A 121,896-nucleotide genomic window follows, 5' to 3' on the forward strand; every position below is an offset into this window, starting at 1 on the left:
CTTTGTAGTGCTAGAAAGATAATTCTATATGATTATTTGCATTCTCTCCCCCCCCCCCCCCCCCCAACACAGGAAAATATAATAGAAAGACATCCTAGCAAAATAAAGACAGGTTTTGCCTGACTCGGGCCCGCTTATTCTAGAATGGTTATAAAGTAATAAGAATGCTTATGATCAACTGGAACATTGTGTTCATTATAGGAAGTATTAAAACAAGAATTAACAGAGTAACAATTTTATAGCTCTTATGTTGCAGAGTATCCACAAACATTACTGTTTGAAACATAGGGCCACTGCATACTCCATTAGATCACACCCATCCTGTGATTAAACTGTTTTCTTGAAGTGAAAAATTCAAGTTAACGTAATTATTGAGGGAAATATTTTCTCACACTGAAAGCCATCTGTCAAATAAGTCTCAGAACATTTTTTTTTTTCATTAATTTCACACAAATCACCCGTTTTTAATGCAAGTGCATATTTTGTAACACCAAACATCTTAAAATAAGCTTATATAATAAACAATTATAATTTTTTTACAATATCTACACAGGACGTACAGACTTAATTTTACTTCAATGTGATTCATATTTTGAAGTTCATCATTACACAACAACAACTCTATGGACAAAATAGTTTTAAAAAATCTGTCAAAATGTCACACCCATCTGCATAGAATGTCTTGTTACATAATTTTTCCAATTTGAGCACTATACATGATTAAACAGTACGAGTTTATTTAACGTCTGCCTTATACTTGATTTGTTGTTTAAAATTTTCTCAGCAGGCTTTTTTTCCACATGTTTTTAAGCGTATTCAGGAGTATAGGGATGCAATCTTACAAACAAGTTGAGTCTGATGTAAGTCCTCAATCCTAATTTCATAATGGTAATCATGACCAAGAGCAAGAAATGGGTAATCTACAAATTTATTTTTAACACAATGCAAAATCTTGGCCTGTATATATTTCTGTCGCATATCCCCAGCAATCACAAACATCTGAAACAGTTTCTGAGTATTCTACAACAGAGTACACGCAGTCACTTGTTTTAACCAGTTTTCCCCGGTTAACAAAATTTACAAATGCATTTTTACTGGCCATGTTGGGAAAAGCATAGAGGGAATCACATTCTAATGCAGATTTAACTACTGGTGGCTTCAGTATGTGATGACAGTCTTTGCATGTGATCTGCCTTGAAAGGCGCAATGACACATACCCTGCAATATAATAGAGTATGTTTTACTTGTGAAATGAGAACTTAATCTTATCATCAAGAAGTGCACACCACTCCTCTACTTCATTTTCTGCAGCACTTTCATCACTTTCTACTACATGCTTTCTTGCATGAAAATCATAAACAGGTGGCAAACAACACACATTAAAATTTGAGCAATTCCCATTCATTGCAGTGACACTGTTACCCAAGAGCTACTTTCTCATGGCACATTTGAACTGGTATGCATTTGGATTGTTGTTCCAACCACATCTGGACCGAATGCAGGGGGAAAAAAGCTCTATGTGGTCTTGTGACAGTTTATATGTTAGCAAATACTTCAAAGGAGATTCAACACGAAGCATACTTGTCAGAGCTATGAAAATTATCCCAAAAGCAAAAGTATTTCTTGCATGGAGCAGCAATGGAACACCAATGATTTTTAAGCTTTTGATATAATTTTCAGTGTGTCTGAAAATACCAACGTGTTGACTGGGTGTTGTGTGATGTCCTTAGGTTAGTTAGGTTTAAGTAGTTCTAGGGGACTGATGACCATAGATGTTAAGTCCCATAGTGCTCAGAGCCATTTGAATCATTTTTTTAATTCTATTTTAAATACCAAGCCAATAAGATTTGTTGTCAAGTCTCAGGGGGCTCTTATACCCTTTACCTAATGGATTTCTGGAGTTCAGAATATCAAAAATCCTATCAATATTATACAAAAATTCTACTGTTGCTTCACTTCCTTTAATATTTGGATCACCAGCCCTCCTCAAAAAACACTATACTATCTGCCACACTAGAACTCAAAGTCTGTGGAGCTAATGAAACATTCATTTTTCTATTTACATAACTTATATGTTGTCCTGATAGTTTGTTGGCAAATGTCATACCTTCTTCTTGTTGTACCTTGTTCAATTGCTCAATGAAATGCCATCTAATAATGCCAGTTGGAGACTCAATAGCAGATACTTCTGCTAGAGCATTTCTGGCAAACTTAATCACATGACATGTCCAAGATACAATAAACATTGTAGCTTTTAAAATCACCCTTGGAAAAATTTAAAGTACAGCCAAGTGTACGTAAAGTGCTTATATTTACCTTGCAGCCATCACATGTAACACACCAAACCCTAATGCCAGAACTATGCAGCCTCTCTAAAGCGGATTTTATCAGTGTGGCCTGATTATTTGCCTGTACACCGTTGATAAAGAAATATGCAATCGGGCATATAAATTTGCCTTTAATAGAGACAACCATGAAAACCAGAGCCTCAGCTGCCTCTATTACTTCTTTTGACTGAGGCACTTCCCCACCAAACTCTAAAAAACCTGTGTATTGCTTAGTTCCTTGGTCCCAAACTACTTGCTTCCTAATTGCCACACTGTCTACAATTAGACATGAATCGCTGAACTGGTCCCTTACAATTGGGTTCGAATCAACGTACTTAAAAATATCTTTTAAGAAGCCAGTTTTACAGTCGACACTTGCCACCCATTTGGAAATCAATGATGTACGGGTCAGAGGCATTAATTTTTGCAGGTATTCATATGCTGCTGGTGAATAAAAGTACACAGTCATCGCAAACATTTTCACATTTGTTGTGTATCTATTACCCTTTGACAAGAGAGAGTTGTCCACTAAATTGCACACTAATTCCACTTGTGTTCCTTTCTGATGATTGAGGAAGTTATGTAACTTCTCAGGAAGATGCCCCTTCTTCTTCAATGAACTTATGATGTTATCCATGGAAAACACTTTCTTCTCTCTTCTTCGAAGTTTTTCTCAGACACACTTCAGTTTACGTTTTAATTCGTGAACAATGTCTGAGAAAAAATTGCAAGTTTCGGTCGCCTTGTCTTCCATTTCTACTTTCGACTGTATACCACAATCAATTACTTGAGAACCAACTGCACTCTGAAATAAAGAAATAATTTCGTTATATATGATTGAAATAACTCAAGGCTTGATGAAAAAATATTATAAGAAAACTTTGGGGGTGTGAAAACATCCTTATACTAACGTTTTCGACACAATTCGCAGCTTCTGCATTGGATAAATTGGACTTGCTTTCCACGGAAGAATTCTCATTGACAACATTCTCCACGCAATCACTAGCTTCTGCAGAGGGCAAATCAAGCACGGATTCCAGGACAGAACACTAAAAACAAAAATATGGAAGTGTATTACAACATTGCTTAGACCTATGTAGCCCATTTGTGTCCGTACGAAATAAATTCACAAAAGTCAAAAGCACACACATAGCAAGGAAATTAATAAGCTACCTCAAATGGAGAAGCATCGTTGTCACTCAAAATCCTAACATGTCGTCGTGGCTGTTTATTTGGCGGCATCAAATGTGTCGGAAAGCCAAAAACTGATGGCACTGCTTCGGGCCTGAGACGTTTCTTCCACATTCCAGGGCTCACTACGTAATCATCTTGTCGGAAAAGGTTTCCGCAAAGAAAACTGCAAGACGTAGGTTTAAAATCTTTCCGCGTCACGGAAGTAATCCACTTCTTCAGCAGCTCTGGGTGCTTTAGAGGAAACCTGTTCAAAAACATCGAATTAGCAAACGCACTAAGTCTGTATTGTTGTCGTACTGTATCGGTAGTCCTATTACCTGTGAAATGGTAAGTCACTTTCCTTACTCCATCGCTTCGTACAATTGAAAGCAGAACAAGAAATCACCATTTCGATAATCCGTAATTCCTTATACACCGTACAGACCGAGAGAAACTTCTTGGCAAATTCAAATATGGCGGGCAATACAGACGATAGTGATCAGCTGGTAGAGCCATCTATCGGTAGGTCCGGTAGTTGAGCATCCCTCATTTCGCTAGCTTTAGACGCCTGTTCCCATGGAGGTATAAGACCTCCATGCCTGTTCCACAGCCACTGGTACTCACCAAGGAGGTTAGAATACACCTCTGTAGTATCGATCTTTACCTGTATTCAGTATAGCAAGAACATACCTGTAAAAGTTATTATTGGCACCAATCTATTTGTTTTGTCGATCATTGATTAACTGGTGCATAATATCATTCTTAAAAATGTGGAGTCACCCACAAAGAAATTGTCATTAAGATAAAATGTTATTTGTTTGGAGGTTTGGCTATTCATACTTCGACACATATTGTTTGTATTAATTCAATGAATATGTTAGTTAAGATAAACAGGAAGGTAGGAATTTCGGAAAATGCAGCGGTAGAAAAATTGTTAATTTCTTAAGGGTATGACCCCCCAGTAAGTAATTACTTTTAGTTCAAAATATTTCATTCTCCTCCAGTACACAGAAAATGTTAACTCAAGGGAAAATAATGTATTTGCCGAAGCAAAGGTTATAGATGCACAACTGTACATCTTGTAATGACCCCTCATAGACTGTCATGCATACAGATTCTTGTAAAAGTTCAGTCTCGTCCATCAACTACCCATGGCCATAGCCTCCTCCATCTGCCCTTGAACAACAGAGATATTTAGGAAACATCACAAGCAAGACCTTGTGGGACTTGTTGTGGACCAAGTTAATCCCTTATTGCAGATTAGAGTCATCCACCAAGCCAAGAAGTCAAGTAAGATTCTAAAACTACAGCAATACAAGAAGGAGAAGTGCTATTTCGCGATGTGCCCTGGTCTTGTCTTCAAGAGCTGCTTACCGTATAAATCAAGTGTCAATGATACACACATTTTAAGTGTATAAATTAATCATCTGCTGTGGTTCCCTTAGTCTACTGCAAGCCATCCAATCCATGTTGCCAGCAGAGAAATCAGTCCAGTTTGTCTCACCTTCACCTCCAGCAAATATGGAAGAAGTTAAAATTCAGCTGGATATCATGGGGTCACATAGGGGCAACATACTGGCAGATGCAGCAACCAATGAGACCTGAACAGCAGTACAGAAAAACACTACAAGGTCCCCCTACTAGATTAGATTTTAGATTAGATTTACTTTCATTCCAATTGATCTGTAGTGAGGAGGTCCTCCAAGATGTAGAGCATGTCAGAAAAACAATAATACATGACAGATATTTACAACTAAAACAAATACGCTAATGTACCTTCCACAGGTACCAAGTGGAATGATCATCACGTTTTTTGGAAGGTAATAAATATATAATAGAACTACTACAGTACTTATTTACAATGAACACATTACTGCACTGAAATGGTACAGAAGTTAGATTGTACTTTGTGTACACACACACACACACACACACACACACACACACACACACACACTGACTGACTCCATGACACTACGGTCCTCTGAGGACCTTGGCCTCCTCAGTCACAGATTTCCAATCATCTCAGTCTTCAGCACCCCTGCGCCACCTCCTCACTCCCAGTCCTCTCAGGTCCGCTTCCACATCTTCCAGCCATCTCACACGTGGTTATCCTCTCCTTCTTCTACCACCAGGATATCCCATTATCATCTTCTTTGGGAGCATTTCTTCTGTCATACACTGGACCCTAACCATATTAGCCTTCCCATTTTGATTGAGGTTACCAAATCAGATTCTTTGTATAGAGCTCTTATTTCTTCATTAGTCTTAATTCTCCATATCTCACCTTCTTTTACAGGACCAAAAATCTACCTCAGCACTTTCCTTTCGAAAATATTTAGTTTCATCACCAAAGCCTCTGTCAGTACCCATGCCTCGCTGCCATACATAAGAACCAGTTTGATCACTGTTTTGTACAGTGGCAGCTTTATTTTCCTACTTAGGTTCTTACTTTTGAGCATGATACATAGTGCTCTGTATAATCTGTTGGCAGCCTTAATTCAATTTGTTATATCTGCCTCCACTTTGTTTTCTGATGTTATTACTGAGCCAAGATAAATAAAGCTATCTACTGTTTCAAAGTTGTACCCTTCTAACAGTAGACCATCCATATTTCTTCTATTCTCTCATTTGCCATATACTCAGAGTTTGTCTCACTAATTTTTAAACCAAGGTTCTTGGCAGTGGCTTCAAACTCTTTGAAGGCTGATGTTAGTGCCTCCATAATTGTAGCACTTACTACTACATCATCTGTGTAGGCTAAGATTTGCAGAAGTCCATTGTAAACATTGCCCCCTGAGTTTGTGGTTATTGATCTTACTGCATTCTCTAATACCAGGTTGAATAGTACTGGGGATAGTGGGTCTCCCTGTCTTAGTCCTTCTTCTGTTGGGAACGATCTCGTCAGACATCCCTGAACTTTAACCTGGCTTTTGCTGTTTTCCAGGGTCATCTTAGTTAATTTTATTAGCTTCTTAGGAAACTTGAATGTCTGCATTGTTTCCCACAGTGCTGATCTTTTAACTCTGCCATAGGCCTGTTTAAAGTCTATGAAGAGCTGTTCTAATCTTACATTATATTCGTAAGTCTTCTGCAGCATCATACATACTGTAAAGATATGGTCAGCTCTAGACCTCCCAGCTCTAAAACCTGCCTGGTACTTGCCTAGAATCTTTTTTGCTCTTCTACTTACTCTCCTTGTTATAGCTGTAGAAAGGATTTTGTATACAATTCTAAGCAAAGATATTCCCCAGTGGTTCTTACACTGCATGCATGATCCTTTCTTATGTATGGTTGCTAACATCCAGTCCTCTGGCATTTTCTCGTTTCCCAGGCCATTGCAATTATTTTATGTATCCTCTGTACTAATATTTCACCTCCATGTTTTATCATTTCTGCCATTACCAGGGCATGTCCAGGAGCCTTGTTATTCCCAAGTTGCTTTATAATTACTCTTAGCTCTTCTATCGATGGTGGTTCTGTATCCACTGCATCATCACCTCATCCAACTTTTGTTCTTCTTCAATTTCTTCTCCAGCCCCTCCCCAGGCCACTGGGGGTAGTATTACACTACATCTACATCCATACTCCGCAAGCCACCTGACGGTGTGTACCTCTATCAGTTCTCCCTTCTATTCCAGTCTCGTATTGTTCGTGGAAAGAAGGATTGTCGGTATGCTTCTGTGTGGGCTCTAATCTCTCTGATTTTATCCTCATGGTCTCTTCGCGAGATATACGTAGGAGGGAGCAATATACTGCTTGACTCCTCGGTGAAGGTATGTTCTCAAAACTTTAACAAAAGCCCGTACCGAGCGTCTCTCCTGCAGAGTCTTCCACTGGAGTTTATCTATAATCTCCATAACACTTTCGCGATTACTAAATGATCCTGTAATGAAGCGCGCTGCTCTCCGTCGGATCTTCTCTATCTCTTATATCAACCCTGTCTGGTACGGATCCCACAATGCTGAGCAGTATTCAAGCAGTGGCCGAACAAGCGTACTGTAACCTACTTCCTTTGTTTTCGGATTGCATTTCCTTAGGATTCTTCCAATGAATCTCAGTCTGGCATCTGCTTTACCGATGATCAACTTTATATGATCATTCCATTTTAAATCACTCCTGATGGGAACTCACAGATAATTTATGGAATTAACTGCTTCCAGTTGCTGACCTGCTATTTTGTAGCTAAATGATAAAGGATCTATCTTTCTATGTATTCGCAGCACATTACACTTGTCTACATTGAGATTCAATTGCCATTCCCTGCACCATGCGTCAATTCGCTGCAGATCCTCCTGCATTTCAGTACAATTTTCCATTGTTACAACCTCTCGATACACCACAGCATCATCTGCAAAAAGCCTCATTGAACTTCCGATGTCATCCACCAGGTCATTTATGTATATTGTGAATAGTAACAGTCCTATGACACTCCCCTGCGGCACACCTGAAATCACTCATACTTCGGAAGACTTCTCTCCATTGAGAATGACATGCTGCATTCTGTTATCTAGGAACTCCTCAATCTAATCACACAATTGGTCTGATAGTCCATATGCTCTTACTTTGTTCATTAAACGACTGTGGGGAACTGTATCGAACGCCTTGCGGAAGTAAAGAAACACGGAATCTACCTGTGCACCCGTGTCTATGGCCCTCTGAGTTTCGTGGACGAATAGCGCGAGCTGAGTTTCACATGACCGTCTTTTTTGAAACCCATGCTGATTCCTACAGAGTAGATTTCTAGTCTCCAGAAAACTCATTATACTCGAACACAATACGTGTTCCAAAATTCTACAACTGATCGAGGTTAGAGATATAGGTCTATAGTTCTGCACATCTGTTCGACGTCCCTTCTTGAAAACGGGGATGACCTGTGCCCTTTTCCAATCCTTTGGAATGCTACGCTCTTCTAGAGACCTATGGTACACCGCTGCAAGAAGGGGGGCAAGTTCCTTCGCGTACTCTGTGTAAAATCGAACTGGTATCCCATCAGGTCCAGATGCCTCTCCTCTTTTGAGCGATTTTAATTGTTTCTCTATCCCTCTGTCGTCTATTTAGATATCTACCATTTTGTCATCTGTGCGACAATTTAGAGAAGGAAATACAGTGCAGTCTTCCTCTGTGAAACAACTTTGGAAAAAGACATTTAGTATTTCGGCCTTTAGTCTGTCATCCTCTGTTTCAGTACCATTTTGGTCACAGAGTGTCTGGACATTTTGTTTTGATCCACCTGCCGCTTTGACATAAGACCAAAATTTCTTAGGATTTTCTGCCAAGTCAGTACATAGAACTTTACTTTCGAATTCATTGAACGCCTCTCGCATAGCTCTCCTCACACTACATTTTGCTTCTCGTAATTTTTGTTTCTCTGTAAGGCTTTGGCTATATTTATGTTTGCTGTGAAGTTCCCTTTGCTTCCGCAGCAGTTTTCTAACTCAGTTGTTGTACCACGGTGGCTCTTTTCCATCTCTTACGATCTTGCTTGGCAGATACTCATCTAACGCATAATGTACGATGGTTTTGAACTTTGTCCACTGATCCTCAACACATCCAATTCACAGAGAGAACCAGACTGTCTCAAACTTACGACAACCAAGGCATGTCAGACGGCAATGATTTTGGTGTATCGGAACATGAAATGTAAGAAGTATCTTCCAGGCGGGAGCCAGTAAGAAGCACGAGGAGAAATTATTGAGGTACCAAATTGATGTTACGGCATTGCAAGAGATAAGATGGAAACAAACAGAGGTGGTTGATCTCCAGCATTATACCTTGATCAATAGCAGGGAAGAAGAAAATAGATTGGGAACAGGTTTTATGGTAAAGAAGCCTGTCAGTCACACCTTGGTGGAATATGAAACAATAAACCCCAGATTATATTGATTGAGGCTGAACAGAAAATGCTCCAACTTGTCGCTGATTATTGTGCATGCCCCAATGAAAGATGCAGCTGAAGAAGAGAAAGAGGAATTTTATGAGAAATTGGAGCATGTATATGATAAGATGCCAAAGTATGATGTCAAAATTATACTGGGGGATTGTAATGATAAAGTAGGTAAAGAGAAAGAGAACAAACCAGTGGTAGGTCTTCATAGTAAACACCTGGAACCAAATAATAATGATTGGAAACTGGTTGAATTTGCTTTTAGCAAAGGACTAGTGATTAAAAGCACATGTTTCCCATACAAAGACATTCATAAGGAGACTTGGATATCACCAGAAGGGTTGATGAGAAATCAAATAGATCATGTACTGACAGATGGATGGCATGCCTCAGATATTTTGGATGTGATTAGCCGCTGAGGAGCCTATATTGACTCAGACCATATTTTGGTAACAATCGAAACCTTAGAAAGGATTGCAATTAAAGCCAGAAGAGCTGGGTTGGAGAAAAGTACGGTCTACAATGAGGAGATGCTCGACGATCAGAAGAAAAAGGAAGAGTATAGGAACAAAGTGCAAGAGAAGTTGCAAAAGATCAGTGGTATAGAGGGAAAGGAGATCAATGTACTATGGGAGAAAACTAAGATAGCTTTAAATACAAGAGCTTAAGGGGTACTTGGAGAAAGGGAAAAACAGAAAAGAAATGGATGGGGTGATGAGGAGATGTCAAAGGCACTACATCATAGAAATCAAGATCGACAAAGAATGTTACAGATACCTACATGAAATAATGTGGCTACGTTTAAAGAGAAGAGAAGGGTAGCTAAGAATTTAGTGCAGATTAACAGGAGAGTAGAGGAAAGGGAAAGGATGGATGAAATACAGAAGAACTTTAAAAATAAACAGGGGAGGAAATTCTTTCATGAGGTGTTGGGAGCTCCAACGTTAGGCGGGTGATGGAGCTCCTTAGGGAAATAGCGGAAAGGTCGGGGAAGAAGGCCAGTGTTCACTCTGTCTGCTTGCCGGGGGGTCTCATCCGAGATGTGGAGGAGGCCCTACCGGCGGCGATAGAGAGCACTGGGTGCACCCGACTGCAAATTGTTGCTCATGTCGGCACCAGTGTCTCCTGCCGTCTGGCTTCAGAGGTCATCCTCAGTTCATACAGGCAGTTGGCGGAATTGGTGAAGGCGGAAAGCCTCGCTCGCGGGGTGGAATCAGAGCTAACTATTTGTAGTATCGTTCCCAGAACCGATCGTGGTCCTCTGGTTTGGAGCCGAGTGGAAGGCTTAAACCAGAGGCTCAGACGATTCTGCGGAGATTTAGGGTGCAAATTTCTCGACCTCCGCTATCGGGTGGAGAAATGTAGGGTCCCCCTGAATAGGTCAGGCGTGCACTACATGCCGGAAGCGGCTACAAGGGTAGCGGAGTACGTGTGGAGTGCACATGGGTTTTTTTTAGGTTAGAGAATCCCCTCCCTAGGCCCGACAACAGATAGAGAAGGTGTATGAGGATATTGAAAGGGTAATGCAGTATGTAAAGGGGGATGAAAATCTAATAGTCATGGGCGACTGGAATGCAGTTATAGGGGAAGGAGTAGAAGAAAAGATTACAGGAGAATATGGGCTTGGGACAAGGAATGAAAGAGGAGAAAGACTAATTGAGTTCTGTAACAAGTTTCAGCTAGTAATAGCGAATACCCTGTTCAAGAATCACAAGAGGAGGAGGTATACTTGGAAAAGGCCGGGAGATACGGGAAGATTTCAATTAGATTACATCATGGTCAGACAGAGATTCCGAAATCAGATACTGGATTGTAAGGCGTACCCAGGAGCAGATATAGACTCAGATCACAATATAGTAGTGATGAAGAGTAGGCTGAAGTTCAAGACATTAGTCAGGAAGAATCAATACGCAAAGAAGTGGGATACGGAAGTACTAAGGAATGACGAGATACATTTGAAGTTCTCTAACGCTATAGATACAGCAATAAGGAATAGCGCAGTAGGCAGTACAGTTGAAGAGGAATGGACATCTCTAAAAAGGGCCATCACAGAAGTTGGGAAGGAAAACATAGGTACAAAGAAGGTAGCTGCAAAGAAACCATGGGTAACAGAAGAAATACTTCAGTTGATTGATGAAAGGAGGAAGTACAAACATGTTCCGGGAAAAACAGGAATACAGAAATACAAGTCGCTGAGGAATGAAATAAGTAGGAAGTGCAGGGAAGCTAAGATGAAATGGCTGCAGGAAAAATGTGAAGACATCGAAAAAGATATGATTGTCGGAAGGACAGACTCAGCATACAGGAAAGTCAAAACGACCTTTGGTGACATTAAAAGCAATGGTGGTAACATTAAGAGTGCAACGGGAATTCCACTGTTAAATGCAGAGGAGAGAGCAGATAGGCGGAAAGAATACATTGAAAGCCTCTATGAGGGTGAAGATTTGTCTGATGTGATAGAAGAAGAAACAGGAGTCGATTTAGAAGAGATAGGGGATCCAGTATTAGAATCGGAATTTAAAAGAGCTTTGGAGGATTTACGGTCAAATAAGGCAGAAGGGATAGATAACATTCCATCAGAATTTCTAAAATCATTGGGGGAAGTGGCAACAAAACGACTATTCACGTTGGTGTGTAGAATATATGAGTCTGGCGATATACCATCTGACTTTCGGAATAGCATCATCCACACAATTCCGAAGACGGCAAGAGCTGACAAGTGCGAGAATTATCACAGAATCAGCTTAACAGCTCATGCATCGAAGCTGCTTACAAGAATAATATACAGAAGAATGGAAAAGAAAATTGAGAATGCGCTAGGTGACGATCAGTTTGGCTTTAGGAAAAGTAAAGGGACGAGAGAGGCAATTCTGACGTTACGGCTAATAATGGAAGCAAGGCTAAAGAAAAATCAAGACACTTTCATAGGATTTGTCGACCTGGAAAAAGCGTTCGACAATATAAAATGGTGCAAGCTGTTTGAGATTCTGAAAAAAGTAGGGGTAAGCTATAGTGAGAGATGGGTCATATACAATACGTATAACAACCAAGAGGGAATAATAAGACCGGACGATCAAGAACGAAGTGCTCGTATTAAGAAGGGTGTAAGACAAGGCTGTTGCCTTTCGACCCTACTCTTCAATCTGTACATCGAGGAAGCAATGATGGAAATAAAAGAAAGGTTCAGGAGTGGAATTAAAATACAAGGTGAAAGGATATCAATGATATGATTCGCTGATGACATTGCTATCCTGAGTGAAAGTGAAGAAGAATTAAATGATCTGCTGAACGGAATGAACAGTCTAATGAGTACACAGTATGGTTGAGAGTAAATTGGAAAAAGACAAAGGTAATGAGAAGAAGTAGAAATGAGAACAGCGAGAAACTTAACATCAGGATTGATGGTCACGAAGTCAATGAAGTTAAGGAATTATGCTACCTAGGCAGTAAAATAACCAATGATGGACGGAGCAAGGAGGACATCAAAAGCAGACTCGCTATGGCAAAAAAGGCATTTCTGGCCAAGAGAAGTCTATTAATATCAAATACCGGCCTTAATTTGAGGAAGAAATTTCTGAGGATGTACGTCTGGAGTACAGCATGGTATGGTAGTGAAACATGGACTGTGGGAAAACCGGAACAGAAGAGAATCGAAGCATTTGAGATGTGGTGCTATAGACGAATGTTGAAAAATAATTGAGGACGTAGGTTGCAAGTGCTACTCTGAGATGAAGAGGTTAGCACAGGAAAGGAATTCGTGGTGGGCCGCATCAAACCAGTCAGTAGACTGATGACCAAAAAAAAAAAACGGTCCGACAAGACGCCTCCTGAGACGCGGCAAGGTAGGAGTAGGCAAAATGCAACAGGGAATAACAATATTAATGTGCTAATAGTAAACTGCAGGAGCGTCTATAGAAAGGTCCCAGAACTGCTCCCATTAATAAACAGTCACAACGCCCATATAGTACTGGGGACAGAAAGTTGGCTGAAACCAGACGTAAACAGTAATGAAATCCTAAACTCAGATTGGAATGTATACAGCAGAGAGAGGCTGGACAGTGAAGAGGGAGGCGTGTTTATAGCGATAAGAAGTGCAATAGTATCGAAGGAAATTGACGGAGATCCAAAATGTGAAATGATTTGGGTGAAGATCACGGTTAAAGCAGGCTCAGACATGGTAATTGGATGTCTCTATAGGGCCCCTGGCTCAGCAGCTGTTGTCGCTGAGCACCTGAAGGATAATTTGGAAAATATTTCGAATAGATTTCCCCACCTTGTTATAGTTCTGGGTGGAGATTTTAATTTGCCGGATATTGACTGGGAGACTCAAACGTTCATAACGGGTGGCAGGGACAGAGAATCCAGTGAAATTTTTTTAAGTGCTTTATCTGAAAACTACCTTGAGCAGTTAAACAGAGAACCGACTTAGGGAGACTGGCTTCACGATGCTTCTAGAGCCCTCCCTGCCCTATATTGTAGGGAACTGAAAATGAAAGGGAAAAAGGGTAGGCTTAGGATAGGATAGGCCAGGAAACAGGCTTGAGAGGTCGTTGTGGGACACACTTCATCTAGCTCCTCCCCTTTGGCCTGTCCGGCATGGGTAACCCTGGTGGTAGCCACGCTACTGCTGGCATGCCGGCATAGCCCTCCGGATCCAGAGCACACAAACCTCCTCGCCTGCACGGACAGTGCTACGTTAAGGCAGTGTCCACTGAGGAGGATACACACACACACACACACACACACACACACACACACACACACACACACACACACACAAAAATCAGTTGGTTCTACAGAGAAATTCATCAATGGAGTAGTAGGAGTTGGCCACAAATAAATCCTTTAGGCTTCTCTTAAACTGAATTTCATTGGTTGTTAAGCTTTTTATGGCTGCTGGCAAGTTATTGAAAACTTGTGTTCCTGAATAATGCACACCTTTTAGTACAGGAGTAAGTGACTTTAAATCCTTGTGAAGATTTTTCTTATTTATAGTATTGATTCCATGAACTAAGCTATTGGTTTGACAAATTTCATTAAGGAATACATATATTGAGAAGCAGAGTTAGTATCCCTAGTTCCCTAAACAGGCCTCTGCAGGATGTTATTGAGTTCACACCACATATAACTCTTATTGCACATTTTTGTGCAACATAAGCATAGTATGCCAGCTTTTTCATTTTTATATCCCCTATGTCTGACAGAATTCTCATAGCAAATAGAGATTTGTTTAGAAGCTTCAGTAGTTTTGTGGTGTGCTCCTCCGAGTTGAATTTATTATCAAGCTGTAATCCCAAGAATTTAGTTCTGTCTTCTTCTTCTATCTGCTTGTTATCGTATGTTAGGCATATACTCGTGAGACACCCCTTACAAGTTCTGAACTGCATGTAGTGTGTTTTTTCAAAGTTTAGTGGCAAAGAATTGGTTAGGAACCAATGATTAATGTTCACAAATATTTTATTAGCCAATCTTTCTAAAACTACACTTAATTTGCTAATTATTGCAATGTTTTTATCATTGGCAAACATAACAAACTGCCATCTGGTAATGTTACTGATGGAAGGTCATTGATATACACAAGAAAAAGTAAGGACCCTAAGATGGAATCTTGTGGGATCCCACATGTAATTAGTTCCCAGTTGGATGATGCCTGATAGCTTAATACATGTCTCTTTCCTAATAACACCCTTTGTTTCCTGCCAGAGATATAAGATTTGAACCATTTTGCACCATTTCCTGTTACACCATAATATTCTAATTTACTTAAAAGGATATTGTAATTTACACAGTCAAATGCCTTTGACAGATCACAAAATATACCAGTTGCCTGCAATTTTTTGTCTAATAAATTAAGTTCATTTTCACTGTAAGTGTAGATAGCGTTCTCAATATCAGAACCCTTTAGAAATCCAATCTGCGACTGTGACAGTAGGTTATTTGTGATAAGACAGCTGTAAAGCCAATTGTACATAACCTTTTCAAAAAATTTTGAGAATGCTGGCTTAAGTGAAATAGGATGGAAATTTGATGCTATTTCTTTATCTTCCTTTTTAAACAGTGGATTAACTTCAGCACATTTTAACCATTCAGGAAATATTCCACTGATAAATGACTGGTTACACAGATAGCTGTGGGTGTGTCTGCTGATGACACAAGGGATTCAGAGTTGGCACAGTGCACAGAGGAAAATGGGGAGTGGCTGGAGGAGAAAATGTAGCTGGTTGCGGTGCCACCATGTTGCTCAAAGTCATGAATTCTGTGTTCTGTGCATGAGAAACATTGTGGAGGCAGTCCTGAATGAACTGATGGCAGTCATGAGTTTCTATGAGTGCAGGAGCTGCTGTGTAAAATGGGCTGACCATTGTTTTGAGCCACCGAAGAGGTGTGGCAGAGTGGCCACTAACCATGTGAGTCAACATGCTGCTGAGAGGTTGGGAACCAAACGCAAATGACAGAGGTAGTCTCTGCCAAGGAAGAAAGGAAGGAAGGAATAAAGGAACGAAGGAAGGAATAAAGAAAGAAGATTGCATTTAACATCCCATGGACGCCAAGGCCATTAGAGACAAAGCACAGGCACAGATTGTGTGAAAATTGAGGAAGGAAATTGGCTGAGCCCTCTCAAAGGAACCATCTCGGCATTTGCTTGGAGTGATTTGGAGAAATCATGGAAAACCTATATCTGATGGCCAGACATGTGTTTGAACCATCATCCTTCCAAATCCCAAATGCGAGTCCAGATGAAAACATCATCAAGTGTGGGGTTGAGGACTATAAATTCGGATTATCAAGTCATTTGCAGCTCAAAGCTTGATGGGCGAGCCAGCTGGCATGTGGGATGATAAACAGGGCTGTGAATTTATGACTTCTGAGACGGAACCAACCAGATAGTGTTGGCCACTGATGTGTTGTTTGAGTACAAAGAGTCTGCTGTCATAATGAGAGCAAGGCGGATGAGGCCAGTCACCATCTTTGCGAATGTCTAGGTGGCTTAGATACTTTATGCGGTTTGGTGCACCTTCTGTGAACTGTGCAGTGAGTTTGGGAAGTCACCTGATGAATGACAGTTGCAAGCTGGTTCACCAAACGTGCATAGTACCATCAGAAGCAATTCTGCACAAGTGTAGTGTAGTGTGGTTGGTAGGGTTCTGTGCAGGTTCACATGCAATTTGGTTGGCAGTTGGGTGGGAGTTTGTTGTGGTGGTTCAAAGGTCAGGCAGAGTGATGTAGGGTCAGCAGAAATTGGGCAAGATTGGCTCAGGTCGTGGTAGGTGAGAGGTCGATTGTGTTCCCAGTGTGGCTGCCAGTCACATTCGACACCACTATTATCAGTGTTGTTAATACATTGTTGATGTTGAATGATAGAAATATTCTATCTACACGTTTGAGTCGCACATCTAATGGTTCTTGCTTGTGGGCAACCAGGGCCAGTTTCACTTATGTGGGAAGCTTGATGACTCATAATGCCCATAGAATATGATCAGATATGAGATGTAAATTTGAGTGCATAACCGATGCCATAGTTTCTTTTAACCGTTCATTGTAGATGACGCAGTCTAACTGTTCCTCTGGGGAATGAGTGAGACATTAAATGAGTGCCATTTTTGCAGCCTCACATTTATTGTAAGCAGGTGGGGAAAGGATGATATCACTGGTCATATCCGTATGTTCACCTGGTTGACCAAGCAATGTGACGAATTTTGACCTACCACTGTAGATACCACTTGAAGCAAAACTGCTGTCCACAATGACAAATTGCAGGGTTGGTTAATCAGGCCAAAAAGGTGACAGCTTGCAATGGGTTCCTGGTCCATTGGGTTGTATCAGTGACATCCATAGAGAAAGAATGGCTGTGTAGGTTCTGTGTGGGGCACAACTTGATATGGGGTAGGCAAATCGCAAAACAATGCAGCCAGATGCATGTGACCCAGAGTGAACGAATTTGCGCATGGCGTAGATGACTCCTTGGCAAAAGGAAGCAAACACAAATCAAACTGGTTGGATTAATGTAACGTGGAAGCAGCTTTGTTTACAAGTTAAACAGAGTCCATTCCAAAATAACAGAGTAGGCTGTCCAACACACTCCACTGTTCAGTACCATTGTTCATTGTCAGAGTGCTGTCTTGAAGAGTGTCACTATCACTTTTAATAACTTGAGTTGCATGAAAGGTATTGTCCATAACTACAGGTACCATAGGACGAGACCACTGTGTGCAAGCACAAAATGTGTAGTACAATGGAGATTAGACAACAGCATTGTAGTCAAGCAATATACATAAAAACCCCATATCAAATGCAAACACAGCCATTGTAGGTCACCATTGTTGCACTACACTGCATGGATAGTATGCAGGATAATAATACTGCACAGAGCCAACAGAGCACACTTTTTATTTTGCTTAAGGCTGTACAAGCCAGATACAACTGCACACATAGAAGACATTAAGTGCAATAACTGTCAAAGATTGCATGCGTGGTCTTGGTTGACTGCCAGTGATGGTGGTGGTGGGTAGTGTTTAACGTCCCGTCGACAGCGAGGTCATTAGAGACGGGGCTCATGTTCGGGTTAGGGAAGGATTGGGAAGGAAATCGGCCGTGCCCTTTCAAAGGAACCATCCCGGCATTTGCCTGAAGCGATTTAGGGAAATCACGGAAAACCTAAATCAGGATGGCTGGAGACGGGATTGAACCGTCGTCCTTCCGAATGCGAGTCCAGTGAGCCAGTGATGATTTTTGTAGTTGCAGAGTTGCCAAGTGTTAAAGGGAAGCATATAGCATTAGTATATCCAAAGTACATCTTTTTATATTATTACTATCATTCTGGATGTAGGAAACCATCAAAAACAACCACCAAACTGGTTGGTAGAATCAACTCTTAATAGTTTAAGACTCAACCGAGATGGCCTTCATCTCCCTGGTTAAGCATGTTATTTTGTAGACATGGCAACTGTATCACGAAACTCAAACTCTGTGGTTGGATCTCATGCAGGGTTGCACCCCAAATAGTTTAAGAAGGTCTAAACATCTTTTTGAACTTGATATTTCCCCTCATCAAGTGTGGAAATTTGTATTTTTTCTGTATTTGGGCTCACAAATGAAGTATAGGTGAGTACTCATATATTAGCATGACTGTGTTCTTCACACTCTGTTACAATCACTCTACCAAGTAAAACTGAATCAATTCCCAGAAAACCTTGATGGATCAAATGCAAACTTCCTGTTGAGATTAAGATGTGTGCACATGAACAAGTTGTTCTTGTGGGAGTTGGAGAGGGGCATTGGGTAGGTATAGTGCTTCCATGTTTCTGCTGGGCTAGGTTTTGGAACTGGTCCTTTCTGTAGCTTGTGAACGGCTGTACAAGCAAGCAGCACAGAAAAGACTGGGTACTATATTTTGGCAATGTTCTGTAAAGGTTCACACCCACCAAGTTTGCAAAACAGTGCTGAAACCGCCACCTTGACAAGAGAACACTATGATTTCCTGTGAACAACCTGACAACCCAAACAACGTAGTATTTACTAAAGCCACAGTGCCAGGCTTTGCATGTGGTTAATTAAAATCAGAGAACCATTTCTGCAAATCTGTGAGAATTTGAAATTAACAGCTTAACAGTAAATTTACCACAGACTCCAGGAGGGCACTAATGCCCCCTCTTGCCCCCCCCCCCCCCTTCCACCACCCCTCATTCCCATTGAGGAGGTCTATGCCTGTGGCATATGGCTTTCTGTGCACTGCGTACTGGATGAGGAGACATAGTTTTCACATGAGGGGCATGCCATAATCTAGCTAATGACTTGGACTCTATCTGTTCTATGATGTAAAAAGCATTACCACTAAGTATATCATCAAATTCTGTTTCAGTAGCCAGTTACTACATAAAATTTCAGGAAAGAACACATTGTTACCATAAATGCTCAAACTTGCTGCAATAGATGACGTTTACACACCTACAATCTAGAACTGGCCTTAATATTTTAAAAATACACTCATGGAAAAAAAATCACAACACCATTAATGCAGACTAATGAAATTTCTCTCCCCCCATGAATCATGGACCTTGCTGTTGATGGGGATGCTTGCATGCCTCAGCAATTCAGATAGCTGTACCATAGGTGCAACCACAATGGAGGGGTATTTGTTGAGATGCCAGACAATTGTATAGTTTCTGAAGAGGGGTAGCAGCCTATTCAGTAGTTGCAGGGGCAACAGTCTGGATGATTGACTGGTCTGGCCTTGTAACATTAACCAAAATGGCCTTGCTGTGATGGTACTGTGAATGGCTGAAAGCAAGGGGAAACTACAGTAAAATTTTTCCTGAGGGCATGCAGCTTTACTGTACGATGATGGCGTCCTCTTTGGTAAAATATTCCAGAGGTAAAATAGTCCCCCATTCAGATCTCTGGGTGGGGGCTACTCAGGAGGAAATCATTATCAGGAGAAAGAAAACTGGCATTCTACAGATCGGAGCGTGGAATTCAGATCCCTTAATCGGACAGGTAGGTTAGAACATTAAAAAAGGGAAATGGATAGGTTAAAGTTAGATACAGTGGGAATTAGTGAAGGTCAGTGGCAGGAGAAACAATATTTCTGGTAAGGTGAATACAGGGTTATAAATACAAAATTAAATAGGGGTAATGCAGGAGGAGGTTTACTAATGAATAAAAAAAATAGGAGCACGGATAAGCTACTATGAAAGTATAGTGAACACATTCTTATAGCCAAGATAGACATGAAGCCCATGCCTACACAGTAGTACAAGTTTATATGCCAACTAGCTCGGCAGATGATGAAGAGATTGAAGAAATGTATGATGTGATAAAAGAAATTATTCAGATAGTTAAGGGAGACGAAAATTCAATAGTCATGGGGGACTGGAATTCAATAGTAGGAAAAGAAAGAGAAGGAAAAGTAGTAGGTGAATATGGCCTGGGAGTAAGGAATGAAAGAGGAAGCCACCTGGTAGAATTTTGTGCAGAGCATAACTTAATCAACACTTGGTTTAAGAATCATGAAAGAAGGCTGTATACATGGAAGAGACCTGGAGACATTGGAACATTTCAGTAGATTATATAATGGCAAGACAGAGATTTAGGAATGAGGTTTTAAATTGTAAGACATTTCCAGGGGTAGATGTTGACTTTAACCCACAATTTATTGATTGTGAACTGTAGATAAAAACTGAAGAAACTGTGAAAAGGTAGGAATTTAAGGAGATGGGACCTGGATAAACTGAAAGAACCAGAGGTTGTAGAGAGCTTCAGAGAGAGCATTAGGGAATGATTGACAAATACAGGGGAAAGAAATACAGTATAAGAAGAATGCATAGCTTTGAGAAATGAAATTGTGAAGGCAGCAGAGAATCAAGTACGTAAAAAGATGAGGACTAGTAGAAATCCTTGGGTAACAGAAGAGATAATGGATTTAACTGATGAAAGGAGAAAATATAAAAATGCAGTAAATGAAGCGGGTGAAAAGGAATACAAATGGTTGAAAATGAAATTGACAGGAAGTGCAAAATGACTAAACAAGGATGTCCAGAGGACAAGTGTAAGGATGTAGAGGCATATATCACTAGGGGTAAGAGAGATACTGCCTACAGAAAAATTAGAGACCTTTGGAGCAAAGAGAACCACCTGCACAAATATCAAGAGCTCAGATGCAAACCCAGTTCTAAGCAAAGAGGGTAAGCAGAAAGGTGGAAGGAGTATATAGGGGGTCTATACAAAGGTGATACACTTCATGGCAATATTATGGAAATAGAAGAAGATGTAGATGAAGATGAAATGCGAGATATGATACTGCGTGAAGAATTTGACAGAGCACTGCAAGACCTAAGTGAAAAAATGCCCTGAGAGTAGACAATGTTCCATTAAAATTACTGATATCCTTAGGAGAGTGAGTTCTGACAAAGCACTACTAGCTGGTGAGCAAGATATATGAGACAGGGGAAATACCCTCACACTTCAAGAAGAATATAATAATTCCAATACTAAAGACAGCAGTTGTCGACAGGTGTGAAAATTATCGAATAAGTCATGGCTGCAAAATACTAACACGAATTCTTTACAGACAAATGGATAAACTGGTAGAAGGTGACCTTATGGAAGAACAGTTTGCATTCCTTGGAAATATTGGAACATGCGAGGCAATACTGACCCTACGTCTTATCTCAGAAGACAGATTAAGGAAAAGCAAACCTATGTTTCTAGCATTTGTAGACTTAGAGAAAGCTCTTGACAATGTTGACTGGAATACTCTCTTTCAAATTCTGAAGGTGGCAGGGGTAAAATACAGGGAGCAAAAGGCTATTTACAATTTGTACAGAAACCAGACTGCAGTTGTAAGAGTCAAGGGGCACCAAAGGGAAGCAGTGGTTGAGAAGGGAGTAAGACAGGGTTGTTGCCTATCTTTGATGTTATTCAATATGTATATTGAGCAAGCAGTAAAGGAAACAAAAGAAAAATTTGGAGTAGGAATTAAAATCCATGGAGAAGAAATAAAGACTCTGAGGTTTGCTGATGACATTGTAATTTTGTCAGAGACAGCAAAGGACCTGGAAGAGCAGTTGAACGGAATGGACAGTGTCTTTAAAGGAGGGTATAAGATGATCGTCAATAAAAGCAAAACAAGGATAATGGAATGTAGTCGAATTAAATCAGGTAGTGCTAAGGGAATTAGATCAGAAATGAGACACTTAAGGTAGTATATGAGTTTTCTTATTTACGGAGCAAAATAACTGATGATGGTGAAAGTAGAGAGAATATAAAATGTAGGTTTGCAATGGTAAGGAAAGCATATCTGAGGAAGAGAAATTTGTTAGCATCGAGTATAGATTTAAGTGTCAGGAAGTTGTTTCTGAAAGTATTTGTATGGAAGTGAAACATGGACGATAAATAGTTTAGACAAGAAGAGAACAGAAGCTTTCCAAATTTGATGCTACAGAAGAATGCTGAAGATTAGATGGATAGAACACACAACTAATGAGGAAGTATTTATTGAATAGAATTGGGGAGAAGAGGAAATGTGGCACAACCTGACTAAAAAAAGGGAACGGTTGGTAGGACATGTTCTGAGGCATCAATGGATCACTAACTTAGTTAAAAAATGGTTCAAATGGCTCTGAGCACTATGGGACTTAACATCTGAGGTCAGCAGTCCCCTAGACTTAGAACTATTTAAACCTAACTAACCTAAGGACATTACACACATCCATGTCCAAGGCAGGATTCGAACCTGTGACCGTAGCAGCAGCGCAGTTGCAGACTGAAGTGCCTAGAACCGCTCAGCCACAGCGGCTGGCACCAATTTAGTATTGGGTGGAAGTGTGGAGGGTAAAAATTGTAGAGGGAGATCAAGAGATAAATACTCTAAGCAGATTCAGAAGGATGTAGGTTGCAGTAGTTACTCGGATATGAAGAGGCTTGCACAGGATAGGGTAGCATGGAGAGCTGCATCAAACCATTCCCTGGACTGAAGATCACAACAACAACAACAACAACAACAACAACAACAAAAATGAAATTTCAGTAACACATTTGTCTAGGTAATATATTTAAATAATTAACATTGCAAGATCACAAGTTAATGTAAGCATGAGATAAGCCATTGCAAATGTGAAATGCTGGTACACTGATAACTGGTGTAACTGCCAGAATGTTGAATGCAAGCATGCAAGTATGTGTCCATTGTGTTGTAGAGGTCCTGGATGTCAGTTTGTGGGATGCAGTTCTGTGCTTGTCGCACTTGGTCAGTCAATACAGGGACGGTTAATGCTAGTTGTGGATGATGCTGGAATTGTCATCCGATGATGCCCAATTGGAGATAGATCTGGCGACTGAGCAAGCCAAGGGAACACATTAACACTATGTTGGAAAACACCCCCTGGAACACTGTTCATGAATGGCAGCACATCAGGTTGAATCACCAGACTAACATACAAATTTACAATCAGGGTGCATGGGATGATACTCATGAGAGTGCTCCTGTTGTCATACAAAACTGTACCCCAGACCGTAACTCCAGGTTTAGTTGGTTGCTGGCCCTCAACAGGCCTCCTTCTAAACAACATATGACTATCACTGGCATCGAAGTACAAGCAACTTTCATCAGAAAACATAACAGACCTCCATCCTGCCTTCCAGAAAGCTCTTACTTGACACCATTGATGTCACATGTGGTGGTGGTTTGGGGTCAGTGGAACACATGCTACAGAGTGTCTGACTCGGAGCTGTCACTGAAGTAACCAATTTGTAACAGTTTGCTGTGTCACTGTGATACCAACTACTGCTCAGATTGCTGCTGCAGATGCAGTATGATGTGACAGAGCAACATGGCCCTCCACATCCCAGTCTTCTTGTGACAGTAAATTCTCGTGACCTCTGCTGCCAGCAATCATGTACAGTGACTAAATTCCTGCCAAATCTTTCTGCAGTATCTGCAGAAGGAACACCGATCTTCTCATAGCCCATTTACAAGACCTCATTCAAACTTAGTGAGATGTTGATAATAGCATCTTTGTTGCCTTACAGGCATTCTTACCTAACAATAATCACTATTTCCAATTTCAAAGGTTGGGTTGTTTGGGGGAGGACACCAGACAGTGAGGTCATTGGTCTCATCGGATTAGGGAAGGGTGGTAAAGGAAGTCGGCCTTGCCCTTTCAAAGGAACCATCCCGGCATTTACTTGAAGCGATTTCAAAAGTAACTAACCCTCATGACTGTTACAGCACGTATTTAAAACAATCCTGATTTGTATCCTTTTAGTGGCGCTACTAGTGCCACTTTTATGCAACTGAATTTGAATAGACACTATCTTTCAGATGTAGAAACATGCCTATGAACTTTCATTTATGTTGCATAACTCCTTCTTGGTCATGCGATTTTTTTTTTCCATCAGTGCGTTTTTGTGCACTTCACCTTTTTAACCAATTTACATCTACATCTACATCTACATTTATACTCCGCAAGCCACCCAACGGTGTGTGGCGGAGGGCACTTTACGTGCCACTGTCATTACCTACCTTTCCTGTTCCAGTCGCGTATGGTTTGCGGGAAGAACGACTGTCTGAAAGCCTCCGTGCACGCTCTAATCTCTCTAATTTTACATTCATGATCTCCTCGGGAGATGTAAGTAGGGGGAAGCAATATATTCGATACCTCATCCAGAAACGCACCCTCTCGAAACCTGGTGAGCAACTACACCGCGATGCAGAGCGCCTCTCTTGCAGAGTCTGCCACTTGAGTTTATTAAACATCTCCGTAACGCTATCACAGTTACCAAATAACCCTGTGACGAAACGCGCCGCTCTTCTTTTTATTCTCATTGTTGGTGTTTTTAGTAATTTCATATGCTATTTATTGTATTGTAAAATTCATCCCAGAAGAGCAAAGAGTTATTTCGGCATTAATGAACCAAGTCCCTACCAATGTGTTGGTGAGATAGGACCCCACTGAGACTGTGGGCACAGATGGGGGCACAAAAATTGACAAGAGAAAGAACAAGAAAGGAAGGTGATTTGAGAATAACCTGGAGTGGTATGTGAATTCTCTCACCCTTTGTATTCCTGTCTTCTACTTCTAGAAGAAGCCTTTCTCTATGACTGTAAATGCAAGCTGTTATTACTCAGAACTACATTCATGGAGTAATTTATTACCCCATACTCCACTCTCTTGTTTACAATTAGGTTCCAATTGCCACTCAACTTCCATGTGTCCTTCATACTTGCTGTGCTTTTGCATTGTGCAGGTTTGTGCTAACTGGCAACCATTAGTTTCATAGATACATACCAGTTGTGGTTGAAATCTACTCCACGAAGTTATAAATGTTACTTTTCTTATTTGTCATCACAAATTGTTTTCAATTGTTTTAGGCAGAATGGAGGAACATTTGAACAATGATCAAATTTTGTAGTTATTGTTAGCAAGTGAAGACTCCTGACTCATTGGATACACCAGATTCCTTTCAAGATGCAGCAGAGTTTAATGACAATGAAACAGAAACATCAGATCATGAAACAGACAGCAAAATAAAGGATGATGAAGAGGTAAAAGAGGGGAATATTCACAAAGAAAACCAAGAAAAAAAGGACAATCTGGCTATTTTCATGGAAAAAAGTTATAAATAAGAATAGCAAGATGGTGCATCTAGATTTGTAAAATAACTTGGAATGGCTTTAATCAAAGCAAATGTGAAAGAGGGGAAAAGGAATTCCAGGAATTTTTTAGGGACTTACAGACTGCAGTGGACAAAGTTCTTTGAAAAAATTTTAAAAATGATAGCAGGGTCAAGGAATCTGCAGTGCAAGTCCAGGTAGGACCAAGTCAGCCAGAAAAGTCAAATGTCACATCTTTCCATGCATTAGAGACACAAAAACTACCACAACGTGTTATAAATATTGCAAATACAGGTGCAAAATGATTTCCGTTAACAAAAATTTATTTATAGATTCCAATGACAGAAAATAAGTGCTATACTGATTTGTTCATGTACCTATTGTCATTTTTTATTGAAAGTCATTGTTTACTTATTCTTTATAGTTTAGCTAAATGATTATTATTTGATCTGAAAATGTGTTCCTGGACACATTTAAAGTAGTTTTCTTTGGTTTTTTTATGTTAATTCCAAAAGCTCTGTTTAAGAGGCCATTGTTAATGTAAAAACATTAATTGTAGGTAAGATCATGTTTTTTTAATAAAGATTGACAGTTTTTGGTTTTGGGGTTGAAATCTACCCCATAGGTTATTAACATCAGTCTAAATAGTGAATGTACTGAAGGGTTGAAAAATGGAAATAAGCGTACAGCATTGTGGGACGGGAGTCACCCATTCGGGAAAGTTCGGCTGCCGAGGGCAAGTACTTATTGCATTTGACGCCACCTTGGGTGACTTGCACGTCAGAGATGGGGATGAAATGATGATGAGGACAAACAACACCCAGTCCCTGAGTGGAGAAAATCTCCTGCCCCAGCCGGGAATCGTGCCCGGGCCCCTTGGCATGGCATTACACCATGCTGACCATTCAGCTACCGGGGGCGGACAGTTAAGGGTTAAGTTTTTAGGACAGCCACAATCCACAGTCAATACTACCAATGTCAGGGACTAATCTCTGACATCAGCAATATAATCAGCCAACTAGTCTGAACTGTAAATTCCACTGTTTCTGACTATCATCTTGTTAAAATGAGTGAAACTGGCCAACAAAAAAATATTGACTATGACTTGCGGCTGGCCTACTAACTTAATTTCAACAGTCACTGTTTCCCCTGCAGTCAATGCCTGTTCTTCCAAGTTTTTGTCACAGTGTCATTTCGAGCAAACAGCATCATAAAGAAATGACTACTATCAAACAGATATCTATTGATAATATGGACTTTGTGGCAACAGTATGATTTGTCCTCACAGCCTGCAAAGGAACCGAATAAAATAAAAATGTTCTTTGCTAAAATTATGCTTTCCAACAAGTTGATTTCACAAAATAATTGTTCTGTAACTTCTAGCTTGTGAACCTCCAGGGAGCATCTGCATGAATAATAAACTGTAATTCAGGTTAAAGGCACTGTTCATAGAGCCTCTGAACATATGTTTGGATTTTCTGAGAGCTGACTATGCTAAAGTCTAGGGACTGACCAATTCATTTGTTGCATTAGCCATAAAAAATTTGGTCTCAAAGTTCAAATAAATGCAGGAAGAAATTTGCTGTGAAAAATAATGTCCACTACTCACAGTGCTTTTGAGATTTAACAAAACTGAGTTTATTCAGTTCACTGTAACACTTATCACAGGTTAATCATTGAATTAATGAATGTCTGAGCAAGTGCTTAGATCAAAGTGGAGCAATATATATATATTATATTATATATTGTGTAAATTTCTAGAAAAGTTTTGGAAAATAATCAAAGTTTGTTTCCTGCAAGTTTAAAGTTCCGCAACTGCGAACCAATTGAATTAAGAGACGAGATTACTCACAAACGTAACTACAGAAAGGTTTTAGAGTTCAGACTAGTTCACCTAATGTGAAATACTCAAAGTCCACAAGTTGAAAATATTTCAGAGTATTCACTAGTGACATGCATGAAAATTACAAGTCCACGGCTCAACACTTATGAGAAATTTTGACACACCTGTGATGCGATCTACTGCCCCACATACACACTCACTCCCTCTGTTCTCAGAACTCTGTTCCAACTGACCTGAACCAAGTGTGTAGCACAAAATGGCTGCTGCCTACTAAGACCTCACTTTGATGAGAGTCAAGTGCAAACATTTCCAACTTTTGCTATATATGTAAAAACCATAAGTTTAATGTTATGTATATGCAGTTTGTACAAAATTTCCTCACAGTTATATTGCTGTCCTTGGCTTTTCTCCAAGTTAAATAGTTTATTAAAAATAGTGATATTGTCTAAATAAACATTGCCTTAGATTGTTTTGTCACTAATAAATACAAACAATTAAAACAAAGCGTATTCGTACATTCCTATTTATGTTTATATAGTAATGTTGCTGCTACTTTCAATATTTCATTTATTATTGAGGTAAAAACTCAGTTTTTGTATGCACAGAATGCACATTTCAGCCTGCAATTTAAAATAAGTATTATTTATTTAAAAAAATGACTGCAGTCTCCAGGTAGTGCTCAATGAGACCTATCCATAGACATTTTGTTTGTTAAAACTGCTTTATGTGCTGATGAAATATTAAAGTTCGTTTTGCACATGAACCATTTAGCAAGAAATAACTTAAAACTACTCTTCAAATCAAGGAGGTGTTTTCACCCATGCACTCATCTTATTTCTGTCTTTGTAACCGTGTTACAGACTTGTCTATAACTATTCAGATTCGGTTTTTTAATTTTTTTTATTAGGTTCAGTATTATTTAATATCTGTCCTGGTCACTCAATTCAGCCATGGCAGTTGCCCTCTCCATGTTTCTCACCAGTCACCAGATGTGCATGTCTTTCCAACCACAAGGCCAGAGCAGACATTTATCTGCTGGCACCTGTCCTGTGGACTTGGCAATTCTCACATTCAGAGTGCCCCCCAATCACTAAGGCTCAAAGTGTGCTGACATCAACTGATGACACCATGAGACATGTGTGTGTCACAGAGCTCTGCCCAGCTTGGCCAACCCACCCTTTTGGCTATCAAAACACACCCTATCCTGGCCGCACCTGGTCCCAGTGTCACAACATGACATGTCTGCCTTTTTAAAGCTTCCAGTCACTCTTACAATACACGGATACTTAACCATGTCCAATAATGGAGTTGTTGTTACTACTTCACTATAGTCTAGTAGGATCTCAAAGGTTGCTGAGTGAATGTCAAAGCAAACATGCTATTTACCCGAAGGCTTCAGATTCTTGCCAATTTCTGTTGTCTGAAGGGTAGAGTGAGACTGTTAGAGCTGAAGTGGTTCAATACATTTGATAAAGGAATAAGTGAAATGGAAAACAGATTTCACATACACTAACTGATCAAAAGTATTTAAAGACCTATTTGTGAACATTTATATGGGTCATGTCCATCCTTTGCCTTTGTGATGGCTTGAACTCTGTAAAGGACACTTTCAGTAAGGACTGAATGCCTGTGGAGGAATGGCAGCCCGTTCTTCCTAAAGAGCCAAAGCCAGAGAAGGTAGTGTTGTCAGATGCTGGGGTCTGGCGAGAGCTCATCCCAAATGTGTTCCATTGCATTCAGGTTGGGACTCTGGGCAGGCCAGCCCATCTCAGAAATGTTACTGTCTGCAAATAATTTCCTCATATTTGCAGCTTTCTGACAGATTGCAATATCATGTTGATACAAATTATCACCATCTCCCGATGTGATGGTTTGTCTTCTTTTTTCTTCATTTGTTGCTTCATTGATTGTCCTTGGTGTCGACATACTGGCTGAAAAAAAGGGGGTGGAAAGTGCAGTACTGTCTACTGTAAATGATGTATCTGGCAGGTGCAAAGTTGTGTTTCACAGTACTTTAATTTCACTGTTCACAACCCCACAATAATACACAGTTATATGGCCAGTGCACTATTGTTTAACTTTCGATAAGCCTCATTAATAGTTTGCAGGCAAACCTCCACACACTGCTACAATTGTTTACTGTTGAACATCTTCGAGTAGTAAAAACCTAACCACAACATACACAGTTCTTGAAGAATAGAAAGGTACATATGAAACTTCCTGGCAGATTAAAACTGTGTGCCGGACCGAGGCTCGAACTCGGGACCTTTGCCTTTCGCGGGCAAGGGCTCTACCGACTGAGCTACCCAAGCACAACTCACGCCCTGTCCTCACAGCTTTAATTCCGCCAGTACCTCGTCTCCTACCTTCCAAACTTCACAGAAGCTCTCCTGCGAACCTTGCAGAACTAGCACTCCTGGAAGAAAGGATATTGCGGAGACATGGCTTAGCCACAGCCCGGGGGATGTTTCTGAATGAAATATTCACTCTACAGCGGTGTGTGCGCTGATATGAAACTTCCTGGCAGATTAAAACTGTGTATTGATTCTAAGGTACGTATGGATCAGACACTGTCATTGTTTTAACACATGGCCTAATTGTGTAACACTTATTCCACAGTTAAGTTGAAGCATTGTTGTTCTAACCAACACAGGTTTCTCATCTGAAACTCAGCCATGACTGACTGTCTCATGACTAAAAATCAGTCCCATATATCATCACAAGAATAGGCCCTGAAACTACACATTGTTCAATGTTTACTTTACAGAAATTACAATTAAAACTTAACTCATTAAATTAACTTAATACATTGAAAATTTGGTTCTTTTTAACAGTTTCTTCTACGACAAGAGTTAAGCTGAATTATTTGTTTAAATAATGGAATTAACATATATAGTTATGCAAACAATACTTTTGACAAAACTGTTGATTACTTTGGAATTAATTAAGGCCTGGCTTTGTTAACATGTTTTCAAATAGAGCCAAATAAATACTTAAAGAATGCTAGTGTTTTGTCCTCCAAATGTTTCTAATTATTATAGAATTTATATTTGTTTATACATCAACAATAGAATTTAAGTTTCGAAAAAATTACTGATTTCACCCTATAACAAAAGATACTAACTAGGTATAGTCAAAATATATTAGCAAATCAACTACGTACATAAAACTAAGCCCAAAATTAGATCTGATGTTATATTCTTTAAAACTGAGGGCCAACCTTTCTCTTTTATGGAAATGCAGATTATACTCATGCAGGTTCATAGTAATTAGTTAAAAGTGAAAAAAAAAAAGAATTCTAATGAGGCAGATGGCAAAACAAGAGAGGAAGTAAAAAAATATCCCTGCTTGCTTCGTCACACATACTGTTCCTCTACTGTATGTCACTACACAATGTTGTAAAATATACTCATATTCTGCATTCTTTTTTTAAGTGCTGTTTGAGGACCACACCTTAACTATGAAAAACACTCCCATACTATAACATCACTTCTTCTGTACTTCGCTATTGGCTCTACACATGATGGCAGGTAACATTCTCCAGACATTCACCAAACCCAAAGCCTTTCATCGAACTGACAAAAGGTATAGCATAATTCATCACTCCAGATCACTCTTTTCCAGCTCTCCACTGCCCACTGTTGGTGCTCTTTTACACCACATCAAATGTTGCTTAGCGTTGGCTACAGAAATGTGTGGCTGATGAGGAGCTGTTTGACCATTGTATCCAATTCTAACTCCCTATATACAGTTATTGTACTAGCTGGACTGTTGGTAGCACTTTGAAACTCATAAGTGATTTCTTCTGCTGATTTCACACTATTTTTAACAAACACCCTCTGCAATTCTTGATGGTCCCTGTCTGTCAGCATGTGAAGTCTGAGTTCCAATCTCACAATCACATTATTAGCAGTTGACTTGGGGAGCTTTAAAAGTGTTGAAATGTTACTGATGGATTTATGACTCTGGTGACATCCAATTAAGAGGCTGCATTCAAAGTCACTGAGCTCTCCTCCGCCATTACCGCTTCTCTACTTAAAACACAATACTCCCTGCCTCCTTTATACTGTCAGCTCTGCCTCTAATGACATCTAGTGCTCAATCCCATGTTACATGGGGGTGTCTGGATACTTTTGATCAGAGAGTGTATGTCACACTGTTTAATTCTACTTTAATTCTTGGTCAGGATATGCCTTAAGCGCTCTGCATCTTATCTCGAAACATATCCAGTTTAATTTGGTGCCAAATATAGCAGAAATATTGATACAGTGTAGCCAGTCAGCAAAATAGCTGCTGTCACTTCTGGATGAAAGAGTAGATCAGGAGCATTGATACAGCTCCCCATTTGGATATTTTGTCTTCTTATTGTCCTCCTCCTCTATCTTTCTCTCTCTCCATTTTTTCTGAAGTATGGATTGAGAGATGCTTCATAGCTTTGATTATATTTAGGATAATGTCAGTTACTTGTGAAGACAATATCAATAAATTAACGTCAACTATGGGCACAAGCAACTGTCAGATTTTGTTGTCTTGTTGACAGACACAGTTGCTAAACTAGACTTCAATGGCATAATCAGTGACTCTGCCTAACTCAAATTAAGGAAATGCAAAGCAAAATTATAATAATAACAACAAAATTCCTGGAAAAGGCTATTTTCTCAGCTCTTAATCACAGCCCATTTTCTTTTATTCCTAATCATTAATTCAATCAGTATTAATAATTTATGAGGAACAAATGAAATCTATTCTCTATTAAACACCATACTAAAACCAATGTACAGCAGCTGCCATAAGCAATAAGACATATCTATAGTTTTTTTTAGAAAGGTTATACAACTTGTAGTTGATATGCTAGTAATTTACTAACTACAATGAACTAATTTGCTGTGGTCAATATTTTATTCCTATATAGTTTATTTAGACATTCATTGTTCAATAAAGCTTCATTTTTATTAAGCCTAGATACAGTAAAAAATTACAAGATTTGTTAACTCTGAGTAGAAAAAATTGCCAAAAGGTAGCTTTGGAAGGGGGAGATGGGGGGCACAGCTTTAGCATTTCTGCCGGGGTGCTTGATCACCTCAGTATGAGTAGCTCCTGCTGTTAGGTACCCTATACACTGATGTGACAAAAGTCATGGATAATGACATGCACATATACAGATGGCAGTAGAATCACCTACACAAGGTATAAAAGGGCAGTGCATTGGTGGAGCTGTCATTTGTACTCAGGTGATTCATGTGAAAAGGTTTCTGATGTGATTGTGGCCACACGACAGGGATGAACAGATTTTGAACACAAAATGGTAGTTAGAGCTAGACACGTGGAACATTCCATTTCATAAATCACAAGGGAATTCAGTATTCTGAGATCCACAGTGTCATGAATGCACTGAGAATACCAAACTTCAGGCATTACCTCTCACCATAGACAACACAGCTCCCAACAGCCTTCATTTAACAACCAAATGCGGCAGTGTTTGTGTAGAATTGTCAGCACTAACAGACAAGCAACTCTGTGTGAAATAACCAAGGAAATCAATGGGAGACCTGAGATGAAAGTATCCAATAGGAGTATGCCGAAATTTGGCATTAATGGGCTATGGCAGCAGATGACCAACATGAGTGCCTTTACTAACAGCATGACGTCACCTGCAGTGCCTTTCCTGGGCTCACAATCATATTGGCTGGACCCTAGATGATAGGAAAACAATGGCTTGGTCAGATGAGACCTGATTTCAGTTGGTAGAAGCTGACAGTAGGGATCAAGTGTGGTGTGGATCCCATGAAGCCAGGAACCGAAGTTGTCAACAAGGCACTGGGCAAGCTGTTGGTGGCTCTACAATGGTGTAGGCTGAGATTACATGGAACTGATTGGGTCCTCTGGTCCATCTGAACTGATCATTGACTGGAAATGGTCATGTTCGACTACTTGGAGACCATTTACAGCCAATTATGGTCTTCGTGTTCCCAAACATAGAAGGAAGTTTTATGGATAACAATGCACCTTGTCACCAGGCCACAATTGTTCATGACTGGTTTGAATAACATGCTGGTCAATTTGGGAGAATGATTTGGCAATTCATTAACACTTATGGGACATAATTGAGAGGTCAGTTCATGCACAAAATCCTGCACCAGCCAACTTTCACAATTATGGATGACTATAGAAGCAACATGGTTCAGTATTTCTGCAGGGGACTCCCAGTGCCTTTTTGAGTCCATCCCATATTGAGATGCTGCATTATGCCAGGCAAAAGGAGGTGTGGCATGATATTAGCAGGTATCCCATGACTTTTATCACCCCAGTGTACAACAGCAATGGTATTACTCATTCAACCAATGTGCAAAGCATTGTGAACATTGCGAACCATATGATTGTATGCATGTGATGAGGTAAGGAAAGCATGGGAGCAGAGCAGAAATGAATGGTGAATCATTCTAGGATGCATGGATATAAACTTTGACAAAGGTCAATATTGTTATGGTCCAGCCCCTGTGAATGAAGATTTCAGAAATGGTGAAGCTGGTCAACTGCTCACATGTTACTGTTACAAGTATCTATGAAAAGTGGCTGAGGGATGATGACAGCACAAGTAGGTGGATGTTCATTCATTATGGAATGTGGTCAGAGGCTTGCCCACTCTATAAAGCAGGATAGGCAGTGATGTGTGGCTAACCTGATGACAGAGTATAATGCTGGTGCAGGTATGGTTGTTTCATGGTACAAAGTTTGACACATGGTTGAACGTGGAACTCCACAGCAGATGGCCCCTTGATCTTCCCATGTTGACTCAGTAACACCATTGATTACTATTTCATTGGTTATGCCATTATCAAGAACGCACCATAGATCAATGGAAACATGTCTCATGGTCAAACGAATAATGAATCTTATTACATCAGCTCAATTGTCTATCTGAATACACCATCATCCACATAAATTCTGGTCCAAACAGGCATTGCGCCACAGACATAGGCCACTGGGGGTAGTATTACACTACATCTACATCCATACTCCGCAAGCCACCTGACGGTGTGTACCTCTATCAGTTCTCCCTTCTATTCCAGTCTCGTATTGTTCGTGGAAAGAAGGATTGTCGGTATGCTTCTGTGTGGGCTCTAATCTCTCTGATTTTATCCTCATGGTCTCTTCGCGAGATATACGTAGGAGGGAGCAATATACTGCTTGACTCCTCGGTGAAGGTATGTTCTCAAAACTTTAACAAAAGCCCGTACCGAGCGTCTCTCCTGCAGAGTCTTCCACTGGAGTTTATCTATAATCTCCATAACACTTTCGCGATTACTAAATGATCCTGTAATGAAGCGCGCTGCTCTCCGTCGGATCTTCTCTATCTCTTATATCAACCCTGTCTGGTACGGATCCCACAATGCTGAGCAGTATTCAAGCAGTGGCCGAACAAGCGTACTGTAACCTACTTCCTTTGTTTTCGGATTGCATTTCCTTAGGATTCTTCCAATGAATCTCAGTCTGGCATCTGCTTTACCGATGATCAACTTTATATGATCATTCCATTTTAAATCACTCCTGATGGGAACTCACAGATAATTTATGGAATTAACTGCTTCCAGTTGCTGACCTGCTATTTTGTAGCTAAATGATAAGGGATCTATCTTTCCATGTATTCGCAGCACATTACACTTGTCTACATTGAGATTCAATTGCCATTCCCTGTGTTTTTCTTAAATTTCCACAAGTCATATTACTGCTCTTAATTCCACATTCTTTTTATTGCACTAATTTTTGGGACTCATCTCAAACTAAATACCATACCAAAAAAATATTTTACACATTTGTCCTATTGTAATCATTGTCTTCATTTGAGTCTTGGTAATGTTTACATTTACTTGATTACTGTGAAAACTAATAGCATTGTTGTTAATTCCAAAACTGTGTCTGTCAGTACAATATTTCTCTTGTCTCTCTGTATTTCACAATACTAACCAAGTTAAGTAAATTTGTACAGAATATGTTAAAAGAATGCAAAATATTACATGAGAAAAATGGAGATGGCAGCAACTCTACAGATACATTAAAATTGTACTCCCCTGTCCCCCACTCTCATCATTGAGGACAACAGAATGCCATTCCACTCTGCAGTCAACCCTTTGAAGGCAACACAGTAGCCATGCTTAGTGGTGTCATGGTATCGGTAGCAGCCTGCCCTGGGGCATACATGACCTTAATCCTGCTGCAAGCAGCTGGTTCCCACATGGTCTCTGATGACACAGTAGGGGGAGTGTGTGCCCAGATTTTGTCCCTCAAGGATGTTCGGACAGCAAACGCTGCTCACACACTGTGTTGATCTTGATGTTCATCTGTACTATGTAGACATCCAGAAACTGATCTATGGGTGTTTGAGTGTTCCAGGTGTTCCAGAGATCACAACTGAAAGCAGTGACACATCACTGTGCACTGTGCCCAACAAGCGCAGCACTCCATGGATACATCTGTCCAGCTTCCCACAGGCCCACAGTGTGACCCTGTTCAATGACATCCTAATCAGTGGGGCATGACTGTATCCTAGAATAAATGTTGCAAACACTGTTCATCTCTAAACTCAGCACCACGGTTGCTGCTTGCAGAGTCAAAACATAAAACACAGTGGGATGCTCACCACTTATCGACTACTGTCATGAACATCTTTTCTCTGACTTATGTATTTAAAGATGAGAGACCTGTCATTCAAGGAATGGGATGTATCACTACAGGGCATACTGAGGGTTGTAGTGTTAGTGACTCATTCGTCATGATCATCAGTGATAAGATGGTGCTCAGGATCCCATACTTCAGTTGACCTATATCAATCAACTGAAGTATGGGATACAAATTTTATGCAAATTTAATGTATGTCACTCCCCCCCCCCCCCCCCCCCCTGAAGAATAGGGTGCAAGTGCTAGCATAGGCAAAGAAGTCAACATACATTAAATTTGCATCCTGTACTGCAGTTAACTTATAAAGATCAGTTGAAGACCCTGATACAACTCATATATGCCAACTGAGGTACTTCTGTCCCTTTTTTTTTTTTTTTTCCTTTTTTTTCCCACTAGTATCCTGTTCTTCAGTTGAGCAACATAGGTCAACTGAATAATACAATACTAGGATTCAAATAAGTGATATACTTAACATTCTGTTCCGAATATGGGTGTATGTGATATATGTCTGCCATCTGTTTTCTCTGTCCTGCATTCTTTTGTTTCTCAATATTCGTCTTTGCTGTTACATCTGTGCAATACATAATCTACGGTAACTTCTGATGTCATTGGTCAAAACTGACAGGCTGTATTCCATTCTACAGTAAGCCCAAATTGAATATAGGCCTATATAAGAAAAAATTTATAGCTATTAGCAAAATCATACCATTACAAAATTGGCTATTAGCAGAAGATGAGTGACAGAGATGTATCAAAATTACAAAACCAATAGTTGTAGGTACAATAAACAATTGTGAAGTAAATGTATACATAGACTCAGGAAGTGAAATTTCCGTTTTGTCAGAATCTTTATTTGATTTTTTAAGACAGAAAAAAGTTTATCCAATGTTTTCTGTAACTGGTATATATGTAGCATGCACTATAGGAATTAAAGCTAGACAAATTAAACAAGAAGTAAAATTATCAATAACACTGAATAATTTTACTTTTATGCAGACCTTGTACTGTATCTCCTGGGGTGGTCATGAATTTGAAATTTGTAAATGCCATGTAGTGATAATTGTTGTATGAATAGCTGCTGATGTATGCCAAAGAATAAACAAATGCATTGTGTTGCAATATATTCCATGGACATTCAAGATTCTGTGTCTGAACTTTCTGTTCTTTTGTCTTCTTCTGTTCTTAGACTCGAAGAGGAAAGAATGATTGTCTGAGGTTCATCTTGCTGTAACAGTCTATGTAAGATGTAAACGAAACTGAAATATAGTTGTTCGTGACTTCAAACTTGTGTTTGGTACATAATTATTTGTAAACCTAAACTTTGCTTGTCCTGATTATGCAGGGCCTTAATGGAACATTGACCATTGTTAGGCATCATATTAGAAAATAATTAGTAATTTTCTTTCAGCTCATCTTCGAAACATGCTGCCGATTAGAACACTAAACTTTCTTTCAGATGCCACCAGCTATGCAGCCGCTATGAATAATTTAATATATTTCACTTTCAGATTTTCACAAGGTTGCGAGATAACATTCCAGGCAGAAAGGACTGGTCACAGGATTCAAGTTCTAGTATAAGATTTCATCTGCAAAGGATTATGCTTGTTATCTCATATTGGTATTCGAGACGAAACTAGGTTCTGGAGTTACGAGTGTTATTACTTCACATTGAACTGACATACAAAATATTATCTGGTGCTATAAGCACATGAATTTTAACTATACCTTTGATATATATTGAGGGATATCTCTGATAATTCAAGAGAGAGACAATTCGTTATTTATAATCCCCTAACCACCCTGAGTACTGAGTTAGTTTGCTGATTGCTGATCAGCTTTCGGCTAAATTAAATTACATTACACTGTTCATAGTATTATTAGAGTTATTTCTCTTTTGTTTTGATGTCACTTTATTAAAAGCTATTAAAAGCATAGATTTTTTATTAAATTATTGCTAAGATAATCCTTATCATTACAGAGATGGTTTTCGTCGACACAAACATTGTTTATGTTTTGCATTTAAACAGCTCGATTCATATACACCAACAGCTGATTGCACTGAACACTTGCTTGTGGGGCCAAAATCGAAACTAGAATCCTGAGACTTAATTTCATTGTTGTCATTGATTATATGTATGTATAAAAGCATACAGTGAATAGTAATTAACGAATAAAATGTTTCCGTTACATGTATTATACACACAGGAACGACAACAAGCTGACTGAGAATCTGGATGAGGGATTGCAAACCCACACTGTTCCTTATATCAAAGATAGACTGTGAGGTAAGGAACCGAATGCACACAACCAGGTTTCTAAATGAAGCTAGACAGTAGTATCTGGGCACATGCAATAACAAACTTTCCACATAGTTACCTTCTATCATTTCGATTGTAACTATTAGTGTAGAAAGTGTTGTTTATTTATTGTCTGATTTTTGCGTGTGACACTATTTACACCAGTTAACACCATGGTTAGACCGAGTACAAGATGTAACCATTTGGAACTCGAAAATTATGAAACCGATACTTACTTACTTTCCGTGTCCGGAACTAGACTTCAGACTACCAAAAATCAGCAGCCAATATGGCCTTCTCATTTGCCTCCCATAAGTCATTCATTGTGCAGGGCTGGTATAAATATGGACAGATAAGCAGGTGTTGAGGATCCTGGACAGAACCACACAGACAGAGAGTGTTCTCATTCTCTTTTAGGAAACCCCATTGCTGCAGGTTTGTCTTGCACTTTGGCACTTCTACCCTCATACGGTTTAGGGTTCTCCAGACTGTGTATGGTAGCTCTCCACCAGGCGCCAATTCTTCTTTTACATCTTTATGGGGGTTTTTCAGGTCGATTTCCCACCTTTTCAAATGATTTTCTGCAGCCGACCCTTCCAGGGCTCGGGTACGTGACAGGAAACTTTTCCTCGAACAAAGCCGTCGGTCAGCAGGCTGGTGTCCATATAAAGGGTGACGCATGTCCTTTTCTTGCTTGGTCTTTTCAGCTTTGGCAGCAATGTCATGTTGTATGTTAGGTGGTGCAAGCCCCATGATTAAGTACATCTTGTGCACTGGGGTTGGCCTCAAGCATCCGGTAACAATCCGTGCCATTTCATTCACCGCGACATCAACTTTTCTCACGTGTGTTGATGCAGACCATACTGGAGCAGCATATTCCATGGCTGACACACTGAGCGCAAGCACTGAAGTTCTCAGGACTTTTGGGTTTGCACCCCAGGATCCGCTGGTTAGTTTCCTGATGATGTTGTTTCTAGTTGAGACTTTTTCCCTTGTGGCATTACAATGATGTTTATAGGTCAGTGTGCGATCGAACGTGACACCAAGATATTTGGATGTTTTACAATGCTTGAGATGTTCACCTCTCCATATTACATTTAATTCACAATTTGCCTTCCTGTTCTTTAAATGGAATGCACAGACCTGCGTCTTGGAAGGGTTCGGCCTTAGGTGGTTTGCCTCATAATACTGGCAGAGAGCTTCCAAGGTACTGGTTAATTTCTCCTCTACGACCATAAAACTGTTACCTTGGGCTGCAACTGCAGTGTCATCGGCATACATAAATTGGCGCGTGATGTTTGGCACTGGTTGGTCATTTGTATATATATTATACAGAGCTGGGGCGAGGAAGCTTCCCTGAGGTAGGCCATTCCTCTGATTTCTCCACCTGCTCGCCTTGCCCTGGAGACAGACAAAAAATCTCCTATTATGCGGGAAAGTACCTATCAGTGACGTTAAATGGTAATCTCTTGTCACATTATATACTTTCCTAAGGAGCCTCCGATGGTTTACAGTATCATATGCAGCTGAAATGTCTATGAATGCCACTCCCGTGATCTCTTTCCTCTCAGACTCATCCTCAATATGTTGGGTCGGGTTCAGGACTTGACAACAGCACGATTTGCCTGGTCGGAAACCTGCCTGCTGTGGGATGATGTGTTGTTCCAAGACGCTTTCTATGCGACTTAGCGTCAGGCGTTACAAGATCTTAAAACAGTGACATAAAAGAGACACAGGTCGGAAGCTTTTTGAATTTTCAGAGTCCTTTCCTGGTTTCAGAAGTGCAACCACTTGGGCTTTCCTCCACATCTTTGGAATATGGAGCCTTTCTACACATGTGTTTATCAAATCTAGCGGCCACTGTAGGATATTACTGCCAAAGTTTTTAATTTGCTCGACTCTAATTCATCGATACCAGGAGCTCTGTTAATCTTCAAGCTGGAAATGGCTGCAGTAAGTTCTGACATTGTAAATGGTGCCTTGAGGTGATGATTTTCCTCTGCCGGATCACATGCTAATGATTCCTGGTACTTTCTGCCGTGGGTTTTGCCATTCATAAGGAGTGTAGTGGCGACTTGGTCTGCCGTGACGTTAGTAAATTTATCACTTGACTTTGTGGCGTCACCATTTAGGTTCTTTAACAGTTTCCAAGCCCACCTACTGTTCAGTTTCATGTCTAGGTTCTCCATGAGGTCACACCATTTGGCTTTGCGGTTCTCAGCTATGACTGACATGAGTTCAGCACCTGCGAGAAGTGTTTCATCACCAAATGGGTCATTATCGAAGAGCCTCTGGTATCTTTCCAGTAGTGGCTTTGTATCCTCAGATAGTCCCGTAATATACTGTGTTCTGCATCCTCACGGTATTGTTTTCCTAGACACCTTCTGAATGAGTTTGACAAAAGAGTCATATATCTCAGGTTGTGGGGGAATTTTGTTATTTCTACATCAATGAGCTCTCTAACATTCTTCCAGTTGGCCTTTTTAAAATTGAACCTTCTTTTGAAAGGAACTTGTTCAGGCTTAACAACTGCATTGACCGTGCATGTTATGGGCTGATGCTGCATATGGGAATTGGCTCCCCAGTCAGTTTTCCACATTGGCCAGCGAGTTTCTTGCTAACAAAGATGTTATCGGGATTGTACCCTTTCTTCCATCTGCCACTATTAAAGGAGCTTGGCAGTTTCGGGTCATGTATGAGCAGTAGATTGTGCACCTCAGCCCAGGTCTCTAGTTCCACTCCACTGCTGTTAGTTTCTTTATAGCACCATGTAGTGCTCTGGCAGTTGAAATCATCCAATACAAAATTAAAGTCTTAGTAACTGAAATTGCAAGGCTCAGTGAAGACAAAATCTGATTCTGGAGGTTTATACACAGAGGTAATGTTATACTGATGAGTTTGAACAGTTAATATCTCAATGTCTTGCTTGTCAGTCAGTGATGCAGAAGTGACTCTAATTCCTGGCCTGATGCCTGATGAAGATGGCTCTACCATACCGTTCATGTGGTCTCTCCAAGTTCATCTTCATTCCATCTATTTTGGGTGTGGGTCTTGTACTGCCCCGATTAGTTTCTTGAATCAGGAGGAAGTCACATTGAAATTCTTTACACAAGACAGATAATAAAACTTCTTTGTCTCTTGATATTCCTTCAATGTTTATCGACATCGTCACAAGTGGCCTTAGAATAGACCATTTGGGTAGGGTCTTATCGGTCTTCATTTTCTCAGAAGTCCGTTCCGGTTGTTGAAGGATTAGCTGCTGATAAATCAACGTTGCCCAGGGTGCACCCAATTGTGATTCGCGTTTGTATCTTGCTGTCGCAATCTTCGGGGAGGCAACTTCATTGTACCCCATGAAACCAATGAACAGGTGGAGAATATTCCAGGATTGTTGGCAGAAGGGACTGTAGTTAGTGAAACTGAACGAACTATGACCCCACATGACAGTGTAGAATCACAGACTAATAGTTGTCAACAGAGTTTACAATCACTGAGGGACAGGAGACTGTCAGACCCGCGGTTGAAATCAGTTGTGACAGAGCAGCCGAAAGCGAACGAACACAGGCAGAGCTAGCAAATCTAAGTGATATGCTTGTGTTACTGTTCCAGAAATTGGAAATAATGGAACAGCAGAGAAAAAGAGAGCATGAGGAAGATATCCAATGGCAAAATGAGTTTTTTGAAAAGGTTGAGACTACCATAATCGTTAAAGTGGACAAGATGTTAGTCAAATGCGAACCAGTGTTAGTAAAGAAGTTCAATCGTGCTCTAGATGTCAGGGATCAGCATATTTTAGAACACGTTAATAACAAAATAGAAAAGGGAGAATCAGATGTATCTGAAGTTAAGAAAAGTTTGAAGGATGTACCATACAAAGTAAATAATTTGGCTGGAGAAGTATCGAGGTCAAAGAGGTACAGGAACCTCTCAATGCCAAAGTCAAACAACTAACCATGGGCATCGAGGAGATTTATTTAAACATGGAATGAAAGGTAGAAGCTGAAGTGAAGTTAGTAATGCTTGACCATGTTGGACATAAGAGTCATGAAGGTACAAGCATTAACCACGAACCTTTAAGACCCGAGATTATCAGAAAACCATTGGGTGACTGTGATCATAGAATTACAAACTGTGCCACACCTAGTCCAAGCTGCAGTAGTTCATTTAATGTACAGCAGGGTGGAAATAATGTATCAAATCAGGACACATCCGAAATTCACCAGCAAATAAATTGACTGTCAGTCCATCAGTCTATACACAGTGAATGCATGCAGAAATAATCTGATAGATGTGCACAATGATGAACCCACTCTTACTACACTGAAACATGAGGAGTCACTGTTGAACCACAGACAATTTCAGGTGTTTTTCAAAGAAAAGAAATATATTGATCCGGTAATATTCATAAAGAGTTTTAAGAATGTGTTACCTGCATCCTGGTAGGAAGGGCAAAAGATACAGTTTGTTATCTCATATATTACCGGAGGTGCTACATTATGGGCATCTGAGATGGCAGAGAACTGTCATTCTTTGAGTAAGTTAGAGCAATATTTTTTGGCCAGGTTTTGGTCGGTTAGTATACAAGAAAGACTAAGGAAAAAGGTATATAACCCTGAGATCTACAATTTCAAGCTAGGAATGCTCTGAAAATATTTTGAGAAGTATATCAACAAAATGAGGTACTAGTCAGAGCCGATCACCACACGTGACATGCTTAGGATATTGGAATCCAAGTTGCCTATCTCAATATAAAGAGAGTTGATACATGTACCCGACAATGATTTAGAGACATTCATGTTGGTCATGCACTCTTTGGATTTGACACAAGAGGATGCACAACAAAATAATAATGGTGAAGGAACAAGTAATAACCACAAACGTAGGAATAACGGTTATGGAAACCAACACCAGAATAATAACTAGGGATATGAATGTGTTGGTAATAGCTATGAGAGATTGAACGGACAAAAAGGAGGGAATGGAAACACAGTAAATGGTACATCAAGCGGTAACTGCTCTCCCAATAAAAATAGAAGGGATGTGATGAATTGGAAAAGGAGGAATGAGGAGAATTACAGAAGTAATTTTCAGCTCAAAAGTATGAAACAAGGAGGTGACCATTGATGGCAGAATATAGCTGCTAACTGGTCAGCACCATCAAATAGACAGGAACAGGAAGTCCCCATCAATAATGTCAAAGCCATTCCCATGCCAGCAAATACTTTGATATTGACATGAGTTAATAACCCGGGTCCCACACAAAATAATACTAATAGACAGCACAATGTGCAAATAGTAGAAGTTGCAGATGATAAATGGCCAACAAACTACAGGGGGTCGACGTAAGCCATCAGCACTCGGCCACTAGGAATGGAAGCGAAAGCAAACTAGAAAACGATATTAATCAGATTGCTATGCTGTGTTATAATGACAGCCAGGATTTGTCGCAGGAATTAGTCACAGAACTGCGTAAATGTTCTGACCAACAAACCAAGACCATGCAAGCTGCGGTACATGTAAAAGCGACAGTTTTAATTGACACAGGAGCGTCTGTGTCGGTGATGTCTGAGAATTTCTTTAATGTCATTAACAAAAATAAAATGCTGCTTACGTTACTGTTTCAAAATTGTAAAATTATGGGGGCAATAAATGGAAAGTCGCAAAATGTCAATGCTCAGGTGTAGGCAGGAATAGGAATAGGAAATGAAGTGATATTATGCACGTTCCTCATTGTTTAGAATCTAACTGCAACCCTCGTCCTGGGGTGGGACATACTGAGGGAAAAAAGCGCCATGATTTACATCCATCAGGGCTTTTGCTTCCTACAAACACCTAACAAGGATTTGCAATTACCATTGATAAAAACAATGATAAAGCACAATAAGTACTGTCGTTGGTTCGAACATGTAGAAGTGGAACCCTTTGTACTTAATATACAGGATAATGTACCACTGAGGGCATATCCTGAAATAAAAGAACAGTATGATGAAAAAATTGTTAAAATATGAGATTCAAATGGAAGTAAGGCACATTTTAGGAAAAACCCGTACTAATTCAAGGATATGTGTACAATATGCACGTATATCCATACCAGACATTCTGTCATACTTCCTACTCCACACGTTGGAGTAAACATGAGCCTGTGTCAAAGGAAATAAAGAAAATGCTGTATTGGAGAATAATTGAACCTGATTTAAAAATGTATATACAGGAAAGGATAAACAGTTACGAAAAGTAATGTTTGTACCTGAAATGTCACGTAAATAGTAAAATACTTTAGTTTTATATTCATGTGTTAAACTATCATTGATAGTTTGTAGTTTTATAATAGGGAATTGCATCAATAAGACCTTCAGCCTTAAGGATGACCCTGACACAGAAACAAAGTATAATTGGCAAGAAATAATTGCATTGAAAATATAACTGAGAGAGAGATTTCAATTTTATGTGTATATAGTTGGATAAGAGATTCAAACCATGGCATTTTTAGGGTATAGAGGAAATGCCTACCCTTCAACCCCAAACAACTGGGCCCCTCTACGTTTCACAACCACAGTTGTAACTCGGAGCTTGCTCCACATAAGGTTGAACACCTTTGACAATCAACCATGGAAGGAAATCTTTTAAGGAAAATTCCACCACTTGGCAACAGCTAGGAAAGACTGCATTCGGATACGGTGGACAGTCACTTGAAAGATAACCTAGATGAGTCAGAGCATCTGAAAATACCCAAGACTGACAGCGGACTGAAACTTAGACTAAAGGCAGGACAGATAAGTAACATAGTGGTGCACAATATAAATTCTCTCAATCAACAAGGTAAACTGAAAATTTTGACAGATGAAATGGATCAACAGGGGATTCTGATAACCAGACTTCAAGAAATGAGAAACACTGATCAACAACCAATGGAATCACAAGGATATAGACTTTACAGGGGAATATCAGAGAAAAGAGCAATGAAGCAATGCTTGCAATTTGGAACAGGATTTGTGGTCAACCTCAAAATGATAGATTCCTAAATAGAATTCAAAGCACAATCTCCTAGGCTCTCAACATTAACTACAAAAGTGGCAAATAGAACATACGCAGTAATAAATGCCCATGCCCCAACTAAGACTGCAGAGAAGATGTGGATGGATTTTGGGAGCTTTGGATCAGACAGCAATGAACATCAACAAAAATCACATCAAAATTTTAATTGGAGACTTTAATGCCCAATTAGAATGGGAAAAGAGATGCAGAAATGTAACAGGGAAATGGCCAGCACAACAAAGAAAAAAAATAGAATGGCATTAAAGTGGTGGAATTCTGTAGAAACCATGACATGATCACAAAATCAACATACTTCATGAGAAGACCAAATAAACTTAAAACCTGGAAACACCCAGACTGGACGAAAGGAGAATGGCAGTTGGATCATGTCTGCATGGATAAGAACTACCACAGGGAAATCTACAATTTGAAAGTCCTGAGACAAACTGACACTGGATCAGATCATTACTTGATAAAAATAAAAATTAAACTCACCCCACTGAGAAAGAAAAAATCCCACCCAAAAAAGAAGAGAACCAATGACCCTAATAAATTGATAAATAACAAGGAATATGAAGAACAAACTAGGAATATAAAAATAACAGATGATCTGGATGAAATAATTTCCCAATTGAAACAAATAGCTGACCAAGTAGCCCCAATAAATCCAAGGAAAAAACACCAGTGGTGGAATGACAAATGTGATAAAACAGTGGAAGATAGACACCACACCTGGTTAAGATATCAGAGTCAAAAAACAGAAGAATCTTGCTTGGAACTCACAAAACAAAGAAAGATGACTCAAAAACATTAAGGAGGGTTAAACGTCAATATAAAAAAGAGATACTTTATACGATAGAAACAAATAGTAAGAAAACAAATTCATGATATTACTGCAAAACATTTAGCAGACAACTCCACAGATATGATCCCCCAACACTAATGCTAAAATATGAAAACAATAAAATGGCCTGTAATGATAAAAGAAATTCAGAAATTTTAGCAGAAACATTTAATGAACTACTAAATTGTGAGGATCCTCCTGAGCTTCTTGAAATAAACACAGTAACTCCAATAAAAACCCCACCAGTAAATATAAACCCACCAACAATTCAGGAACTCTACAAAGCTTTGAACGAGCTCAAGAACTACAAATAAAAGCTCAAAAATTAACATGATCTACAAAAACGTCTATCAATTCAAACAAAGTTAAAACACTACAAGACGGTGGTTCAGCCAGAGCTAACATACGGAAGTGAGACTCTTTTTTTAAAGTCACTCAGAGAAATAGTGTCGACAAAATACTAAAAGTAGAGAGAAGAATAGCTAGAACATCCAAAAATAAAAGTACCAGAAGGAAGGACAATAGCGGATAGTGCCAAATGAAGTAGTGTACAGGGAACTGGAGCCCATCACAGATACAACACATAAAAAATAGGATTTCTTTCTTTGGCCACATAATGAGGACACCAGAAACCAGATTAGCAAGAAAAATGGTGCAGAAACTGTGGAATCTAAAGCAGCAAGTAGGATGGATCAAGGAAATTAAAGAGGATATGGGAGAACTAGATATAACCTCAGATGATCTGCAAAACAAGACAGAAAATCTCAAGAACCTGAAAGACAAGAAAATAAGATTTAAACCAAAAGTAGACAAATGACACACAATGAAAAGGGTCCTTACAAGTGAGGAAAGACAGGAAAGATCAGAACAAATGAAAAGATACAGGGCAGTTAAGAAAGAATGAAACATGCACTTACTGAAGAAGGGGACCAGTAAATAATTGACTAAAGTGGTACACTGAGGCCGTAAAAGCAAATATTAACAGTAGTAGTAGTAGTAGTGCTTGTAGGATAAGAATTTCTTTTGCTTTTTTTGTGATCAAGTAGTTTTAGTAAGTAGAAAAATGGTGTGATTTAATAATATTAACAAGTACTTATAGGAGTGCATACAATGTATCAATGCATAGTCGTGACAGTTGATTGATTTCTCAGAGTGTGAATGTAAACAGGCATGTTTTAATTAGAACACTGTTTTAGATCTAAGTAAGAGTTTTATTTGCTCCAGCAGTGGCCTTCAGCCATGTAATAGCATGTGTCCAGGGAGCACTATCGAGAATTAAAGGAATATATGTTTTTGTGTAGAGAAAGTAACTGCATGGCATAAAGTTTAGAGCCACTATATATAAGGAATGATGCGCGCAAAAGCATGAATTGCACACCTGCAATTGAGAACTAGTTTACGGGCAAAGGATTCCACACTTAAAATTGTAAATAGTTAAAAGTGTGGATCTGTGATAAGTGATGAATAACACACATGTAAAACTGCCTGAGGATCGGTAGTCCAGATGGCCAAAGGTCTACTTTTGGCACGAAAGGTTGAAGGAAGTCCATGGCATAAAATTTATGCAAATAACATCAAATCCTAATATGGATTAAATGTTAATGTCATGGCTTGTAAAACTGAAAGATGTAATGTCAATGACAAAGCCAATACATATAGCAACATAGTGAATAGTGCTTCAACAGAAATCATATGTAAAGCAATTTAATTTGCAAAAGCATCAGCATGTGCTACGAAAGTGAAAAAAAGTCTAGCAAACGCATAAAGACAATGAAAGACTATGTCAATGTGCACTTTTATCAGTTAAAATTTTAAAGAGAAAAGGACTATGAAATCTGAGTATGAAGGCTGGTATAGGAATTATTTTTATTCATGTAAAAAATTTTACATTTCGTGTATTAAGATTATGCCTGTGCAGCAAAGTTGACTTTGCAGAATAATATGAATATTAATATCATGTGAAGCTAAAATATGTTACAGCTAGCGAACACTGTGAACACTGTAGTGAGTGTTGACAAAAGTAATTCAACCTTTGGACACCCAACCATAGTGACAGGTAAATAGACTAACTGACTGTTATACAACTGTGTACGCACGTGTTGTGAACAATGGTACAGAGTTGTAATTTATGTAAAGTGACTACATGAGTTTACAGGACACTCTGAGAGTGTGAAACTTTGCTAGTTATGAACCAATACACTGTGTAATTCTCAAAGGAATTAAACAGAGAATACATCGTGTTCTGAAATCTGGACTAAAGGTTGCTCAGAAAATTGAATACATTACAGAACATTAAAATGAACATTCAAGTATGAATATCGGATGAATGGACCACTAAGTAATTCTCTTTTCGCACTAGCCAGAAACATGTTACATAAATAGTTAAAATTAATGCTAGCTTGGGTTATTTCATGTTCACGCACCTGCAACGGACACAATGCTGAGATGCCACGAGAGCAGAGGTGAATAAGCTGATCAGAGAGCCAACTGCCGCCGCTCAACAATCGCGTCCGCAGTATCGTCACACCACCATTGTGAGGGTTGAATTTCGGTGATCGATGATGTGTATTACATATGATGAGTGCATGTGTGTTGCAGTAACAAGATTCAGTGGTATCATTCGAAGTGTGTGTTCTACTATAAGTGAAACATGCTCAGCTTATCACCTGCAAGAAGAGTGTTTTTTTTTCCATTTATGTGATCATAATTTCACTGTTTTCCCATGTTGCATTCCTTGATGTGGTTCCCTTGGAGAACTTTCAATCAACATGTCCTTGAGTAGAAGCCAAATCGAAAGTGGGATTTTAGAGACACAGAATGAATGTGGCCTTGGTAACAGTCTGAAGGCCCTGGGCTGGTTTCTAACTCCTGGATTTCCCATGCCTGCGAAAATAGACAGGGGGGTTAACTCAAGTCATTTTCCAGTGAGATTTGTTAATACCTTTCCAGACTGAAACATCTGCCACACGGGTAGGGAAGTATTGTAGTTACACTCCCTTAGAATTAGGCAAAGCACATATGTTAATTACTATTGTGTGCAAATGATTTTTTAAAAGGTCATTTAAGAAACATACATGAACAATGTTGTGAAATTTGAAACTATAATCGAACAGTATCATGGTCTGACTGGTACGCATAAATAATTTTGTCCCAACCATCCCAGGGGACAATTGCACTGTATCTCCTGGGGGGGGTCATGATATGAAATTTGTAAATGCCATGTAGTACTGGATGCACGAACTCTGAATAAACTTATAGAAAGAGATGGACTGATCAGTACAGATGAGATTTTGACAAAATTTGAACAAGCTAGAAATTTCATTTCAATGGATCTCACCACTGGGTACTGGCAGGTGAAACTGGACGAGAATTCAAAAAGACTTACAGCATTTCTGTACAATGGTAAGTCATACCAATTTAAAGTATTACCATTTGGACTGAACGTCTCAGTATCAGTCTTTATTAGAGTCTTGGATGCTGCACTAGGTAAATATTTGTTAAAAGAACTCTGTGTGGACAATATACTTCTAGTATCCAAGAGGTGGGGAGAACATTGTACTTTATGGTCAAGAACACTAGCAAAGTTTTAAAGGCATTACTATTAAACTATCTAAATAATTTTTTGGTAGGGAGGAGCTCGATTCCTTGGAGACCTAGTAGGTACAAACGGGATAAAACCTGCTTCAGAATGAATCAGAGCGGTAAAAAAATGTGCAGTACCAAAGAATACCAAACAGTTAAACGCCTTTTCAGAATTAACAGTTTTTTATCAGCGACATATTCGCGGTCAACTGGAGAATAACCCAAGATTGTTAAACTTGTTGAAGCAAAGATCAAAATGGATTTGGAAAAGTGAAGAGTCTAATGCTTTAAATCAAATTAAAGTAGCATTGGTAGCAGCACCAATTTTAAAACATTCACAATTTTTTAATTTTTAAAAAAACTTGGGTTGAAATGTATTATCGTAATAAAATTTTGTGAAGTACGTCAAAGCATGAAAGACAGTAATCAAGTAGTGTTGTAAAAGTTGTATCCAATAATACTCAAGGGACTGCACAACCACACAGCAGTAGATCTTTTTGGTGGGTAGTTGACTTACATATTTGTAATAGTAGATTGTTGGTCGAAGTATGCTAAGCTCTATCCAATCAAACAAGCTAACACTGAAACAATAATTAGGTGTTTAAAGGAATACTTCAATGATATAGGAAAACCTTGTAAGATATTGACAGACAATGACCATCGTTTACCACTCAAGCCTTTAAAGAATTTTTAGGATGGGAAAACATTAAACACATTGCTATTTCAAAATATTGCCCGCAAAGTAACCATTGTGAATTAATAATGAAGGACATTGCTTGACTCTGTAGAACCAATTGTTCAAAGCAACATACAGATAGTGCACAACTGATTCCAGAGTTTCAAATGATTATTAATGAACTGCCACACCTAACTACAGGCCTATCAACTATACAAATAATGGAAAAACAGTTTATAGGAGAACCTTTGTTAAAATTCTTTAGTTGGCCAAACATGAAACATTGCCAATAGGAAAAATACATTGCCAATAGGAAAAATACATCAACAAGTGACAAACAACCTAATAGACAGCGCAGATCTATGAGTCCAACGATACAATGAGCAAGCGGAAGTGCCACTGTTTAATATTCGAGGTCTAGTGCTAATCATTGGTCATTACATGAGCTAAAATACTACAACAGACTAGTAAATTTTTTCCTAAGTATGTTGGAGCTGAGTGAGTTCCCAATCCAAAAGCATTATTTCTAGTAGAGCCAACTACAGGAAAAGAAGAAGGACATACGAGATGATAAGGATATTTAAACAATAGAGTATCTGACTGGAAACCCACTCAAGCATTGTTTTTTACTCTGAACAGTGTGAATTGGCTAATTTTTTTAACTTTTATATTTAATTATTGTCTTGTGGGTGGGTTTTTGTTCATTTTGGTGGGATCTGCAGACATCAGAAGTCACACAAACACAATTAACATAGCGCTATGGTTGACTCTCCACAGGCATTCCATGCAGGGTGTTGGACTCACCTTTCAGGGCCTGTTCAGGTGAAGTTGGGACATTACCATTCTGTAGGGCATATTGACCACTCTCTGTCCTAATGAAGAACCTGGCACAGAGGGTGTCCTGGAATAGGGGGCATGGGGAGGGATTATTTCTTTAGGGGTCATCTTCTTTCCTTCTTCGGATCCAACACTCTTGATTCTATTTTTCCACTTTGTTACTTCTCAACTTCTGAGAACCAAGTATGAATTTCCTCTTTCCATATTCATATGTCTTTGTCGCTGAGACCCTTCCCTGTTTTCTGTATCAATAGTGGCATTCATCATGGAGTGATTAAAAAGTTTACTCCAGCAAACTGGTCGACGAAAAATGCGCGCATACACACGCATGCACGTGTGTGCAAGTTTGCATGCCCCCCCCTCCCCCCCACACACACACACAAAAAACAGTGTACAATCATACACCTGATCTCAAGCAGATTTGGGAAACATAACAAGAACAAAATAGATTTTTTTTTTTTTTTTTTTTTTTTTTTTTTTTTTTTTTTTTTTTTTTGGGAGACAGTCACGTCAATTAATTTTTTCAAGGTGAGAAATAAAGAGGCCAGGAGTCAGAATAACTCGAAAGATAAGAGTGACAATTAAACATTTAAAAGGAAAATAGTTTTGGAGGAGAGTAGTGATACGAATTAGAGGATGGAGAGAAAATCAAGAGTCTGTAGGAGTCTGGTGGGGAATGCAGAGATAGAAAAAAGAAAAACAGAAGGGAGGAGTACTCAAAATAATAGTAAAGATGCTATGTGATGCACTTTATGGGTAAGTTACCACACAGAAGGGAACTTATACCAGTTTCTGATGGACCCAAGGAAGGGAGGACCCCAATTACTTTATGGGAAGCGAGGTACATCATGTTAGCAAGGGTACAAAGTTAGAGGAAAGAGTACTGAATCCCTGGAAAGGCAGTGCGGGGAAATGTTTACAAGTTTTATTATTTGCACAAGAGTAGAGACCCTGGATAACAGATTATTTCCTTCAGACTGGTTAAATAAAATTATTAAAGTTAAGCAACGACCTGTTTCCAAGGATACAATGTAATCTCAGAGTGTTTTGACATTTGATCCTAGAATTATAGATAATATTTTCCTTCTCCAAGAAATTAATAGATTTTCGTAATAAGCTATAATAAAATGTGTGTTACTGGTAAAACCAAACACAAAGAAACACTTACTGCAATGATAAACTTAAAGAAAAATTGAAAGTGATAGCAAAACTATCATGTCTATTTACGTAACACATGCATAATGATTAAACCTGAATGTGTGGTCAAGACATCTTTTCTCTTAGTGCAGGGATATGTAGTGATACATCCCATTCCTTGCATGAGAGGTATCACATCCTTAAATACATATGTCAGAGGAAAGATGTTCATGGCAGAGTAGTCGATAAGTGGTTATCACCCCACAGTTGGAAGGTATTTTAAATTGTAGGTGCTGAAACCACTGACTGTACGGAAGTGGACAGCAGATGACCCTACCCGCTAAGTGGGAGATAGGGGTTTCCATGGAGTGTTTTAGCTGCTGTCGCAGCTAATCCGCACATCAGTAGCAGACAAACTGCGCGAGAATTGGCAATCTCAAAAACGTCGGTGTTGAGAATGCTACATCAACATCGATTGCACCCATACCATATTTCTATGCACCAGGAATTGCATGGCGATGACTTTGAATGTCGTGTACAGTTCTGCCACTGGGCACAAGAGAAATTACGGGACGACGACAGATTTTTTGCACGCGTTCTATTTAGCGACGAAGCATCATTCACAGACAGCGGTAACGTAAACCGGCATAATATTCACTATTGGGCAACTGAAAATCCACGATGCCTGTGACAAGTGGAACATTGGCGACCTTGGAGGGTTAATGTATGGTGCAGCATTATGGGAGGAAGGATAATTGGCCCCCATTTTATTGATGGCAATCTAAATAGTGCAATGTATGCTGATTTCCTACATAATGTTCTACTGATGTTACTACAAGTTGTTTCACTGCATGACAGAATGACGGCGTACTTCCAACATGATGGATGTCCGGCACATAGCTCGCGTGCAGTTGAAGCGGAATTGAATAGCATATTTCATGATAGGTGGATTGGTCGTCAAAGCACCATACCGTGGCCTGCACGTTCACCAGATCTGATGTCCCCAGATTTCTTTCTGTGGGGAAATTTGAAGGATATTTGCTATTGTGATCCACCAACAACGCCTGACAACATGCGTCAGCGCATTGTCAATGCATGTGTGAACATTATGGAAGGCGAACTACTCGCTGTTGAGAGGAATGTCGTTACATGTATTGCCACATGCGTTGAGGTTGACGGACATCATTTTGAGCATTTATTGCATTAATGTGGTACTTACAGGTAATCACACTGTAACAGCATGCATTCTCAGAAATGATAAGTTCACAAAGGTACATGTATCACATAGGAACAACCAAAATAAAATGTTCAAACGTACCTACGTTCTGTATTTTAATCTAAGAAATCTACCTGTTACCAACTGTTCGTCTAAAATTGTGAGCCATATGTTTGTGACTATTACAGCACCATCTATCACAAAGCGAAAAAAGTGGTCCAACTAAAACATTCATATTTCTTTACATACTACACGAATATGTAATAAAAAATGGGGGTTCCTATTTTTTAAAAAACGCAGTTGGTATCCGTTTGACCTATGTCAGCGCCATATAGCGGGCCAACCATAGCGCCATCTGGTTTCCCCCTTCAAGCTAGACAAGTTTCGTTCTTTGTAGTTTTTTCATTTGACGCATATTTCATGAGATATTTGGCCTGGTCACGATCAATGGACCACCCTGTATATTTAAAAAATTAGCAACAATAAAAACATAATATACATGGGAGCAAACAGCTTTAATGCATTGGGATCAATTCCTAAAAATGGAGAGGGTCCATTCTACTGCATTTGGAGTGACCATATAGGGAAACATATACGCTGCTGGAAAAAAAGTTACTAGACCTGGAAATATGACGTTGATTTTGATCTGATGACTTTATACGCTACCTGGGGGTTAGCAGATATACTAACAATGGTTTCAACATCGTCCGCCAACAGATAGCATAGCTACCAGAGTGCGATCTGTGTCTACCCTTTAAAAGGAAATGTTCACAGCTAGAAGACTCAGTGTGGTGCAAATGTGTGAAGCAGGCAACCACCACAGACATGCACTCAAGCTTGCTGTAGCCAAGAAAGCGAATTTGAAAGGGGTCAAATTATGGCTATGTAAGCAGTGGGATTGTCCTTTCTAAGAACTGCCACACAAATTGGACGTGCTCCGTCAACTGTGCAACAATGCTGGTATCTGTGGGCATATGAACATTCTCACACCCATAGATGAAGTTCTAGATGTCCACAAGGCACAGATGCCCACCAGGATCAACATATTGCAAGGGCAGCAGTGGCAAATTATAAAGCTACCACAGCATAGGTAAGAAGGCTTGTGAGACCAGATGTGTCAACATGACATACTGCAAACCAGTTATTAGCAGTGGGAGTATGAGCATGCACTTTCTAGCCCATCTTCCATTCACACCAAAGCATCAACATGCGCGGCTCAACTGGTGCTACCAGAGATCATTTGTAAGACAAAATGGTCCACCACAGTCTTTAGCGATGAAAGAAGATTCTACCTGCACACACGTGATGGTTATTTGCATGTACGACATAGACCTGGTGAGTGCTCTCTCTTGGAGTGCATTCATCCAAGACACACAGCCCCACCCCAGGCATTGTTTTTTCTGGGATGTGATAAGCTACTAATCTCATTCATCTTTGGTTTTTATGGAAGGTATGTTATCCAGTGCTCGGTACACGCAAATGTTGTTAGCCCCATACTTTGTGGTTCTTGCAAAAGGAAGATTGTGTGTTGTTCCAACAGGATAATGCTCACCCACAAACTGCCTGTGAAATTCAGTATACTCTGCAAGATGTGCACCAACTTTCCTGACCAGCACGATCTCTGGACTTGTCTCCAATCGAGCATGTGTGGGATATGATGGGACGAGAAGTGACTCGTGTGACTTTACAGTCAACAACTGTTACAGAACTACGTGAACAGGTTGAGCAAGCATGGCATAATGTATCCCAGGACAGTATTCCTGGATGCCAGAGTCAGTACCCGCACTGCCACCCATGGATGCCACATTATGTACAAATACAGGTGTTTTAGCATGGATCTGTACCTGGTACATCCTTGGAACTGCTTTTGCTATTGATCTCCAAGCATAATCATTTCATTTACTCTGTATGCACTGTTGCAACATTAAATCTTGAGTGAACTGGAATCCTCACTATTGATTGCTATAAGTGAAGTGTTATTTCCAGCAACCGAAAAACCTTGTTTGTTGTTTATACACACTGGCCGATGAATGTAGTGAAAGGAAAGCATTGCCTATGTATCCCGCTGTGATCATGCAAGCTAACATCCCCAAGATGTTTGGGCTCACATGTGGTTCCTCTTCGTTGAAATGTCTTGGCTCAAACTCGTCTAGGGGTTAAACCGCATGTCACATTACACATCCTAAATTAGACACTTGTGACCCTTTGGTTAAACTGTCTGGCTGATGGCAAGTTTGCGAAATACAAAGTTAACATAACCTATAATAACAGTAATAATAATATCAGCAACTAAATTAATGACCCATAAATGATGTAGGCCACAGTTGTGATTTCGTTAGAACAATGTTTATTCAGAAAGCAAACTAATAGCAAAAGTGGTCATATATTACTATTTCACTCAAGTGCACATCCATTTGACATAGTTCGATCATTCACAATCTCATCGTGAAAAGTTGGAGTTCACAATAGGCGCGCGGCTGCTCACCGCTCAGAGACAATATCCCGCCACACCACACAACGCGAAATTTTCTAAGTCATTTCACTTCCTAGCTGCCTAAAGACTGACTGTCTGCTTTCGCGTCTCTATCCAAACTGTACCCTTTGCTGTCCCCAGCCGAACTGTACACTTTGGTGTCTAGACCAGAACTGCCCTCTGCCCATCTCCGACAGCATTCCCGTGCGCCAAACATCTTCGCTCAATTGACTAGTGTAGTTCCCTTTCCTGAAGCCATCCATCTGATTGGTTACAGCTTATTCTACATTACTTTACATTTTAACATATCTAAATAATCAAAGCTTGACCGCTTTCACGTTCTAAATAAAATAACATCCGTTACATAATAAACGTTAAATTCTTTTACATAAAATCAATACAAGTTCCTTCTTAGCTTTGAATGCCACGGCCAGTAGCCTTGCACCAATGTGCTTTCTGATAAATAAACAAAGAACAAAAGTAACTATTATGCACTAAACTTTACAACAAATATTCTATTACCTAATGATTCAATAAGGTGTCACGCTGTCATCGTTCAGTGTGTTTTGTGTGGAGGAAATGATGATCTGATGCTTAACCGAAAATAGTGATAATTTAAATTTACTGTATCTTTTAAACAAATAAAGTTACAGAGCTGATATTTACCACATTTGTCATTTTAATGATGCGCTTCTATATGTAATGTAGAAGCCTTAAGATTGACTAAGTGTTCAGATTTTAGCATTCAGGTCTTTGTTACAAAACTTGTGAATATCTCTTTAACAGTAAATCCTAAACTATTATAGATATGATCAATATTCAATTTTTATTGGGTTCACCATGAAAATTTTTGGATGATGGCAGATTAAAATTACTATGGCTCGATTCCCTGCACTACTACAGAATTAAATAGTTTTCATAAGTGTTTCCCTTTATGGCCAATCTTAGGCCTGCCATATTTAACACTGCTACGTATGCCTGGCCACAAAGCCTTCTACAGGGTTTCCCTATGATGTAGGTTCTCGTCTGTCTCACTTGCACACTACAGCGCTTAGGCCTCAAGAGACAAAAGACGCCTGCGAGTTTCCCCAGCTCATGGTGAATCTGGCCCTTTGTGGCCTGCAGTCCTGGACAACAGCGTTTGTTTCACAGTTCCTGTAGGCTGACTATTTCGGCCATATATTTAAATGAGAGCGCAATGCTCGTTAACTCACAATCACAAGTGTCATGAGCAGAGCTTTCGCGGGAATTGCTGAATGGATCCCATACCAATCATAACTCCTAACACACCTTATTACTATTAAAATCAAATGTGCCTTAAATTATGTTTCATGTACTAGCTTCTCTACTTGGGATTCAATTTTACTAAATGACAATAATATCTCCTGTCGTGTCATTCTTTCCTTTCTCACCTGTGTGACAGGCTCATGTATTTCTGCAGGCTGCAACAAGTTTATAGGGTTATTGTGTGTGGGTGGCACTTATTATTCATAGCAACAAAGACAAATACACATTAATAAATTAACCTTTGGCAGCAATACAGACGAACAAAGTATATATCTCTATGATTAAAATGCAGAATGTGGCGTCAATAGTGCTTCAGCACAAAGCAGACTTAGATGTGGGTAGCATCCCAAACACGACTTGCATGGGTTGGCTTGTGCAAGTACACAGACCATATACTTGTACGCACTTCTTTGCGCACATCGCTCACTCATGCGAATAACTGCTGGTATATTGCTATGAAATGTCATGCAGCAGAATTAAAACACAAACACACTGTTTAGCCGCATTTGTGTTATATATATATATATTGTTTCCTTCATTTTAATATCTGCATTTTATCTGGCCAATGTTTTGTGTGTGTCACTCAACTGTAGTTTACTTTGTTTTTGTCTTAATATGCATATTGTCTTTATATAGTGTGGTGTTACGGGTCTTTTTTTTTTTATTCTTTAAGTAAGCACACAATTTTTGAGCATTAAACTGCTTGTATAACCTTCTACAACAAACCCCTGTTAAGTGTACATGTGTAGTGCAACAATTTTTTGTAGACAGTGATATATTTTCATGTAGAAAATAAATATAACAGGCCTGGGGTATAATAAGTGTGCCAGATAACCATAACTTATCCAGTTTGTGTCATAACTTAGAGAATCATGGTAAGAAATGATGCAGTGAACATCAAAGCATAACAAACAGCATATGAGAGGAGTGCAACAGGCATTATACACAAAAGGAACTGCAAAGTGCTTGTTGGTAGTTTATAGAAATCCTTTCTCAAAAGACAAGTGACGGGCATTGTGGATGTGCAAAAAAGATCACTGTTTCCCACTGCAGATTTTTTTTGTGAAAGTTTATGATTGAAGAGGGAACTTCTAACCAGCTGGTTTTCTGTGCTAGGGAAACACATTCTTCGGCTAAAACAGTGCCCCCATGAGAAGCATTGTGGGGCAGTTTACCCTTCTGCAAGTGTGTGACGACTCTGAAGCCACTTGAAGTCTCCTTGAATGGGAAGCTTGTTTAGGAAATGCTGGGAGCTGTCATCCAGCTGGTCCATGAGAGTGTTTACTACATGTGTGTATGCAAAAATCCATCCACGATGACTGGCCACCAATGATATATTTTACGCACTTACAGGACAGTTAAGCAGAATGTTGGGCAGCCTGGATCAAGAAAACAAGAGGAGGAAAACTGACCAGGAAAACTAGTGTACTGGCTGAAACTGATACATTGTCAGCCAATGATAAGATTTTACAACAAAATTTCAGCACTCTGGAAGTACAAGAGTGGGAAGGCCTGGATCAAACCCAGAGACTCTCTTCGGTAGGGTTATGAGATTCGGTGATCACAATTGGTGGACTATTTCAGTGGAGACACTCAGCGACGAATGAGGCTTCATGGTGATTCTTTTGAGACACTTCATATTGACACTTCATCTTAATACTTGTAAGTCAGGACTTGCCCTTGGTACTGATCTGATCCCTGTAATGACTTCAGTCTACTTCATGTTGTTCTGATTCTGCTACCAGACTTTGATGGATTTCATTCCAGCCCAGTGCTTATTCTTACGAGTGTTTGACTTTGTTTTCTGTCTCTCACTTGATGCTGCTTTTTGCATTCTGTTTCCAATACTGACCTGAGTTCTGACTCTCCTGCCACAGAATCATCCTCATGACCACTTTCATCTGGTTCAAATCCAATTCCTTGGGTGACTATTCTGTAATTCAGCTACATGCAAAACTTCAACCCTGCAAGACATACGACTGCTCGTAATTTGATGGCAACATAGCCCTAACCAGAGGACCATGACTCTTTAATTCTCCTGGGCTGCACAAACAGAACAGGCTATTCAACTACCGATAGCTGTCAATCATCCACTGCACACTGCCTGTTCACAGAGATGATGTACAAGACACATGCAGCGCATATCAACGGCTGCCGACAGCCAAATCTACATTGTCAGTGGCAGATCCAAGACTTTGGTGAGATCTAACTGACAAGCAACCCCTCAGAGAGCCAGTTGTACCATGTCTGCCAAATCCAAACAGCTTGAGATACTGTATTTAATACATTTCTTGTTGCTTTCTTTGTTGTCTGAATATTAGTTTTCGCGTTCAACTCTCAGTCACTCTGATATTTTGCATACATGCAGTGAAGATGTGGCTTTCAATTTGGTTAATGATGATCGATTTTGTCACCCAGCAAACAAGAAATTACTTAAATTTTCCCTACACCCCTGCTAAAAATTCCCATCTACATTGTACAGCTTGACATTAGTTAATATTGGAGTTTAACTGCTCACTGTGACTGGTGACAGTGACAGTATATGTCGGTCTATGCCTGTCACATTGTCACCACTCCTCTTAAATCCAGATTCTAAAGTCATCTCATCTAAATTAATTATGGTTATTACATTATGAATCAATTATCATGGTGACATCAAATATTTTATTTTTACAGACATGCATAGATCATATAAAGGTACTTCAGTGAAACTGTGAACACTACAGTGTAACTGCATTCACAAAATAGGACTTTTTCTACCATTGACTTCTTACACGTAAATGAATGAACACACACAAGAAATAAACAGTAGAAAATATTACTTAATGTAAACAAATAATTAAAATCTCTGTAATAATTAATCCAAAGAAACAAGATAATACAGTGATGTTGGTAACAATGTTATCAAACTTTTCAGCGAGATCAAATAAAAAAAAATGTTATGGTGTTAATACACACTTGCTCTCAACTTTCCAAAGGTCATTCATTCATGGGAACATGAAGTATGAAAGTGTAAATTTACAACAAATGTTATTCAATTTCCAAAAATATATAAAATTTTGTGTGCCACTGGTTATTAGTGTTGGAATATTTACAGCAAATTTCAATAAGAAAAGCAAGATAATACTTCATCAATTGAAGTTACATAGCAGATCTTACAACATAGATCATTGTACCTACATTCAAAATTTGCTCCAACATAAAACTAGCTTCTCGTTGTTTTTATACAAACACAATTAACAGATAAAATAATTACAAATGAAAATACTGCAAATTGTACATGTTTCCAACTTTTTAACACAATTCCTTAGAGTCACAGCTCTAAAAGTAGCCTACAGCACCAACTATGCCCTCTAAGACATTCCAGGAGCAATGCAGAAGTGGAAAGAGAATAGGCAATAACAAGGTTGCATATCAGAATAAGATCCAAGCCTAAATGCAGAACAGAATACCATTTTCCAGTCTGTCATAAAACAATGAGTTCCAATTCTTGTCACATTCACTCGCTGGGAAATATTCAATAATTGCATGCTTGCCACTATAAAACCACAGCACCAGCTTCACTACGACTTTCTGGCAATGGAGAGCAGTTGCGCCATGTATCTGATAATGGGTCATAACACTCAACTGATGTTATTGAGAACTGGGCACGGTAAAAATGTACTTCATGAAGCTGGTCGCCACCAATAACGTACAGAAGACCATCTGCTGCAGCTACTGCTGGTGTAGCACGCCCCACCCTCATTGGTGGTACAACAGTCCATTTGTTCTGAAAGAAAAAAAAATCTATAATTTCAGATATGTGCTTTGAGGTCATTTGAGTAAGTCATATTTAATCAAAATGGAAAAAATGTAACGTGAAAGTCTGCAGTGTGGATAACAACAGGCACTATGGGCACATTTACAAATTATGATTTTAAGTGGCAATCTGAAATGGGAATACCTCCATTTGCACTTCCTTTGTACCATTCATGATGGCTTCCCATCAAATAATACAGTCACATCCGAACACCAGATACAAAGATAACATCACTCACATAACTTTTTCAACGCAAAACTCGCCCATGCCAATGCCCCCAATATCTGAATATAGGAATTTACCCAAGAGGACACAGTTTCCACCTTCACATGTCACTCCACCCAGTTGTCTGGAGTCTAACCCTGTCTCTTCCTCTCTGCATTTTTTTTTAATTAGGCTTATCCATATCACTTTATATCTTCCATCAGCTTTCTTCATTACAGTCAATTTAAAATCTCACCTCTCTCTCATCATTTCTTTGTGCCACGATTTTGTGTATTACTCTACCCCCCCCCCCCCCCCCAGTCCATTTAATTTTTATATCATTTTATTTTATACACCATCCAAAACCAATTTACCATGGCACTGTTACACTAATGCTATTGTCATCATCAGTATCACTATAACAAATAATTAAATTATTCAACTTTATTTGTTTGCATTTGTTCATGGTACTGTTTTTAGGTTATGTAACTACACAAAGTTCTGAGACTGATTTTATTCCTGGTGTATAAACAATGTCAACACAGTAACTAGATGGCATCTTGAACAAACAACTGCAAACCCCAATGTGCATTCAGCCAGTCAGCTGTGAGCAGACAGTGTTCAGTAGTGGATGTGTAGCCATAGTGTGTCAACATTATTGTGTCACAAAACACAATGTAGGAACAACTCTAAATCAAGTTTTCAGGGCATTCCCCAGAATGTTTAAAGAAGAAACAAGTTTACAAACCTTCCACAAAACAATAAAGTGCACAAATTCATGAGACAGGGTCTACGCTTTGATGACATACTGACATCCAAGCCAATGTGACACACAAATTGAACAATCGTAAAGAAGGGCTTTTCTGACAGTTTAACATGATTGTTAATGTTTGGGTGTTACACTCAAGTATGGGGAGAGGAGGGGGGGGGGGGGGGCAGAGGAGAGGGTGTGTATTTAGGTATTTAGAAAACCTGTACTTATCTCTACTTTTTTAATAATCCACTCTTGAAATTTTCTGGGCTATCGGGGCATGTATCTCACCTTTATTGGTTGGGGCATGTACCTCACCTTTATTGGTTCTAGTTTCTATGTCCAGAACTTTGGGTTGGTTTTATCAAACAGCAGCTCCAGCTGCACAACACATAGTCCTTTACCAAGTGTTAAATCACAGCAGCGGCCTTGTTATATGTGAGAATGCTGAGGGCATACATCTTCGTGTCAGTACTGCACCGGAAATGAGTGATACAGCCGGCTTCATATTTGCTGTTCTGCCTATGAGCAAACCCTATCCTCCATGAAATAGTGAGATATCCTTACGATACACCCCCGTCCCCCCAACTCTGCACAATCTCCCAAGTGTAAAAGATAGTGTTGTGCACATGTATCTCTCATCCGCTTCCACTGTCATCCTCTTTGTAACTAGTTCATAGTTCTGTAAAAGAAGGATTCAGCATTAATTTTACAGCATTTATTCTACCCTTCCAATACTTCTGTCACATCTGCCAAGCACATTTTCTTATGCAGTCATTGTTCTTACTATTAAATTCCAGTATTTTATTCAATTTTTCAATGCCTTTGAAAGACAACTCAAAATGACTGTGTAAGTTGTTCAAATATTTCTGAAATTTGCATTTTGCTATTGTGTTTTACATTTTATTTGCAAGAATTAAGTACATGTAATCCTGCAAGCATTACAACCAAAATACTTATAAGCCAGCAATAAACAACAAACAGAACATGTCATTTTTCCCCATACAATTACTATGTTTTTCAATCTTTCATCAGATCATCGTAATTTGTATTTGGACGTACAACAACTGTTTTCCCAAATTAAAGAGGCTCTGTACAGATGTATTTTTAATTCTCTTCCAGAACAGTTCCAATGCATAAATAAAAACAGGCTCTCAAGTCACACGACCTTACTCCTTGTAAGTAATTTAAGAGGAGACCACTCACTAAATAGCAGAAGCACTGAGTTTCAATAGGTACATACAAAAGAGAAGAAGAAAAACACACACACTCTCTCTCTCTCTCTCTCTCTCTCTCTCTCTCTCTCTCTCTGATCACCACATTTCATATTTATTATTCATTATTTAATATTGTGTGAAAGAACTGCAGATTACATACCAATTGATACCGAACGTAATGCATCATCAACAAAATCACAAATTTTAATAATTTGCAATATGTTAACATGTTTCCAAGTTTATAATTAGCTAAATGAAAATTGTCAAAAGTAAAAGAATGTTAACTCAATTTTGTATACAGTTATTTTCATATAAAATAATCAGTTTTAAAGTTCTAGGGTATTGGCATTAAAATATAAAGACTGTTTAGTAATGTACAACAAAGTAGAAAGTAACTTGCTGAACTAAAAAATGTAGTGCTTATGCGTTGTAGAAAACTAGAAGTTTTGGGAACTAATTGTTTACAATTCATATTTTTACAAAATTTTGAATGAAAAACAGATCATTTAAGAAAATAAACTGTGTCATAATTTTCCTCATTACTGTGAAACATTATGTTGCACTCAGGTTTTCATGAATACATAATTTTTTGTTTTAACTTTACAAAAGTAATGTTTCCTGAGTTTAGCATTATGGATTATTATGTTTTCATGTAAGGTCTGGTGCAAGGTCAAACAAGTAAATTCAGACACTATATCACAGTTGGCTGCAGCATAAACAAATGAAAACTTGGAGCATACACAACACACAGTGAAGTGCACAAAGCATTTGCTAACTGCTGCAGCGACATTCCTTGTTGGGGCTGGTAGTGTCATAAACATGGTAGTTTAAGCCCACCCTCTACCAGTATCATAACCAACCACAGATTGAACCCCCCCTCCCCTCCCTCACTGTCTATATAGTGTTTGAATATTAGTTGTTAGTACAGCTGTGGCTTAGATACTTCTTGTATTTCGTAGTGTAGTGTAATATAAAACAACTGCATTTTAATATCCTATATAGAATTTGAATTCATCAGTAAAGTGGAATAATCATTGTGAGAAATCGTAAATTTATCTATTCCATCAGGAAAGAATAAATGGGAAGAATATATTCACATATTGTCAAATTATTATTTATGATAAAGACACTTGGACCTCTTTACTCAATGTGGAAGTTAATATTATTTTTGTTCTACAGATATCCGATTAACTGGTTGTATGTGATGATACGTTTTGGGTTGATGTACCAACAAAATCACCTGCTAAATGAGACTACTATATTTTTGCAAAAGACAGATAATTTTCCATTGAAGTAATCAAAAGTTATTTCAGAATGTCCATCCTGAAGAAAGATAAAATAATTATACTGATATTGCTACATATTTCATTATAACACGGCCACAAGATTTTAATTCTCTTGGAAGATTGAATTACTTGAAAACTACAGATGATACCTGAATATTGAAGTGAAATGTGGCAAACTGCACTGCCATTGCAGAGTGGGGCCAGAGAAAATAAGTTTTGGATAAGATCTAGATAATGCAGTGGGTGAGCCTGGTGACTGAAGTCACACACCTTGATTTCAGAATTTGGCACACATTTTTTAATCAAGAGAGTCTTAAAATATAGATGTAATTTGTTTGCTTATTTATTTACCTATCTATGAAATCATGTTCACGATGTGGGACTCTGTCAAGGAGGCACCAATCTGAAGTTGTAGCCAACCTAGCTTTTTTATATATTTTTCTTTTTGGTAGTCTAACAGTATCATTTAATGGACATTTTTCAAGTTCGGAACACAGGAAAGCAATGGGTATTACGATACACTTTCATCAACTCAGCATCTTACCAGGATGATTTAAATAGTAATAAAAAAATGATTTAGCCAGCATAATATCTTGTCTCGCATAAAAATGTTTTGTATTCTCCATGGTGACAAGAATGTGACAGTTGCTCATCCATAATAAGGCAGTGTTATGGCTGTGAATGTGACCATAGTGACACACTGCTAACTTTTGCAGGAACTTATGCTGCATATCAATGGCAGCATCCATTTTCAAACTCACCTCCTTGGGATGAAAATAACACACAGAGTTTCACAAACTTAATACCTCTAAAATGGTGTTAACAGTGTGACCACCCTCTATCGTCCTATCAACAACAAATTAATGTAATCATTGTTACATACAACCTTGCAAGAGATTTTAAGAAGTGAGCATTTTGAAACAAAATATAAATCCTAATTATTGAGCTGGTGTGAATATTATTATTTACATACAACTTTCATCTCAGCCATTTGTAACCACATGCAGAGGGAAAATTCACCTTGTTAGTAAATACTCTGCAAGAGTGATTTCTGAAAATGAACTTCAGAGACATGAGACCTTAACTTTTCCCGGCGAATCGAATGTTCAAATAACTTCCGGGTTTGCTGCCGGGTGACGTCATCAAACACTGCCGATATTTCGACAGGAGCACACCCTGTCATTCTCAAGGCACAAATGCAAGGAAGAAAAAATATGCAAGCAAATTTAATACCTCGGTTCACAGAGGAGAAACAAGGAAGACACCACACACAGAACAAGTGTCAACACAACCAAAGATAACCAACATCAGAAATATCGATAGTTACTATTAATCAACAGGTGAGGTAGCACTAATTCTGTCCCTCTGTTTTTTAATGAGAGACAGAGCCGGATTCCAAGCACCATTTAAACAAAATCCACCATCTCTGTAAATAGGGTTGTTCGATAGTCTGATTTCAACAGCTTCCTTAATAATTTGCTCGAGCAAATTCGCTATTGCAGAACATTGCCTTGACACCGGTCATCCCATGGAATACAACAACACGGAGATTCTGGCTTGCACGTCTAGCTATTGGGATAGTGTTGTTATGGAAGCTGTTGAAATCAGACTATCAAGCAACCTTATTAACAGAGATGGTGGATTTTGTTTAAATGCTGCTTGGAATCCGGCCCTGTCTCTCATTAAAAAACAGAGGGACAGAATTAGTGCTACCTCACCTGTTGATTAATAGTAACTATCGATATTTCTGATGTTGGTTATCTTTGGTTGTGTTGACACTTGTTCTGTGTGTGTTGTCTTCCTTGTTTCTCCTCTGTGAACCGAGGTATTAAATTTGCTTGCACATTTTTTCTTCCTTGCATTTGTGCCTTGAGAAAGGCAGGGCGTGCTCCTGTCGAAATATCGGTGGTGTTCGACGACGTCACTTGGCAGCAAACCCGTAAGTTATTTGAACTTCAGAGACTTTTGAAGACTCTTTCAGGTTATAAAGCTGGTAGTTACCTCTTGGAAGGAATATTTTTCCACCGACTGCAGCACTTCATTATGTCTATTAGTGCCCCCTACAATATAAAGATGGTCATTCAGGACTGCAACACCCATCTGACTTCGGGGAACCGACATAGGTCGCAAATTTGCCCATTCCTTAGTTACAGGATTATAGCTGTAGAGCTCTCTTCCATGGCGGCTACGATGTGTACATCCACCAACCATGTAGATCAAACCTAAGGAGAAAGAAAAATAGTGAGTTTAATAGTTTCTAGAATAACAGGAAACAACAAATGCAAAACCATTAATTTAGCATTCATTAGAGCAACAAATCTAAATCATGGCAGTGTTTCACTAGACACAGATCCTTGGATTAACTATGTAAGTAGTAGGTGACACACTATAATTATCAGTACTGCAGTGGGTTTTATTACTTATCATGGACATCTAAATGATACTTACCTTCAAAAACACGAGTGTATAACTAGAAATTTGCAGAAATTTCCAGTGTCATCTAACAATGTAAAGCATTGTGCTACAGTATGGCCTAAAAAATGGCATCTGACAAAACAACAATGTGATTCTGTAGGAGAACAGAGGAGAGGTCATGGAAAGTACGACAATGAATTTCTACAGAATTGTCTAGAAACAGCTACAGAATCCACATTTTAAAAGAATATAAAGATTCTCTGCCAGAAGAATAATATTAAATAGATTACAGCATAATCAGAGCTGTGTGTAAACATCCCAGCATGGAGCTTATAGAATCCACTCATTTAACAAAACACCACACCATTTAAATTAGAAGTGTTGGAACATTATCTGACCTTACATTCTGCAGAATGTATACTTCTCATTTGTTGTCAACAAATAAAATATATTCAATGGTGATTTGCAATCATTACACCACCAACATAATAAACTGCAAGACTCATCTATCTTGAGGCAATTCAAAGAACTCCACGTAGCTAAAGTAACTGAGAGGTAGCTGGGCATTCCAGCCATTTATCACCCCAGTGGTAGAAATGTGTTACTTGTGATTAATAAGCGTATTACTTCATGCAAAGCTCACACAGGTGAAGCAGGTTCCAGGATCTGCTGCTGGATCACACTGAGTACATTTCACAATATTTCATCAAGGCAATAGTTTGACATCATCACTGTGCGGAGACTGGCACTTGCTACTTGCCTGTGGTAACCAGTTGCAATTACCTGGTGATGTCGAGTAGTTGTCTTGAAGAAAAATCATGATCCAGTGGCAGTCCCTTGAGCGCATTTGGAACAAATCAATCTGTATGTAATGTCAAAAATCATAATTTCTCTTGCGTTATTCTCACAATCCTTATATGAAATATACATATATTACACATATCCATATATTACACAGTCTTCATTGATACCAGTCTTCTAAATTCACGAAATAAGGTGTCATGAGAATAAAGTTACCTCTCTTTTTGGAATTACCATGAAAGTTAATGCTAATCTGCTATAATCTTATGAGCATGGGTTACGCTAATCTGCTACAATCCCATCAGCTTATCTCTGAATCTGTTTATGTCAGCTGAATTTGTTGCATGTCAGCTGAATTTTTTGTATGTCTGCTGTGATGCCTCCTAGGTAAGTACCAAATGCTGAAGTGAAATTCCAGAACTGGTGACACTAGTATCCTGTATGGAGCATATTCTGAAAGTGTGGGTCATTTGTTTATATTTAAATGACGGCAGCCCACAATGAAGTTACACGAATGCGGTACCTTCTGTTGATTATTTACGAAGCAGTAGCAGGCACTGTTTTGATTTGGTTGTTGTTTGAGTGTGGGTCAAACCAGATAACAATGATGGCTTCAACAACTGTTGCTCCCAAGAGTTGCTAAGTGTGTGATGCAACTGAATTTGTATGGGCAAAAGGATCTACCCCTGCCAAAATTATTCAGGAGCTGTGCATAGTTTAAAGGCCTACAGTAATGGGTGGACAAAAGATTAGACAGTATTCAAGGCTAAAACTGATCATACAAAGTGAATTATGAACAACAAAGCACGTGATGAACAACAAAGTGCATGGCGAACAGCAAAGTGGCAGCCCAGTATCCAAACTGATGAAATCATGAAACAAGTGGACCAAAACCAGGGATCACCCTAGTGTAGATATGGGCAGCAAATGGGAAAATCCATTGACATAAGCAACTACGCAAAGCCTGTGAACAAGTAATTTGAAAACAGTAAAAACGGTACATGCTACTGTCACGAGCATCTATGGAAAGAGGTAGAAGCACAGTGAAACTACCAATAGGTGCTAAATGGTTGGATGTCCTTGGCTCTTCACTCGAACATGGGATTCAGAGGCCTGTCTGCTCTGTGAAGTAGGATAGCTGGTAATCTGTGGTATCTCTGCTGAGAGCACAATGCTGGCACATGCACAAGTGTTTCAGAGCACACTGGTCATGGAGTTCCATAGCAGATCACTCCAACATGTTCACATGTTGACCCAACAACGTCGTCAATTACAACTGTGGTGGGCATAGGACCATCGGGATTCAACCATTGATCAATGGAAATGTGTTGGCTGTTCAGGTGAATCTCATTTTTCCTACACTAGGTTGATGGTCATCTCCACAAACCCCATCATCGAGGTGACCAGTAGCTCAAAACATGCAGTGTGCCATGGACACAGGCAGGCGGGAGCAGTATTATGCTATCGGGGACATTCTCTTGTGCTTGCATGAGACCTGTGACAGTTATCGAAGGCATACTGACAGCTACAAACCAGCTACATCTATTCATGTTTGATGTCTTCCCAGATGACAGAGATGTCATTTTTCATCAGTATAATTGTCGATGTCTTGGAGACAGAATCATGGTAGAGTGGTTTGAGGAGTATTATAGTGAACTCATCTTGATGTCTCATGACCAAATTCACTTGATGCAAATCCTGTGGAACCTATCTGGGTTGCTATCGGGCACCATCACTGCCTACACATATTAACGGCCTGCTATTTGCACGAATTACATGACATGTGCTTAGACATCTAATGCCACGTATCTCCACAAACCAACCGAGAAACTGCCGAATCCCTGATGTATTTTATTCCAAAGACAGACAAACAAGCTATTAAGTAGACGGTCATAACGTTTTGGCTCATCAGTGTGTGTCCAAGTGAGCAGCACTTACATAAAATAAACAGCAAATTAAGTACGAAAAAATTTATGATCAGTGCAAGAAAATGACACAGATTCTGAGCTACCAGCACAATCCCACAATGAGGCAGTTACCTATGAGATAATTGGTGTTCAATAAGCGGTTGATCAGGGATCTGATGCAACTGCACTGTTTAATGCTTTGAGTGGGTCTTTACTGTGAGTGATACAATGAAAAGTTGATATTATTGCTGTTTTATTCAACAGTGATTTATCTCATATAATTAAGTTTATTTTATCACTGTTTAGTTACTATAAGATTAAACAGTGATTTTGCTGTATATGTTTATCTTGATAACAAAAAGACTGCTATTCTTTCTGTGTGTAATGAAAAACAGTGCATCTGATTGAGGGTTAAAGATAATCTTGGTCTGAGAGCACTGGGAATTTATAGTATTCCTTGTAAGTGTGACAACGAACCAGGTGAAAAAAAAAAACTATGGTCAGTGCAAAAAAAATGACTCAGATTCTGAGCTACCAGCACAATCCCACAATGATGCAGTTACCTACGAGATAATTGGTGGTCAATAAGGGACCAGTGATCTGATGCGACTGCACTTTTTAGTGGTTTGAGTGGGTCTTTACTGTGAGGTAACATCTGTATGTGGCCACAGAGTGATACAATGAAAAGTTTATGTTATTGCTGTTTTATTCAACAGTGATTTATCTCACACAATGAAGTTTATTTTATCGGTGTTTAGTTACTATAATTTTAAACAGTCGATTATGCCTGTATAAGTTTATCTTGTTAACAAAAAGACTGCTATTCTTTATGTGTGTAATGAAGAACAGTGCATCTGATTGAGGGTTAAAGATAATCTTGGCCTGAGGGTGCTGGGGATTTATAGTATTCCTTGCAAGTGTGGCAAATGTTATGTGGGCCAGTCTATATGGACTGTTGCTGATCATTGTATCGAGCACCAGTGTCACATTAAATACAAGTATTTGGAAAAATTGGCAGTAGCTGAGCACATCATGATGTTATCCAGCCAATCAGAAGCCATCCTCTAGGTACAGAAGTTGGAGCCTCACCAATTGGATAACAGTCAGACTTAGCCCCTGACAATGATGATAGAGACAAGCATACAAAGCTTGGGATTTTATCTGAATTTGACACTACAAGTAAATCATGAACTTTTTATGCATTACCTTTCAATATTTAATGCACTACATTAAATATTTAAACAAAGTGACAAAGTCCAGGAGTTCCTCACTGATCTTTTAACTGGATGTTATTGAGTATTTTCTCTTTATTATAAGCAATAGTTGACATTTGTCCACAATTAAGGAAAGCTGCAATTCTATATACAAGCGCAAAATCCTAAGTCATTCTGCATTTCCTTATGATAATTCAGCATGGTACTTAGCTTCAGGCAACAGCACTTGTGTGTGTATGTGTGTGTGTGTGTGAGAGAGAGAGAGAGAGAGAGAGAGAGAGAGAGAGAGAGAGAGGGAGGAGAGAGAGGAGGTAGGTAGGAAGGGAGTGGGAGGGGGGAAGGGAGGGAGCGAGAGGGGGGAAGGGAGGGAGTGGGAGGGAGAGGGAGAGAAGGGGAGGAAACAAAATGAAACTACATGGGGTAGGAGGGTATGCGATGTTATTTCAATGATTAAAAAGAACTAGAGTCCACTTATCTGTATGATATTGCATCCCATCTGGCCTGAGTGAATGCACTGATCATTGGGAAGGATATCCTAAAGCTGTTGTATCCTCTCCCAAGGCAAGCTGGCCCACAACTGTTGTAAATGATCCTTAATATCCTGGATACTGGCACTGGGATGGAGTTGACATCTGAGCTGGTCTCACACTTTCTATTGGGATAGATCTGGGGATCTCACTGGCCACAGGAGTACCTCAACATCATGCAAACAGTTGATGGTGACACAGCCTATGTGCAGATTAGAATTGCACTATCGAAAAATAGCACCACAATACTCCCTCGCGACAAGTAATACATGAGGACTCAGGATGTCTGTGACATACTGCTGTGCCATCAGAGTTCTCTCAACCACTACCAGTCATGCCCTGAAGTCACAGCCGATGGGTTACCACACCGTGACAGTAGGAGTAAATATTGGAAGAGTGGGGCAGGTCACTGCTGTACTCTTCAATGATGGTCATCCAGGGTACTGCAGAACTGTGATTGTTCACTGAATACCATGTGATGCCATTCATCTGCAGTCCGTGCTTCCCAGTCACAGCACCACTTCAAATGCTGCAGTTTGTGTTGTGGCAATCTATGAATGGGATGGTAATTCCCTAGTCTCGCTGCTGCTAATATCCGAGCAATGGCGGAATGACACAGAACACTGCAGGAGTCCATTACCTGTTCTCGGATAGCAAGTGCAAATGTGAAGAGATTATGATGCTTTTAGTGAACAATACACCAATCCTTCCTTGCAGTGGTTGTCCCCAAATCTTGACGATGTGTATGCCTGCAACATTAGGCCACTGTCACATCTGAATGCCCCACAAACCTTGATCATGCACGATTTGACCAGTTGGACCAATGGATACCGACAGGCCCTTTTAAACTCATCTGGTGCTGATAATACTATCTCTTATGGCATTGCTGTGTCCTTCAAAGTGATCACTCAACATCTGATGCTGTTCCCACTCCTATATATCCGGCCAAGTCTGGTAACAACATTCAACATGAAAAACACTAATGCAATCTGGTTGCCACTCTACCTGCCACACGAAATTGCAGGTCTAATTGTTTACGTAACCACAGACAGCTGACATCCAACCACGTCTTCTGGGTGCTATGACACCTAATTCTAATGAAAACTAATGTCCCAGAAACTCCTGACAACATAACCAATAAATAGCCTGCAGTTTAGAACTAAGTCATCAGAAATTAGAGATTTAAAAATAATGTGAAATATCACGAGGTACTTAAAGCAATTCACATGAATATTATATGCTTGGATTTACATAAAAATTTTAATTGGAAGTCAGATTTATAGATTACTTAGTAAAGAGATCAAATAGGATTTGCAACTTTTATATTTTTATTTTATCTGATACCCCTCATATGGACATCAGGAATGTATTTGGTATGTCACAGTGTTCTGAGATAATTAAACAAAGATAATAATATTACAGGAGGAAACGAACACTAAATTTATGTTGTCCACGAAAGAAAAAGACATCATCTGTTATTTTAAAATACTAACCATTATTTCCTTTGTAATTTTGATTTTGTTTTGCAAAATATCACACACTTGCAAATGTTTGCCTGAAGCACAAGATAAAATTTTAAATTTACCACACACCACTTAAAATGTTTCATCCATACATCACCATCTATGGTGCCTACAATTTGCAATGAAATAAAATGTAGAAGTATATTTAATGTATAAACTGAATTCACAGAAAATATTAATTCATGTATTTTCAGTAGAGGAAATCTATTATTTCACTGAAACTTTCATTGATGACAGTTTTATATACTGAAGGAGAAAGTAAGAATGTTAGTCACTATATTACATGAAATTTCTTGAAACTTGTCAATAAAGTTTCTTAACTCATATTTTGGTACAATCACTCTGATTTGCAACACACTTCACCCACAGTTTTCATGGACCAGTGAGAGGAGTCCTTGGAATTTTGATCATTTGGCAGACTTCAACTGTGTAACCAATATGTCACCATAGTATGCATTAAACAAAGGTTCGCTATGCTCCTGAAAATCGATTCACATAATGCCCTTGAAACCCCACAAGACTGCCAGTATGACTTTGGGAATTGACAGCTGTGACTCTTTCCATTCTGTCAATAATCTCTTACTATTCGATTCCTCTCCCACAATTTCACTGGGAAAAGCATCTCTTCCCCACACATAATGGTCCAAGTGCTCCTGAAGCAACACGTTTAGTATCTATTACTTGCTCACTTTCCTATATCCGTAACTTTAATGAATAATACTGCATGCAGATGAGTGAAACATATTGATTCTGCTGGCAATACAGATCAACTACTTGCCTGCAGTCTCACTGACACACACACACACACACACACACACACACACACACAGACAGACAGAACTTACAATCAACAGTTTGTTGATGAAATAGTTTCTTAGTCTCTTCACTCTTTTTAGTTGTTGTTTTTACCAAAACAACTCTCTCCATTCTGAACTTTTGTTCTGCTATAGAGTCCAGACACACACACTCTTTCTGACAATGAACAGAAACATCATTTTCTCTTGTATGGTAGCCGGCCGCAGTGGTCGAACAGTTCTAGGCGCTTCAGTCCGGAACCGCACAACTGCTACGGTTGCAGGTTCGAATCCTGCCTTGGGCACGGATGTGTGTGATGTCCTTAGGTTAGTTAGGTTTAAGTAGTTCTATGTTCTAGGGGACTGATGACTTTAGATGTTAAGTCCCATAGTGCTCAGAGCCATTTGAACCATTTTTCTTGTATGGTTAATACTGACCACCATTAGGCAAATGCTACTGGTCATCTGCCATGACACCTTTGCGGCACATTGTGATATAGCAGTTTGCCAGTATTGCAATAATATTTACACTACAATAATTACTGTGTCAGCTATGGATAAGGATTATGCTCTGCAAAAAAATGAGCAATTACTTTTTATCTTCGTTTGAATTGGAAGCTTCTAAATGAAATGCCATTTTGTAACCAGTGACGTTAACAATGCACACTTGGTACTTACATGTTCCACTTCCACTTACGGCTTAAGTTTAAACACACTATGGCAACAAAACACTGAAATCTCACAGTTGTCATTGTTTCAATAAAACAGCTCTACTTTATATTTCATGGCACTGCCTCTCAGGATTGTCTGGAAATTCTCATTTGTTAGTGCATCTGTACTTGGCACTCTGCTTATCTCCATGAAAGCCAACTGACTCCCGCCCCCTCCCCCAATGAAAAAAAAAGTTATGAATTTATGAGCACAAAAATGTTTGTTACATCCACTCCATTATACAATCTGTCTTTGCTCCAAGTCTGAATGACAGCCCATGGGTGCACATTGACTGTTCCATCTCTTCCATCATGGACAAAGAATAAAGCGACAAACAGACAACACCATCCCATAGACATGACAATCCTATGATGTTGCAAAAGTTACATAAACTTATTGCAAGGTGAAAGATAAACTTGTTGCAACTCATGAAACACACACACACACACACACACACACACACACACACACATATATATATATATATATATATATATATATATATATATATATATATATATATTCCACGTGGAATGTTTCCTTCCATTATATATATATATATATATATATATATATATATATATATATATATATATATATATAACAATTGTTCAACAATCCTGAACCATTGTATGTGCCCAATGTATTTCAAGAAGTAGAGCCATTTTACCTACGAATTCACTATGGACTCTCTTAAAATTATTTGCTTATATTTTACAGGCAATTTATCTGGCGATTGTTTCTCTTCCAACAACGCAAGTTGTCCATTTCATTTTTGATAATTCTGAAAATAACTCCAGTATTAAAATATCTGATGTAACAGAGTAACAACTAAATAACACATCTCATGAATAACATACAGCAGCAGTGTTGGTGAAGTGGGAGGGTAAGTGGGAGGGGTGAGTTTTAGCAAACAATCACAGTTCTTCATCTTTTGTTAGCTGGTTTTACTTGATTTCTTTGGTAATGGCAAACACATGAGGTAAACATTTATGTGGTGCTTACATGTTCCACTTTCACTTATTTATTTTTGTAGTTGTTAACCATCCACCTGTAAAGAAATCAAGAAATGTGCAAGAGCTACTTTGATTATGAAATACTCACCTTCATATGATACAACACCCATGCTGAAACGAGCTTCAGGCAGGTTTCCTTCCAGTTGCCACTCATTTTGCATGGGATCATATCGCTCAATGGAGTCACCAATGTCTTCACCAACCCAGCCACCTAGAGCATACAGGTGACCATCCAGAGCACACAGCCCAAACTCACAGCGCGGCACCACCATGCTTGCAATTTTTGACCAACTATTGTCAGCAGGATTATAGACTTCTCCATTTGCCAGTATTTGGGAATCCTGTTCACCTCCAACAGCAAAAATATGCCCATTCAGAGTAGTAACACCAGGAAGGATTCGACTGATGCCCATTGAAGCTGCAAGTTCCCACTGCTGTAGAAATGTGTTGAATTTTGCCACAGAGTTGAAGGTGCATTCTGACGAACGGGTCCATGACACCTCTAACTCACGCTTTGAGCCACCAATCACATAGATGTCCTTCTTTGCACACATTCGTGGTTGAACATTCAAAGGTACGAGGCTGCCTCGTTTTGTCATTAGGTCCTTACGGATAGAACGTAATGCCACCTGCCATGAGATGTATTGAGCATTTCAGTGTGAAAAAATAATGTAAGCAAATTAAGTTATATATAGCACATCACAGTAACTCTGAATAAGAAGAGTTTAGTGAAAAATTGTTTGAATTGCAGGGAGGTATGGAGTAAACTCTAAAGGTGTCGTTTACAAGGACTAACTAAGTAATGAAATGCTAAACAGCATTTACAACAGTAATACTACACTGAAATGAGTTGTAATAGAAATATACATGCAACAAACATAGCAAAAATTCAGGAAAATACATGAATTATATTATAAACTATTCCTGATAACTTTACAAATGAATATCATAGTAAAAAAAATCCACCATGTCATTTAATACTACAAGCTACATCTGTCATGAGTTCTGATGTTTCCTGTTGGTAATGCATCAGTGCATTTTTACACACACCATTCCTTCATCACTCAATCAAACATGTGACACAGATTAATGCAATCAGTTGCTCACTAATGAGACCATAGATTATTTCTGCAGTTGTAGAATAGCAACAAGGAACAAAGCCACTCTAGCCGTAAGTCATTTCTTTATAAACATCAGCCAATGGTTTCAATCTTCAATGAGGTGCATTTTAAATCATAACAGAACTAAAATTAAAATGGGGACAAGTAGCATCAAATCGATGATAAGTATACAGAAAAAAAGACGTACAAAATGTTTGTATTATTCTGTTAAAATACACTATTTAATAACATAAACAAGCTGAGATTATAAGTCCAAAATACAGTCAAGACATTGTTGATGAATATCTCTGTACTTTATCAAGAGAAGGACTGACGTGGAAATTTTTTGTTTTGTATTTTATTTGGATTAGGCCTTTAATTATTACCCTTACTATTAAATTATTTGACTTTTGATCTAATTCTGTTATCATGTCACTAAATACTGTTTTTAACAGAATTATTGGAATGTTTCATGTTTTAAGTAATTGTCATTTTACTCTTATCATGTATGTAAATTTCCTCTAAACTTATCACTGATGTCATACTACTGACTCTCACTTCTTATCCACATTCTGTTACCATTGAAAATGGCTTTACTGAAAGCTGAAAGCAATTACAGATATGCAGACAAACCACTTACAACTGGCTTTTATTTTTTCTTCATTAGTACGCCGTTTTGATCAAAAATTTGTGGAGACTCCACTGAAATTACTCTTCAAATGTTATGCTGTGCATAGGAGGGTATATAACTGAAGAGACAACTCATTAATGTCACAGATCTCTTTTCTTCACGAATTAGTCAGCTCAGAGCAATGAGTTTCAACAAAGCATGATTCTTGAGTCTCTCATGATCAGGCATTCTGTCAAGAGAGGTTTCCCAGGTATTTCAGATTCACAGGTGCACTGAGACTGAGAATTGAAAGCATATGGGAAGAAACTGAATCGAACAGATGCACAAATGCTTAGACATCAACACATCTAAGACAGGTATCAGAGAGTGTAGCTTAAACACTGAAATTCTGCAGCTATGGGATTTCATACTATGCGAGGAACACAAGAGCCTAGTCTATTTTCATAGCAAAAATAAGACCCAGTTACTAGCAAATAATAGGCTATAAAAATTACTTGTCTTGAATGAGATGAGTTTTATATTGGTCTGTCAGGCAGAGGCACAGCAGCTATGTTGGCTGAACATGAATACAGTTGGAGAATGCATAATTGTGATGCAACATTTGCTGAGCATGTACTGAGTGATGGTCACAGGTGTTAGCCACAGACCGACATAGCAAACAAAGGCCAATAACTCAACTTATTGGAAGCCCTGGAAATCAATAAAAATCTGGCCGGGAGTCCAGATTTAACACTAAATGACCAAACACAGCCCAATACTTTCCCCCTTCTAAACTTCCACTTAATCCTCACAGTTTCCCAATGCTTCCTGCACTGTCTGTTCCTTTCTATTCCTTCATTTTCTGTATTTGTTTACCTTAATGTGACTGCTTTTCTACTCAATGTATTCTGTTGTCAATTGTCCATTCTATCTTTTATTCTGTTTCTGTGTCATTTTCCATATGTAATACCTATACAAAATATTCTTTAGTAATCTTGTCAAGTAGTAATTTTCCTTTATTAGGATTGTTAATTTAATTTAAAATGTAATATATGCACTGTTTTGTGAGCTTAGAGATACTGTCTTCCTGGTTTCCTCCATTTATATTTATTTACTGTTCAACTACTTACCTTTTTAACTGCATATCCCTGCCACTATCAAAGATGACATTCACTGTGTTCATGCCTAGATTGAGTAAAATCTTTTCCAATATTGTTTGCAAATACTGTAACTCCTTTAATGATGACATACAGTTACAATATGATGATGACCTAGTACACAAAAACTGGTTAAGTAAATAACTGAATCCTGTACAATAATGACAACATTATGAAAAGGACAGATTGCTACCCAGCAAATAGAGCAGACATTGAATTGCACACAGACACAAGAAAATGACTGCTACACACCTGATCTTTCAGCCACAAGGTCTTGCTCTAAGGCAGAAAAAACATGTGCATTCACATAAGCACAACTCACACACAAATGACCATTGAGGTTGGACTGTGCACAGCAATGTGCATAATGGGAAAAGCAATATGTGGGTGGTAGGGGCAAGGAAGAGGCAGGGCTGGAGAGGAGGGAGAGCAGCACAGGGCTGAGGGAAATCGTAGGGCACTTGTGGGAGCAGGCAGTAATGTGGTGCAGACAGAATAGGCCTGCCACGTGTGCTGAGGAGATTTGAGGGTGGGAAGAGGGGGAGAAGGGGGGGGGGGAGGAGCTGAAAAGGACAGAAGTAGAGGAAGGGAAAAAGATTAGTGGATGCATTGGTGGAATAGACGGCTATGGAGTGTTGGAGTGGGAGCAGGGAAGAGGATAGGTGGATGACAGACAGGGACTAGCAAAGATTAAGGTCAGTGGGGTAACAGGAATGTAGGATGTGAAATGAGGCAATTTCGGAGACTTGACTGGTTCTGTACATAGCCTGACACAGCAAATGAAAATTTGTATCAATGTTGAGAATCGAACCCAGGTTTCCTGCTTACTAGATAGGAGTGCTAGCCACTAAGCTACATTAGCACAGCAGTTCACACAACCGCACAATTACCATGGCATGTCTCTCTGCTTAGTCCAAAATCTCACGCTGCCCCAGTCAACTTTAAATTCCCCCTTATACACGAACAGAACTGCCGAGTCTCTCCATGTTCTGGAGTAGCACTTCAGCGTTGAACGTAAATGGGGGATCTAGCCTGAAACCCAGGTACAGGTACTTTTACAAATGAAATGACACAATTTCAGAGACTTTACTAATCTCATACAGATATGATATTATGTGCATAGACTGAAGAGGTGAGTGAAAATTTGTATCAAGGCTGGGAATCGAAACCCGATCTTCTGCTTACCAGGCAGGTATGTTAGCCATTAGGCCACCTTGACATAGCAGTTCGGACAACTCCACAGATTACCCTGGGACGCCTCCCTTCTATATCCAAATTCTCACTGCTGCCCTAGTCAACTTTAAAATCCCCATTACACAGAACATGGAGAGCCTCAGCAATTCTGTTCATGAGTAAGGGAGAATTCAAAGTTGACTTGGATAGCAATGAGAATTTGGATCGAAGAGGGAGACATACCAGGGAAATCTGTGCAACTGTGCCAATCACTGTGCCAAGGTGGCTTAGTGGCTAGTGCACCTACTTGGTAAGCAGGAGACCTGTGTTCGATTCCTGGCCTTGGTACAAATTTTCACTCGCCACTTTAGTCTATATACATAAAATGAACAATATATTGCAGTGCAAGTTTCCACCTGCCCAGTTCAGGAAAGCAGTTGTTGATAGGAATGATCGTGATTTTGCAGGCTGTGAAACAGACACTGAAGTGAAACATGTTGTGTTCGGCTGCATGGCCAGTACCTAGATGGTCCAGTTGTGTCTTGGCCACAGTTTGCTGTTCGCCAATCATGTGGAGAGACGGCTTGTTGGTTTCCATGGTTATGTAGAGAGCAACATAGTGGTTGTAGCTTTGCTTGTAGACCATATAACTGCTTTCACAGGTAGGCCTGCCCTTGATGGGATAGGTGATGCCTGTGGCCATACTAGAGCAGGTGGTGGTTGGAGGATGTATGGGACAGATCTTGCATCTAGGTCTAATGCAGGGATATGATCCATGAGGTAAATGGTTTGGAGCAGGGGTGGGTTAGGGTTGGACAAGGATATTGCATAAGTCTGGTGGGTGGCAGAATACCACTATGGGAGAGTGGGAAGGTTAGCAGGTAGGATATTCCTCATTTCAGGGCATTATGAGACATAGTCAAAACCATGGTGGAGAATATGATTCATTTGCTCTAGTCTTGGACTCGTCCTGCCTCATTCTCATGCACTTTCATGTGTTCTTTATTGTACTTTCCTGTATCACATAAACTTCTTGTACCTCAATCTACTAACCCCTCCTTTTCTCCTCCCCCCTCTATCTTCCTTTATTCCAGTACACATATACTAACCTCACCTCATTCATTTACATCTGCTCTCCCCTCTCTTCACACATATCCACCCACCAACCTGCATCCTACATTATTGTTTTTTATTGATTTTTCTCTTTGATCTCACTGTATTTTTAAATCAATTTTAGTCCAGAATGAGATTTTCACTCTGCAGCGGAGTGTGCGCTGATATGAAACTTCCTGGCAGATTAAAACTGTGTGCCCGACCGAGACTCGAACTCGGGACCTTTGCCTTTTGCGGGCAAGTGCTCTACCGAGTTCGAGTCTCGGTCAGGCACACAGTTTTAATCTGCCAGGAAGTTTCAATTTTAGTCCACTTTGACCTAGTACTGTTGGCCCTGCTCCCTAAGGTTTCAGCTTTGTCCCCCACAGTTCAATTGTCCTGTCTTTTTTGCAATTTTTTTTCCATGCATTTTATATGTTTTGTGCATTTTTACAATTTTTTTCACACGCATTTTTATGTAATTTACATATTTTTTATCCTCCACCATGAACCCTTGCTCCTTCCATCTGCACCAACAAAGAAAAGTTTTCTTATACCTAACCACAATCCAGTCCCACATACTGTTTCTGTGTTGTTACCTAGCTCACGGAATCCTCCCAAATGGCCTTACCATCAAATTACCCATCTCTGGCTGCAACTGCTTCTTCCACAATGAGCTCCATCTGTTCAAATTATGCCAGTCCATAGCCCTCACCAACCTAGACCTGCAAAAACCAAGTAAACCAGGCCCAAACCACCTCCACCTCATCCTCTCCACCCGTAAAATTCTCCTGCTCTGCAATCCCAAATTCCTGCTTCCCATCTCTGACACTGACACTCTTGCCCTCCAAGAACTAGAGCAGCATGCACAGCAACACCTCAAAAAACCTATATGCCTCTTACTCCTGCCTTGGAGTGCCACTATCCAGCACCTCTACAACCATGTCCAAACCTCCCCCACATACCCTCACAGTTGAAAAACCCTGCTTCACGCACCTATTACATTTACCACACCCTCAGAAACTCCCTCCCACCACTATACTGAATCCAGAACCTAATCTGACACCAAACATAGTCATGAAGCTTTCCCTCAGCAGCCTTCGCCCCACAGAAGTATCAGTCTTTTCCAAAGGACTTACTTTTCGCCCCATTCACAAATTTAATCATGTTGTACTTCTTAAAGCTCTTCTTCCTTCTCCCAGTTCCTACAGTGGAAACACTTTTTACCACCAACCCTACCCATGAGTCTTAACCTAAAACCAATGCTGAACCTTGTTTCACTCAGTTCACTACTCCTACATAGACAACAACCATTTCCTCTACACACTCTCCACAGTTTCTGTTCCTTTATCATATGTCACCCTGCTTATCACTATTGATGCTACACCCTGTACACCAGAGGTACCCAACATTTTCACTTACCTGGGCCACACAGGAAGAAGATGAATACTTTTGCACCACACATAACAGCAAAAATATAAAATGTCGGTCAGAGGAATATAGTTAATGCATTTAAGCCTGTTACAACAATATTTCTATACATTAGATAGAAAACACTGGCAGCAGTTGCAATCCATATGAAGATTTCTAACTTCTGTACCTTGTAGCGATCAGAATTATGGTGAAAAAGATTCTTTATCACAACTGTAAAGAAATAACACATATTTCCTTGTATTTCCGTAAACTAATTTCAAGCATTATCGGGCCTTTTTTGTTTATTATGTACATCAGTGATATAATAATTCCACAAAATTCAAACCTTGTAAATTATGCCGAAGATACCTCCTTCATACGCTGGGCTGTACAAGACAAGTTAGCAATGGAAAATAATACAGAGAACATTAGCCTCATCACAGAATATCCACCAAAAACGAATTGGTGCTAAATAAGGACAAGACCATTTTGATGGAGTTTCTGCCAAATGGTACAGCAATGGGAAGCCTTATGGCACCATCCTATGCCAACCTATTCATAGGTTATCTAGAGGAATCCTTCCTATGCACCCAGAATCCCAAATCCCTCACCTGGTTCAGATTCACTGATGACATCTTAATCATCTGGAACGAGGGATGGACACCCTATCCACATTCCCCCAGAACCCCAACACTTTCTCCCCCGTTTGCTTCAACAACCCAACAAACCACTTTCCTTGATGTTGACTTCCACCCAAAAGATAGCTACATTAGTACCTTCTTCCAAGTCAAACCTATCAATCACCAGCAATATCTCTATTTCGACAGCCACCACCCATTCCATACAAAGAACTCCCTTCCATACAGCCAAGCCACCTTTGGCCATCACATCTGTAATGATGAGCAGTCCCTCTCTGAATATATCAAGTGTCTCACTGAGACCTTCACAGACCAAAATTACTCTTCCAGCCATATACAGAAACAGATCTCCTGCGCCTTGTCTCTCCAATCACCTATCACTTTCCATATTCCCACTGTCTGGCCACAAAGGAGCACTTCCCTCGTAACTCAATAGCACCCAGGACTGGAGCAACTAAATCACATTCCCTTTAACCCTCATCATACCCTGAAATGAGGAATAACCTACTCACTTTTCTTCCTAGCCCTCCCACAATGGGATTCTGCTGCCCACAGAACCTATGCAATATCCTTGTTCATCCCTACTCCACCCCTTTTCCCAACACCTTGCCTCATGTATGCCCACAATAGACCTAGATGCAAAACTTGTCCCATACATCCTCCCATCACTGCTGACTCTAGTCCAGTCACAGGCTTCACTAATCATGACAAAGGTGTGCTGCCTGTGAAAGCTGTCATGTAATCTATAAACTAATATGCAACCACTATGCTGCTCTTTACATGGGTATGAAAACCAACAGTTGTCTTTCTACATGAATGGCCACAAACAAACTATGAGACAACTGGACCACCCAGGTGCTAACCATGCCGCCTAACACAATGTGCTTCTTTTCATTTCAATGACTACTTCACACCCTGCACCATCTGGATCCTTCCTATCTACACCAACTTTTCTGAATTGTGCACATGGAAAGTCTCCCTGGAACATATCCCATGCTTCCACCCCCCTACCCCTGGCCTCAACCTTCGCTAAGCCCTGTCCTTCACCTACCTATATTCTTCCCTGCTCCCACTCCAGCACCACAAAGTCTTCTATTCCATCAATGCACCCACTAGTCTATTTCCCTTCCTCTACATCTCCCCCCCCCTCCCCCCCGCCCCACCCCCAAACCTCCAAAAATGCTCCTAGCAGCCCAACCCTGCCCCCCGCCACATCCTTGTATGATACCACAAGCAGCACTCCACCTCCCCCCAAACCTATCCTCTGTTCCTCCCCCTCCTCACCTCAGCCTTCTCCTTACCCCCAAGACTGACAAACTGCTTTCTCATCTGGCACAGCTGCTGTGCAGTCTGGCCTCAGAGGCCAGAGACAGTGATTGTGTGTGTGTGTGTGTGTGTGTGTGTGTGTGTGTGTGTGTGTGTGTGTGTGAGTTGTACAAGTATGAATGCGTGTGGGTTTTCTACTTTAAAGGAGGGCCTTTTGACTGAAAGCTCAAATGCATAGCAGTATTTTTCTTGTGCCTGTCCGCAACTCAATGTGTCCTGTATATGGCGAGTAGCAAACTATCCTTTTCATAATGCTGTCATTACTCCATCTCAGATTTTCCACTGTTTGAATCCTGTAGAACATACACAATATTATGCTTTTTATTTATAATAAACAACAGTGGTCAACTACGTTATGCAACCATATTCTTAGGCATATCAGCTAGAAGGATATTTGTAAGTAGTCAGTATATCATCATACTAGAAACCTTTAAATGTTACTACTGTACAGAAGACAATATAGTATTATATATTCATCTTGTTATGTGAATTTTATGTATACACATAGTAAAAGATGAGAGTTAATAGTGATATGACATTTAATCTTGTTTGAGCTTGGTACATATGTTATTAAATTAAGCAAATTAAAGACCAATTGTATCTGGCTGATGACACTGTGTAGCTACAACAATGTTTTTCTACAAAATCTCTCTGAGCCAGTCCTGTTATTTCTGTAGCTCAGATCCTCAGTATACACTCCACTTGTTTGAAAGTGACGTAAATGCCAAAACTATCAGTCACAGTTAAGAAGAATTAATAAAAATTAGACGAAGTGTGGAATAAAGACCTCCTTGCAGAAAACTGGTATCAGCCAACGATCCAGCAGTAGAAAAGCCATTGCAGAGGATTCTCTCTGAAGCCCAGGTACAGGGTTCAGTTCTAGAACCATTCATCAACAAGCAATAGCATTCTTGTTAAGTAGTTTTGCTGCTGCCTAGAATCCACCACAACATGAATGAATGTGCCACATCACTTATGCTTATGTAAACAAAACAATAGGAGGTGGTTTTATAGCACGATGAGCAAGAGTACATAATGCAACAAGCAAATATATATTTCTAGCGGCCGGAAGAATGTCTGCCCAGTGTTATTAAACCAAATGTTATGTCCCAAAAACAAAATTTGGCAGATATGTAAAGAAGAATGATGAAGATTAGATTGATACATCACATAACTAATGAGGAGGTATTGAATAGAATTGGGGAGAAGAGAAATTTGTGGTACAACTTGACTAGAAGAAGGGATCGGTTGGTAGGACACATTCTGAGGCATCAAGGGATCACCAATTTAGTATTGGAGGGCAGCACAGAGGGTAAAAATCGTAGAGGGAGACCACGAGATGAATACACTAAACAGATTCAGAAGGATGTAGGTTGCAGTAGGTACTGGGAGATGGAGAAGCTTGCACAGGATAGAGCAGCATGGAGAGCTGCATCAAACCAGTCTCTGGACTGAAGACCACAACAACAACAACAACAACAACAACAACAACAACGATATAATAGTCTGTTTTAGTTCTTCTTGCTCTAGAAAAGTGTTAAAAAGTTCTGGACAATGCCAAATGAACTACTGTGTTTATGAAAACATTTTACATGGCAACAAGCTTCCCACACAGTGGTAACCATTTGGAATAGGTTCTTGTCAGTTGTCCACAAGCAAGGTTCAATGTATGAACTCGATATGCCTGACAGGACTGGCCAAAGATTTGACTTGACCACCATGCAACATTTTTTAAATGGGGTAGGGCTTTAGTTTAGTGCTAGACCATTTGCGTAAAACTCTCAATAACAAATTCACCATGGCTCAGAGCTACAGTTTCTTGACACCACAGACGAAAAACATAACCTTAAGAATTTGGTTTGTTCTGAAACTCCTACAAACTGTGACCAGAGCCTCAAAAACATTGTGGTAAGAAATCAAAAAGGACCTCAATATGTTTTGGGGGACTCTCGGTTTACGTGGTTTGTGAGCAAATCCACAAATCTGGTTGCTATTGAACAGTGACGAACCACTGCTGATCAAAATAACTTCAGTGAATTTAATGGTTCAAATGGCTCTGAGCACTATGGGACTTAACATCTATGGTCATCAGTCCCCTAGAACTTAGAACTACTTAAACCTAACTAACCTAAGGACATCACACAACACCCAGTCATCACGAGGCAGAGAAAAACTCTGACCCCGCCGGGAATCGAACCCGGGAACCCGGGCGTGGGAAGCGAGAACGCTACCGCACGACCACGAGCTGCGGACGTGAATTTAATGGGCAACATGTCAGACAAATGTGTAGGCCAGGGTGACATCAGTACCTCTCATCTGAATAATGCTCATACACTCCTTGCCACATACAAATAAGCACTGTTCAGATCAAATATGGCATGTGGAGTTGCATGGAGGATGGACAGTGCTCTGGGCTCCAAAACCTCCCTGGTGTAGACATACTTGGCATTTGTTTGCTGTCCCATTCAACAACACACAGGCTGCCACATTGCACTCACTATGACAGTACCTAATAAATACAAGGTTATCATTGCAGAACATGCTGAAATTGGTTCAAAAACACTACATTTTGCCATTCAGCATGTAAAATCAATATTCATGTGCTTGCAGGCTGAAGCATATACTGTTTCCCAACAATGGACTGATAACAGTGGCATTCATGCTGCCAGCTAGATTGTAGCAGGTTGCAGTGAACCACTGATGGAAACAGGTACACAACCACTGCAGTGATACAGCTAACACTGTGGTTTAAGGTGTATAGTCTGTTACAGTCGTGCAGACAAAATGTCAGTTTCTTATGCTGTGGTCACATTGCATTATCCAATACCCACTTATCACAGCACAGGGCCCTCTTCCATACCGCTATCTTTTGCAATGTCACTCACTCATTATTTGTGCAATGTCCTGCACATCTTTCAAGTTCAGAATTACTAGGGTCATTCCTACTGAATGCTGTAATTTTCTTTATGTTACTCTAGCAGCAATTACAGTTTTACATCAAATTAATTAGATGGAAACACATTAACTGGCCAATATTGCCGAAATTAAAGTTTAAAACTTGTTGTTGTCTTCAGTCCAGAGACTGGTTTGATGCAGCTCTCCATGCCACTCTATGCCATGCAAGCTTCTTCACCTCCCAGTATTTACATCTACATCGACATTTATACTTCGCAAGCCACCCAATTGTGTGTGGCGGAGGGCACTTTACATGCCACTGTCATTACCTCCCTTTCCTATTCCAGTCGCGTATTGTTCGCGGGAAGAACGACTGCTGGAAAGCCTCCGTGCGCGCTCGAATCTCTCTAATTTTACATTCGTGATCTCGTCGGGAGGTATAAGTAGGGGGAAGCAATATATTCAATACCTCATCCAGTAACGCACCCTCTCGAAACCTGGACAGCAAGCTACACCGCGATGCAGAGCACCTCTCTTGCAGAGTCTGCCACTTGAGTTTGCTAAACACCTCCGTAACGCTTACCAAATAACCCTGTGACAAAGCGCGCCACTCTTCTTTGGATCTTCTCTATCTCCTCCATCAACCCGATCTGGTACGAATCCCACACTGATGAGCAATACTCCAGTATAGGTCGAACGAGTGTTTTGTAAGCCACCTCCTTTGTTGATGGACTACATTTTCTAAGGACTCTCTCAATGAATCTCAACCTGGTACCCGCCTTACCAACAATTAATTTTATATGATCATTCCACTTCAAATCGATCCGCACGCATACTCCCAGATATTTTACAGAAGTAACTGCTACCAGTGTTTGTTCCGCTATCATATAATCATACAATAAAGGATCCTTTTTCTATGTATTCGCAATACATTACATTTCTCTATGTTAAGGGTCAGTTGCCACTCCCTGCACCAAGTGCCTATCCGCTGCAGATCTTCCTGCATTTCACTACAATTTTCTAATGCTGCAACGCCTCTGTATACTACAGCATCACCTGCGAAAAAGCAGCATGGACCTTCCGACACTGTCTACTAGGTCATTTATATATATTGTGAAAATCAATGGTCCCATAACACTCCCCTGTGGCGCGCCAGAGATTAACCTTAACATCTGTAGACGTCTCTCCATTGAGAACAACATGCTGTGTTCAGGTTGCAAAAAACTCTTGAATCCAGTCATACAGCTGGTCTAATATTCCGTAGGCTCTTACTTTGTTTATCAGGCGACAGTGCGGAACTGTATCGAACGCCTTCCGGAAGTCAAGGAAAATAGCATCTACCTGGGAGCCTGTATCTAATATTTTCTGGGTCTCATGAACAAATAAAGCGAGTTGGGTCTCACACGATCGCTGTTTCCGGAATCCATGTTGATTCCTACAGAGCAGATTCTGGGTTTCCAGAAACGACATGATCCGCGAGCAAAAAACATGTTCTAAAATTCTACAACAGATCGATGTCAGAGATATAGGTCTATAGTTTTGCGCATCTGCTTGATGACCCTTCTTGAAGATTGGGACTATCTGTGCTCTTTTCCAATCATTTGGAACCTTCCATTCCTCTAGAGATTTGCGGTACACGGCTGTTAGAAGGGGGCAAGTTCTTTCACGTACTCTCTGTAGAATCAAATTGGTATCCCATCAAGTCCAGTGGACTTTCCTCTGTTGAGTGATTCCAGTTGCTTTTCTATTCCTTGGACACTTATTTCGATGTCGGCCATTTTTTCGTTTGTGCAAGGATTTAGAGAAGGACCTGCAGTGCGGTCTTCCTCTGTGAAACAGCTTTGGAAAAAGGTGTTTAGTATTTCAGCTTTACGCATGTCATCCTCTGTTTCAATGCCATCATCATCCCAGAGTGTCTGGATATGCTGTTTCGAGCCACTTACTGATTTAACATAAGACCAGAACTTCCTATGATTTTCTGTCAAGTCGGTACATAGAATTTTACTTTCGAATTCACTGAACGCTTCACGCATAGCCCTCCTTACACTAACTTTGACATCGTTTAGCTTCTGTTTGTCAGAGAGGTTTTGGCTGCGTTTAAACTTGCAGTGAAGCTCTCTTTGCTTTCGCAGTAGTTTCCTAACTCTGTTGTTGAACCAAGGTAGGTTTTTCCCGTTCCTCACAGTTTTACTCGGCACGTACCTGTCTAAAACGCATTTTACGATTGCCTTCCAACTTTTTCCATAAACACTCAACATTGTCAGTGTCTGAACAGAAATTTTCGTTTTGATCTGTTAGGTAGTCTGAAATCTGCCTTCTATTACTCTTGCTAAACAGATAAACCTTCCTTCCTTTTTTTATATTCCTATTTACTTCCATATTCAGGGATGCTGCAACAGCCTTATGATCACTGATTCCCTATTCTGCGCTTACAGAGTCGAAAAGTTCGGGTCTGTTTGTTATCAGTAGGTCCAAGATGTTATCTCCACGAGTCGGTTCTCTGTTTGATTGCTCGAGGTAATTTTCGGATAGTGCACTCAGTATAATGTCACTCGATGTTCTGTCCCTATCACCCATCCTAAACATCTGAGTGTCCCAGTCTATATCCTGTAAATTGAAATCTCCACCTAAGACTATAACATGCTGAGAAAATTTATGTGAAATGTATTCCAGATTTTCTCTCAGTTGTTTTGCCACTAATGCTGCTGAGTCAGGAGGTTGGTAAAAGGAGCCAATTATTAACCTAGCTCGGTTGTTGAGTGTAACTTCCACCCGTAATAATTCACATGAACTATCCACTTACACTTCACTACAGGATAAACTACTACTAACAGCGACAAACACGCCACCACCGGTTGCATGCAATCTATCCTTTCTAAACACCGTCTGTGCCTTTGTAAAAATTTCGGCAGAATTTATCTCTGGCTTCAGCCATCTTTCCGGACCTATAACGATTTCAGCTTCGGTGCTTTCTATCAGCGCTCGAAGTTCCGGTACTTTACCAATGCAGTTCGACAGTTTACAATTACAATAGCGATTACTGCTTGGCCCCCGCATGTCCTGACTTTGCCCCACACCCTTTGAGGCTGTTGCCCTTTCTGTACTTGCCCGAGGCCATCTAACCTAAAAAACCGCCCAGTCCACACCACACAACCCCTGCTACCCGTGCAGCCGCCTGCTGCGTGTAGTGGACTCCTGACCTATCCAGCAGAACCCGAAACCCCACCACCCTATGGCGCAAGTCGAGGAATCTGCAGCCCACACGGTCGCAGAACCGCCTCAGCCTCTGATTCAGACCCTCCACTCGGCTCTGTACCAAAGGTCCGCAGTCAGTCCTGTCGACAATGCTGCAGATGGTGAGCGCTGCTTTCATCCCGCTAGCGAGACTGGCAGTTTTCACCAAATCAGATAGCCGTCAGAAGCCAGATAGGATTTCCTCCGATCCATAGCGACAAACATCATTGGTGCCGACATGAGCAACCACCTGCAGATGGGTGCACCCTGTACCCTTCATGGCATCCGGAAGGACCCTTTCCACATCTGGAATGACTCCCCCCAGTATGCACACGGAGTGCACATTGGTTTTCTTCCCCTCTCTTGCTGCCATATCCCTAAGGGGGCCCATTACGCGCCTGACGCTGGAGCTCCCAACTACCAGTAAGCCCACCATCTGCAACCACCCGGATCTTGCAGACTGAGGGACAACCTCTGGAACAGGACAAGCAGCCACATCCGACCGAAGATCAATATCAGCCAGAGACAGAGCCTGAAACAGGTTCGTCAGACAAACTGGAGAGGCCTTCCATTCAGTCCTCTGGAATGTCTTTCACCCCCTGCCACACCTCGAGAAGACCTTCCACTCTACCACTACTGACACCTACATCCTTCTGAATCTGCTTAGTGTATTCAGCTCTCGGTCTCCCTCTGCGATTTTTACCCTCCACGCTGCCCTCCAATACTACATTGGTGATCCCTTGATGCCTCAGAATATGCCCTACCAACTGATCCCTTATTCTAGTCAAGTTGTGCCACAAATTTCTCTTCTCTCCAATTCTATTCAATACCTCCTCATTAGTTGCGTGATCTACCCATCGAATTTTCAGCATTCTTCTGTAGCACCACATTTCGAAAGCTTCTATTCTCTTCTTGTCTAAACTATTTATCGTCCATGTTTCACTTCCATACAAGGCTACACTCCATACAAATACTTTCAAAAACGACTTCCTGACACTTAAAGCTATGCTCGATGTTAACAAATTTCTCTTCTTCAGAAACGCTTTCCTCGCCATTGCCAGTCTACATTTTATATCCACTCTACTTTGACCATCATCTGTTACTTTGCTCCCCAAATAGCAAAACTCCTTTACTACTTTAAGCGTCTCATTTCCAAATCTAATTCCTGCAGCATCACCCGCTTTAATTCGACTACATTCCATTATCCTCGTTTTGCTATTGTTGATGTTCATCTTATATCCTCCTTTGAAGACACTGTCAATTCCGTTCAGCTGCTCTTCCAGGTCATTTGCTGCCTCTGACAGAATTACAATGTCATCAGTGAACCTCAAAGTTTTTATTTCTTCTCTATGGATCGTAATTCCTACTCCGAATTTTTCTTTTGTTTCCTTTACTGCTTGCTCAATATACAGATTGAATAACATCGGGGTTAGGCTACAACCATGTCTCACTCCCTTCCCAACCACTGCTTCCATTTCATGCCCCTCGACTCTTTACAACTGCCATCTGGTTTCTGTAAAAATTGTAAATAGCCTTTCGCTCACGTGTTCCAACATTTCTACGGAATCCAAACTGATCTTCCCTGAAGTCGGCTTCTACCAGTTTTTCCGTTCATCTGTAAAGAATTCGTGTTAATATTTTGCAGCCATGGCTTATTAAACTGATAGTTCGGTAATTTTCACATCTGTCAACACCTGCTCTCTTTGGGATTGGAATTATTGTATTCTTCTTGAAGTCCGAGGGTATTTCGCCTGTCTCATGTATCTTGCTCACTAGATGGTAGAGTTTTGTTAGGCCTGGCTCTCCCAAGGCTGTCAGTAGTTCTAATGGGATGTTGTCTACTCCCGGGGCCTTGTTTCGACTTTGGTCTTTCAGTGCTCTGTCAAACTCTTCACGCAGTATCATATCTCCCATTTCATCTTCATCTACAGCCTCTTCCATTTCCATAATATTGTCCTCAAGTACATCGCCTTGTATAGACCCTCTATATACTCCTTCCACCTTTTTGCTTTCCCTTCTTTGCTTAGAACTGGGTTTCCATCTGAGCTCTTGATACTGATGCAAGTGGTTCTCTTTTCTCCAAAGGTATCTTTAATTTTCCTGTAGGCTGTATCTGTCTTACCCCTAGTGATATTTGCCTCTACATCCTTACATTTGTCCTCTAGCCATCCCTGCTTAGCCATTTTGCACTTCCTGTCGATCTCATTTATGAGACGTTTGTATTCCTTTTTGCCTGCTTCATTTACTGCATTTTTATATTTTGTCCTTTCATCTATTAAATTCAATATCTCTTCTGCTACCCAAGGATTTCTATCTGCCTTCGTCTTTTTACCTACTTGATCCTCTGCTACCTTCACTATTTCTTCTACTGTATTTCGTTCCCCCATTCCTGTCAATCGTTCCCTAATGCTCTCCCTGAAGCTCTCTACACCTCTGATTCTTTCAGTTTATCCAGGTCCCATCTCCTCAAATTCCCACCTTTTTGCAGTTTCTTCAGTTTTAATTTACAGTTCATAATCAATAAATTGCGGTCAGAGTCCACATCTGCCCCTGGGAATGTCTTACAATTTAGAACCTGGTTCCTGAATCTCTGTCTTACCATTATATAATCTATCTGTGACCTTCCAGTATCTCCAGGCTTCTTCCATGCATACAACGGTTTAGAAGTAGCAAAAACTATTCAGTCTTCAGAACTTCAGACCTTGTATGATGGTCTTCTCAACCTAGGGTCTGAGTAATATGCTTCCTCTTCACTAAAATTCCCCAACCAATCCATCTTTCATCCCTGAAGAAGGAACAGACAAGTTTCAAATGCTAGTAACAAGTTTCAAATGTTAGTACAAATATTTTTTCCTTTTACCTGTTTCTATCAACAGAGCTTGGAATTTCACCTCCTTAAGGTAAGTAAAGACCAAGCATTCTGTTTTCTCAAAATGTAATAGTTTTCTCAACTGAATTCTCCAACTGACTAAGTACACAGCTGGACAGTCTGTAACAAATGGTACTAGGTTTCTGGAGACTTTTGGTCACATAGTGCATTATGTTTTGCTGTTATTTATATCCAGAGAATAATTTTGGTTACTTTATTGCTTATTGTTAAAATTTAAATTTGACTGGTAAATTTTGGCAAATCAGGCTGAAAACCATACATGACAAAAGATTATTTCAATATCATTTCCTGGTACAATTTGCGGTGAATCTGAGGTAGAAATCCATTAACCTGACTTGATGCTACTGTATACCTATTGCAGTTACTTTCCTACCTACCCAGCTAGCCTAGTATGAGCTTAGAGATCACAACCAGGCCAGCAGGAACTTTATATTGCAAATTCACTATGTGGTCCTAGCTGCACTTCTGGTTTCCATTTAGCCATAAACAGCTACATAATATGTACATAATTTTTTTTAAAAAGTCCATTAGTCTACATTTACAAATTTAATCTATCACATATACAAACACACAACACCAATAGCAGCATTTCTCATCATAGCTACTTATAATGACTACTTACAACAATACCAGAAATAATGAATTTACTTCAGAAAATTAATTATGCTAATGATCATAAAAATTCCATAAAGGCTTACAATGAATACATGATCTATTACTTGCTGCTTATTGTCTCGGGATATTTGACTTAAGTTCATTTAACAATCGTTTTGACTTTTTGCCTTCATGAGCAACTGGTACTGTCATGGACTCACATGGACTCAAGCCAATAGCCAGAGATACAGTGTATCTGATTGGTTTTTGATACACACTATGGCCCAGATTCTCCCTGTCCCTTGTAACCAGTACTTCTACAAAAGGTTGATGTTAATTCTTTTCTGCAACCATAATAAATGTAATGTTGACATGGAGACTGTTCAGATGTCTTGGGAAACAACCAAATTGTTCCTCACCATGGCTCCCCACAAGATGAAGGTGTTGTTGACATAGCAGTAAGCACACCTTAGGTTTATAAGGTGCCACATTCAGCACTTGTCATTTGAAATGCTCCACTGGACTAAATGGACTAATCATACGGAAACCTGCATGCTGTTTGTAGAAATTTCCATTACACACACAAGAGCTCCTGATAAAAGACACACTCCTGTGAGAGACGCAGAACAAGCTCAACTATTACACCAAGAGACAGAAGAAAAAGTTTGAAAGATGCAGAAAGCACACTGACGAGCGGATTCCTGACATGTCAGGAACTGTGCTCAATCTCAGTGAAAAGTCAATGCATAGGAGGAACCCTACGTTCAAAAAGGAGGGAATCCATTACCATACAAAAATTTTATCCAGCACTGAAGCAGCCACTTGGAACTTTCCATGTGAAAAAGCTGTAAAAATACACATTGAAACCAAACAGATATTGTGTCAAGCAACCTGAAAAGAGAAGAGTCTCAATGCTGACAGGAGCATACTGGTTCTGCTTGCCAATGAGAGAAATGTGACCACTGTAATGAAGACTGAAGATCATGATCAGAAGATGTGTGACGTGCTAGGCCCAACAACATTATAAAAGCCTAGCACAGGGCCAATACAGCGGATTGCACAGAATAAGAATCAGTTAATCAAGGTGTCTTCTCTCTATGACATACAGAGGAGCCTGTACAACACAAAAGCCCTACCATCTTGGTTGTATTGGTTCCCAAAAATTCCTAAAGATGGTGTACCATTAAAGCTGATCATTAAGTGCTCCAGGCTTACTGATGTATAAACTGGATAAACACCTGGTCTTTCTACTTCAGTCACGTTTGGGAAATGTTGCAATATACATAAAGGACTAGGACAGTTAACTGAGAAGTAGAAAAAACTAAAGCTTGGACCAAACACCCTTCTGGTCAGCTTTTATGTTGCTTCTTTCTTTGCCAAAGTGCCACCTAATGACACTCTGGAGCATATCAGTTTCACTATTCCTGCTGGATGTCATCAGGCTCTCACAACACGTGTATCTTACTGTGAGTTACTTTTCCTGCAATGGCGATTTTTACAAAAGGGTTGGAAGGTACACTGATGACACCTTTGTTAAGTAGAGCCATTGTGAGGAACATTATGGTGACCTCCTAAGATATCTAAATAGTCTCCATGCCAACATTAAATTTACAATGGAAGAAGAAAAGCACGTACAGCTACATTTTTCCTGATGAACTGATTACAAGTAATTGTGAGAACCTTGGCCACAGCAAGTATTGTAAATTGATATACACCTATAGACACCTGCACAAACTTTCATATCATCACCCTTGTCAGAAAAGAGGAATGGTTATTGTACTTACAATGCATGCAAGATAAATGTGTGAGCTGCAGCACCTCAGATGCAAGATGAAGCACCTGGATTGCATGCTGATGAGTAATGGATACTCCACCAGTTGCATAAGAAGTGTCACATACCTGGCAGGTTACACATTGGTAGAAGAAATGTTAGGTACAGCCTTTCAGTCATACATTCCCAGGATGACACAGAATGGCAGCATACTGTGCAAACATGGCATTAAAGCCCCATTTACAAACTGAACAAGAAGATCAAAGAATGTCTCAGATTGGCAAAGAACAAAATGGACCCACTCCTAACATCAAGAATATACAGTATAAGTTGGTATGTTGGAACGACTGGATGATACTATGATACCAGGACCACCGAACAACAACAGTGCACGTTAGGACAGTTGGAAAAATTGGCACGTGCTGTGCAAGACCAATCACATCATAAAACTCACTTACACACAGGTTGCGAAGAACTGCCATGACCATTTGTTCAGTAAAGCATAAGAAAGTCACAAATATGACAATAACTTTAACAAGAAATAAAAAGACTCAAAGTAAATGGATCCTGGATTCCCGTGCTGAAGCTAACAACTGTTGCGGGTGACAAGGGGAAGAGCCATCAGACGTCAATGTGACAGGTCGCAGTTTGTTACTAGCAACAGAGGGCAAACCTTTAACAATGCCACCCACTTATGCAGCCAAAATGTCAAAAAAATTGTTAACAAATGTTGGCCTAAGATGAATGCAAAAGTGAAAAAAAAAAAAAATTCTGATTCTCACTGAGCATATGCTGAAATGGAACTGGTAAGTCTCTTAATGGATCACAGTTATTATCAGCATACAAAAAGAGGACTTATTCCATTACAAGAAAAAGAAGTAATGTAATTAATGAGGCTAGTACTATTTAACTTCTGATCACACTGCCATGAAGTGCTTTAGAATGTGAATTCTCATGTTTTTTTCACTATTGTTTACATTATTGTTTAATTATCAGTTCAATGTCATCTAAGACAGACAACCACTGTTCTCTGCTAATCCCAACACAATATTCATACACAGCACATACATGGAAGTACATCCTTTGACATGGTCGCCAGATATGATCCAACATTAATGAAGGCATAATCCTGGACAAGTTAATTATTTCCTTTCCCTGAAATGCTTCTTTATTGAATCCACATCAATGCTCAAAATCCACACCAATGATATATCGCTTACAGAAATTTGTCACTGCACTTTTCTCTACATTATTTGTAAAAATACTATAACAAAGTAGATTAAAATTGTTTACCTCTAAGCTGCTGTCAGTGCACTCTGAAATAGCACGATCTAGAAGACACAGGGAAAGCAGTGGGAGGCGCACTTTAGACAATATCTCAAACACGTAACATCGTCGCTGTACAACATCATGCATGATCCAGCGCATTGCAGCTTGAAATACCTACATAAGAAAAAGTACACTTCTATAAACATTTTATGCCCTCTTCAGGTATATGATCATGGGATTCACAGACAATCTTTTTTCTTGACTTCAATCTGCCTCGTGAGTATTTATCTGCAATTACTCCAAATAACAACAATATTGATTAATATTGTACTTTTTCAGAAGCTTTGAAAGCTAGGAATATTATTTACTAAGTTTAAGTATATACTCATACCTCTCAAATATCTTGAGGAGTGAGAAAACAGTGTGTTCACACTTATATGTTCCACAGATCCTGATTTCCAGAAGCATCTTCAAGGATAAATGTGATGGACAAAAGCAAAATGGAAAACTACTACAAATGGCATTTGTATATATCTCAACTATGGTCCATCAATGGTGAAAATGCTTTTTTTTTAAATCTCCACATATTATTTTCTATATCCATTTATGTATGCAGAAAATAATTAGCTTGCTCTGTACTCCATAAAGCCACTATGTCACAAAAAAACCTGCTGATTTGCTGTTTGTAAGCATGCTAGTGTTGGAAACTTAATTACATTGTAAGTACAGAAGCTTATTTTATTGTGTTTGAACAGCAGCATAAAAACTAGTGTGTGAATTTTGTGTAAGTGAGACCTGTAAATTTTTGGATTACCTATTCTACAGGCTGAATAGCTCATGGGTTTTTAAATTTAATTAAATGACAACAGTTATGGCAGTAACGGCAATGCATTTGAGAGATAGGTAAGCTATTGTATGATACAGATACATCTACCAATTAATTGTCTTACATAATTTGAGGAGATAGGATAACAACTCAATGATTATTGAGCTGCTGAGTCATCAACAGGAACACCAACAAGACTGAGAACATTGTTAGTTCTGCAATGTTCTCAGGCTTGTTTGTGTGTCTGTGCCAACTATATGGTTAGTTTTTATCTTTACTCCTTAGTCCTTTCAGGCTTTCTTTTTCATTTCTGGGAAGAAAATTATGTAATTTAGTGTCCAAGAAGAGCTTAATTAGAAATTTTTTCATATAACAGAAACCAAACTGGGCCATCGAAATATAACTTATGATTTGTCCAGTACAGAGGACGCTGTGACTTAAAGGTATAATACAGTTATCAGAATATTTTATTGCATACATTTAATCTCTAAATTTATTGTGACATCTGTTTTTCAGGGAGTGGAATGTTTAAATAATATTCTTATAAAATACTTATGAAAATTTAATCTTTCCTCGCTCCTCCCCTTTTCTGCTCTGTTTTCCCCACCTCCCTGCCCCACAGCCTCCCGACACTGCACCTGTTGGCAGTCTAGTCCCTGAACACTCGGCCAAACAGTGCTCCTCTCTCCCCCCACCCATACACTGCTATCCCTTCCTCTTTCCCTTCCCCATCCCCTCCAGATTGCTGTGTCCATTCCATGTGACAGCTGCATTCTGTTCTGAGCTGCCAAAGTTGGTGGTCATGTGTGTGTGAGGGGTGCTATCTTGTATGAATGAATGGTGTGTGTTTCTCTTTTTTTCTAGCTAAGGCTGTGGTTGAAAGCTAATGTGCATGTGTCTTTTAATTGTGTATGTCTGCGAATTAATGTGTCATCTTTAAAGAAAGTAGCAATCTGTCGTTTCCTTACATTGTTAGTGATGAAAATTTATAAGAAAAAGCTTTACAAAAGTGAAATTAAGCTGTGACACTTTGTTTTCATGCAAAGATTATTTTGTATGTAATTTTAGAAAGCAACTGTGCCCTCTTGCTATAGAGAGATAGAGCTTGAATTTGGCATATTGCATATGTGTTATAGCTCTCCGCCCAAGATTTTTACATCTAGATGCCCATTTCTGCTGCTCAAAGGATGGTAAATGGTCCATAGAATCATATCTCATATCCTCTACAGTTTCCATTCATTTCTACACTTTGCTTAAACATATTCTGGGGTAGCTTGATTACAAGGTCTGACTCTCTCCTTCATAGTCCACTTTCATGTCATAATCCACAATTCTGTGATACATTGATGGCAGTTGCATGGATCCAAAGTTTTCTCTTCAGGAAGACCAAGACATTTTACTGATAACCTCCTGCAAAAATACTCCTGGTTCATTTTTCTTTGTGTATGCTTCAGAATACGAAAATCAGGCCAATCATCATGATTATCTTCATCTCAACTTTCCTCCTTGACACAACCCAGTATCTGGGAAAGCTCGTCATAGCTGTCAGTCACTGAAGAAAAACTGTCATTACATCCAAGTTCTTCAATATTGAATGTGTCACTATTTTCCAGAATTTCTACACTCTCCTCCACAATGACTTTTTCTTCATAATTCCTGATCATTGCTGAAACAATGCCGTGGAGTTACCAACAACACACTATTGTAAATATGAGCGAAAACATTTCGAAACAACACACAAGCAAAACATTAATTGTCATACGAAACCAAAGTTGATGATGGTGTTAGACATTTTGTCCACAGTCGCTAACAATTTTTTGAGACTTTGCCATGGGAACCGTAATTTTGCTAACTTCTTGTTGATGTTGTTGTGGTCTTCAGTCCAGAGATTGGTTTGACACAGCCCTCCATGCTACTCTATCCTGGGCAAGCTTCTTCATCCCCAAGTAACTACTGCAACCTACATCCTTCTGAATCTGCTTCGTGTATTCATCCCTTGGCCCCTCTACAACTTTTACCCTCCACACTGATACTAAATTGGTGATCCCTTGATACCTCAGAACATGTCCTACCAACTGATCCCTTCTTCTAGTCAAGTGGTGCACAAATTCTTCTCCCCAATTCTATTCAGTACCTCCTCATTAGTTACGTGATGTACCCATCTAATCTTCAGCATTCTTCTGTAGCACCGAATTTCGAAAGCTTCTATTCTATTATTGTCTAAACTATTTATCATCCATGTTTCACTTCCATACATGGCTACACTCCATACAAATACTGTCAGAAATGATTTCCTGACTATCAGCTGATTTAATTTGACTACATTCCATTACCCTCGTTTTGCTTTTGTTGATATTCATCTTGTATCCTCCTTTCAAGACACTGTCCATTCCGTTTAACTGCTCTTCCAGGTCGCCGTCTCTGACAGAATTACAATGTCATCGGCGAACCTCAAAATTTTAATTTCTTCTCCATGAATTTTAATTCTTACTCCAAATTTTTCTTTTGTTTCCTTTACTGCTTGCTCAATATACAGATTGAATAACATCGAGGATAGGCTACAACCCTGTCTCACTCCCTTCCCAACCATTGCTTCCCTTTCATGGCCCTCGACTCTTTATAACAGCCATCTGGTTTCTGTACAAATTGTAAACAGCCATTCGTTCCCTGTCTTTGACCCCTGCCACCTTCAGAATTTGAAAGAGAATATTCCTATCAACAATGTCAAAATCTTTCTCTACATCTACACAAGCAAGAAACATAGGTTTGCCTTTCCTTAATCTATCTTCTAAGATAAGTTGTAGTGTCAGTATTTCCTCCCGTGTTCCAACATTTCTACAGAATCCAAATTGATCTTCCCCATGGTTAGCTTCTACCAGTTTATCCATTTGTCTACAAATAATTCGTGTTAGTATTTTGCAGCCGTGACTTATTAAACTGATAGTTTGGTAATTTTCACACCTGTCAACATCTGCTTTCTTTGGGAGTGGAATTATTATATTCATCTTGAAGTCTAAGGGTATTTCGCTTGTCTCACCAGATGGTAAGAGTTTTTTCAGGGCTGGCTCTCCCAAGGCTATCAGTAGTTCTAATGAAATGTTGTCTACTCCTGGAGCCTTGTTTCAACTCAGATGTTTCAGTGCTCTGTCAAACTCATCACGCAATATCATATCTCCCATTTCATCTTCACCTACATCCTCTTCCATTTCCATGATATTGCTCTCATGTATATCACCCTTGTATAGACCCTCTATATACTCTTTCCACCTTTCTGCTTTCCCTTCTTTGCTTAGAACTGGTTTTCCATCTGAGCTCTTGATATTCATACATGTGATTCTCTTTTCTCCAAAGTCTCTTTAACTTTGCTGTAGGCTGTATCTATCTTACCCCTAGTGATATATGCCTCTATATCCTTACATTTGTCCGCTAGCCATCCTTGCTTAGCCATTTTCCACTTCCTGTCAGTCTCATTTTTGAGATGTTTGTATTCCTTTTGCCTGCTGCATTTACTGTATTTTCATATTTTCTCCTTTCATCAATTAAATTCAGTATCTCTTCTGTTACCAAGGATTACTACTAGTCCTCATCTTCTTACCTTCTTGATCCTCTGCTGCCTTCACTATTTCGTCTCTCAAAGCTACCCTTTCTTCATCTACTGTATTTCTTTCCCACATTCTTGTCAATCGTTCCATAATGGTCTCTCTGAAAGTCTCTTCAACCTGTGGTTCTTTCAGTTTATCCAGGTCCCTTCTCCTTAAATTCCCAACTTTTTGCAGTTTCTTCAGTTTTAGTCTACAGTCCATAACCAATAAATTGTGGTCAGAGTCCACATCTGCCCCTGGAAACATCTTACAATTTAAAACCTGGTTCCTAAATCTCTGTTTTGCCATTATATAATCTATCTGAAACCTTCCAGAGTCTCCAGGCCTCTTCAATGTATACAGCCTTCTTTCATGATTCTTAAACCAAGTGTTAGCTATGATCAAGTTATGCTCTGTGCAAAATTCTACCACGTTGCTTCTTCTTTCATTCCTTACTCCCATTCCATATTCACCTACTACTTTTCCTTCTCTTCCTTTTCGTACTATCGAGTTCCAGTTCACCACGACTATTAAATTTTCATCTCCCTCATTATCTGAATGATTTCTTTTATCTCATCATACTTTTCTTCAATCTCTTCATCATTTGCGGAGCTACTTGGTATATAAACTTGTACTACTGTGGTAGGTGTGGGCTTCGTGTCTATCTTGGCTACAATAATACGTTCATTATGCTGTTCATAGTAGCTTATCCACACTCCTATTTTTGTATTCATTATTAAACCTACTCCTGCATTATCCCTATTTGATTTTGTATTTATAACCCTGTATTCACTGGACCAACAGTTTTGTTCCTCCTGCCACCAAACTTCCCTAATTCCCACTACATGTAACTTTAACCTATCCATTTTCCTTTTTAAATTTTCAAATCTACCTGCCTGATTAAGGGATCTGACATTTCACACTCCAATTCGTAGAATGCCATTTTTCTTTCTCCTGATAATGATGTCCTCCTGAGTAGTCCCCATCCAGAGATCCGAATGGGGGACTATTTTACCTCCAGAATATATTACCCAGGAGAATCATTTAACCATGCAGTAAAGCTGCATGCCCTCGGGAAAAATTACAGATGTAGTTTCCCCTTGCTTTCAGCTGTTCGCAGTACCAGCACATCAAGGCCATTTTGGTTAATGTTACAATGCCAGATCAGTCAATCACCCAGACTGTTGCGCCTGCAACTACTGAAAAGGCTGCTGCCCCTCTCCAGGAACCACCCGTTTGTCTGGCCTCTCAACAGATACCCCTCCATTGTGGTTGCACCTACAGTATGGCTATCTTGTATCGCTGGGGCACGCAAGCCTCCCTACAAACAGTAGGGTCCATGGTTCATGGGGGGGGTTTGCAAATTTATGATTCTAAATGGTTTTGAAATTATTGAAATAATTTGCTAACTTATGATTCTAAATGGTTTTGAAATTATTGAAACCTCTTTCAACAGGAAAGAATACCAGACTTTCACTGAACATTTAGAAAAAGATGTGCAGAATTCTAAAATCTACGTGGTCACATTCAGCCACAATCTTTGCACAACCAACACTTTGTGCACATCATGGAAGTTCAAACATCGCTGAACGGGTGGCAGAAGCATGCAGACGTTTGGAAGAGAATGTCCACTACAAAGTATGCTTTGCCCAGGGCCTTACAAAACTTTCAGAAAGTGTATATCAACTGAAAGCGAAATCACCCACTACAGTGGACAAATACGTTGAAAAATTAAATTATTTATATTTCACCAAGGGCATTCCATTCCCATATTAATTCAATACCTCATCCACAGACGTCACATATCTATTGTACAATCTTGGCACTCATCATCTAGAATCTAATGCAAGCAGTATTTCCAGAAAACTAAAAAAAGTTGTATAAAATGTGATTAAACATTTGCTTCCTAATTTAAATGTAGTTCCAGCACTGATAATAATTGGTGAAATTAAATAGAAAATTAAAAAGGAAGAACCACTGGAAACCTTCAAACCAGGGTATTACATTTGGTGATTATTTACACTACCATCACAACAGATGGCTTACTGGAAGTCCTGATCTTAGCCACTGGGACTAATGAAGTTATATTTTTCGGGAAGACCTTGTTATGGAATTGTATAGCTATGACCTATGTTAACATTTCTTACATTTACTCAAGTGGGTGCCCAATTGCTGTCAACAACAAGCTAAATTTCTAGAACTGAAGTTCACACTGCACATCAGCCTTGAGACGGGAACTAATGGTGAGCTAGCGCAATCATCTGCAATCCCAGTGGAGCCCACCAATGTGACTTAATGGATCCCCCCCTCCACAACCTGTTCTTGCTGTGAGATGTTCTAAGATTCTACAAAGAGCAGTCTTTTGTTTAAGGGTTGTACAGTAGATTATGGTTGAAGAGACGCTAACCTAGCTGCCAGGTCAGAATAGAATTTTATGGGGATTCCATCAGATGGGAGAGCTTTGTTCAGTTTTAGTGTTTCAGCTGTTTCTCAACGCCAAGGACACTAATCTTCTTCAGTGAAACAAGTTTGGAAAAATGGAATTAAGTTTTCTGACCTTATCTTTAACATCCTCAGCCTTGAAGCCACTGTGGTCACCAGAGGTCTGGACAGATGGCTTTCAGCTGTTCGTTTATACCTTAAAATCACACATAATCAATAAGAATCTCCTCTGCCCATGTGGAGGTAAGAGGCAATTGTGTCTTTTGAGTAAACAAAGTTTCAGAAATGTATCTTCCTTTGTTGTTGAAAACTGCCATGAACAATTACCTGGAATCTTTTCTATTCCTTCAGTTTCCTGCAATGATTAAACCAGCTTCTGTGTGTTTGAAAATGATAGATGATATGCTTCACAGCTCGGTACTCATCCTTGATATGACATCATTCCATGGCCAAGTCATTTATCAAGTTGTCCACAGACAGTTCTTTTCAGTCCTGAAATCATCCTGACATCAGTTCATGCCAGTCTCTGTCAAATATCTACCTCTGTCACTGTTCTCATCCTGCCCAATGTTACATCAACACAGCAGCTTTTTCACTTCGTCCTTCCCCCACTTGAGTTATGGTAGGCTTATAGGTCATCCACACTATTCATACTAACGGTCTCTCTCACTCTTGTACTCATCAAGCTCTTCTTCCCTGGTATGTTCATGGGAATCATGCAACTACTGCTGCTTGCATCTGAGTGAGCTTTCTTTGGCACCATATTCCTACCGCATTCCCTTATGTTCCATCTTTTCCTTAAGTCTAATCATTCCTTTTCTTTCACCTTTTCTATTCCCTCATCTATTCCATGTTCACCCCACCTACACATATATGCATGCAAAAAATTGAACTACTTACATGTCTTTTACATGAATGTCATGTGCTTTACTCAGTGTCTTCACTATCCACAGTCAGTTGTTTATTTTAAGTAACAAATTAAATGCCTAACCACAGCACAAAGTACCAAAGCCTTTGAATAAAGCTCAAAAACATGATTCCAACACTGGCCTTTGAAGGAGACTGGTGGCGTTGATAACTTAAATAAATCTTTGAATTCATGTTAAGGGTCACATTTTATTTTATCTCAAGAGATAGGTTTATACGTCTGACCATGGCTGTAAAGCCACAACCGATTACTGATTCAAATCAAATGTGACTGTTAATACTTTATGATTAAAGGACACCACTCACCAATACGCAGAAGTGTTGAGTTTGTTGACAGGCACACACAAAATTTTTTAGATTTTATCCTTTGACAAACTAGAGTAAAACAAAAAACACATACATCTAAGCCCCTGCATGGTGCAAGCTAGACTCACAGTGCCAATGTCTTTTTGCAGCAGGTAGACTGGTTGTGGAGGGGGTGGTGTTGGGTGGGGTAGGTGGAGGGAGGAGTAGGCAGAAAGCAGGGAGACAGACTGGGAGTGGCTGGTTAGTGGCAAGGAGGGAGGCAGCCCATTAGCTGGCTAGGAATGGGGGATGGAGAGGTAGCAGGTATATGGACAGCTGGTGAGAAGCAGCATACACTGAAGGCAACGTGGGGACATGAATTGATAGGGGGTGACAGGATGGAGGAAGGGGAAAGTGTCGAGTGGAGGGTGTGGGAACAATGGGTTACCTTAGACTGAAGCCAGGACAATTGCGGTAGAGGATGATGTGTTGTAAAGATACCTCTCATCTGCGTATTTCACAGAGTAAGGTGGTGGAGGGAAGAATCCTGATGGCTTGGGCTGTGAAGCAGCCACTGAAATTGAGCATGTTGGGCTAAGCAGCATGTTGTGCCACTGGGTGGTCAACTTTGTTCTTGACATCAGGTTGGCAGTGGCGGACATTTGGTCAACAGTCATACCAACATACAAGGTTGCGCAGTGTTTGCAGTAGAGCTGGTATATACGATATAGCTGCTTTCACATGTAGCCTGGCCTCTTAAGGAGTAGGCTAAGCCTGTGACAGAACTGGTGTAGGAGATACTGGGTTGGTGGATTGGGCAGGTCTTGCACACTGGTCTGCCACAGGTATGTGGCATCTGTGGAAAAGGGTTGGAGGTGGGGCTGGCATAGGGATGGACTAAGATGTGTAGGTTGGGAGGGCGATGGAATACCACTTTACAAGGGATGGGAAGAATCTTGGATAAGCTGTCCCTCACTTCAGGGCAAGATGGGAGATAATCATTGTGCACTTCACAAAACAAAAAAAGTAGTATCGTATGACTACAATATCAATGTGTCACCGTTGGAATCAATCAACTCGTCCAAATACCTGGGTGAAATGTAATGAACACACAGGCTCAGTCATCGGGAAAGTAGGTGATACACTTTGGCTTATTAGTAGAATACTGGGGAAGTGCAATAAGTCTACGAAGGAGATTGCTTACAAATCACTCATGCGACTGCTTCTAGAATACTGTTCAAGAGTGCGAGACCCCTACCAAATAGGACTACAGAGAAAGGCAGCAAAAATGATCACAGGTTCGTTTGACCCATCAGGTACTGAAGGAACTGAACTAGAAGGCTCTTGAAAATAAACACCTAGCCCAAGAAAGTCTATTAACAGAGTTTCAAGAAGTGGCTTTAAAAGATGTGTCTGGTAATTATTACAACCCCCTATGTATCACTCACATAGGTTTCATGAAGATAAGATTAGAATAGTTACTGCACTCACACCTTCCTGCACTCCATACATGAATGGAATGGAAAGAAACAATAATTGGTACAATGGGACGTACCATCTGCCATGCACTTCACAGAGGTTTGCAGAGGATAGCTATAGATGTAGATGTAAATCAAAGCCCTGGCGAAGGGCTGCTCCAGTCTGGGGTGACACTGGATGACAAGAGTCGCACTCCCTTGTAGATGATTCTTGTCGGTGGTGGAAGGATTGGCCATGCATCAGGATATAGCATGGGAAATATGTTTGTTGACTAGGTTTGGGAGGTATTGCCTGTCTGCGAAGGCCTGTGTGAAGTCTTTGGCAAGGAAGTTATCATCACTGCAGATGTGTCATCCAAGGGCGGCTAGGCTGTATGGGACAGATTTTTTGGTGTGCCATCCCTCATCATCTTCAAATAACTATTGCAACCTACATCCTTTTGAGTCTGCTTAATATATTCATTTCTTGGTCTCCCTCTATGATTTTTACCCCTGCACTTTCCTTCAATACTAAATTGGTGATCCTTTGATCTCTCAGAATGTGTCCTACCAACTGATATTTTCTTTTAATCAAGTTATGCCACAAATTCCTTCTCTCTCAATTCTCTTCAGCACCTCCTCATTATTATGTGATCCAACCATCTAATCTTCATTCCCAAACAAGGCTACACTTCAGACAAATACTTTCAGAAAGGACTTTGTAGGCCTTGAATCTGCCTTCAATTTTAACACATTTTGTCTTTTTCATAACGCGTTTCTTGTCATTGCCAGTCTACATCTTATATCCTCTCTACTTCAGCGATTATGTTATTTTACAGCCCAAATAGCAAAACTTATCTACTACTTCAAATGTCTCGTTTCCTTATCTAATCCCCTCAGCATCACCTGATTTAATTTGACTACATTTCATTACCCTTGTTTTGTTTTTGTTGATGTCCATCTTACATCTGCCTTTCAAGGCCCTGTCCTACTGCTCTTCCAAGTCCTTTGCCGCCCATGACGGAATTACAATCCCATACACAAGCTCAACATTTTTATTTATGCTCCCTGAACCTCTTACTTTCTTTTGCGGTTTGCTCAATGCATGGGTTAAAATAACACTGAGGATAGGTTACAACCTTGTCTCACTCACTTCTCAACGACTGCTTCCCTTTCATGCCCCTCGACTCTCATAGCTGCTGCCTGGTTTCTCCCCAAGTTGCAAACTACTTTTCACTCCCTGTATTTTACCCCTGCTACCTTTAGAATTTCAAAGAGTGTATTCCAATCAACATTTTCAAAAGCTTTCTCTAAGTCTACAAATTCTATAACATCAGTTTGCCTTTCCTTAACCTATCCTGTAAAAGAAGCCATAGGGTCAATATCGCCCCCATGTGTTTCTACATTTCTCTGGAATCCAAACTGATCTTCCATGAGGTTGGCTTCTACTAGTTTTTGCATTCTTCTGTAAATAATTTGTGTTAATATTTTGCAACCATGACTTATTAAACTGATAGTTGGGTAATATTCACAACCTTCAGCACCTTCTTTCTATGGAATTGGAATTATGTTCTTCTTAAAGTCTGATGGTATTTCACCTGTCTCATATATCTTGCACACCAGGTGGAATAGTTTTGTCATGGTTGGCTCTCCCATGAATACCACTAAGTCTGAGGAAATGAAATCTGTTACAGGTGCCTTGTTTCAACTTAGGTCTTTCAGTGCTCCGTCAGATTCTTCTCACAGTATCTTATCTCCTATTTCATCTTAATCTATATCCTCCTAATTTTCTATAATACACCCCTCTACATACTTCTTCCACCTTTCAGTAGTTGGTTTTTATCTTTACCACAGCTATAAAAGCTCCTATAGACTTATATTTGTCCTCTAGCTATTCCTCCTTACCCATTTTGCACTTTCCCATTTTGCACTTTTCGTCAATCTCATTTTTTAGATGCTTGTATTTCCTTTTGTCTGCTTCGTTTACTGCATTTTTCTATTTTCTCTTTTTATCAGTTAAATCCAATATCTTTTGCGATATCCAAGGATTTCTACTAAGCCTTGTCCATTTCATCTCTCAAAGCTACCCATTCGTCTTTTACTGTATTCCTTTACCCTATTGAAGTCATTCGTCACCTACAGCTCACTCTGGAACTCTCAACAACCTCTGGTTCTTTCAATTTAACCAGGTCCAATCTTCCTAATTTCCTAATTTTTTGCAATTTCGACATCTGTCACTGGAAATATCTTACAGTTTAAAACCTGGTTCCAAAATCTCGGTCTTACATGCGATTCCTCACATACTGGCAACACAAAGATGTCTCTCATAAAATTTCGTCCTGTACATATTTCGAGCAGTAAATTAACATTAAAAAGTGGCAATCTGGCAGCACTTAATCACATCTATGGTAACTGCCTCTGTCAGCAGATAAGGGCAGTGCTGTGCAGTTGGTGCAGTGGATAACATTTTAGATTAGCATGCAGGAGGTCGAGGGTTCAATTCTGGGTTGAGGTTTACTCGCTTTTATTTGCTAAAAGTAGTCTGCATGGTACGATATCTGGCGTCTTAATAGTGATTACAGTGGGCCTTCTACAAAACATTTGCAGTTACGAACTACAAACACAGAAATGGAATACAATTGTTTTCACTGGTCAACTTTTAAAGAAGCCTTTTGCATGTCATGGACCAAATTGTTTTGCGCCACTGCACCTACTAAATTCCAAACCTGTTTTCTGTGTAACCTCCCTCAATGGTTCAATCGAAATTATTTGCAAACCAGTTTGCTAGCCCTACTGGTGATGTAAGGCTCTACTGAAATGCAATGGTCCTGAATGTGCCAAGAATACTATTTGGTATTAATTGATGGGACCATTGGATAAGGGTACACACAAAACAAGTTTGGAATCTTGTGGATGCTGCGATGTAAAACAATTTGCATCCACGGCACATGAAAGGTTTCTTTAAAAGCTGGCCAATGAAAATGACTGTATTTTCATTTCTGTGTTAGTAGTACATAACTGCGAATGTTTTGTAGCTGACCCACTATAATCACAGTACAATGATAAAAGATGCCAGATACCACACTACACAGACCACTTTTAACAAATAAAAACAAATAAGCCTCGACTCAGAATCGAACCCTCGACCTCCTGCATGTTAACCCAAAATGCTAGCCATTGCACTAACTGCACAGCACTACTGCTACATCCTGACAGCAGTACTTACTGTACACATGATTGTAGTGTTAACAGATTGCCCATCTTTAACGTCCATTTACTATTCATAATATGCACAGGACGAAATTGTATTGCTAGGATTTGAGGAAACATGCTGTGAAGTCTGAATGTGACAATTTTTCTTTGCTCCACACAATCAGTCTGATATCTTCTAATGTCTCCACATGTCCTATACGCACATGACCTCTTTTCATGATTGTTAGACCAAGTATTAGCAATATTTAAAATTAGACTGTGTGTAAAATTCTACCACGCAGTTTGCTCTTTCATTCCATTCCCCTAGTCCTTATTCAATCTACTAACTTTACTTCTCTTCCTTTTCTTACTACTGAATTCCAGTTCCCCATCACAATTAAATTTTTCTCTCCCTTAACTATCTGAATAATTTCTTTTATCTCAGCACACATTTTTTCAAGTACTTCATCATCTGTGGAGCTCGGTGACATACAAACTTGTACTACTGTGTCAGATGTGGACTTAGTATCTATCTTGGCTATGATAATGCGTTCACTAATATTGTTCATAGTAGCTTACCTGCATTCCTATTTTTATATTTATTATTAGATCTACTATTGCATATATTCCCCATTTGCTTTTTATTTATAATCCTGTACTCATCTGACCAAAAGTCCTGTTCGTTTTGCCAACTTCACCAATTCTCATTACACCTAACTTCGACCTATCTGTTTACCTTTTGAAACTTTCTAACCTACCTGCCTGATTAAAAGATCCAACATCCATGCCCCAACCCACAGAACACCAGTTTTGTTTTTCCTGATGACATCATCTTCCTAAGAAGCCACCGCCTGTAGATCCGAATGGGGGACTATTTTGCTTCTAGAATATTTTACCCAAATGGATGCCATGATTATTTATCTATACAGTAAATCTGCATGCCCTTGGGAAAAATAATGGCTGTAGTTTCCCGTTACTTTCAGCTGTTCGCAATACCAGCACAGTAAGACAATGTTGACTGATGTTACAAGGCCACATGAGTCAATCGTCAAGACTACTGCCCCTGCAAATACTGAAGAGGCTGCTGCCCCTCTTCAGGAGCCAAACTTTTGTAAGACCTCTCAACAGATGTCCAGCCACTGTGGTTGCATCTATGGTACATCTATTTGTATCATTCAGTATCACAGCAAGGTCCATGGATCATGGGAGAGGGAGAGAGGGTATGGAGAGGGGAGAAGGGGGGGGGGGGGGGATGTGACTAAGACTGTGAATTGCCCGATTTGCATTATTCAAACTAATTTACGAGGAAAACTGTTCCTTGCAGCTCCTTAACATATGATACATGAATAAGGTGACTGAAATGCACTGTGATTTTGTGAATTTTCTTTAAGAGCATTCTTGATTAGGCCTACCTGGAATTCTGTGTCAACTCTTAAAAGTTCACTGGACAAGAACTTTATCAGATCTTCTTTTGGTAGTTCAGCAAATTCCTCTTCACAGCACACTTGTGGGAAATGACACTGAATAAAATCTACTGCAAACCTGGTCAGTTCCTCAAAGCTGTGTCCTTCAGCAAACCTGTACATTACATAAGCACCATCAATTAAAAATGACAAAACAAACAGCATTATAAAATGATTAATAAACTGAAAAACAAGCCACATCAATGATACAGCGAAAAAACACACAATGATTAATACTGCATGCTGAGTATCTGGAACCAGGGTCCTTCTTCAAATCAACAAAGGAAAAGAAATTGAGTCAGAAGCAGCAGTGGCATGACAATGGACCAGAAAGTTTCACAGGTAGAGTGTTCAGCAAATTACCACTTTAGGAGAGCTAGATAGGTGTTTTGGAAGGTATTGCACATTTCAGGGGACTGTGAAGGGCAAGAAGTCAGAGTATAATGTGATTCACCCAGCCCAGGCTGGGATATTGAAGAGCGCATTCCTCTGAGGCTGGTTAACCAATGTTGTTGAATATTAGGAGTTTCTTACTTCTCACTACCTCACTCCAACCTCATTCTGATTTGGCTTATATGTTCATGGATCCTGATCCACATGGTTTCCCCAACAACCCCAAGTCTCTTCAAATCCATATGTAACATCTTATGCATGCTCTTGCACTTTATTCCTCCCATCTTCTTCTGTGTTGCAACACTCCTCCAATTATACCTGCTCCACTCTTTCATTCACCTGTTCTTCCTTTAACACCTGCTCCACCCAGGACAGGAACTTTAGCCAGCTTATGGACTCCCTCTCTGTCTTATAAAAAGTAGTAAATGATGTTAACAATAATCAATCCATTTTACTGATTGTTGAGCCTTATTGGTTGTGGATTATATTATTTTAAGAAATGACAGTAACCAGCCACTATTTATGTGCTTTTATTTATGCCAATAGCATTTCATGCATTTCATTATTATACCCGCTGAAGAGATGGGTAAAAGGCTGAAAAGGGCACTGGCATTAATACAAGTGCGTGGCAGATAGTAATGCCTCTGAATTTTTTACTCTTTTCTCAATATTGGATGACGTATTGCGCGTCTTGCATATTACTTGGGCAACTTTCCTGCTTTGCAGACACAAGTTGCAGCAACACTATGCTGCTAGAGGGCTCCTAATTTTAGCACGTAATGTGACAGAGGTGTAACGTAACTACGTCGGTGTGAGAGAGATCCTCAGAAAACTGAAAGTATAAATTCAAAGAGTTCATCCATAGACAGAGCAACCCTTCCTTCAGCATGACGAAGCCAGACTGCTCACAAGCATTGCGACATCTGCAATAATTGAATGCCTTGGGCTCACTGTTATCGATCATCCTTCATACAGTCCTGACTTGACCCATTCTGTTTCCAAAACTTAAAGAATAACTTCGAGGACTTCTCTTTGATAGTGATGAAGTGTGCAAGCAAAGGTGAGGTTGTGGCTGTGTCAGCAACGTCAAACATTCTACAGTGATGGCATCAACAAACTGATATCTCATTTGCATAAATTTGTTCGTCGCTGGGGTGAGTAGTTGAGAAATCAGAGTTTTCTTGTAAGAAATTCAGAGGTCATGAGCAAACACATGGTGCATCACTGGTGTAGGCAATTTTCTGTAGGTCCTCAAAGCATCCATACTGAAGAGGGCACTGGACAACCATCCGTCATCACTGACAACCCTGTGGACTGACATGGGAGTGCACTTTGGAGAACCATTATTCCCAATCTTGCGCCCGGTGATTTCCAAATTTCCTTGGACTTTATGACATTCCTGTCCTATGGTCAGCATTTTCACATGTCAAAAGGCTGGAGGTGACTGCCACATACTGTTTCCACTGACCTGCGGGAGACACGAATACAAAAGTTGCTCCCACAATACAGCAAGTGATCATTTACGGTAGTGATTATATCAAAAAATAGCTGAGACATTGCTATATCCGTTGCCAAAAGAGTTTTTATGCAACAGGTGTTTTCTTTAAAAAAAGAAAAGTAGGAAAAAAAAAGATCTGGATTACGCTCATACATCACACTCATGAGATAAATATGAAATCGTGTGTCAGGTCTTATAGTAAGCTGTTTATAGCTTTCTTGATCACATTAATTGTTAGGCATCAGATTTGACTTGAAACATCTGTGAGCTGCATACCTGTTGTTTTTAATTTCATGTTATTCAATTGTCAGTCAATAAGCAAGTGTTTTTTCTTGCCCCAGCTGTATGTACAAGAGCATGACTGTCATAGAGAGCCATGACCTTATCAGTAAGTTCATGAATTGTGGGCTTTGTGGCAATTTGTTGTCACTTAGTTTCTATGCAGTCTGCTATTAGAACACCACAATCTATATGTTTAATGTTTCTAAAAATTATGTTGCATGCTCTGAGCTTTGTGTAGCTGTGAGAGTACACCACAAATATTATGTCAGGTGCTGAGAGGCCCAGAGCCAATCTCTAACCAATATCTCTTTTTTAGTCAATCTTTTTCATTGCAGTTAACATCTTTGTGGACGTTACCACCAATCACATGGTGTGTGGGTTCTAGGCAAAGAATACTTATACTGTCTGCAACCAAGTATTCTTCTCAGACATATTGTCTCCATAACTCCCTTCACAGTGACATGCCCATGTTGTCAATGAAGAGATGTCACCGTGTTGATCTTTTAGCTCTGTAGACTTATTTCCATGAACATAAATTCAACCTGGCTTTTTTCATTAGGATTCAACACATTTATGACTCTAGGTTGTATGTCCAAATGTATAAGCCCTTTACAGATGCACACCATCACCATTCTACTGTGGCCTGTCAAGTATAAGAAACTTATATCCTGGCAGGCAAACAGATTAGGAGAATATACTAGCTTCAGCCAAGTTTCAAGTAGGAAGCTCTGGTGAAATTTCAGTTGATGAAAAAGGTGACTCATTAATTTGTAATGCGCTCAAAACAACTGGCCATTACAATGTGCACATAATATCTTTTGCAAGTACATCTGAGGGGCTGGCAATGCTCCCGCCCCCTCCTGTTTTGTTTTTATTTGAACAGCAAAGCAAAGTCTTGTAGCTTCTAAGGTTTTATGTGAAATACTGAACTGTACGAACTGAGCCAGGTAACGATTTAATGATAATCATTTAACTTTAACATCTACTGGTATAAATACTGGACACAACGGCTTACTGGTTACTTACCAGACTGGAGTTCTATCCCAAGTCAATTCTAGGATTTTTATCTGTCACTAAACACATTTTTGATACCTGGTAATGATTTTTTTAAGTGAAAAATGTTGAGTTGCACTGTGGGTCAGACTCTGTGAAAAACTGTAGGTTGCCATACAACCATCTACGTAAGATAGCTCAAAGTTTGGAAGAAGATAAGGGCATACCAACAGGACAGTGCCTAGTAAAGCATGGTAGTGTTATAACCAACTTTCAGATTGATCACACCTATGCTTTCCAGTTATTTGTATAGTCTGACAGAGGGTGGTGGGGAGGACACACAAAAAAATTTGCATATCTCGCCAATGTAAGGTGCAGTTCATTTATCTACTTTAGTAACAACAAAATTGAAACCTATGGTATACTGTGTCTGCACCAAATACAGAGTGGCTACTACTATGATATGGAGATGGAACTGATAACACTTCCTACCTTTGTGCTATTAAGGTAAAAATCATTTGCCTATTATTCTGTAATATTTTAACATTTGCAGGTGTTCATCACAGTTCACACAATCAAAAATCATAGCTAAATCATGTCTGTCAAGCTAAATAAAGCCTCTTCAGTTGACAACCCTTTTTGCAATCCAATCTGTTTGCTGCTGAGGACGATTTTTGTGCACTTTATGTTCACAAATTCTATTCAAAATGACCTTATTAAGAATGGTGATGATAATCAAAAGGATCAGTACTTCTTTAAAGTTGGATTGGTATCAGCATATGTGTGTCTGACCTTAGAAAATACTAATATGAAGGGATTTTAATTACAGCTAGGCCATAATAATTGACCTTTCAAGTTTGGCTGTAATAATTGACCTTTCAAGTTTGGCTGTCAGTACTGGCAGGAAGCATGGCTTGACCCCACATTAGGACTGCCAAGATGAGAGGAGCAGAGAGGGGAAAAGAGGGAAAGTCAGTGTCGCCTGCTTCCTGCAATACTGGTAGCATTACACTTAAAAGTGTGTACAGTAACACTTAGCGTCTAGGAGAAGCTTGACGTTGCAATAAAAAGGTCAGCTTATTGTGGTCGAACTGTACTTAAAGAACTTAGAATATTATAAAGCTCAGCTCAACAACAACAGGTTACTTTTTTATTGACATCATCATAATCACTAGTTCATTTCTATCGCAAACAGTACTTGCATTAAATTTACTTCCAAACACTGTAACACTGTTGCTGAATAAGCTTCAATTCATAACAAGCTCATTTACGATGTATGATGTTCACCAATGAAGGACAAAACGGAAAGAAAAATATTGCAGAATAATATTTTTATGCAAAAATTTATTTCAATTCACAATAACAACATAAAAGTTTCTGCAGCAAAACTAACTTTATCGATATACAAAACACAGTACAAATATGGCAAGGAAAGTTTTTACTTAAGAAGTAACTTACTGAATGGTAGAAATTTGAGTTGTCAACAGACACAAAAGTAAGAACGAAAACTTTTCTAGCTTTTGGATGAATCCATTAACAAGCAACAGGATGCACATGCACATGTGGGTTGGGGAAGGGTAGCTGATGGTTTGAAGGAGGCAGTTGGTGTGTGGAATGCAGATTGGGATGGTGTGACAGGACAGAGGACAGGGAGACTGTAGGATAGAGGGTGTGGGTGCAGTGGTTAATGGAGATCGAGGCTAGGAGGTTTACGAGAGTGAAGGATATGTTGCAAGAATAGCCCGTGTTTGTCTAGTTCAGAAAAGCATGGATTGTCAAGCAGCCACTGAATATGAGCATGTTGTGCTCCGTAACGTGTTCCACCACTGGGTGCCAACTACGTTCTTGCCCACAGTTTTGTGGTCGCAACTCATTCTTGTGGACAGCTGGTTGGTGGTCATACTCACATAAAATGCCGTGCAGAAATTTCACAGAGCTGGTATATGACACGGCTGATTTCACAGGTGGCCCTGCCTCTGACAGGATAGGACTGATGTAAGATGTGCTGGGTGGGTGAATAGGACAGGTATTGTATCTAGATCTTCCACAGTGATATGATACCTTTGCCAAGGGGCTGGGAGTCGGTTTGGCACAGGGTTGACCAGGCTGTTGTGTGGGTTGGGTAGGATGTCCCTTATTTCTGCGCATGATGACACATAGCTGAAGCTCTGACAAAGGACACTGTTCAGTTGTTCCTGTCTGAGTTGGTATCTGGTGATAAGGGAGGTACTCCTTTCCATCTGGTTCTTGGGGTGGTGGGAGTACTGTGATTGTGTGAGGCATTGCTGCCAACCTTGAGAAGGGGCTCTCAGTAATTGTATGACAAATACGTTAGGGGAAGGGATCATTCTGAGGTCTTCCCCCAGAAAATGATAAAAATTACAAGCCTGATTAAGTACTATATTTTAGATACTCTCTGTCCTAAATAAAGAAGATTTTTCAGGAATAAAAACAATTGTAAATAAAACAATCAACATTATCATTTGGGTTACGATTATCTTTACAAAATTGTTACCAGTTGCCGAAGGAACGAAGAAGTTGCATAATTTGACAAAATTAATACAAAATCCTTAGAAGCTAGCACTATGTATACAGTGTTTTTGAATTCTAAAAGGAAGAATAAAGCCACTGAACAATCAGTCACAAAATTACAGAAATTGTCATTGGTCTATAATAATTTACTTCTGGCACAATGAAAAAAAAATTAAAGGAGATCTCCATTATTATAATAATGTGGTGTGTGTTATTAACTATTGATAAATGGATGAACTGTGCAGTGTATGACATCACCTGGTTATAAAAGTGGCAACAATTTACAGAGGAATATCTTGAAACTTCCAACGTCATTTTCATTCGAAAGCAGCTTTATTCCTATACTTTAAGCTGATATGCACAGAAAGAAAAATGTTCATCACTCAGCATAATCTAAGTGAGCCATGGTAACGAAATCATTCACAGGCAGGTTTTACTGTGTGCTCAAAAAAGAACTCATTACAATCTATAAAACATTTTAGGAGCATACAATTAGCAAAATGTAAACAGTACCTGTTCCAATATTTTAAAAACATCACATTGTAAAATGCTTATTTCCATAATTTTTAGTAACTTCCTGTAACTCCAGAAATTTGGTGATAAATCCGTAACAATTATAGACAATCCATATACATGAGGATACGGCAAGAGAAATCTCTCTGAGGACTAGCTTGGGGGATAGTGCCTGTCTGTAAAGGCCTCAGTGAGAGTTTCAGCATAGTGGGCAAAGAAATGCATATATGCTGTCAGTTGGTGGTGCTAAGTGGGAGCAGAGTTGTTCACCCTGTGGCAGAACAAGCTGTTGACTATAGCATGTTTGAGTTCAGTAGCTGCTTCACAATCTGCACCATCTGGATCCTTCACCACAGCACCAGATTTTCTAAACTAAGGAGATGGGGGTTATTCTTGCAACAGATCCTTCATTCCCATAATTCTTCTGACTTCAGTCTCTGCTGATCCACTGCACCCACACTTTCTGCCTCTCCTTCCTCTGTCCCACCACCTTCTCCCAATCAGTTTCTCCACATCACCACCACCATTGTTCACCACATGAACTTTTCGGCACTGGTGCCTATGCACCCCTATTCTACGCACCTGCTGCCTCTCCCTTCTGCATTCCTGCGCTTCCCTTCAAGCCATAGGCCACCCTTTCCTAATGCCTGTCCCCACACCCTGCCTCTATCTCTCTCAACCCACCCTCTGTGTACTCCTATTTTCTCTCCCTCTCTCCCTACACGTGTGTGTGGGGGGAGGGGGGGGGGAGGAGGAGGGAGTATTAGGTCGGTGTGTCCTTTAGTTTTAAAAATATTCCTTCAACACCGAGGCCATTAATGACAACTGAGAAAATAAAAAAATCCTTGTTGAGGTCATTTACAAAAACATCATGAAATCTTAATTGTGAAGGCGTGGTCAGGATTTGAGTCCCACAGGTCACTGGAAGCATCCAATTCCACTCGTCTGCTTTGATGCGTGATCTAACAATGCTGTCATGTGCGACTTCACCATGGTACAGTGTTTTTGAGTTGGTTTGTATTTGTAGATGTTGGTTTGTAGATGTTGTGTTGTTATATTTGATTGTGCATTTTGCTGGTGGACACTGATGAGTGAAGTTGTTTGTGTAATGTGCAATATTGGGTCATTTGAGTTTTGGTAATCATTGTGTTAGTGTGGACTTGAAAGAGTGTGCTTTGTTTGCAGCGTGTTGTTATAATTCATTGGTTTCTGTGGGTTATGGGTTTGGCACTTTCATTAGATATGGTTAGTTTATTTTTTGTGGGTGATGGATATGACCAATAAGTTTGCAAGTTATTCTTTGCTTGCAGATTTGAACGAAGACATATTGTCAATCGTTAAGTTTTTACAGCCTTGCCGGTTGATTGCGGAGTATGTCTGTCATGTGTCCTGTTTATGGGCAGTGTATGGAGTTGACCGAAGTCCCAGCATTTTTGACCAGGGACCTAAATGTGTGAAGGTGCTGTTAGAGTAACATCTGGCAATCAATTTGGTGTGGAACCTGGATCAAGAAATCTAGGTTGTCTTGCTTACGTGTTATTTTTGTTAGAGTTCCTCTTTAAGTTCACGTGTCTATGACACCAGTGTAAGTGTGAGCACTGTGTTAGATAGACTTTCTTTTTTGCAGAGTTATGTTTGGAGTATTTAGTATAGTGGGAAGTTGAGTGGACCTGGGGTGGTATTTGAAACTGATGAGTCTGAATTTGGTAAGAAATAGTAGGGGAGGGGTGGTTTGCATGTTGGTTTGTATGTATAGTTTTTGTGTGTGTGTGTGTGTGGGGGCGGGGGGGGGGGGGGGGGGGGGGGGGAAGGGGGAGAGGAGTATACAACATTTTGGATTGTTGTAGTGAGAGGGAACTTGTGGGCCTATCAAGGAATACATTGAGGAGAGTAGTACTGTGATGTCAGATGCATTTTCGTCTTACAGGGGTTTGGGGAAGAGGAGTTATGAACATAAAGTGGTTACCTATAGCATTCAATTTAAGGATTATAACACTGGGGCTTGCACTAATACCATAGAGGGTTTTTAGAGGCCATTAAATCTGGAGTTGGAACAAGTGCTCTTCAAACCAGCAACCTCATTCACATGGGAAGTGCCGGTGAAAGTGTCCCCCTGAATTTATTTTTAATGTTTATTTTGCAGTGGGTAGGATTTATAGGTTGAGGGGCTTGGTTCTAGGGGTATGTTTCCAGTTTTTTGTTCCGCGCGCGTGTGTGTGTGTGTGTGTGTGTGTGTGTGTGTGTGTGTGTGTGTGTGTGTGTGTGTGTGTGTGTGTGTGTGTGTGTGTGTGATAAAAGACTCTGTCAAATGAGTACCTGCTCAATGCAATACGAAATAATGACATAAATGTAACAAACATACAAGTACTGAAGAGAGTATTAGATAAAATCGTTAGTAAAAAGTCATAAATTTCTTTTGAGAATCTTAAACAAGTGGTGAAACATACCTATAGATGCCAACAGCATTAGACGTGTGCAACTCCCTTTTCAGGAAATCTGTGCATCCTTGCACTACCTCTCGAAGCTGCAACATGTCAGCAGCTGCCATCAATTCCTGCACATTTTCTTGGCCAATGCTCACATCACCTGAAAAGATATATATCACTAAATTGTTAGTTCAAAGTGTTGTGTGTAAAACTTGTGGTCTAAAGTGGAATGAAGTGAAAAAGTAGAAAGTGAGAGCACCACTGCTGAGCTTTACACCATAAGTCAAGATAAGTAACAAATACCTAGCAGGTAGCTTGCAACAGACTTGATGTACTTTAAGCATGTATATATCTGTTACATCAAATGTTCTAGTGTGTGAACTTACTGCACAATATAATGTAAAAGCATATTTCTTTAGTAGAACACACATCTTTCCACCAGTGACTGACAAAATAGGAAGGTCTGAAGAAGCTTATGATAATGCATGATAATCACCTTATTCAGCTCATGCCAAAAGAAAGGTCTCGTATAATTTAAACAATATGGCACAGTGCATGTAAACTATATTGCTCAAACTGTCACTGTATCACAACACACCTGTGTAAATGAAGTCAATAAGTGTGTGTAGAATATTTGGTGAAACATCATGCAATTCAATGGTTTCTTGCTGCTCTTCAGATAATCCTGCAGTGAACATGGCTTGAAAGTATGGGCTACTAGCTGATAAAACAGCTCGATGAGCCTTAAAATGAAAATACACATCATAAACAACCAACGAAAGATACAGCTAAAGTCAATTTTGCTTCAATTGTAAGCCTACCTTCAACACTTTTCCCCCTGCCACAATTGAAATATCACAGAATCTACTATTTTGCCGCAGAAAATTGAGATTGAGCAACACTTTCTTTGCATAATCATTGCTACAATGATATTTATTGGTATTTGGCATGTCTTGAGATGCATTGTTTTCAAATGGCGATACTTTTAAATGTATCTGGCTGCTGGACCCTGCTGTCAAATCATTCGGTTTACTGCTCTTCAGCGGGGGCATTGTTGCTGTATCCATCAAACACAAAACAGAATCAACGTAAACTCCAAATCTTCCCTGTTCATACTAGCTGTGATCTGTAATATTTTTGCTTATTCACATTATATAGTTTCTGTTACGATACTCTACCATAGCAATACCATACACAACTCATGTTTACAGGAACAGTTGCTAGATGAAATGCGACACTACGTTATACTATTTTATTGTTGTACGCTCGTCATTCGCCTGATGTCAAACAGCTGACTAGTGTCAATCACATTTAGGTCAAGCTTCAAAGGATATGTAAACTATTTTGTTTTGATTTAAACCTCTAGCTTTATTTTAATTCAAATCCTGCAGAAACTAATTTTATACTAAAAATGTAAAGGCGTTAGCGTTCCACATGAAAACAAAATCTGACACGGTACATTAAACATTCATAGACTTCAGATACACTTATACATGGAGATCGCCAGAGAGACACAAAATAAACACAAAGAAAGCAGAGTGTTGCGCTCCACTCAGCCATCTAATAAAAAATTTAAAAACATTGTTATTGAATAATTCTTGGCGTTTTGAAGTCGTGTGTTGCTATTACGAAAAGGTGTTGCTCAGACAAGTAGGGCCTTTAATGTTCTAACAAGGCATCGATATGAACCGATTCAATGAAGACTGAAACAGAATAATGACGTTGTTCATAAACATAAAAGTTAGCACGATTCAAAAAGAGGAAAAAAAGGGAGCATTTTAGCGAGTCCAACACCAAAACGAGAATATTATTTGTTCCGCAATAACATTTACTCTACAAGTATTACAAAGAGCGGTCTACCCTGTTTTTACAATGGCATCAATTTGATGGTTTTTACTTTGCACCATTTGCTGAGACTGATTTGATCTTTCACCTTTCCCGAAAATGGCTCAATGTGAAACACTCTAAACGCTCGTAAAGGTCATATGCCACCAATTCGTTTTGAGAGACAGCTCTTGTAACGGCTTCTTGTGTATTGAATAGAACTTAAAACGATCATCCTTATGCAAAAAAGCAATATGTGCTGGAACAGAGTATGGTAATGACAAAAAAAATCATTGATGATATTAGCGTTTAACGCATCACATCACATGATATCTCAAAAAGTCCGCCAGTGTCGAAAAGAAAATTTGCAAACTATCACACTAAAAAACATTCAGAGCTACGTCTGTGCGCTGCCATACAAACAACATAAAGTGCATGGAAGGGACGCTTCTCGTCATGTAACATATCAGAAAATCTTCCAGTTCAGTTCTGAATTGGGCACGGGAAAATGACTGCTTAAATATCTTTGTAAAT

General features: G+C 39.6%; 1 protein-coding gene across 1 annotated transcript; it reads right to left on the reverse strand.

Annotated features, from left to right (window-relative positions):
- Positions 1–60,042: 60,042 nt before the first annotated feature.
- Positions 60,043–121,155, reverse strand: LOC126473589 (actin-binding protein IPP). The gene is made up of 9 exons (XM_050100738.1): positions 120,717–121,155; positions 120,360–120,595; positions 120,137–120,281; positions 119,560–119,698; positions 110,851–111,016; positions 96,753–96,902; positions 75,655–76,195; positions 66,660–66,880; positions 60,043–61,170 (listed from the first exon to the last, which is right to left on the reverse strand). Exons 1-9 carry the CDS (start codon positions 120,739–120,741, stop codon positions 60,940–60,942), a joined length of 1,854 nt encoding a protein of 617 aa, XP_049956695.1. The 5' UTR covers positions 120,742–121,155; the 3' UTR covers positions 60,043–60,939.
- Positions 121,156–121,896: the final 741 nt, after the last annotated feature.

The sequence above is a fragment of the Schistocerca serialis genome, chromosome 1 (assembly GCF_023864345.2).
Source record: "Schistocerca serialis cubense isolate TAMUIC-IGC-003099 chromosome 1, iqSchSeri2.2, whole genome shotgun sequence".
Lineage (NCBI taxonomy): Eukaryota > Metazoa > Arthropoda > Insecta > Orthoptera > Acrididae > Schistocerca > Schistocerca serialis.

What these genes read in the sequence shown, in the direction of transcription:
- LOC126473589 (XM_050100738.1), bottom strand. Translation starts at nt 120,741, where the DNA reads ATGAGTTGTGTATGGTATTGCTATG. An exon ending in TATTGACTTCATTTACACAG is followed by an intron (nt 119,699 to 120,136) that starts GTGTGTTGTGAT and finishes ATATCTTTTCAG; the next exon opens with GTGATGTGAGCATTGGCCAA. An exon ending in AATGCTGTTGGCATCTATAG is followed by an intron (nt 111,017 to 119,559) that starts GTATGTTTCACC and finishes TGTAATGTACAG; the next exon opens with GTTTGCTGAAGGACACAGCT.